Below are 105,571 nucleotides of genomic sequence, written 5' to 3' on the forward strand. Positions count from 1 at the left end.
TGAATGCCACTGTGCATCAGTACTGTCCGGGCTGGTGTTGGGGAAGTCATTGAGGATGGTCCGTGACGTGGGTAGTGGTGTGCCTGTCTCAGCAGTAGAGATGAAGGTCAGAGCAGTGAGGGGAGGGCTGAACAGAGGGAGCTGGTGGCGAATGGGGGAACTGAACTGAGGTGGGCAAGGGGGGGCTGAATGGAGAGAGCTGGGGGCCAGTGGGGAGGCTGGACAGAGGGGCTGCGGGTGAGAGCTCCTGGGGGCGGCCAGACTCCCCTAAGCCAATGTGTGGGGCAAGGGGTCAGTGCTGATGCCCCCCCACACACACAGTAGGGGGCGGGGGCGGGGGCGTTGAGCCCTCAGGAGAAGGACCAGGGCCACCGCAGAACCTTACCCGAGGTGAGCACACGCTCTGGGCCTGCGCCCTTCTCGCAGCCCGGGATGCTGCGGGGGGGGGGGTCTCCCGGCTGGACCTTGCGGCTCCGCCTCTGCACGCCAGGGGGCGCGTCACAGAGACGCTCTCGCCGGCCGCTAGGGGGCGCTGGGCGGCCCGCTCCTCAGCCTGCAGCATGGCGGCGGCGGGCGCCTCGCGGCCCCAGGCCGGGGTCGCTGCTGCCGCCGCCGCCGCGGCGGAGGAGTCGTCGGACAGCGAGCCGGAGCAGGAGCCGGGCTCCCCGCACAAGCTCATCCGCAAGGTCTCCACGTCCGGCCAGATCCGCCAGAAGGTGCGTGCGGCGCGGCCGGGGGGCGGGGGGCCCGCGGGTCGGGCCTCGGGCTGCCGCCGTGCTGGGCCGGCTCTGGTCCGAGAGCCCAGCGCCCGGAGCCTGCCCTCGGCACTGCCCCGGCTCCGCGAGCCAGGCTGCCACCCCCCCCGTCAGACTGGGCCCCGTGGCCCCCATCCCCCTGGGTCAGACTAGGCCCCCCCATATCTACCAGTCAGACTGGGCCCCAACTTCGACAACGGCATGTCAGACTGTGCCCCCCACTCCCATGCCCCCAGTCAGACTGTGCTCCTCACCCCCATACCTGCCAGTCAGACTGTGCCCCCCATTAGATTGTAACCCTCATCCCATCAGACTGTGCCTGACTCCTACAGCCCCATGTCAGACTGTGCCCCCATCAGACTGTTCCCCACCACCACTCTCATTACCCTTGTCAGACTATGCCCTGCACTCCCCAGACAGACCCTGTCACCTCCACATCCGTGTTCCCTAGCCAGACTGTGCCCCTCATTTCTCATATGCCCCGTCAGACTGTCCCCCTTCCGGTCAGACTGTACCCCTCCAACCCCCATCTGCTCCTGGTCAGACTGTGTCCCCCCCATCCCTCCACTCCAGCCCCCGCTGCCCCCTTAGACTGTGCTTCTCCTTCCTTCAGTCCTCCTCCTCGTTATATTTCCTTGATCAGGCTGCCGCCCCCATCCTGTCCGTAGTCAGGCTGCATTCCCTCATCTTCTGGTGATGGTTGTGAGGGTGCTAGGCTGTCATTAGTCTCAGTGGCAGCATTTTGTCTGCTTTAGAGGAACTCTCATTGCACCCCTGCTATGGTGCCACCCCAAGGTAGAAGACATGGGGGCCCCCTTGGGTCAGGGATAAGAACAGTCCTAGAGGAGTGCTAATTTGTGTGTTGCAGCTCTTTGGCTTCTCCCTATAGCTTTGTGAAGTCCTCTGTGTTCCTTGGGGTTTTACATATTGTTTTACTTCCTAGAAATAACAGGTCAAACATACTTTCACCCCTGCTGTTATCTCCAGGGGGTCAGCACAGTACTGACTGGGATGCTGGAGGCTTATTTGTGGTGCAGGGTTTTTTTTTCATGGGGGTTGGAGAGCAGATGTATCTTGTCAGAGCCATCTCATAAATAGTCTTTATGTACACCCAGTTCTGGTGATGACTCTGCCCCTGACATTGTTGCCCTCTTCTCACATGTGGGAGTTCTCATCATTCTGCTCAAGATCATTACACTGGTCCCAGTTCTGAGCTTCTCCTCTTCCAGTGAAAGAGAGTCATTTTGAGGGCTATTTAATCATTTCAGCACATATGCTGGAGTCTGGTGCTGGAGACCCTGTGTCACTTCTTGATTTAAAACTATTGAGACCAACGGTGCTCTTCCCAGTGTGGGGGAGAGGGTTCTTTAGCTGTGACAATACAGGAGGAAATCTACCAAAAAGCAAAACCCTGAGCATTCTGAGCAGATCCCAGCCATGCTCTGCAAACAGGTAGTTAGATTTCAGCTGTCAGTCTGTTTTAAATATCAAGGACTTTCTGGATCCTCTTCTGCACCTGAAGAGTTGGATGTTAGAAATTCTTCCCACAGAAAGCCGGATGAGCCCTGCATTCTCTTAATAGTGCCTGCAGCCAGAATTCCCTGTGGACAGGGAGGAAGGATGCAGCAGTCACACTAGTGGATATGACTTTAGTATCTGTGCATTGTGGCAAGTAATAAAAACAAGGACAAATCTTTTTGCAATACTGGAATGGGAACCTTCCTCTCCCTAACTGCAGGACACTAGGAATACCAAGGTTATAGATGCCTTAGATTTGCGGCAGTTCAAATAAAACAACTCTTCCCGACATCCCTGCTTAATCACTAGCCATATTTTACATCATTTCCTACGTCAATGTGGCTGGAAAAAGCCTAAACCAGTACTTGCACTGCGTGAAAATAAACATGTTAAGAACAAGGATTATAAACAGAAATTGTCTATAGCCATTAAGCCTCCCTTATTTTAATCTGCAGAAGACCTTTAGCTGCTAAACAATGTCAAGTTCTCCAAGCAACCCTGAATATTACAGCATTAAGGATTGCTTAATTCTGCTGCTTTCCCTCATTTTATTTCATCATTTCTACTTCATCCACTTCTCTTCTACATGCTATGTCAGGCTGTCCCAAGGAAGGCAGAGAAAAGCCAGACAAGACTGATGTGTGAGGAGCCACAGTTGTGGTTAGATTTATGAAAAAGTCAAGCAGCCTGAAGATAAGGAGCTATTTCTTTTTACAGAGAGAGACTTAATTTTCCACTGGGCATTTTCAGTTATTGAATAACATAGGGCAGACTACCATATGGTTCAGGAGTTCAAAACGACAGATGAACCATATGGTTCAGGAGTTCAAAACGACAGATGAACGATTCCAATGCACCCTGAGGATGTATATCTCTGCTAACCACACCTTTAGCTGCAGTTGCCTCAAGGCTGTTCCTACAGTTGATTGTACAGCTAAATCATCTAAGGAATTTACTGGGCTATGGCCGGTAGGGGGCCTCTTCACCATAACATTGCAAATGTGAAGCTTTTACAACTAAGCCTGCCAGTCAGTTCCTCTGAATTTACTTGTTCATTACAGTAAATCTCAAATATTTCAGAGTTATGTTATGTTTCCAGTACTGCTGCCATCTGCAAGATCTTTTTCCCCTTTCTTGAGGTTAAAAAGGACTTCTGACTTATAGGTGTGTAAACTTTCATTACAACTATTTCCAAACCTGCCTGATGATTCAGTGCTCTTGACTGAAATATACACCCACAGCCACAGCAAGTGTTGTTGGTTAATTTAATGGGGTGTTGCTGGTGATTTTTAGTCTCAAATGCCAGGCTTGAAATAGACACATACTAGCTAGAGGCCGTGAGAGAAAGCCACTCCAAAGGGTATAAGCACAGATTTAAAATTTTTATTCAAGTTAATGTTTAAAATTAAATATACACAAGTTAAGAGGGAAGGTACTGTACATCTGGGGTCAGGCTTGAGTTATGAGGGATTACAGGTATTGCTTACAAGTATCACAAGATACATACATATCACATAACCAGCATAGACCCAGGTTGGAGTGCGGGAGTTTTAAAAGCCTCAGTGGATAAGTGGGCTTGGGTACGCCGCCCATGGAATGTATAAAGACTCCAAGTCAGTATCAGTGTAGCGAATAAGTACATGGGTGGAATGCGTCCCTTGGTTCGTCAGGGAAGGAAGTGGGTTATTTCCCTGATTTGCGATCTTGATTACTCAACCTGGTATTGACGGTGTCCCGTGATGTGTTCCGTATAGATGTCTCTGGACCACCTGATGGTGTCGGACACCATGAGCTGTCTCATGAGCTGGGCGTAGTGTTGACTGACTCCGCACACTCTCAGTACCGGCTGACTGTGGGGGTCCCATGAGCCCAGGGCTCCCACAGTCAGGGCGTATCTGGACCTCTTAGCCCTGGGTTCTCAGGGTGTCAGCCAGCGGGGTGTACTTCAATGCCTTCTGTGCACAGGCCTTATGGAAGGCTGGTGACCTGTTTTCAAATGTAGTAAATTGGTGAGAGAATCAGTGCTGTCTTTCCCTCTTGCAGCTGCTGGAAATAAAAATAGATCTAGAAGCAGGAGCCTTGTCTACACTAGTCATTCCTAACACTGGTTCACCGAAACCTTTAGTAATGCCAATAAGAAATAAAATAATCCTAGGCTGTCCCTATACTACCACTTTCTGCTCCAAAACTTTTGTTGTTCAGAGGTGTGAAAAAACACACCCCTGAGTGACAAAAGTTTTAGCACTGAAAAGCGCCTGTATAGACAGCACTTTATTGCTGGGAGCTGCACGCCTGGCGATAAAGCTCCCACTGCTTGTTGGGGTGGGTTGTTTTGTGTCTACACTGCCCAGGTCACAGTGCTACTGCAGCAGCGCTGTAACATGGGCAATGTAGACATACCGCTAATGCACGGGGCTTAATAGTATAGAGGCAGCACAAACCTTGTCTTCTGCTGCTTCTAAGGCATTCTCCAAAGAACAGAGGAGCGGGGTGTTGGAGAGAGACTGCCTTCTCTTCACCTTCGTATGAGTTTTCAAAGCAGCTGGAGAAAACTGATAAGACATTGATACCTCAAACATCTCTGCTTCAGTGCATGATGGACCAATGGGCAGAAGAAGTTTCTTATTGACTTCTGACAAGCAAGTTTTTCAAGCTTTGTTCAGTTGAGATAAGACGGGGAAATTAAGCAGTTTACCAGTTTACTACAGGTATCATATGCATTATTATGGTAAGAAATAACACATTTCAGCAAAGTTCAGTATAAAAGAAATATCTAACATTCTGGGGGATTGTGCGTTTGAAGTGTTTGTTGTTTAGCTCACTCACTGTTCTGTTTTTCTCCACTGCAGTGTGTAGAGTACCTCTCAGTACATTTGTCTTTGTGGCCATCTACCAATAGGACTAGAAGAAAATGTTATAGAGGCATTCATTTCAGAACCTGGAGTAGGAACTAGAAACCATAAATATAAAACAACACATGTTTGTTATGAAGGATTTAGAGTGAGATTAGTACTACAGTAAAACTAGTTCACCAGCTTTTCTCAGTCTTTGCAACCTAAACCAGACAGCCTGAGCACAAATTTCTAAGAATGGGGGGCCAGTAACATACATGGATAACAGCACAAGTCAGGTCAATGCATCACTCAGCACTGAGGAAGGAGAACAGAGCCCTTAGTACCTGTTTAATTCGTGTGACAATATCTATGCCCTTTAAATCAAGCATACATTAGCTATTATTCATACCCTCCACCCATTAGTTTGCTCATGTCCTTTAAGCTTCACCTGTACTGATGACTTTGGGGAAGCATATCACTAATCCATTGTCATTGGCACAAGCAATGAGAACTTGTCTCACTGCTGGAGATCTTTGAATGCTGTGTGAGAGCAACAACTGTTACTTCCTTTAAAACAAAAAACAAAGACCCACACACACACTTGCAGCTTTTCTCATTCTTTCTAACCATATTTTAGGTTCCAGGAACTAGAGAGCCAACATTAAACTTCTGTATAGGTTGAGGACAAAGATTTATGTAGATTACATTGCCAAAAAGTACATTTTGGAATAAATAGTCCTTCAAATACAACTAGAGACAGTGTACGAAACACTTTTTACACCTGCCTATAGCTAATAATAAAAATCTAGTTTTTTAAAAAAAGCTACCTCAGCCAGTTGCACAGGTTCCTTTTTACCAAAACCTACAATTAACAGCTATTAACATTTTGTCCTGGGAGAATACCAGATTATAAAGCAAAATCTTAAAAGCCTAACCTAGACCATCAGTTTAGAAAAGTTAGTAACAAGTCATTTCACAGAGCAGGGTTAATTTTCTTTCTCTAGTTACAAATCCAACTTGATTATTTCTAAAACAGAAGGTTCTACACCAGGTATCTAAAAGAAAATAGAAGTGTGATAATGGATTTTTGTAGTCCCTGTTTCTCTGGAATTTTACGCTCCATATACACTACATAGTATAGTAGCAGCTACAGAAGTTTCAGAATGAAATGAAATTTAAGCAAAACATACTCCTTTTGGTCCTTGCTTTGTAAAGATCTTTTTAGTTTCAACTTTATTTATTTAAAATATTTTAACTAGCTTTTCATATTAAATTATTAGTTACCCTTTTTCTCCCTGAAAGGTTGCTGGTTCTTGTTTCAATATAAGAGTTTACCCAGAAGCTTTTGCAGAAGAATCCTTTGAGGACTTCAGCTTGTTTGTATGCCCTAAAGACTAATTATCATAATTAATTAACCCATTGGTTTCAGATGGAATCAGTTTTGTCTCCCTGCAGTTTCACTGGCGAAACGTAATGAACTGCATCTGAAACCAGTTGGCTTAAAAAGCCAACAGCTCTCTTATCTGTCTCTCATGGTAGTATCTGAGCATACAGTCTTTATACATTTATCCTCAGAACAGCCTTGTGGGGCAGGGAATTATTATTCCTATTTTACAGATGGGAAACTGAGGCATAAGGGACTTGCCCAACATCATGTCAGATGAATGTGGCAGAGCTAGGAATTGAACTCCAGTCTCTCAAGTCTAAATGTAGTGCCCTGATCACAGGCTACCTTTCTCTCATATTGTTCACTTGCTGTTTTTTAGAAAGACTGTGCAGGAATGGAGTTTGGGTGGCTGGGAAGAGTCTATTGCTTTTAAAATTGCTATCTCATGAGGAAGGTCCATCTGCATTCTGCTTTTTTGAGATCTACAGGTCTTATTTTAAAAAATGTCAGTGATCAATATTTTGAGGTCCCTGGCTAAACCAGTGTTCTGTTCTTCTGCTGGTACTGTGGCTGCGAGTTAATAAATCACTGTTCCCAGAGCTATGTCGATATCCCTTGAAGCTGCTGTTGCAGAGATCAAGGTGTTTTGAGATGATCAAAAGTGTTTTGAGCATTCTGAAAGGGCATTACAAACAGTGGAAACTTAAAAAAAAAAATTTTAAAGGCAACTTGAAAGTAAATGAGAAAAAATGGACTTAAAAGCACAAGTTGTCTGATACATAAATACTGAATAGCATTTGATAAAATCAGTTGTTACAAAATAACAGAGATCAAAAATTTAAAAGATCCTTTCAGTACTAATTACATGGCTGAATTACACCTTACTCCTAGATGTAGTCCCTTTGCAGTCAATAGGACTACTATGTGGAGTAAAATGTGCAGGATTTGGCCCATAATCTATCAGCTACTGAAGAAGGCTGCAGAGGGGAATCAGAACTCCAGTCTCTCTCCCTCCTTGGGTTATGACTCTTTTGTCTTTCCTCTATTCTAGTAGTTTTCAACTTTTTCCCATCACCATACCAGGACTAGCCCACTGACCCTTCCTTCCCACTTGGCCAAGACAGCCCTGCCCACTCCTCTCTCATTTAGCAGAAGGGGAAAGGCTGGATGGTTGTGACTTTGAGGTTAAGAACCCTGCTCTGTTCCTGGATGTGCTTTCCGCTTGTGTGTTCATTATTCCTGTATCAGAGGGAGCATGGAATGTTCCTGGATCAATGCACTACTCATTCTAAAAGCAGGCAGAATGAGAGGAGTAACAGGCAGGCCTGGTGGAAAAAAGTGTTCTTGAGTAATAATTTGACTCACCTCTGATGAGTGCATTTTTTTGAGCCCTAGTAATGCAATCATGTTTTAGCTTTCCAGATTTGGTGCTGTAGGAGAACTAAGGTAATTGCAGTATAATAGAGGCAGTGCAAGTGTGTGTTAGTGCTGGAGGTTCTTAGATGCTTTGATAGTCATGTTCCAGAGCTGAAGTTTTCATGAGAGAGAATGCATTTTGTTGCTGTGCTGAAGTGTTGTAGAGGTAATAGAGTTCTTGCAGCCTGATAACATAAGGAATATATTAGCGTGTTATATGTATAGTGTAGGATGGTCGAAGAAACAATGTATCTCATGTTTGATCTAAGTCTACATAGCTCACATTAAAGGATTAGGACCCTTTTAAATCTCTCTTCTATACACTAGTGTTCAGATAACATTTAAGCTGCTGTCCTTCTTTAGACATGTCTCTACATGGATTTGAGCTCTTATCTTTCAGCTTTGCTGTACCTGCTGGGTTGATCTGAACTTTATGTACATCTATCCTCTGATAAATGTGTTTTGAAAAGATGCTTGAAGCCTGTGGAAGGCATAAAAGGGCTTAAGCAATAGTGCTGCCAGGAGTTGTTCAGCTACTAACTTATTCTTTGTCAGGCTGTGGTGATGTGCTTTTCATTCTCTGTGTTGTGAGAGGCTGACCAAAGTATTCATCTATTTTAAGGGCTTTGCTGGAAGCTCTCTGACTGGGCTTGTCTTATGAGGGAGCTGAGTGACTGATGTGTTGGCATGTAAGGTTTCCTTTCCTGTACAGATGCAACATTTCCCATATTTCCTGACTGTTAATCAATTCCAGGGTTTCTCAAACAGGGGTCGCCGCTTGTGTAGGGAAAGCCCATGGTGGGCCGGGTCGGTGAGTTTACCTGCCCCGTCCGCAGGTCTGACCGCTCGCAGCTCCCACTGGCCACAGATTGCTGCTCTGGGCCAATGGGAGCTGCAGGAAGCGGCGTGGGCCGAGGGACTTACTGGCCGCCGCGTCCATCAGCAGCCTGAGATGGGTTTTTCAGTTAGTATAAAATCCTATAACATACTTTTGTTTTAAATAACTGCTATTCACACTAAGGTAAGAATAAAGGCCTGGAGAAAACGCCTCCCACAGTCAAGTATCAGAGGGGTAGCCGTGTTAGTCTTGATCTGGAAAAAGCAACAAAGAGTGCAGTGGCACCTTATAGACTAACAGACATATTGGAGCATAAGCCTTTGTGGGTGAATACCCACTTCATCACCCACTACCCACAGTGAAAGGCTTGGCTTTTGTTGCTGGACCAACTGACCCGCTACCCTAGTATACAGTCTGGCTTTGGATTCCTGTGGCTCATCTCTTATCCTCTTTTCTCTCTCTGGATTCCTTTTGTTATAATGAATTCACGTAAATATATTATCACTTTCATAACAGTGGAAGAATTCCAAATTGCATTCTTCACCTTTCACGAGCTAATTTACTTGCATTAGCAGGGCAAATTTCAAGTTGATTTTCCAAACAGTAGTAATCAGTTAGCCTCAAATATACAAATTGTGCTTTCCTCAGTGATGCTAAATCATGGCTCTTCAATGATATCTCTCTGCATATCCTGTCTTTCATTGTTTTGTTGGTATTGTTTTCTGAGTAGTTTGGGCTTCCCCCAGGGCTTTCTAGAGTTGGTTTCAAGGGTGTGACCATTGGCAAGTGGAAGGATGTTGCATTTGGATTAGTTTAACTGCTCCTGGCCTTTTGACTTTCTGTGTCTGTTGATCTTTTTATGAATCTCTGTGGTTAGTCTAAGGCCTGGTCTACACTACAGAGTTAGATCAATGTAAGGCAGCTTATGGTGACCAAATTTTGTAAGCATCTACACTAAAATGTCACTCCCGCCAATGTAAACTCGCCCACTACATCAGCTTAATAACTCCACCTCTGTGAGAGGTGTAGCACTTAGGTCGACATAGTTAGGTTGACATAGTGTCAGTGTAGACACAGCGTTACTTACATTGACTTTAGTGGCCTCCAGGAGGTGTCCCACAATGTCCTGCTGTGGTCACCGTTTTGAACTCCACTGCCAAGGGCCCCTCCCCTCTAAAGCCCTGCAAAGTTTTGAAATTCCATTTCCGGCAGACTTGCTCCCACCTCAAATACACAGGAGGAGGTGGATCTCCTGGACTGTGGAGAAGAGGCAGGCACAGCTCCAATCTAGCCATAAAAACGTAGATATCTATGAGCAGATTGCTTGGGGAATGAGAGGAAGAACAAGAGGGACCTGCAGCAGTGCTGCATAAAAGCCAAGGAGCTGTGGCATACGTACCAGAAGACAAGGGAGGTTAACAGTCACTGTGGTGCGGAGCCACAGACGTGGTGCGAAGCCACAGACATGCTGCTTTTACAAAAAGCAGTATGCCATCCTCAGCAGAGAGTCCCTCCCCTCCACCCCTCCCAAAAAAAGCCCTGTGGATATTTCAGAGGAGTCAAAGACACAGGCCCTTGGAGTGAACAGTGAGGAGGAGGAGTATGGGAGATAGGCGATTGGGGAGATCCAGTGGCGCAGCAAGTCAGGACATGTTTTAGACTTCAGAGCAGTCGAGCCAGTCCCTGCAGTCCAGCAGAGATGAACATGATGCAGGGGAAGGAACCTCTGGTAAGTATGCAGTTTGCTTTGATATTGCAGGAACACATCTGTTGATTTACTCTTGATTATCAGTTGATTTTCTCTTTTCTTCACTGAACTCAGTGTCAACCTGTGGAACTCCTTGCCAGAGGATGATGATGTGATGGGTTGGATCATAGAAACCCCCTTGGGGCTGCCAGCTGATTTGCCAAGACTACTATTGCCTCTGCTTTCCTGCCCTGGCAGCTTAGGACTTCAGTGCCCTGCTTGGTTTGAGCCAGACCCACTAGCCTGCTGCAAACCCAGACCCAGGGTCTGAACTACATCCCCTAACAGCTGTAGGCTTAACTGAAAGCACCTTACAGAGGTTTTCCTGTCTTTAACACTCAGATGTCTAACTCCCAATGGGGTCCAAACCCCAGATAAATCAGTTTTACCCTGTATAAAGCTCATGCAGGGTAAACTCATAAAGTGTTTGCCCTCTATAACACTGATAGAGAGATATGCACAGCTGTTTGCTGCCCCCCCTCCGGATATTAATACATACTCTGGGTTAATTAATAAGTAAAAAGTGATTTTCTTAAATACAGAAAGTAGGATTTAAGTGGTTTCAAGTAGTAACAGACAGAACAAAGTGAATTACCAAGCAAAATAAAACAAAACACGCAAATCTAAGCCTAATACAGTAATACAACTGAGTACAGATAAAATCTCACCCTGAAAGATGTTTCAGTAAGGCCTTGGCTACACTTGGAGGTCTGCAGCACTGGGAGTTACAGCTGTCTTGGTACAGCTGTGTAGGGAAAGCGCTGGAGTGTGGCCACACTGACAGCTACCAGCGCTGCAGTGTGGCTACATTTGCAGCACTGTTGGGAGTGGTGCACTATGGGCAGCTATCCCACAGAGCACCTCCTCCCATTTTGGCGCCGTGGGTTGTGGGAAGGGGTCGGAAGGGTGCGGGTCATTCCGCTTCCTGTCCCAATGCCCTGTGATGCATCGCTTCACATCCCAGCAGTCACTGTTTTTCCGTCCACGTTTGGCGCCATTTGACTCTCCCAACGGTTTCTGTGCAGCGGCATTTCTGTGGGAAATGGAGCCCGAACTGCTGAGCACTTTGCTGACGAGTGTCGCCAGCACATCACGTTTAGCAGTTGAGCTGTTCGTTCAGCTCCAAAGTGACAGTGAGGAGTCTGACAATGATATTGAGTTGCCTGACACGTATGACACTAAATTGCTTGTGGCATTCACGGACATGCTCAGCACCGTGGAACGCCGCTTTTGGGCTCAGGAAACAAGCACTGAGTGGTGGGATCACATCGTCATGGAAGTCTGGGATGACAAGCAGTGGCTGCAGAACTTTCGGATGAGAAAAGCCACTTTCACGGGACTGTGTGCTGAGCTCGCTCCCACCCTGCGGCGCAAGGACACGAGATTGAGAGCTGCCCTGACAGTGGAGAAGCGAGTGGCTATTGCAATCTGAAAGCTGGCAACTCCAGACAGCTACCGATCGGTCGGGAACCAGTTTGAAGTGGGAAAGTCGACCGTTGGAATCGTGTTGATGCAAGTTTGCAGGGCCATTAATCGCATCCTGCTAAGAAAAACCGTGACTCTGAGGAACTTGCAGGACATTGTGGATGGCTTTGCACAAATGGGTTTCCCTAACTGTGGAGGGGCGACAGAAGGGACGCATATTCTTATTCTGGCACCACCCCACCTAGCATCCGATGGCACCACCCCACCTAGCATCCGATGGCACCACCCCACCTAGCATCCGAGTACATTAATCGGAAGGGGTATTTCTCCATGGTTCTCCAGGCGCTTGTGGATCACCATGGGCGTTTCACTGACATTAACACAGGCTGACCTGGAAAGGTGCATGATGCACACATCTTTCGGAACAGTGGCCTGTTCAGGAAGATGCAGGCCGGGACTTTTTTCCCAGACCGGAAGATCACAGTAGGGGACGTCGAAATGCCCACTGTGATCCTTGGAGACCCCGCTTACCCGTTAATGCCTTGGATCATGAAACCGTATGCAGGGAAGCTTGACAGGAGCAAGGACCGGTTCAACTACACGCTGAGCTGGTGCCGAATGACTGTGGAGTGTGCTTTTGGCCGTTTAAAAGGGCGCTGGCGATCTCTGTATGAGAAACTAGACTTGGGGGAAAGCAGCATCCCTGCGGTTATATCTGCGTGCTGTACCCTCCATAATATTTGTGAAGGGAAGGGTGAAACATTCAGTCAGGAACGGACCTCCGAGGTTCAACGCCTGGAGGCTGAATTTGCACAGCCAGGGAGCAGGGCTACTAGAGAGGCCCAGCACAGGGCTACAAGGATTAGGGATGCCTTGAGGGAAGAATCTGAGGCTGAAAACCAACGGTAATGTTTGGTGCCTTGCACGGGAGTGGAGTGCAGTGGTTACAATGTTAGGAGAAATCTGTTTTTCCTAAGCTGATTTACAGTGCCTGTTTCTTTCCTGTTCTAAGATATCTTTGACTTTCTGCAATAATAAAGACTGTTTTCAAAGCCAAGAATTCATTTATTGAAAAGAAAATAACTTTATTGACAGACACACAACATTTCGGGAACCTAAAAGGGCAGGGGGATGTGGTGGTGAACTGTACAGTCACAGGTTTGAATATGTCCTGTCTTGAGTGCTGTGCAATGACTGCTGCACTTCAGGATGGCTATACTGCATGGTCATGGGGGTTGAGTGCAGAGGGTAAGGGTCGTAGTTCTCAGGGCTGGTTGGTGAACATACAGGTGTTGGGGGCAGCTGGTGGTGGTAAGAACCTGGATGCTGGGGAAGGGGTTTTGGAACTGACATTGGGGCACAAGGGAAAGAGCTTTGGGACGGGGGGACAGGGGCCGGCAAAGTAGTGCTCTGCCTGCATGGCTTTGAGTGGACATCCCCGGCTCTCCCATCCCCCACACAGACAGTCCCTACTGCATCACATCCATGCAGTGCATATTCATTATCTTAATGATTGGCTGAATCGTGACTGTTGTTTTCAGCTGTAAAGATGTCAAGCGTCCTAAAAAATCAATTAAAGCAAGTGAAGTCGCACCTTTATAGACATGTCTACACTAGGAATTTTATGAAAAAATACCATCCCTATTGGTACAGCTGAACTGGTGGGAACTTTTTAATAAAATTCCGTAGTGTTGCCAAGAGATCAAAGAACCCTTGCTCAAGGGATTTCAGTTCTCACTCATCTTTTAATTATTATTATTTTTATTTATTTACTTGTTTAGCACCAGCACCATGGTTAAAGTTGTACATTACATTAAAATAAAGGCAGCTCTGAAGCTGAAGCTCTTACATTCTAAAGACAGACACATGGAATATGCAGAAAAGTCCAGGTGTTGGGAGTAATTATTTGGGTTGTAGGGTCTTCTAGCTGTCTAATCACATCCTTCAACATTGTATGTGAGGATATCTGCTTTGCATGTCATTATTTAAAACTGTGAGTCTGTTGCTGGAACATTCTTACATTACCCATAACTAAATAACCAGGGCTTACTTGATAAAACTAACAGCAAATCAGTGTAAATTAAATATGAGGGAATAATACTCTGCCTTTCACACTTTATAGGCAGCCTGTGGAATCCTGCCATAAGATGTCAGAGAGCCAGATATTGTAGCTGGACTGAAAATAGAGCCCAAATAATCTTATGACCAATGTAGTTATTCCTCAGAGGATATAAGTAATAAAATTGCATTTTGCTTCAGAGCATCAGCTGATCACGACAGTGGCTTAGAAGGATTCCCCACAATGTACAGCACTGACCAATAGGCTACATTCTTTTTTCTCCCCCCCCACCCACCTTACTCGTAAGCAACAGTTGGCTACATAGCCAGTTGTCTGGTCAGTGTAGATCAGTAGTTCTCAGCCAGGGGTATGCATACGCAGAGGTCTTCCAGGGGGTACATCAACTCATCTAGATACTTGCCTAATTCAGTGGTTCTCAACCTATTTACTATTGTGGGCCGCATACGTGGCCCACAATGTGTTAAGTGGGTCGCATCCAGTACTAACTCTATGGCCCTGAGGATGTCACATAGGCAGCAGCTCTGTGCTGGTTGGGCTGCAAGTGGCCCAAGGGCCGCGGGTTGGGAACCGCTGTTGTAGATCCTTAGTTAACAAGCTTTTTAAAAGGTTCTGATGTGTTTGTGGTGGGGGAAAGAAATAATTGCCCCAGTTTCTTACGGCACGTCTACTCTACAAACTTAAGTCAATGTACAGTAGGTCAGCTTACAGCCACTGCAGTAATTACTGTGGTTTTCCATGTCCACACTACCCTCCTGTCAGTGGTGCATATCCTCACCAGGAGTGCTTCCACTGACTTAAGAGGAGCAGTTTGAGGGGCTGAGATCCTGGACTCTCAGCTCCTCGCAGAGCTCCTCACTGGGAGCCCAGCCCAGGCTCTCAGCTCCACTCCTGCTGGGATCCTGCGTACTGCTGCCGGGCCTCTCAGCTGCACACGGAGCTCCATATCAGGAACACAGCTGGCTCCCCACCTAGAGCCTGGGTGACAGCCAGGCTTGGAACCGGGAGCCTGGATCAGAGCCGAAGGAGCGGGTTGTGGGGGAAAGCTGGGCTCTAGCTGGAGCCTCCCACCCGTCGTGGGGTAACAGCCCGAACTGTGAGGTGGATGCGGGGTTCACAACAGAGAATTTACTGGCCTTTCTTGTCAGTTTCACAGCTCCAGCACTGAGTTATTAAATTGACAAGAATGAGAGTGAACAGCCAATGTACTGGTATGTAACGCAGCGTTTGCACGGACACTGAGTTTCCCTAACTACACCGACATAAATCCTACGCTTCTCGTGGAGGTGGAGTTATTATGTCTGTGTAGCAGGGCACTTAAGTCGGCGGAAGGAAGACTGTAGTGTGGACACTGACACAATTAGGTCAACGTAAGCTGCCTTACATCGTCCTAACTCTGTAGCATAGACCAGGTGTTAGTTTATCTTCATTAAATGTCATCTTGCTTACAGGGTGTGGCCCTCTCTCAAGCAAACTTTACTCCTTGGTATTCCACTCTCAGTGGAGAGGGCCTGTAAAATGAAAACAGTACAAAAAAAGCAGCAGTCTGAAAAGTTTTATAAAGTCATCTTGATCTTATCGCCAGCCCTTTCCGCCCAAACCCACCAAACTTTTTACTGAGCTGTCTGTTTGCCTATAAATAGAACAGCAGCTCTCATGCAGAGATGGGCAGCGCTAAACCAGAGGCTCATTCTCCCCCGAGCCGTGTGTGAGAGAGAGAGCAAGTACCGTGTGGGGTTCTCCTGGCCTTTCATGTCTGAGTTATGTAGCTCTGAGGTTTTCTGTAGTTATAAACTAGAGAGTGACATAAACTGCTTCTTAAGGGAGGGGCGAGGTGACCACTCTGTAGAGTATTTTTTCTTTTTTTAAAAAGAGCTTGATTTAAAGGAAGAGATGGAGGAGTGCATGGCTCTTGCAGAGGTGAGTGACGCCTGTGGAGGTGAGGGAGCATCCTGATCAGATTGGGAGCGGGATGTGAGCAGCAGTTCAGAAGGTAGAAGGAGTGAGTGGAACAAAATGGGGATTGTGAGAAAAAGCAGCGATGCCTTTTTGTTACAAACTAACTTGTACTTTGCGGGCTAGGGAAGAGTTCAAGCCAGCCAGGAAGCTGCGGGCTGAGCCTGGAAGGGTCAGATTCTGGCTGCTCCAAAAGCAAGTGTGTCTTGGAACAAGGAGCACTGGAAGAAGACCTTGAAATAACACACTTGGTGTGTTCTGGTATCTATTGGCACCCTATAAGCAGGGCTCCTGCTTGAGTGCTGACACTGGAATCTGTGGGATTTGCTTCCAGGGATCCTTTAGATGATTTGTCTCATTCTCTCCCAGACACCAAACCCAGAGCCTGGCATTGTTTGGTATCTGTTCGCCCACCTTCCCTCTGAAGGAATGGAAAAGATTATTCCTTGTTTCTGTCAGAATCCCAAGAATCTCTCACCTCCCACCATCTGTCCACGCTTGCATCACCTTCTCACCACCTTGTGTGCCCCCCCGCCCACCTCCCACTTCTGACCAAGAAGGACTGCAGAGGACATTCGGCAAAGTCTGTCAGATGCTGCCCCCTTATCTGTCCATCTTAAGTATTTATTTGGCTCCCAATATCTGAGCATCTTCCCATATTTAATGTTTTTATCCTCACAACGACCCTGTGAGGCAGGGCAATGCTATTATTCTCTTTTTACAGGTTGGGAACAGTGAGACTAAGTTACTTATCGAAGGTCACACAGGGAGCTGTGATGGGGCGGGAGATTAAATCCAGGTCTCAAAAGTCCCAGGCTAGCACCACCCTTCCTCCTAAGCATCTAAGGATGGGAGTGATTCTAGCTACTCCCTCTCCCAGGGATGTCCAGCCCCTCTTGCAATGGGGGGTCAGACTAGGGTCACTAACTGAACACACATTTCCTGCACAGCGCTGCATAGCATCACCTCTAGGCCAGCCCTCTGGTCTTGTTTCTGAGCTTCTCTGCAGAGGAGCAGCAGCATTCAGACTACCTTGAGATTTTGAATAGTCCTGATCTTTCTAATATTGTGTATTCTTCTGGCATATATTGCCATTTTGACATGTGGAAAATGGATTTCCAGAATGCCTTTCGGCATTCCTTTTTTAGGGAGTGTGGAGCTGAGGGAAGAGGAGGGCCTTCATCATCAGTTAGGGCTTTGCAATTTTTTACAATTTTTGATTACTTTTATAGTGCTCAAGAAAACACAGATTTTGGTCTTGCTGGCTGAATGAGGTCAGGCACAGTCAGTGAATCAGTATCTCAACCAATAGCTAAGTCTGTTAGGGTAGGGCTGTTGAGGGGAGAGAGCGCTATTAGCCAGGCCTCAGCCTTGTGAAAGTACTTGGCCTACAAGCTAGCATCTCCTGGTTTGTAGAGAGTGGAGTATGGGCCTGTGGCAGAGCACAGTTGTGCTTGCCTGTAAATTCACCAGCTCAACATGGAAGCACTTCAGCGTTACAGGCTGGGGTGGGGATTTAGATGGTCTTAACGGTAGATACACCTCTTCAACCTCAAATAGAGACGATGGGAAGGTATTGATGAGCTCGTTGGCAAGAAACCACTCTTCTCCCCTCCTTCTGGTGGTAGAATTGCGCTATTGAGGAGCACAATATCTGGGCCGGACATATGGAGGAGCCCACTCTTGTCCCACAGGGTTTTCATTGAGAGTATTAAGAGCAGTGTGCTGCCACCCACCCCATTATCACTGTCTAGTTTGAGGTTAGCTTGACCCAATGCTATGGAGCCGTGTAGTGAGTCATACTGATGTTTCTTGTACTCAGCACTCTCTTTCGAAGGGCTTTCTGAGGAAACTTTGGCTTTGAGTTTGGCAAAGGCCAGTTTGCAGAAAGTATTAAAATCTGCATTTGTTTAAGAAAGCAAGGCCCCACGTTACAGCTTTACACAGCAGATTAAGCACGTTAAAAAGCAAGTTTAGTGCCCTTGTAAGGATTGGTAAAAAAACATTAAATCCTTGGAACAATTCAAGAGTATTTTCCCACCAATTCTCCGATGGATTTCACATCGGTGTAGTAGCTTGTCAGCAACTATGCAGTGAGGGTAAGGCTTGTGTCTTAATTGATACTCATCAGTTGACTTGACTGTCTTAGAGCCTGTGTTTCACTAAGATCCCTAGTATGTTAAATGTGTGTCATTTTCCTAGTCTGCAGTTAGAGAACAACTTGTCATACAGGGTTACCAAAGCATTTGTTCTTTGTCTCTTAATTGGGTGTTATGTGATAGGACTGTCACTGACAGATTTGGGTTACTGGGGGCTATGTTTCCCTTGGAGGAGAGGAACGTGTCCTGGGGCATTGACACCCTGCACAATAGCTCTTGCAGTTCTGAAGCACTGGCAGCATATATACACAGCCAGTAAGATAATGTTGAAATCTTTGCGCTAAATTTTCTGCTTTTTTCTATTTTAAAGGTAGAAACTGGAGGTTATTTTAATGTAGCTCTTGGTATCCAGCATCTGCCCTTTGCTGGAGTAACAGATATATTTGTTGATGTAAGATGAAATGAATGTGTAAATATAGCTGTGTAGCCTTCATATGCATAGTATGTGAATGAGTATATGGGGTGTGTCTATGCTCGTGTGTCATTCTAGCTATGGAGCAATGAAAAAAACCCAGAGCAGTGTGCGTAAAGAGTTTTGGCACTTCAGCCCTGGGAAATGGCAGCCAGCCAGAGAGCACTGAGGCAGTGCCAAGAGTATCTGAAAAATGCCAAATGCTGAAGCTGTAGGCTTTTCCTGCCTTGCTGTTGCTTCTCTCTTCACCCCTGTATGCCTGCAGATTATCTCCTGTGCTAGTTAAATGTTGATGGCCTCACATAGCAGGAATGGACAGACCTGGTGTAACCAGGTGTGTGTGTTCATAGTCACTCTAAGATCACAGGGTTCTGATTGGATATGGCTGGAGTGTGACCCCAGTGAGTATGATGACTGTTATACTTTCTGCATCACAGTTACACCTGGAGAAGGTCACCTGAACAGATCTAGGATCTGTGCCCCTGTGAAATCATAACATCATAGTGTCAGGGCTTGAATGCCACCCCAGGATGTTCTACATTTTCTGTTACAGTCCAAAACATTGATAAAATCACCTGCTCAGTTGAATGAATTTGTGAAGTGTTTCCAGCAGAGGGTGCTAAGAATACTGATATAAATCTGAGTAGTCCTCTTGTGTGTATTGGAGAGGGTTGTATGTAAATAAAATTTCACCCTATATTTTCTTGGCTTCTAGGCTGTCATAAAAGAGGGGATGCTGATGAAACAGACCAGCTCATTCCAGCGCTGGAAGAGGCGATATTTCAAACTGCGAGGACGAACGCTCTACTATGCAAAAAATGCAAAGGTGAGGTGCTGAGTGTGCATCTGAGCCAGAGGAAAGGGCGGCTGGGAGGATGAAGGTGTATGTGAGCAGTGAGCCCTCGATCCAGGAGAGAGCAGCGGCCCTTGAGGTGTCTGTCAGTAGGCTTTATCACAACAGAAGCCTTCATTTACTCAGCTGCGCAGCTTGAAATACCATGCTCCTTTGTATTTAAAACACAATGAATTTATGGGACTCCAGCAGTGATGCTGTGTGTCAGACCTACCTCTCCATCCTCTATAGTTGGGACTGAGCTCAAACCCAATAGGAACTGAAGTAGGAGGGAGAAAATGTGGATGAAGGGAAGACCTGGGGAACCTAGAATTTGCCATATCAGCGACCTAGAGCTCTGTGTAAGCTCGAAAGCTTGTCTCTGTCTGCGGCAGAAGTTGGTCCAATAAAAGATGTTACCTCACCCACCTTGTCACTCACCTTGTCAGTATCTTGGCTGACTGTGTTTACTCTTTAGGGCTGTTAATTTTACTCCTTTCATAAGTACTACATTTACAGCAACAACAACAAGAAAATGTAACTATGCACTGAAAGTGATCCCTGAGAGTTGACTGAGAAGGGAGGCTGGGGCAAATGTGGGCACTGGTGCATTCATGGAACTGTTTGTATGTCCCATTTCATACTGTCAGTCCCAGTCCCTTTCAACACAGATCCCTACTGGAGAGTATGGGGCTGACATTTATATAGGAACCCCATTGGAGATGTTTCTTACACACCTGATTCACTGTTCCTTTTTTTGTTTTGTTTTTTTCCCCTCAGTCGATAATTTTTGATGAGGTTGATCTGACAGATGCCAGTGTGGCAGAATCTAGCACTAAGAATATCAACAACAGCTTCACGGTAGGATTTATCAGACCACTTCCACCCTCCCTCCATTTCTCCCCCTTCTCCTCACTTTCTAAATCTGAGGATTCTGCCTGGTTTGAAAAGCTCTCAGCTCCATTCATGGCCCCCTCCCTCGGGGAAGTCTAACAGTGCTGTTCAGCCATTGTTGAAAGGGCAGCTGCTGTCCTAACCAAGCCATAAGAAGATGCTGGACCATGGTACGTGGTTTGGTTTGTGGCAGAGAGATTCCATTATTACCTGCTGAGGGTTGCAGTTGTTTCTGCATTATGGTACACACAACTGAATGTTCCTGTTCAATGCAGGTGTATGATGAGTGAAACCTTATGGCTAGATTTTTGTGCAGAAAAGTCAAGAAATATAAATATATGTTCCCCACAGCGATTGTAAATCATCCCCCTTCATACATGAAATATTTTGGATGACTGAGTATGCTGTTAAATCTATATCTTTAAAGATACACTTGTTAAACACATGTTTATTGGGCCTCTCTAATACTGTTCATTTATATAGCAGGACAGCATAATTCCCTCTGCGGCAGGAATTATGAGTGAAGTTCTGTGGCGAGTGCTTTGCAGGAGATCAGATTAAATGAACATGGTGGTCCTTTCTGGCCTTAGAATGTGTGAATCTATACATGTGTCATGGCCAAATTACAAATTGTAGCTATAAACCCCTAGGGAGAGGAGGAAGTAGAAGAGATCCTACAGAGTTCACAACAAGCTGCATACTGATGTGTATAGTGGGAGTAGAGGAAGATAAGAGATAGTTACGGTAAAGTTGCAGAACTGGGGCTAGTTCTGTGTATGCCTTTGCCAGAGGATCCTGGCAATAGGTATTAGCCTTATCCCAAGTTTTAGCCCTTTGATCAGATGGATCTGGACAAAGTGGCTATGGGGTAAACCCTAGAATCTGGTTAAATTCCAGCATTTGCTTATAGAAGGCATCTTTCCAGTCTGATATTCAAGGGCTCAAAGATGGCCTTGCTGAGGCTGAGAGTGAGTACCCATACTGCTCTCCAGGGTCCAGTGATTTCTATACAGGACAGGGAATCAGGAAGCCTTGAGTTCTAATCCCACGTATTCTCCCTGTGGCTGTGGGAAAGCTCCAATGCCTGCCTCAGCTTCCCAATCTATAAATCAGAATAATTTTATAGGTAAAAACTCTAGTGAGGATTATTTACAATGTGTACAGTGCTCGGGTAATGCAAGCGTTGTAGAAGTGCCAACATTGTTACTGTATTAGTTGTTATAATTTGGGAACATCTCTCATTTCTGCCAGGGGCAATGGATGTATTGTGGGGAGGTAGAGGGAATCATCATGTTGCTTATACAACTTCCTGCATCTGAGCACAGCTGTGAAGGAGGAATCACTTCCAGGACAGTGGCACCAGGCCATGCTACTCCCCTGCCTTTCCTAGGGGCTCAGGGAACAGGAGAATTAGCTTGGTTCTCAGGAAACAGCAAATGGTGCTCTGTCTCTCTGGCTCATGTATCATGGCTGCTCAGGTAGTCTGTAGGAAAATATCTGGCCTCTGTGGCTTTCTGCCTGTTCTATCTATTGAGATTCATACGTGGGTTTGACTGTGGTCCACCCTGAGCTATAAAAACTACTCTGCTAATCAAAAGGTTGGGTAGTTGTTATACTGTTTGGTCTGCCACATCACTGCAGTCTTTGCTTTGGATTCCTCAGAGCCCTACAATTTTCTCCAGCTCTGTTTGTGAGTGCTCTCTGATTTCCCTTCTGCATCTTCTCAGCTCGCTTCCCCTCCCAAATGCAGAGTTTTTGGATCCATTTTAAAAGTGCACTTGAGAACTTTTCCCTGGTTTTTCAAAGCAAAGAGGTTTACTAAAAGCTGTTGGTTTAGATCCGAGATATCAAACATCTAGTGTTTTCTAACAAAGGCAGTTGTCCTGGCATTTCATAAGTTCCATTTGTCTTCACTGTAATGGAAAATTTAGTTTCTGACCTGACAAAGACTGGCCCTTCTCTGAGAAAAGCAGCTCCAGCATCCAAGCAGTTGTGCTGCTTAATGGGTAAATACTGCACTTCAAGTTCAGACTAGCAGTTGACTTAGTTTCAGGAGATGGGCCCAACTCCCAGTTAGTATTGCCTCTGCTCCTAAATCTACTGACCATGTCACCTACCCTTAATAATAAAAAAGTTGCCATCTTCCTGGATTTAGGCAGGGTGACCTGTTTCTTGACACTACATCTGGTTTCCAAGCTGGCCAGAGCTCAGCACCCTACTCTGTCCTCTTGTCTTACAAAGAGTGGTACAGTTAGAGGCACTAAAGAGTGGATCATCTGTGTGAGAGCTGCATGAACAACACTCTTTGATAGGAGGAAGCATGGGAGCTAATGAAGGAGATGGCAAGCAGGGAGGAGATTGCAAAAAACACAGGGCAGGAGTGACTGGAGTAGGAGGAGAAGTTGAGGAAGAGCTTGTGAGGAAAGAGGGGACAGAACACTGGGAGGAAGGGAGAAAAAGCAAGGAGTAAAAGAAGCAAGAAAGAGAGTGGAAGGAGGGATACCTGGTGTGAAGAGAAGCCACAGGATCGGGAGAGATCAGGCAGTCAAGAGAAGTACCTGAAGATTAAGGGCTTTGTCTATACCAACATTTTAATTTACAGCAAGCTGGGATGTGAAACTACCCCCACACTAGCTTGCCACAGACTGTCTGTGTGGACCCTGCTGCAATGCATTAACAGTTTACTAATTCGCTTTGATCTAGACATCTTTGAAACGGAATTAGATCAGAGTGAACTAAAACTGTTAATGCACTGCAGCAGGGTCCACAAGGATAGTTAGTCCATGGCAGGCTAGTCTGGTGTAGATTTACATCCAAGCTCACTGAAAACTAAATGTTCATATAGACAAGTCCTAAGATAACTAGCACAACAGATCTTGGTTCCATTTTGGGAGGAGAGTGGCTTGATTTGGTTTTAGCCCAAGGAAAAGATAGCGCCCATAAATCAGGGAAATGGGCAGAAGGGAAGGTGTTTTTAAATGCTAGGAATTGTAAGATGATACGTTTGGGGAGAGGCAACAAGAACAAAGAATGCTTATGTGAATTAGATGAGGAAGAGTTGATGATTAGAAACACAGTGCAGGTAGGATCACAGTGCCCTGCAGCAGACTAGGGCCATCATGGTGATCTGTTGCATAAATAAAGGAATACAATTCAGATATAAAGATACTGATAAGTCTTTTATGTAAGACATTGGTAATATCTGGCAGCTGATTTCTTTGCTGTGTAGAGGTAGCTAAAAGGGAGAAATAGAGCAAGGAAAGGGTATAACGTGATTTTATTTGTTTACTTACACTAAAGAAATCTAAATAAGATATATCGCCCAGGTTTGAACTGGAAATAGGAGTTAGGCCAGATTTGGCTGCGGAGCCAAGTGGTGTGATGGGAGCAGTTAACAAATGCTTTTTAAAGGAAAGCCCAGGGCTGAAATAAAAAAATGATTATGTATTTCCTGAAGAGTAAAATGTACCTGCCACAACAGGGGATGGACTAGATGACTAGCTGGGCCATTGGATCTTTCCAGCCACAGATCCTGTGTCACTTCCAGCCAACAGCTCTCGAACTGGTTTTCCAGTTGTTTCTAGCAGACATTCTTCTCTGGGATCTGTTTGGACTTTCACCCAACTTCTGCTTCTAGTGACCTTTACGCATATTTCAACATCAGTTCATCGTCTCAGTTTACTCAGAGCCTAGCGGTTCTGCAGGAGAAAGTTCCCAGATGTCAGCTGAGGCAGACAGGCAGTGTGTGTGTGGAGAGCCTTAGTGGTTTGATCCCCCTGTATTGATACTGTCCTGAACGCTGCTGATTGGAGCTGATGCACAGACACAGCACACAGTGGGGCTGCCAGTAGCCCTCCTCTTGACCCCTCCTCTGCTGTTAAAGTCTTGTTTGTTGAAGAGGTGGAGCTTGAACTCCTGGACGCCTCCATAAACTCCTCTCCACCCCCTCTCCGTTGGGACGTACCTCTCAGCTCTGGCATAAGACAGGAAACAGCATATTATTACACTCAGCGCCTGCCTCCCGGCTTCACTGCCTGCAGAAGCAAATCTGTCCCAGCTCCTCCTTACACACACAGCTAATCATCTTGTGGAGAGTGGAACAGAGCTCCAAGAGAGTGGCTGCAGAGAGGAATAATCCTATTAATTTTATGTCAAACAATCGATCGTGTTTGTTCTGAGATGGAGGAGATATGGGCAGGATCCTCTAATTTAGAAAAGGATTGAATATGGGTCTTCAGCTTTAAGACCAGAAGAGTGAACAGGGTTTGCTGGACTAGGCATCAACAAAGACAGCACCTGCCCCTGGACAACTGCCCACCAGGAATTCAGATTCTTTGGAGTAAGTGTACTTCAGGCTCTCTGTCTTGTAAAGAGAATTATACTCTCCTCTTCTATGCTGACGCATATGTAAAAGTTATATATAACTGGAATGGGTGTGCAAAAGTGAGTTGTTGCCTGTGGTACAGTTGGAAGTACATCCTATTTCATAACTGATGAGTCCCCTGAACCAAGGTCACAGGGAAAGAAGCAACATGGTAATTCACGTTAGAGAAATATCTTACTCCAGTGGAGTATTCTCATCTTCTCTCATTGGTATGGGGAAAAGGGACCAGTTGCTGTAAATTTCAGAAAGACGTGTATGGAATTGCTTGCACTTACAAATGAGAGCATGTTGTCATTTCTTGTGAGGGGGAGGGTACATAGGACATTGTCCTTCTCCAGCCATTCCTCTCTGGAAGCATATGAGATCGTAACAAGAGGCAAATATGGCTATCTTCTTGTTACTTTACACTATCATCATCAGGCAAGTAAGATGACAGCACCTGCCTGATGAAATGGTATGGAAACGGATGTTTTCCCCTGAAGGTGAATGTGTCTGCTGTACTGTCCCAGAGTAACCTGCACTCTGCCACTGGAGAGTAGCTGGTGTTAATGTTTTCGCTGAAGAAGCTTGTCCTTGAATGAAGGACTACTCAGAACTGTTGCAGCTAGCTATCAGGCTGGGAGTCAGCTCCCAGTTTGTTGGCTCATTAGCTGGGTGTCTGTAAGGCACTGCTGGAACAAGAGGAACCAAGATCAAAGGTTCCTTGAGCTGGTTTGAAATATAAGCACCAGGGAAGAACATGTTACACCACTACCTCGATATAACGCCATCCGATATAACACGAATTTGGATATAATGCAGTAAAGCAGTGCTCCGGGGGAGGGGGAGCTGCGCACTCAGGTGGATCAAAGCAAGTTCAGTATAACACAGTTTCACCTATAACGTGTTAAGATTTTTTGACTCCCAAGGACAGCGTTATATCAAGGTAAAGGTGTACTTGTTTTACCAGGGAAGAAATATAGGAACTTCTGTTGTAAGCTCTTTGCAATAAGTCAGACTCAGCCCTCGAAACCAGGGTCAGACATGACTGTGTCAGGATACAGCAGAAAATTTCTTGTGGTCTGCAACTACCCTGAACTCCCCAAGACGTCAGGGTCATAGATAATGCGCTTCTGGGAATAACCAGTCTTGTTGTTTGTGGAAGGGGAATCTCCTGCCTCCAATTCCTCGGCACACAGACACAAGCTTAGCACAGTATGCTTCAGGGAGTAACCTGGCCCTTCAGGGTAATGGGGATGAAGGCACAGAGCAGGGGAGGAGAGTTTCCCCATTCCAATACATACTCCATAATGTACACAGTCACTTACTTCAGGAAGCCACTATACTTAGTGGGGAGGTTGCCCCCAACCACACTATTCTGTTCACAAACGGTGTGCGTCAGAGAGGGCTCTGGGAGGGTGGGCATTGGAAAGGGACCAGCTGCATAGTCTCACTAACAGAGGGAGAAATTCCCCCATCTTCTCCCTGTCAAAGTATCTTCTATAAACAGGACAAGATCACAATGCAGTTTGAGTAACCAGGCTCCTGAGTGGATTGTTGTCATTCCCACTCCTGCATGCATACACAATTTAAAAAATTGTACATACTCTGCTGATACGTTTAATATCTATAGTAATACTGGTTGCTTTCAGATTTTCCTTTCTATCAGAGTTATAAGAACTGAAAACAGGACTGCAGACAGGAAATGCTATCTTCGTTTTAACTAATGAGAGTGTTGCTGCTTTTCCCCCTCATTCAGTGCAGGCTGTTCCCAGTTCCTATTATATTTGCTCGAGTTCCTAAATACTCTGTTGCTTTAGTTATTTGCACACCAGTCCTCAGTAAAAAAAAAAAAAAATTGTGCTGGAGACAGGCCCTTGGTAAACAGACATTTCTGACTCAGTGCTAGCCTATGAAAAGAATCTTTTAGAAATCCTTTTCCTGTCTAGGATTCCAGGATTTTTAATCTGATCTCTTGCTGGAACTGGTTGTTAGTCTGCTCTCACAGGACATGCAGAAGTAGAGAGAAGCCATCTAAGGGAGGTCTTGTGGGGTATTGCTTCAAATACAGAGGAAAGAGCTGAATGGTCCCTATAAGAAGTTGCACTGCTGAGATTGGTGATTCTTCTTCTTCTTTAGATTACAAGAACACCTGAAAATATGCTAGGTGTTTCTCAGACAGATGAAAATGCTGTTTGGAAGAGACGAAATGTGACTCCACATCTCTGACACATCTCATGGGCAGGATAAGTAGGGAGTTTTAAAGTGAAGGAGAAAGCTATGAGAATGTTCATTTGCAAAGGGATTTTATTCCCCTACAAGGAAATTGATTGGTATGGAATTAGCACCTGTTCCTGCCCTTGTGCCTGAACACTAGCAGCTTTTGTTTTCTACTTTGTTTGCTCTTTGGTAACCTTAGTGCATTATATCCTGTGTTTAATCTGCCTTCCTGAGTGAGTTTACAAACTCTCTGCCTATCCCTGAAGAGCAGGAAGAGGCCAGAAGAGTCTGAGGGCAGGTCCAGACTAGAGCTTTAAATCGATTTTAAGAGCTCTAAATCGATTTAAAGCTGTAACCGTCCACACTACAGAGTGCATAAAATCGATTTTAAGGGTCCCTAAAATCGATTTTGGAACTCCATCTAAACGAGAGGAGTAACCCCAAAATCGATTTCTTAAAATCGATTTTATGATAGTGTGGACGGACATCGAAGTTAATGGCCTCCGGGACATATCCCACAGTGCTCTAGTGGCCGCTCTACACAGGTAAAGGTACTCTTCTGCTGGCCAGGTAAACAGGAAAAGCCCAGGGAACTTTGAAATTCCATTTCCTGCTTGCACAGCGCGGTTTGCTCTCGCGTTCCCCGAACCCCCCTGCAAACCGCAGGGAAGGAGACCTGCTTGTTCGGGGAACGCGAGAGCAAACCGGGAAAGGAGACCAGCTTCGCCGCAGTTTGCTCTCGCGTTCCCCGAAGCCCCCTGCAAACCGCAGGGAAGGAGACCTGCTTGTTCGGGGAACGCGAGAGCAAACCGGGAAAGGAGACCAGCTTCGCCGCGGTTTGCTCTCGCGTTCCCCGAACCCCCCTGCAAACCGCAGGGAAGGAGACCTGCTTGTTCGGGGAACGCAGAGCAAACCGGGGAAGGAGACCAGCTTCGCCGCGGTTTGCTCTCGCGTTCCCCGAACCACCCAGCAAACCGCAGGGAAGGAGACCTGCTTGTCCGGGGAACGCGAGAGCAAACCGGGGAAGGAGACCAGCTTCGCCGCGGTTTGCTCTCGCGTTCCCCGAACCCCCCTGCAAACCGCAGGGAAAGAGACCTGCTTGCTCGGGGTTCGGGGAACGCGAGAGCAAACCGGGGAAGGAGACCAGCTTTGCCGCGGTTTGCTCTCGCGTTCCCCGGACCCCCCTGCAAACAGCAGGGAAAGAGACCTGCTTGCTCGGGGTTCGGGGAACGCGAGAGCAAACCGGGGAAGGAGACCAGCTTCGCCGCGGTTTGCTCTCGCGTTCCCCGAACCCCCCTGCAAACCGCAGGGAAGGAGACCTGCTTGTTCGGGGAACGCAGAGCAAACCGGGGAAGGAGACCAGCTTCGCCGCGGTTTGCTCTCGCGTTCCCTGAACCACCCAGCGCGAACTGACTGTGTGCCGTTTACAGGAAGGGGGGGGGGTGAAGCTGTACCCAGAACCACCCAGGACGGGGACTTTGATCCCATCATGCACTGGGCTAGTAACCCATAATTCCAAAGGGCAGGGACCCGTGCAGGAACTGTGGGATAGGTACCCAGAGTGCAACGCTCAAGCAAAAGATGGACGCCAGGGAAAATGGACGCTCAACATCGATGTAAGTACCTCTAGTGTGGATGCACAAAATCGATTTTATAAAACCTGCTTTATAAAATCGATTTTAAGCACATCGATTTTAGGCTGTAGTCTGGACGTGGGCTGAGGGACATTAGAAGCCATTTCAGAGAATGGCAGATGTAATTTTGAACTGGAATTGCAGTAGAAGAAAAGGGCTTCTTGTGTGGATGCACACTCTTGAAGCCTTGTCTACAGCCAGGAAAAGGACCTGCTGCTGACAGTTATCAGCAAAGGCTCTCCTCTCATTCCCCCCTCTACTGATCTTCAAAATGGTTTAACGGCTATTGTAGACAGAACAAAACCATCCTGAACACCATGACGCTAAGTGTGGTAAGCCACTCGGTTTGTCATGCTTTCAGTAATTATGCTGAAAACAGTGTACTTCCTTTTGTGCTAGCAGCTAACCTGTTTTCAGCACTATTTAAGTGAGGGGCTGTGGGGAGCTATTGCTAACAGTGAGCTGTCAGCAACAGATCATTTTCCTACTGTAGGCAAAGTCTTGTCTTGCTCAGATTTTATTCGCTGCTAGCCGTGACAGGTATTATACCACCAAAACAGCAGCTAATAACAATAGGGAGCATTGACTTGTTCCTCAGTTCATGATTATTTGCTTCTGAGTGAATGACTTGGAAACTTTCTCTGAAATGTCTTTAGCTTCCCAACTTCACCTTTATTTCAGAATTGTGTAGTTCCATTTGGGAATATTTTTTTCTGAAAGGACTTTGTCCTGTGAAAGTACAAAGGGAAGAAAGGGCCTTTTCCCAGTGCTCTATGGTATAAGTGAGTAGGCAGAGATTTTCACCATATGAACTGACTGAGCTTTATACCTGCTGACCAGTGATGGGGACCTTTCAACACACTTCCTTTCTGATTATAGGAGTCCTGGAATCTACCCTTATCTGTGCTCATTCCACTGACTGCCAGGAAGAGGAATGCCTCTTGTTTAGGAACAGAGTTTCCAGAGGCATATAGGAATGTGACCCTGGGATGAAATATGGTCATTTTCTCAGAGAATGCTCTGTTTTGTCAGCTTTCCCACTCCGGCATCAGGGAAGAAGATGAGACATCAAGATGTAGAATAAACAAAAATTAAACTTTATCTGGGGACATGTTGTGCCAACAAATACTATCAAAGGCAGGGGGCTAGTGCATTTATTGCATGTAGGCCTAACAGAACTGGTATATATCATAAGAGAAACACATCTAGTTAATTGAATCTAATCCCCAAAAAGTGCAACATAGTGCATGGCTGAGGGGTGAAAACATTATCTATCTCTCTGTCATCTGGTCTAACCTGAAATCTGCCTGTTCAGAGTTAAGTCTAAGAGCTGTGTAGAATCAGAGAAGATTAGGGTTGGAAGAAACCTCAGGAGGTCATCTAGTCCAACTCCCTACTCAAAGCAACACCAACACCAACTAAATCATCCCAGCCAGAGCTTTGTCAAGCTGGGCCTTAAAAACCTCTAAGTCCAGGGTCAAAGTACCAAGAGTGCTGCAGGTTAGTATTCAAGTACATAGAGAATGCAGCTCTACCAAAAAAATCTTATTGCTCAGGCTTTAGCAGGTTCTTCAAAATATTAACTTGACTTTTATCAGATGGAAATGAAAGGTAGTTTTCATAGTTGGAAACTATCTGATTGTCAGGAAAAGCTGTTTTCATTATAAAATAACTACATTTCTCTGTGAAAGTGGTGAGTTCTGTCTGGGATGAAGAATGTTCAGTGTGGCATCTGGAGATGAGGGGAGAGGTATGGCACAATTAGGCTGTGAATGCTAATTGGGAATATCCCAAACATAGGTAGTTTCATGAAGCTCTAATTCACTGAACTGTCTTGGAGTGCAGCACCGGATCATCAGGGTTTGGGTGCATTGGCGGAGCTGTGTGAAGGGTGCATTGTAAAGCAGGACAGAGGCACATTGACAGAGATGTGTGGAGGAAGCCATGCTTCAATCCCTCATCTTCTGAAGCATGAAAATTCAACAGAATTTACTTCTTGCTTCCCAAAAGAGAGAATCTTGCCTAAATCGTGTCACGTTGTTATTCCAGCCTGTAGAATTGTGATCTCAGCCTTCAAATTCAGTTGTCTAATTGAAATTAATGAGATACACTATGACAGTTTGGGAGAGCTGTGTATGTACGGCTTATGAATTCTGGCTGATTTTATGATTTGCTGTATCATTGAATAGCTCAGAGGATGTGGCCGTCAGTCCTGTGCCATCAGGAATGGTGTCCTGTTCCAGACCAGGGATAAGAATAGCTCCCATTCAGATGGGAGCACATTAGGACAATCCGATGGACACACCCTAGGTGAAAACAGTTATCTCCAGCTTCTTTGCAGGGGGCTGGGGTTTGAAGCAGAGGACTTTCCCAAGAAAAGGGAAACAATGAAACTTGGCGTTAGTGCTAGCCTTTTAAAAACCACAAAGGCTGAGACAGAGGAACAAAAGGAGTGTGCTTGTGTAGCACAGGGATCCCTTTTTGGACTGCAGGACGAGTCAAGGAAGAAGGAAGCTAGCTGCTGTGGGATAGGGGAGAAGAGTGAGATGTACACACTGCAGGATTCAAAGGAGACGCGGTGGGCAGAAGTGGGGATCCTGGACACCCTCCGTATTGGTGACCGAATCCCAAAGAGTGCTCGAGGGATGAGAAGACTGAGGCAGAGAAGGATGTATCGATGTTGTGTTGTTTTGTCTGGATCTGTAGATTTCTTGTGCTATCTTGTCGCAATTGGGGTACCCTGGGGGGGGGTATAGAGTAGCTGGACCTTGAGGTCCCATTTCTGTGAAGGACTAATGTAGTCTGTGCCGGGGGAGTGTGCCAGAGAGGCCAGAGAAAGAGACAGTGCAAGGCACCTACTTGGAACAGGGGAAGCTTAAGAGCGCACAGTTCCAATTCTGCAGTCCCCAAACACAGCAGCCTGCTGAGTGTTACCAGAGCTGTGACACACGCTCCTAATCTGAAGTGTAAATTGCTAGTGCAAGGCTGAAGTTTATGCTTATGCTCCCTTTTTCATTGCCTGCTCTGTAAATTAACATACTCATTGAAGGAACAGGAGCTGCTTTAGCCATGCTTAGTCCACTTTATACTTTGGCTTAGCAGCATGTCAAGCAGAGAATCTGCCATACACCAGGGAACTCCTTATAGTCAGTCCCATCAATACTGTGCATTATGAGCTTTAGCAGCAGCGTGCTTGAAATATGTTAGTGCTGATGAGTTACTGGTCTAGCTGGTAAACATAACTACCTGTTTTTAGGTATGTCATTATTCACTTTACAACTGTAGCTGCTCCAGGAGCTGGAGCTGATAAGTGGCTGAGCCACTGTAATATTAGAATCATAGACTATTAAGGTTGGAAGAGACCTCAGGAGGTCATCTAGTCCAATCTCTTGCTCAAAGGGGGACCAACACCAACTAAATCATCCCAGCCAGGGCTTTGCCAAGCCAAGCCTTAAACACCTCTGAGGATGGAGATTCCACCACCTCCCTAGGTAACCCATTCTAGTGCTTCACCCCCCTCCTAGTGAAATAGTGCTTCCTAATATCCACCGTAGACCCTCCCTATAGCAAGGTGAAACTTACCGGTGTGGCGCCTCCTGCTGGTCGTCCTGGGAATTAGCTCTCCAGCTCTGGAGTGCCCTCTACTGGCCCATGTCCCGCTTGCCTCAGACCCCCGTGTGCCTCCCGAACCCCGGTGCCCCTTCCCTCAGGGTTCTGTCCTCTGCAGTACCCCCGCAGTCTCTGGGTCTCCCCTCCCAGGGGAACCCCCAAGCCTCTATCCCCACCTTGCCTCAGTGGCTTCTGCCAGTCATCATCTAGCCCCCCTGCTCACTGGGGCAGACTGCACTCTGTAATCCACTCATCACTGGCAAGGGGAGGTTTGGGCCTGCTGCCTTTGTCTAACCCTGGGCTGCACTTCTGCAACCCCAGTACCTGCTCTGGGCCTTCACCAAGGCCTGCAGCCTCGGGAGTTGCCAGGCCGGAACTCCCCCGCTCCTTTGCCCGTCCCCAGCCCTGCTCACCCTCAGGTACCCTGCTCAGTTCCCAGGCAGCCCGGTCCTTCCCTCTCCAGCGAGAGAGAGACTCTCTCAGCACCTGCCTCATAGCCCTTTTATAGGGCCAGCTGTGGCCGCTTCCCCAGTCAGGCTACCTGGAGCAGCCCTTTTCCAGGGCTGGTTTAACCCCTTCAGGGCCGGAGCAGGGTAACTGCCCTGCTACACTCCCCCACTGCAACTTGAGACCATTGCTCCTTGTTCTGTCATCTGCCACCACTGAGAACAGCCAAGCTGCATCCTCTTTGAAACCCCTCTCCGGGTAGTTGAAGGCAGCTATCAAATCCCCCCTCACTCTTCTCTTCTGCAAACTAAATAACCCCAGTTCCCTCAGCCTCTCTTCATAAGTCATGTGCCCCAGCCCCCTAACCATCTTCGTTGCCCTCCGTTGGACTCTCTCCAATTTGTCCACATCCCTTCTGTAGTGAGGGGGAGGACCAAAACTGGACACAATACTCCAGGTGTGGCCTCGCCAGTGCCGAATAGAGGGGAATAATCACTTAATTCGATCTTGCTGAGGGTGCAGTTCATCCTATCATCCAGATCATTAATAAAGATGTTGAACAAAACTGGCCCCAGGACCAACCCCTGGGGCACTCCGCCTGATAGCGGCTGCCAACTAGACATAGAGCCGTTGATCACTAACTGTTGAGCCCGACACTCTAGCCAGCTTTCTGTCCACCTTATAGTCCATTCATCCAGTCCATACTCCTTTAACTTGCTGGCAAGAATACTGTGGGAGACCGTATCAAAAGCTTTGCTAAAGTCAAGATCAGAGGTAGGCAAACTACGGTGCCCCGCGGGACCGTCCTGCCTGGCCCCTGAGCTCCCGACCAGCTCCCTCCCTTTTTACATAAAATCACTGGCTGTTTTGGATATGTTAGGAGCTCTTGGGGGATTCAGAGTTCTTAAATTTGTGTGCAGGGCTGTATGTTTGAACAGGATGTGAGCAAAAGGAAGCAGCCAAAATTATCAGGTCCTGTCATACACTCACTTTTGGCTACCTTCAACAGTATATCGCACCAGAACAGCTATATTTAGCAGAATCATTTCAAGTTCCTCTATCACTCCTTTTGTGTCTTTTTCCAACGAGCTCTGTGATTGGGCCAGAGTGTTAACTTGTTTTTCTGTCTCATGTGGTCACTGAGCTCACCAGATCCACTCTGATAAAGCAGAATCATACTGTGTTTGGCCAAAGCTGCCACTTCAGCTCTGAGAAGATTCTGGGCAGCCAGGAAATACTGGGGAAGGTCCAGAATGAAGAAGTCAATGGGTAAGGACTCCTTTGAGGGAAGCAAGCTGAGAGAATGAAGATTAGGCTTCACTCTCACTGCTAGGAGGAAGAAGAGAAGTGGCTCAGTAAAAGAAAAAACAAAAAGGTTGAAATGTAGCAGAATTTCTTTTTACATTTTGGTCTAAGGAAGGGAATCCTTATTGAGTTAGCTTTCTAGTGTACAGGTTCACAGTTGTTCACTGGGGACTGACATCCAGGGGAATCCAGTCTGTTTTTTGAATGTGAAATTTGAGATTTTCCTCACTTGGTTCCATCATTTGCCAGCTGGCCTGACTTGAAAAGTCAGTTGTTAAACTGGTCATAACTTTTTGGACAGAGAAGTATCATGGTGACCTAACTGGCATCATCAGCCAGAAGGGAGATGGCAAACCTGGTTGGTGGATGGACTTCTTGGTGAAAAGCTGCAGGAGATGATGCTGAGTCCCTGAGAAGTGTTAGGGTAGTGTCAGCATCTAGCCTCAGGGACTCTGTGGGTATGGGCTCAGAGCACAAGCTCGAGCCCGAGCCCGAATGCCTACACTGCTGTTTTAGTGCCATAGCATGAGCCCAAGTCTGTGCCCAGGTTCTGAGATTTGCTGCTGATCATTTTAAAACCCAGTGTAGACGTACCTTTGGCACTGGCTTCAGTCAATGATTTTGAATTGGATGGCTTGAAGAATAGGTTTTCTGTGATGAGATTGAGATGCCTCAGCTGGAAGTGTCTGCGAAGACTCACTGGAGAATCTGTGAATCTTCTTGATTGCCCAGGGGTAGTTGGCCGAACTGCCATGATTCTAACAAGCGACACACTTACTGGGGTTTCCATAGAAGGTGTGATGACGTTCTCTGTGGTACTGATAAACTAAATTGAGTCCTGTCTGAAGTGAATAAGAGTTTCTCTGCCACCAATATCCTTAAGCCTTTTCTGTCATTCCCATCCATTCTGATGACTCTTCAGAATAGAGTTAATGAATGGCACATTCCTTGCCACTACTGATTAACTCTGATGCCATGGTACCTTGGGCCTTAACAGGCAACTGCTTTATGCACCAGCAGTGATGTTATAGACCAGGGGTAGGCAACCTATGACACGTGTGCCAAAGGCAGCACGCAAGCTGATTTTCAGTGGCACTCACACTGCCTGGGTCCTGGCCACCAGTCCAGGGGCTCTGCATTTTAATTTAATTTTAAATGAAGCTTCTTAAACATTTTAAAAACTTTATTTACTTTACATACAACAATAGTTTAGTTATATAGACTTATAGAAAGAGACCTTCTAAAAACGTTAAAATGTATTACTGGCACACGAAACCTTAAATCAGAGTGAATAAATGAAGACTAGGCACATCACTTCTAAAAGGTTGCCGATCCCTGTTATAGACTGTATTCTAATGCTAGCTAAGGGAGATGAATCTAGCTAAGGGAGATGAATCTAGTTCCCATTTTAGGGACCAAACCTGAGATTCATATGCCAGAAAGCTCCACAGCTCTCAGGGTCTATAAAGCAACTGCATCGGTATTTGGCATTCCCTTTTTAGGAAGAGCAAGCCAGTTTAATTTGCATAATAGTTCACATCATGATAAACCTTTGAGCCACTTCAGGGTCTGACTACTCAGAGTTCTGCCAACCCCAAAATAGGCCAAAAAACACAAGGGTTATTATTAATCTCAGGATTCTGTTTGTTTGTTCTATCTTCTGATATTTTTTTTTAAACTGTCGGGGGAAGCAATCCCCTCCCTCATTCAAAGTGAATCAGTCCCTTGTTTTTGTGCTATCCCATTATATGAGAACAAGAGGTCACTGGATGACATTACTGCTTGGTAAATTTAGAACAAATAAAAGGAAGTGCTACTCACATAGTGCAGCATCATCCTGTGGAATTTGCTGTTCCAGGGTGTTAGTCAAAAACTGGAACTGGAACTTAAAAAAATAGTCGGACCATTAACATTTGTAGCCATGTCAACGAAGAGAGGGGTAACCAAATCTCATGGGTCAGTGTGTCAGCTGATCGCTGCCATGGTGAGAAAGGAATGTATACGATTCCCTGATTAGAAAGGTGCATTTTTTATTTTTTATTTTTTGTGGAGGGCCACGGCCGCCTTTTGAAGAATCAGAAATTAGCCACTTCTGGCAGCAGGCTATCAGGCTGGATAATCAGCAGTCTGATGCAGAATGGCACATTGTATGTATTTTCCACTGCATGCATCTGAGGAAGTGGGTTTCAGCCCATGAAAGTTTATGCTCAAATAAATTTGTTAGTCTCTAAGGTGCCACAAGTACTCCTCCTTCTTTTTGCTGATACAGACTAACACAGCTACCACTCTGAAAACTGAGTTTCAGGTTGAAATTTCAAGTTTAAATGTGCACAAACAAATGTTTGAGGATGGGGCCTTCCTCCCACTTGGCTTCTTGGACCCATTTTTCCCCCCAAACCACTCTCCTCTTCTCACTCTCCTCAGTGGGGACAATTTTTCCATCAAGTTCAGTGCTCCCTGTTCCATCAAGAGCAGTCCTGTGATTTGCCTACTCCCCCTGCCTGAGTGTTAGTGTTTTCCATCACTGTAATAAATCCACCTCTTGAGAAGAGGAAGCTAGGTCGAGGGAAGAATCCTTCCACCAACCTAACAGTGTCTACAGCTGAACTACGTCTCTTATGCATATGAATTTTTCACACTCCAAGTGACACAGCTAGGTTGACCTAAGTTTTAGGTGTAGACCAGGCCTTAGTAGATGATCATTGAGGATTCTAGTGTACCAGATAGTGTAAGAGAAATTAGCTGCCTAATGAGTGGTATACGTCTTCCTGTAAGGTATCTGGCATCAGCCACTATGAGAGACAGGTTACATATAGGACTAGATGACCTGTTGGCCTATTCTGATAGGGAAATACCTCTTTTGTGTTTTCCAGGTTCTTATTTGTCACCATTATTGTTTATAACCTTGTTCACTATTTCACTGCTGATAGTTATATCACAACTACGGTAGGTCTTCATACTCCTTTTACAGGAATTATTAGACAAAGCTGCTAAAGTTTAAATCTCTAACAAAGTTTTACAAAAATCTTGAATATCACCCTATTTCTAATTAAACTGGAAGTCGGCTGTGAGATTCTTGGTTTGGAAGCAAGCATTTTAGACTCATTCCGTCAGTTCCCATCACGATGACATCAACAATCTCAAGCTAAATGTTTCTCTAGAGCTGTTATTAAGTTGGGAATTTTGCTGTCTGAAACCTGTTTACAACTTTGTCCTCACTTCTGGGCTTGTAGTTGTGTGCCAGACTTCTAGTTTCAGGTCTGTGATTTCTTGCCTAGCAGAATAAGGTATGAAAATACCTTTAATTAATTAATGTAGCATCTGGAAATCCCAGTCATGGACCAGGACCCCATATTGCTAGGTGCTGTACAAACACAGAACAAAAAACAGTCCCTGCTACAAAGAGCTTACAATCTTTTCACCCATTTTTGTCTCCAAGCGTGTAAACTTCTCTGAACACAAATCTGTCTCAGTGCTGGATTTTGGCATTTTATCATGGCTGCATTATATGGCGTTAGAATCTAACATTCTTCATTGGACCAATTCTCAGTGGAGATGCAGGAAGTTTGAGACCCCAGAACTGAACCTTTACCAAAAGCAAAAACAACATGGAGTTGAAAGACTAACAGATTTATTTGGACATAAGCTTTCGGGGATAAAAAACCCACTTCTTCAGATGCATGGAGTGAAAATTACAGATACAGATGTAAATATATATTGGCACGTGAAGAGAAGGGAGTTACTTTACAAGTGGAGAACCAATGTTGAAGGCCAATTTAGTCAGGGTGGATGTAGTCCACTCCCAATAATTGATGAGGAGGTGTCAATACCAACAGAGGGAAAATTGCTTTTGTAGTGAGCCAGCCACTCCCAGTCCCTATTCAAGCCCAAATTGATGGTGTTAAGTTTGCAAATGAATTGTAGCTCTGCAGTTTCTCTTTGACATCTGTTTTTGAAGTTTTTTTATTGAAGTATGGCTACTTTTAAATCTGTTATTGAGCGTCCAGGAAGACTGAAGTGTTCTCCTATTGGCTTTTGTATGTTACCGTTCTTGATGTCTGATTTGTGTCCATTTATCCTTTTACGTAGAGACTGTCTAGTTTGGCCCATGTACATGGCAGAGGGGCATTGCTGGCACATGATGGCGTATATCACATTAGTAGATGTGCAAGTGAATGAGCCTCTGATGGTGTGGCTGGTGTGGCTGGGTCCTATGATGGTGTCGCTAGAGTAGATATGGGGACGGAGAAGGCAATGGAGTTTGTTACAGGGATTGGTTCCTGGGGTAGTGTTTCTGTGGTGTGGCATGTAGTTGCTGGTGAGTATTTGCTTCAGGTTGGGGGGCTGTCTGTTACAAAAAGCAGCTTCAGTTCTTCTGTCTACTGGGCCAATATTTTTGATTCTTGTTCTTTTAAGAGGATAAAAAAAATTGATATTAGATATTGTGATGATACTGGATAGATTTCATATTCTAAGGAAGGGAAGGAATAAAAACAGCAGAATAAGGACAGTGGGTTTTAAAAAAAAGGTAGGATCCCGTGGGAAGGAAATCTAAGGGAAAAAGGAGTTCAGGAGAGCTTGCAGTTTCTCAAGGAGACAGTATTAAAGGCAAAACTGTAAACTATCCTAATGCAAAGGAAAGGTAGACAGAATAGTGAGGGGCCAATATGGGACATAAAAGGCAATAATTAGAGGTTCTTCAAATACATTTGGAGCAAGAGAAAAATGAGGGAAAGTGTAGGTCCTCTGCTTAGCCGGAAGGGAGAGCTAATAATGAATACCATCAAGAAGGCTGAGGTGTTTAATGCCTATTTTGCTTCAGTCTTCACTAAGAAGGTTAACAATAACCAGATACTCAACACAATTAATATTAACAACAAGGGGGGAGGAACAGGTTAAAGAATATTTAGGTAAGCTAGATGTATTCAAATCAGCAGGGCCTGATAAAGTTCATCCTAGGTTACATAAGGAACTAGCTGAATCACTCATGGAACTTTTAGCAATTATCTTGGAGAACTTCTTGTAGAGGAGGGTGACGTCCCAGAGGAATATACTGGGCATATGTAGTCTTGAGAAAAGAAGACTGAGGTGGACCTGATAAGTCTTCAAATACGTTAAGGGCTGTTATAAAGAGGATGATGGTCAGTTGTTTTCCACATCCACCTTGGAAGGTAGGACAGGAAGTAATCTGTAGCAAGAGGGATTTAGGTTAGATATTGGAAAAACTATTTAACCGTAAGGGTAGTTAAGCTCTGGAATAGGGTTCCAGGGGAGGTTGTGAAATTCCTATCACTGGAGGTTTTTAAGAACAAGTTGGACAAACAACTGTCAGGGATGGTTTAGGTTTACTCGGTCTTGCCTCAGAGCAGGGGGCTGGACTTGATGACCTCTCAAGGTCCCTTCCAGCCTGAGATTTCTGTGATTTAATTTTTTTTTTAAATTTAAAAAAGGAAAGAAACATCCAAGTATTGCACTTCTCCAGTATGGGTGCCTATACTAGTCATGTCCTTACTTTCCACTCGTTTGAAAGGATGTTCATGGCAGTAAGGCTGCAAGTTTAATCTATGTAGAGTCAATATTTTATTATTTTTACAGTGGCCCCAGAAGTGTGCAGAGTGTTTTACAGAATAAAAAGGAAATAAGTTCCCTGCCTTGAAATCTGGCAGTTGCAAAGTGAGAGAGGGACATTTTAGGATGTCTGTATCTTCTGCAGCTGTGGTGGAGAGTACCTGCTCAACTACTCTTTTTTGTCCATGCTCAGCCTTGCATATTTTATATGTGTGATCTTTTATAAACTCCACATTGCTTCTAACAGCAGTCTGGAAATGGTGGCCAGTATTTCTGTAGTCTTAGGGCTTGACTACACTTGCAAGTTAGAATGCCCTGGGTGCTCTAACTCCCAATGTGTCCACACTGGCAAGGCATGTAGAGTGCCTGGACTCTGCAGCTGGAGCGCTCCTGGTAATTCACCTCCACGAGAAGCAAAAAGTTTGTTGCGCCCCGGCTGAAATGCCCAGACATCAATGTGAATGAAGTGTTGCGTTACTGCACTGTGGTTGACCTCTGGAAACGTTCCGTAATCCATTGAAGTCAAGTGGCCACTCTTGTCATTGTTTTGGAATTGGCTGCAGGAATGCGGATATGTCCTTTCAAAACTTCGTTTTTGACAGCCGGTATACTTATCTGCTCTGGGACAAAGCAACCATTATTGTGGAATGCTGCTTGCTGTGTGTGTGTGTGTGTGTGTGTGTGTGTGTGTGTGTGTGTGTGTGTGTGTGTGTGTGTGTGTGTGTGTGTGTGTGTGTGAGAGAGAGAGAGAGAGGAGGGGAGGAAGGAGGGTCTGCTGCTGTCTGAACTTACAAGACAGCATGCTGACATGCTCTAAGCACCCCAAAAACTCACTCTCTCTCCCCTCACATACATACAACACACTACCTGTCACTCTCCACCCACCCCACCCTCCCGCATTTAAAAAGCATGCTGCAGCCACTTGTACGCTGGGATAGCTACCACAATGTACTGCTCTTTGTGGCGTTGCAAGAGCTGCTAATGTGGCTATGCCAGTGCTTTTACAGTTGACAGTGTAAACACAGGGCAGCATTTTCCCTGCTGCGGTCTCCGAAGGCTGGTTTAACTCCCAGCGCTCTCCATTTGCAAGTCTAGCCATGCCCTTAGGGTGTGTCTGCACAGCACAGTTAGCTCAAGGTGTAACTCATTTTTTGCCTCTAACTTGACTACCATCCAAATCCAAAACTGTCAGCTCAGGGGTTCTCAAACTGGGGGTCAGGACCCCTCAGGTGCTCACAAGCTGTCAGCCTCCACCTCAAACCCTGCTTTGCCTCCAGCATTTATAATGGTGTTAAATGTATAAAAATATACAGTGCAGTACACCAGTACTGAAGTTTGAGAACCACTGGTCTAGCTCGATGGAAGTGGTGTTTTAGGCTCAAGCTAATTAGCCTGTAAGGAATGGGGGGCAGGAGGTAGGTGCAGAGGCAGATTTTGGGTTTGTGGGACCTTGGGCCAAAGCAAGTAGGGGGCCCTCCCTATCCCTTCTGCTTGCAGTCCCCCCTGCAGCCATCCCACTGGCACTCCTGCCAGGGAGCAGGATTGAGGCGCAGCATGGGAGCTTGCCCTGCCCTTCCCAACTTGTGCTCCTGCCAGGGAGCGGGGGGGAAAGGGGTGTATTTTCTGAAGAGCTTGAAAAGAAAATAATGTTTCTAGGTGAATATTTGTTTGCCATCAGTTACATACGCGTTTTCCAGTATTTGATCTACTATTGCAATATTGTATGGCATAAAGAAGAAGTTTAATTTTAAACTGGAATTTGGCTGTGGAAAACTGATAGGTTAACAGGCATGTTGATTGTTTTTTAATTCATCTCATGAGCCATAATGGAAGAAATAGGAAGTGAGTGGAATATGGAGGCTATCTTGGATCAGAAATGTTTAGGAAAAATCTATTTTCCTATTAATATTTATTAGGGAGAGATTTACATTCCACCAAAATAGGAAATGGGAGAAGAATGAAACAAGTAGCGTGGAGAGGGGGGAAATGCCAAGAACTAAAAAGAGAGAGAGAAGGAGGAAAGAAATGAGTGAAATCTAAGGGCAGAGGAGATTGCTTTAATATGGGAGGAGAAATATTTGTGTTTCCTCTAGCTCTTAATCTGCTTAATTTTGGGAGGAAGTCCTTTTGCCCCATTTGAAAACATGTCTGGAGTTCTCCTTACAGGCAAATTAACCCCAGTTCTCAGTTATATCTACTTGTATTCCTATCCAGGCGCCATGATATTTAATTGTTTAATTTCACAGCACCAAAAAAATTAACATTTTTTTATATGCACGTTTGAAAAAATGGAGCCACTCTTGGTCAGTCTTTATTGAAATCACCAGCCCTGGCCTGAGCCCCCTTAAGGGTTTCATCTGGACCAGGTCTTATTAACCATTCCACTCTCTCAATAAGATAGTTCTTGCGGAAATTAAATCTAAGATTTCACATTCTCTATACAGATGGTCCGTGCTTAAATGTGGCTGTTATTTCTTCCTCCAGTAGTGATTTTATCCATTTGCAGGGATATACAGTGTTAGGTTTTTCAGAATATGACTTTGTCTAGAAGATTTTAAGATTAAACCTGGATAAAGCAGCAGCAAATGTGCTAGATTCACTGAACTTTTCCAGCTAAATCTTCTTTCTCTCCCATGCTACTTTAGACACAGATACTATTGTTAAAAGTCTATAGGGCAGATTTTAGGGCTGTCTTGAATTATAGTTTTTTAGGTTTGTTACGGAGCAATGTTAAAGTTGAGAGCAGCCCACAATTATCAGCCTGTTTTTGACATGCACAGTTACCTTATCTTAACCCAAACAAAGCCATTCTGTCAGGTGTAGTCTTAGAATTTTTATGGAAAGTTTGAGGTAAATCAAATCAGGCTTTCTGGAGATAAGAGGGTTAAACGATATGATGATCTCAATTTTGGAATATTTTCCTAATTTTTAAACTTATTTTCACTTGTCCCAACTCCAAAATGGGTTGATTAATCTATAATCTGTTGGTTTTAGCAAGAATTTACATTTGGGAGAGCTGTTGTCAGAATGAATACTGGTGTGTCTCAGTTTCCCTGTGTGATACACCAATGCCTGGGTGGCGGGAATAAGGATGTGTGACTTTGGCTGAGACCCTCTGGGGTCGGTGAGGCTGCTCCTGCTGTCTGCATGTATGCTATGGCAGGTGCCCTTCATAACCTGAGACCCAGGAGAGGGATGCAACCAGGTGACTCTTTTGCCCGGGAAGCAAGACAAAGACCAGGAGGAGGAGCAACGGGAGTGTCGGAGGTCGGATTGCTGGTAGCTTGGCAATCTGCTTGGGGAACTGAAAGAGGGGAAGTCCAGGGCGTCTGGCCTGTGACTCCCCAAGATGGACTTAGCAGAAAATCACTGATTTCTGTGCTAGCAATCTATGTTTTATGCTGTGTTCCTGTCAACTAATAAACCCTTCTGTTCTACTTGCTGGCTGAGAGTCACTGCTGACTGGAGTTGAGGTGCAGGGCCCTCTGGCTTCCCCAGGAGTCCTGCCTGAGTGGACTCGCTGCAGGAGGCGCACGGTTTGGAAAGGGATGCTGAATGCTCTGAGGTCAGATCCAGGAATATCGAAGCTGTGTAAGCTTCTTGCCCTGGTGACAGAATGCTCAGAGAGAGGAGGCATGCTACACCAGAGTCCTGACTGGCTTCATATAACCTAGATCCAGAGCTTTGGCCTGGTGACTCCGTGAGAAGTTTATAAACTCCATGTGGCCGCAAAGCAGGTGGCCATGATGGAGGAAGCAGCAGGAGAGAAACCTCATGGAGTGGAAGGCCAGTAAGAGTGAGACAGTCAGTTGGGTTGCTTTGCAACTTTCACAGTCACTCGTGATGAAAGTGTGTATTGTTGTAGGACAGGATCATATCCTGGTTTTGAGGTTCTTAAGTAATAGAGAGTTGCAGCCTTAACTCCAGTGTGCCACATATTTTGCATAGGAATGTTAACTGGTAGAAGTTGGCATGTTGCCATGTAAACAAAAGAAAATAGAAATTGGTTTAATATTGTTCAAATTAATATGAAAAATTCCATCAATTTTTTTTTAAAAACCTCATGCAATATCCATGCAGTTAATATGTTGACATTGCTGATATATATATGATTCATTTCTGTATTGTGCTGTTCTTTGGATGACTCTCCAGTGCTTTTCTCAAACTCTAGTTATTAGTGAATTCAAGAGTCAGAGTAGGAACAAAAAACTCTTCAGCTCTGTAAAACCTACAGAAAAAGAGCATTGGCCTCAGAGGCAAGCAATACCATTAAAGTGTCATTGCTCTTTGCTCAGAGATACACAGCTGATTGCTGAGGCTGTCCTCAGAAGCAGTTTAATTTCATGTGATAAAGGTTGTTCTTATTCCATGTTCCCTGCTCTCTGTTCTTCCTAACAGCCCTGGGACTCACCGTAGTGATTTTCTCTGTCCTGTCAGGTTATCACCCCGTGTCGGAAGCTCATCCTCTGTGCAGATAACAGAAAAGAGATGGAAGATTGGATTGCAGCACTGAAGACTATACAGAACCGTGAGCATTTTGAGGTAATAGAAGAACCCTCTTATTTACCAGCTGCATTTTGTGCAGTTCCTCCCAAATAGCATCTGTTTACAGGCTTGACCCAGTGCCCATTAATGGGAGTCCTTTCATTGACTTCAGTGGGCATTGGATCAGATCTTATATACAAAACCTCCAAACTGCTGCCTGTGTACAGCTTCCTCTTACTGTGACTTTTGTACTCTGTACACTCCCCTCTTGGTGAGTGTTAGAACACTTACCACAGGATAGGTAGGTACAGAACACATACCTCGCACCCCTTGTCTTCAACTGCTTGGTGTCAGCCTACCACCATTGCCCTGACTTGTCACACCTGCTCAGGATTCAGCCTCTTGCAACTGCAGTGTAGCCAGGTGCTTGGTCTGTAGCAACCTAACTCCTTGTCCTTCTACGGCAGTGGCTCTCAAACTTTTTTACTGGTGACCCCTTTCGCATAGCAAGCCTCTGAGTATGACCCCCCCCATATAAATTAAAAACACTTTTTTATATATTTAACACCGTTATAAATGCTGGAGGCAAAGCGGGATTTGGGGTGGAGGTTGACAGCTCGCAACCCCCCATGTAATAACCTTGCGACTCCCTGAGGGGTCCCAACCCCCAGTTTGAGAAACCCTGTTCTACGTGCTTAGCCTGCCTAGTGTGTTAACTGCACAAAGCCTGCTCTCTCCCTACCCCCTAGAAAAGATTGTGCTGTTTTTGCCTTTTCTGTCTGTTATGTTTGAGTTTCTCTCTTAGGAAAACTCTCAACCTCCACCTTAAGGTTTACTGTCCTGTATTTATTTTAAGTCTACGCAGTACAGTATGGACCATTTCTCAGGGATGCATAACTGGTACGCCTGCTCACATGCTCGGCCAACGTACTGCAACGTGTGCCGGGAGGCATTATCTGGGGTCACATCGCATGGACTCTCATGTGAAGGTAAAAGCACTTTATTGTCTCTCACTCAGGGCATATTGCCAGAGTGACTTGTTACTGTATTCCAGAGATCATTTAAAACAATGGAACTGTTGTTCACTATCTACAGAATGGGCCAGAAGAAAAGTGACACCGAGCACTCAGAAAGCTACAGAGTATGTAAGAATGGAATTCTTATGGGCTCGATCCTACATTCCTTTTGCTCTCAGATTCCTGTTGGCTTCCTGGGGAATTTGCTGGGTGCATAACGAATGCAGGATCTGGTCCTTAGAGGGTTGTATGAAGATGACAGTGTGTGTAGTTTTAATTTTGGTTCTTACGTTGTTGGCTCTGGCAGTGGTGTGGTGAAGCACTTATTTTTCATCTGCCAAAATCATTTCTATAGAATATTAGAATTTTCCAGATCCAAAGTGTGAAAGTATCCGTTTTTGAAGAATCAAATTGAAAGTGTGTTTTTTATTATCCACAGCAGCAAGTGCATGTAAGTGTTTGAATCACAGGAGGTTAATCTTTGCTCAGCTTTGGCATAGGAGACATTTACAGCTTCTTGCAGCTCATACTTCTAGCGTGGAGAAGGTTACACCCATGGTGTATAAAGGGGTGCAGGCATATTTTACTGTACATATCATGTCATATTTAGCAAGGGGATAATTAACCCTTGTACAATCCAGTGGTGAAAATGAGGAGCAAGAGTTAGCAGTTAGAGCAAAATAGAGGTTTTTAACCAACTCAGTGCATTAAGCTCTGATAATTTTGCCATTGCTAACGAGGCAGAGGGTGCACTCTTTCGGAGCAGACATTTAAAGCTCTGTGTTTCACTGCTCAGTCAACCTTTATGCTCATACTGTATGTGTTCAGTGGCCGGATTAATTTATTTTTCTTCCTCTTTAGTATGCAAGTTTAAAGCTCACAAGCGGTGTGCTGTCCGGGCAACCAACAACTGCAAATGGACGACACTGGCGTCTATTGGGAAGGATATCATTGAAGATGAAGATGGGGTATGTATTGGCCTAGACCATGTCCCCTCTGGGTTGAATAGCTGGAACTGTGGAGTCTACTTTGCATATGTACCTCCACACATGCTGCTTTTGAGACGTCGGGATGGAACGACTGGAAACAGTTGAAGCCTTCTTTCCCCAAGTCCTGAGGTGGAAAAATTAGACAGAACTGCATGGCCCGGGGCTGGCAAATACTCTGTACAATTAACTGTCCTGTGGAAATAACCGACTTTGTCTTTAAATGCAAATGGTATGTAAAGCCACTTGGTGTCAGAAAGTGGTGTTCTTTATGAAAGAGCCTTCTGTTATTATTCATGTGTTATATTGATAGGATTCCATGATGGCCAGAGACATAACTCTAGAGTTATGAACCATCAGAACATGGTGCTTTGAGGTTGATTAGTTAAGGGTGTGGTTCCCAATGTCTCAGTCTTGGGAAAGGAAGGATGGTCCAGTGGTTAGGGCACTAGCCTAGGACTTGGGAGACCTGGATTCAAGTTCCTGCTCTGCCACAGACTTCCTTTGTGACTTTGGGTAAGTCACTTAGCCTATCTGCGCCTCAGTCCCATGTGAGTACTTAAGATCGATAAATAGGTGTTCCTAGAGATTGCCCTTGCTGGCCTCAAGCGTCACATCTGGGTGTGTCTCATTGCTACACCATGTCTTATATTCTTAGAGTTGTAGTCTGAAATCTCACAGTGGTCCCTCTGTGCTTGGTTTGCAGATTTCAATGCCACACCAGTGGCTGGAAGGAAACCTCCCCGTGAGTGCCAAATGCATGGTGTGCGATAAAACATGTGGCAGCGTTCTGCGCTTACAAGACTGGCGCTGCCTCTGGTGCAAAGCCATGGTAAGCTGAGTGAACGTGGTGTACCTCTGTGATAGTGTCATTTCCTCATTGCTCAGTGTACACCTGGCTGTGTGCTCTGTTACTGCTGTTTGTGTGAAGTGACAGTTCAGGCCAAGCTTTCATTCAAATGTATCCATGTTCTTCTCTATGTCATAGGTGGCCTGCAAAGGGTAAGAAGTAAGGCTTCTGCCTAGTTGCTTCACTGGGATGTGAATATATAAGGCCTGAAAAGCTTTTTCACACCAAAAATATTCTGGATTTTTTTCTGCCCGTGTGTTCCCTTAGAAATACCTGGATTGTCATATCTATCCATCATCCTTTTACCAGAGGTATTTGATGAAAGAATCTAAAGTGTAGAGGGCGTGTCCTTGGCCCTTAGCTGCAGTGGGTAGAGATGATGAATCTTTTACAAACCACTGTTTAGAGCTAAGTAGGTATTAACAGAAACAAACAACAAATCAGGGAGTTTTAAACCACTGCAATAAAAACCATTTCCCCTCCCAATTCAACAGGTTTCACTTGCTTAATATCTGTGACATCATAAATCCTGCTATTAAGGAAAAAAAGCAGTACATGAATTTCTCATGTTAAAAATAAACAACAGAAATTAAAAACAAAATATCCCTTATGCTGGGCTTTCTCCATACATCAGAAAGGAGCAAAAGGTCACTAACCTAATTTCTGTTTACCTGTGCAGGGCACTTTTTCACCCTCTTTTCTTTCTTATCTTACCCCACACCATGTCAGTTGCACCCACACTGTATATTTACCCTACTTCCTCCCTTCTCTCTGCTTTTCCATTCTCTGTGTTCCCTCTTTCAGTGCTCCTTTTTCTGTCCCAGTTTTTCATTTTATTCCTACTTTCTGGGTCCCCACTTGGGCCAAAATGTTGAAAACTGGGTGCCTGAAGTGAGACTTCTAAATCCAGATTTAGGCACCCAAGTGGCCTGATTTCCAAAAATGTTGAGCACCCAGCTGTTCCCACCGAGGTAGGTGAAGTTATACCGGGGATTAACTTGGCCCTGTGGGTCCCAACCTTGTTATCATGTGCTCTGAGTGCCAAGCGTCCATCTCGAAAGCAAAGGCAGCGTGTATAAACAGGAAGGGCTGAGGAAAGCTAAGAGAAGAGATGAATGCACTGTGAACCCAGTTTGCTGCATGGGGTGTATCTATACTGCAGCTAGGAGTGATCTGCCTAGCCCAGGTAGACAGACTCTCATTAGAAGAGCTCGAGCTGTCCTGCTAAAAATAGCACTGTGGACACTGCGCTCCTGCAGAGACTTGGACTAGGCAAAAGAGCTTGAACCCAAGGGATCAGTGTGCTTGAAAATCTAAGCTGCAACATCCGCAGTGCTAATTTTAGCACACTAGCTCAAGCCCTGCTAGCATGAGTTTTGCTCTCAGCTGAAGGGTAGACATACCCTTGGGTTTGTCTACTCAGGAAAGTTAAGACAGTTAACTAAAGGTGTGAAGTTAATGTGCATAAGTGAAAATGCTTTAAACCTGTGTTTAATGTAGCTTATGAATTAAGGCAGCTTTGCTTCTGAATTTGAGTGTCCACTTCAGTTTATGTACATTAACTTCACGCATGTAGTTAAGTGGCCTAAATCCTCAAGTAGACAAGCCTTTAGATCGCTTTCTTTAAAATCTCTTTGGTCACTTCATACTGTTGATTCTCGTTTCTTTGGATGCCCTCCCTCTTTCCTGGCTGTTCAAGTCCTCTTTTTAAAGTGGGATGTGTTTCTGCATTGTGGAATAGGATTTAGAAGGAGCTGGCTGAATACAGTTTTATTATTTTAGGTACACACAACCTGTAAAGACTTGTTACCAACTAAGTGCCCCCTTGGCCTCTGTAAAGTATCTGTCATCCCTCCCACGGCTCTGAACAGCATTGATTCAGATGGTAAGTATCCACTAATATCTTCCCCTCTCTCTTTCAGCTGCAGGCCTTTCAACTAGATATTTTTACTCCAAGGTCCTAAAATGACTTCTGCTAAAATTTCAAGTAAAACCCAAACTGGAGGTTTTGACTGAAGCATGAGAATGAATGATCTTATCAGTATTGAGTTCCTTGGGCTGTTTATTTTGATATTGCATTCAGTTTATTTGCTGTTGCCGCCAAAGTTTGCTGCAGCTATTGTTGTTCATACTGCAAAATGCAATTTTGGGGAGATGGGGAAGCTGGCAATTCAAGCATCTGGCTAGAAGAACTGCAACATTTGACCTCATGATTGGTGGAAGGTGGTTCGTGCTGGATTCAGTGCTGTGTCCATTTGGCATTTACTCTGAATGTCAGCACCTCAGAGAAAGAATTAACTTCTTCATCCCTGTGCTTGGAGAACGTTACTGTTAGGTGGGTTCTTTCTTTGCCCCTCCCCTAGTGCAGCTTCACCTTTTCTGTGTTCCTTCTTCCCATTCAGGGTTCTGGAAAGCCACTTGCCCCCCATCCTGCACAAGCCCCTTGCTGGTCTTTGTCAACTCAAAAAGTGGAGACAACCAGGGTGTCAAATTCCTAAGAAGATTCAAACAGCTGCTGAATCCAGCACAGGTCTTTGATCTTATGAATGGAGGACCTCACCTTGGGTAGGGAAATATTCTCTGGATGAGCAGATTCCTTGTAAATATCAAAGAAACAGCAATGATTAACTCTTTGATTTGAAATCTCTCTCTCTCTCTTCCCGCCCCCACTCAAAAAAAAAAAAAATCTAGCAAGAGGGTGGAGGGGCTTTCCCTAGCTGTTATTGAGTTAGTGATCAGCCAAAACCATATGTTTATGTTGAAATATGTTATTTCCATTCTCCAATAACTGCAAAACAGCTGAAGGATTTCCCTGAGATTCCAGAAGCTCCCCTCTGGGATGAGACCAGGCATGGAAAGCTTCAGCCCCAAAAAGCAAGTTATGTGAAGACAGGCTTCTAAGAGCCATCCTGATCTAACTATTACTGTTGCATTTGCTATGATGAGAAACAGGATATTGTAGATGGCACTTGGATGCTGTCAAAGTGAGCTGTATAGAAATAGCTGCAAATAAAAATTACATCCATGGAATAAACTTTGACCTCCACCCTGACCACTAAGTCATTGCTCCTAGGCTGTTTCTAACATCTCGAGCCTCGTTCACATGGGAGAATGTCTTTTTAAAGAAAAAAAGCCCATCACACGTTTCCTTTTCTATTCCTTCAATATGGCTTTAGTAAAAGCAGGAATTTCAAACCGTACTAAGTTGGGGTCTGAAATCAGGCAGCATCCACTCCTGGACCATGACCATTTTAAAATCTAATAGCTCGTGGACTATTGTAGCTACCATAGACATTTTGTTCACCTTAGCAGGTTGCAAGATAGTGGACCAGAAAACTGAAGCATCCTGATTGATGGAAAAGTTATATTAGATCATTTTTAGAGGATTATAAAATTAAATAATACTAGTTATTTCCTCTCTCTACCTGTATGGTTGAATTTGTGGTACTAAGGCACATGTTTTCAGCGGGGAGGGATATTACATATAGTATCAAATAATTTTATCAAATTTTTAAAATTGCTTTTTTTTAGAAAAAGAAAGTGGCAATAATAAAATAAATGGTGGTGTGGTATAATGTTCGCTGAGTAATTTCAAACTCATGCCAATCAAACTGTGCACCACAAAATGCCATCATCTATGAGAGCTTTTTCTCAATGCGGTGGTGATTGCTTTCAGTAATATGATTTTTCTGTAGTGCAGTAGCAAATTTATTTAGTACAGGCAATACCCTTAGATGCTTTACAGTAAGAACCACAGACAGCTTTTAAAAATGGTTGATTTTTAGGCCTAATATTCTGAACAGTGTCCATACTAGCCCAGATGAATGAGAAAGTTACACTTTTCTTGGTGGTGAGTTGTTTTCCTGGTTGCAAAGCAGACAAGGCAGCAGAGCAATGATTTGCAGAGTGCCTTTGTGAGAGAATTGTTAGGTTTAGTCTGTTCCTGAACATTTGCATATACTGAATCCCCATTCTTGCAGTCTTTCTTTAATTGGCATGGCCCTGAATATGGAGGCATTGAATTCAGAACAATCCAAGCCATGACAAATAACCTAACTGTATACAGAACACCAAAAATCTGCAGACAGGTATTAATTCAGCAGATTATCAACTACCAAATATTTGTTTCCTCTGCTGTTGAGAGTAAAGTAGGCTGATGCAGAAGTGGAGTGCCCTGGTATAGATTCTCCATTCTGTACAGTGAATAGATATGAACATTGCACATAGCTGTATTTATACTTCCTTTTTACAATGAAGAATTCAAATTCACCTGAAATCTAGCAGTGACTTGTGTTCATTGAAAAAAACAGCCTAGTCAAAGCTACCCAGCAAAGTTTGTAACCCAGATTGAAATAGCTAATCACTCTTGTTTCTTTAGTAACACATTATTCTTCCCATCTGTTTTTTGTTTTCCTCCTGTAGTTTACGTTTATTCCAGAAATTTGACACTTTCCGGATTCTGGTTTGTGGTGGGGATGGAAGTGTTGGATGGGTTCTGTCCGAAATTGACAGCCTCAATCTTCACAAACAGGTACCTGCCCACAGGGCTTGTCCATGTGTTAGCATGAAGAACAGACAACCACGGGTGAAGAGGACTCTGATCAGACAGAAATACAGTTGTGCCAGGAGTGAAGCAACTAAAAGCTTCCTGTAGCTGGTGCTCCTGCATTAACTTCTGCTGAATGGGGCCGGGCACTACACTAACAATGATACCCCTCACTGTCAGTCCTCCTACACAGTTCCCTCCTGTGACAGCCAGGTATTGGAGTAGCTTTGAGCGTTCGCTCGGCCTGTGCTCCTACACCATTCCCTACATAGATTTCTCCCGGAAGAGAGCTGGGTCTAGCTCCCAAAAGGCCAGCGCTCCTACTCCAGTCCCTTTAGTAATTTTAGGAGAGGGTGTGAGTCCCTTTGGTATCAGAGTCCAGGAATAGCTAAATACTTTCCCAAAGTAAGTGTTCTGTGTGTTGTATTAATTCTGGAGATTTTCCTGGAGATCCCTGTGCCATTTCATTAGGAAATGCAACAGCACCACCTGGTGTAAAATGAGAATATTGAGCTCTGCCCAGCTGTTGAGGTTTTCTTTGTAGTGAATAGGTCAGGAGTATCATTGGAATCTACTCTTCTCTTGATTCACAGCTTCTTCTGGTTGTGGTCAGTCCTAGCTGGCATCCTCTTTATCTTATGTCTAGTTTTCTCTCAGAGATTGATCTAGGTTGGGAATCAGTGAGGTTCTTCTCAGTGTTATTTTTGGATGGATGGGGCTTGCATTTTCTCTTTTGGATATCCATATTGGTTTCTTTTCTCCTGGTGCAGTGCCAGTTGGGAGTGCTTCCCCTGGGTACAGGAAATGATCTTGCCCGGGTGCTAGGCTGGGGATCTGCATGTGATGACGACACCCAGTTACCACAGATCCTGGAGAAGCTGGAGAGGGCCAGTACCAAAATGCTGGACAGGTGAGTGTCTGCCCAACCACACATTCACATCTCTGACTCAAGTTCTGCCACCGGAGTGTGCGCTAAGCTCTGTTCGGAGACATCAGCCTGCCAGGACAGTCATACTGTTCCTGACTATTATTTGCCTGAATTACTGACTAGTTTCACCAGTGGTTCCCCATTATAATCCTGCCCCCAGTTATCAGGGCGAAGCAGTCTTACATTGCTTATTACCCCTGCAGAATAATCGCTCCAAGGAGATATTGTGCAATATAGAAGTGACTAGTTACACCTGGCAGGAGAGAGGCAGAGGCGTCCCCTTACTGCCCAGAGTTACACATGCATCAGTGATGATTGTAAAATGAGTTTGGTGGTTTCAACGTAGTCCCAAACCACTACACAGTTTGGTATGGAAGATCAGAGGAGATCTAAGGCTGCAATAAACTCATAGTAGTTAGATATGGCAAGGATGTTATGTCACTTTGTACATCCGCTTCCCTATCCCCCAGTATAGTCTTGAGCATTATGTCATGTCTAGAAGTTGGGTGATGGAGTTCGAAAGCATAGTGAAATTGACACGATCTACAATCTCTGTACTCCAGAAATCTTCTCAGTGTAACTTGGCTGCATTACAGTCTGTGATTTTTCCATCAGGTGTTCACTCAGCATTTGAAATAGCTATTTCATGTCTGAATCAAAAAGTAAAACTGAAAGCTGAAGTGGACATCTGTACTGCTAGTGTTTATTTCTAGATCAAGCTGACACTTAAAAAATATGTCTGCAGCAGCCTTTGAGAGTTGCACCATGGAAATTCTCATAGCAAAACCTGCAGTTTTTTTCTGTTAGAGAAGGTGAGGGTAGTGAATAGGGAATACTAGGGACGTGGGGATGGAAAGGGATGTTTGTTTGGAGGGTATCACTCCTTCACTTCCCCCAGTTCAAACCCCTTTACAGGTGACATGCTGTGACACTAAGCACCTCTGTATGTGACACATGCATCTATAGGAATGCAGTCTTTTTTTAATTCTGAATGTTCATGTGCATAGCCTTTCATTCAGGTCATATAAAAAGCCCTTTCATTCTGTCTTAGTCCCCGGTTGTTTGTATTTCTCATGGCAAGGAAGCCATCAGCTTGGTAGTAATAGTTGCAATGGTTTTATTTCAATAGGTGGAGCATCATGGTGTATGAAACCAAACTCCCTCGTCAGTCATCGACTTCCATGGTCACTGAAGATTTCAGTGATGATTCTGAGGTACTTAGCCAGCTGCAAAGGGCTAAAGACTGGGAGGGGATTCAGCAGCGGATGGGCTCAAACCAGACAAGGGAGCGGGCTATGGAGAAGAGAATTTAAATGAAGTGGGCATGGGCTCTACATCAGAGGGGTGACCTGCTGTAGAGGAGGATGGGAACTGGGCTAACGAAAGCAATAGACTCCTGAGGAGGCATGATAGAAGATAGGTTACTGCAGAAATGGGGAGGCTTCCATATTAGGCAAGTGAAGGGCTGTAGAAGAAGACAAGTTGGATTGGAAATTATATTGGCTTTTCCGTAAACTGCCATACAAGCTGGCATGCTATAGAAGCTGCTGAAAACTGCACAACATTCTCAGAATCATAAAAAACAGTGTTATCTATTCCCAAGTGGATAGTCCTGAGCCCCAACTCTGTACCACATTGACAAGCTGGTAGAAATTCGTTTCCTGATCAGGTGGTCACGCCAGACCAGTAACTGTGATCTGTACCATAGAGCTCTCAGAGGAAACCCAAAGAAAATAGAGTGAATAGAAATCATGGACCTGCACCTTAGAGAGCACTATAGGAAGTCCAAGTGTAACACAGCATATGGTAACCCTGGCCATGGGCCTAGGTGCACCATGAGTACAGTAATCTAACAGCTTGTTTCTGGCTGTCACCAGGTGCAGAAGATTCTCTTCTATGAAGACTCTGTGGCTGCTCATTTGTCCAAAATCTTGACTTCTGACCAACACTCTGTGGTTATTTCCTCAGCCAAGTGAGTATGTCCAGAAGAGCCCATTGCAGGGGATCAAGGGGGAAACGTCACCCTGAGAATGGTGGGCAAACCTGTGAATGACTGTCTTGCCTGCCTCCTTTGCCTAGGGTGCTTTGTGAGACAGTGAAGGATTTTGTGGCTCGAGTAGGGAAGGCCTACGAGAAAGCGACGGAAAGCTCGGAGGAGTCGGAGGTCATGGCCAGGAAGGTATGTTGGGAAAAGAGCACTTCAAATGTAGAAAGGAATGGGAGAAAACCACTCTGCTGTCAGAGAGACCCAGCTGGCGCGTGTACAGCAGCAATCCAACAGGCTGCCGAGTTCCACTGGTATGGTTGTGCACAAACCTTCTGCTTTAACCTGCAGTGCTCTGTCCTGAAGGAGAAGCTGGACTCCCTTTTGAAGACATTAAATGATGAATCTCAAGCCTCTTCATCTCTGTCAAACCCACCTCCCACCATTGCAGAGGAGACAGAAGATGGTGATGGATCTGGCAGTGCTTGTGATTCTTCTAGTGACCACTCCATGGGATCATCATGCACTGCCCGTCCCCAGATATTCCGGCCTAGGGAGCAGCTAATGTTGAGAGCCAACAGCCTGAAAAAAGCCATTCGTCAGATTATAGAGCATGCAGAAAAAGGTAAGAGGTGGGGGATCCTGCCTGCAGTTCATTGTCTGCTCTCGGGACATGTACACTGCCTTTACTCCAGGGAGGAGCAGGATTCATGATTTAACCACAACATTCCTGAGCTGTATGACAATCTTCCAGTAAGCCTGTATGCATTTTTCCCCATACAAAGAAGGGTTCCTACAGGATTGACCTTCCACCCCTAGTCCGCCAGTTAGAAAATCTTTGCCATCATATGGCTTTTCAGTGCTATTCTCAGTCTGGACCCAGTTAAAGGGCCCACATCAGAGGCATATAGTAAGAGTCCTAGCCTCTCCATCTTCATATCACACAGTAGGACCCATCTCTTCAGTAAAGCATTCCCTAAAGAATCAGAACAGAACCAAACCTGGCAGCTTGGCACCTCCTCCGTCTCTTCTGACTTAGCATTTCTCCCTCTGGTGGTGGTGGGGACTGGGGGAAATCAGCACCGCCTGGACAGCGTTTGTCTTTCCTCTCAGGGTTATTTATCAGTATTGCCAAGGCAGGCCTCGGGGCCAGCCCAAGGAGCACTTCTCCACTGAATAAAAGAAACAAATTCACAACACAAAATAAAAGAGGGATACCTTTCCCTGCCCCCTCTCTGTGGGTTGGGGGTGTTGTCCTGTTGTTGGCCCCAGAGTGCCAGTCCTTCTCCTAAACAGGCAGTCAGGTTGGTTGTTTTCCCCCATAGGGAGGTGAGTAGCCTCTCACCCTAGAGAAGTCTTTATCCCTGCTGCCACTGGCCCTGCAGCAGCTTGTTTCCCCTTCCACCGCCCCCCAGAGGTTTTGAAAAGTTGCAGGCAGCCCTTAATTGTATCCATGTGTCCCTAGTTGACCTGAGGTAACCTCTATTCAGCTTGTAGGGAAGGTCCTTTATCATTCATGGGCTAAAATACCTGCCTTCCATCATTCTCTTACAGCTGTGCTGGCTGACTTGATCGCACAGCACACTCCAAGGTAGAAGGCAACAATTAAATCAAAGAGTAGAGTGGCAAATTGGCTGGCCTGCTGTTTTACGCAACCTGTGTACAATGTGTAAATACTCCAAGGGGAGGTGCTTTAAAAATACTTTAGATAGATTGGATCCAAAACCTAACATCATGGTTGGCTTTTAACTGGCACCTGGACTGACTGTTTCATACTCATTAGACCTACTGTGTGCTCACTGGCCCTTTGTGGCCCAGCTCCAGTGGAACATGCCAGCTGCCATGACTGTGACCCATTCCCCTCTCCGTGCCTCCCCTCAGCTGCAAGTCCCAGTCCCTTCAAAAGTGTCAAGCAGGAAATCCTGGTTGAACTGAGAAGGAAGTATGTATTGGTGTGTTACAGAAGGGAGACAAAAACGTAGAAGTCAGAGATTTAAAATCTCTGCACACCTAAATGAGTACAACTGTAAGCAACCTTAAACTTGGCACTAAGCCTGAAGTTGCAAATCATTGAAATATTACCTGGATTTACAACAGTGTAGTAGTCTGGGTGATCGCTGTCCTTTGTCAGAGAAACAAGAACTGATGCGGAGAGGTTGTGTCTGTGAAAGAACAAGCCTGTTAGTTCCATCCAGAGGAGGTTTTGGCTTCTCCAAGTAATACATAAGAATTTGACTTCACCATCCCTTGAACAAACAAGTTCCATTGCGTTTTGTGAACAAATTTGATTAAGTCCTCTGTGCCGTTTCGTTTCCAAACACACACATTTAATTCCTTCCTTCCTTTTTATTGGTTTATGCCCAGGACCTCTCTTTTCTCCACATGATACTAATGTTGGTGATCACTTCAAGTGTCCTATTTTATTGTCACGATCTGGGCTGAGCAAACAGAAATCTGACATGCATATCAGTTAGCATCTTTCTGTTTGGCTAGCAATTCCGGGAAACTCATGCAAGTAAAAGCAGGTCCTTTATTTGTAGCATAGCTCAAATTAGAAATAGGTCCTTAGGTAGTATACATACAGTTATGGCAAGCATTAAAGTTGGACACATTTTTTCACAGTCCATCAAAGCTCTCTTGATCGTGGTCTCAGCAGAGAGACCAAGAAATGGGTGGGCCTGGAGACTGAAGTACCCTCACCCCAACAGTTGAGTCCTCCAGGTCAGAGCTGACTCATGTTAAACGGTGTGGGAAAGTCTGCATTTTCACTGCCATTCATTGATAGATGAATTCAGTGCCGTCAGAGCCCTCATCCTACTGTCATTTAAGTCAGAGAGAGATTTGTCATTAACATCAATAGGTGCTGAATCAGGCTCATAATTTGGTATCTTTCATGAAAACTAGTGTGTTTTGGTTTTTTTTAAGCAAGGATGTCAAAAACAGATAGTTAAGGGTTAATGTCTCTTTTACCTGTAAAGGGTTAAGAAGCTCAGTAAACCTGGCTGACACCTGACCAGAGGACCAATGGGGGGACAAGATACTTTCAAATCTTGGTGGAGGGAAGTCTTTGTTTGTGCTCTTTGTTTTGGGTGTTGTTCGCTCTTGGGACTAAGAGGGACCAAACGTCAGTCCAGGCTCTCCAAATCTTTCTGAATCAGTCTCTCATGTTTCTCTCCTTTCTAGCTGCTTGGGAAGCAGCCTGAAGGCAGAGGTGTTAAGTTTTTTTAACAAGGGTCTTTGTTAAGAGGAGGCTTCAAGCTGTGAGCAAGCAGCCAGCAAAAGGAATTTACAAGGTGAATTGTTTTCTTTCTTTCTACCTCTCGGGTATAGCTAGTTAAAAAGTCTCTGTTAACCAAGCAGCCCTGAGCTGAGTACATCCCAGCTTCAGTGAACTGCAGAGGGGTGTAGCCAGCACCAGAAAGCAGGAAAATTAGTACCAGTGGAGCAACTAACAAGCTAGAGCTGGCTAAGCTGGACGCAACAGAGAAAGACAACGAACATAAGAGACAGATGGAACTAAAACAATTAGAAATAGCCAGAGAAGAGGCTGCCCACAAAAGAGCTATGGAGGAGAAAGAGAAAAGAAAGCCAAAGAGGCTGACCACCGGAGAGCTATGGAGATGAAACAAAAAGAAATGGAGATCCAGAGGGAGGCCCACCAGCAGGCCCTGGAATCAGCAAGGGCTAAGCCAGATATACCAGCCAACCCTAACAACCCTTCTCCAGGTACTGTTTCCCATCCCAGAAAATTCCACACCTACAGGGCAGGTGATGATACTGAGGCCTTCTTAGAAAATTTCGAAAGAACCTGTCATAGGTACAGCATCCCTACAGACCAGTACATGATAGAGCTGAGGCCACAGCTCAGTGGACCCTTAACAGAGGTGGCGGCTGAAATGCCTAAGGAACACATGAACGATTATAACCTTTTTCAAACCAAGGCCAGAATCAGAATGGGGTTAACACCTGAGTATGCCTGTCGGTGGTTCAGAGCCCTAAGGTGGAAACCAGATGTGTCGTTTATCCAACACACCTGCCACATTGGAAAGAATTGGGATGCCTGGATATCAGGAGCAAATGCTAAATCTCTGGACGAGCTGTCCTTCCTAATGCGAATGGAGCAGTTCTTAGAGGGTGTTCCTGAGGAAATAGAAAGGTACATCCTAGATGGGAAATCCAAAACTGTAACCGAGGTGGGGAAGATTGGAGCCAGATGGGTGGAAGTGGCAGAAAAGAAAAAAACTACTAGAAGTGGGAGCGAATATCAGAGGGGGCAAACCGAAAATAAAGCCTATCACCGGGGACAACCCAAGACCCCACCTACAACCCAAGGAAAGCCCCAGACACCCTGTTGTCCCACCACCAGTCTCCAGCAACCCACCTCGACCCAGTGACCAATCAGCTGGGCGATGTTTTAAATGTAATGAACTGGGACATGTAAAGGCCCACTGCCCCAAGAACCCCAACCGAGTACAGTTCATTACACCACAATCACACCAAAGACCCCCAGGCACAGATGCCTCTCAAATACCCTCGGAGCGAAGGGAAACCTTGAGAATGGGCGGAAAGAAGGTTATCGCGGTGAGAGACACTGGGGCATAAGTGTCAGCTATCCACCAATCCTTAGTGGACCCCAAATCCATCAACCCAGAGGCCCAAGTGACAATTCACCCATTCATGTCAAAATCTCTAAACTTGCCTACAGCTGAGTTGTCTATCCAGTACAAAGGCTGGGCAGGAATGTGGACTTTTGCAGTCTGACAATTATCCCAACTCCATGCTACTGGGGGAAGACTTGGCCAACCATGTGAAGCTGGCCAAGAGGGTGGGAATGGTCTCACACAGCCAGGCCAAGCAAGCTTCCACACCCATCCCTGTTCCTGAGCCGTCCACAAGGGCCCCATCTGTGTTACCAGAGACCCAGACAGAGGTGGTAGAACCGAATCCCCTGCCAACGACTGCAACAACCATAGTGCATCCAGTCCCAGAACCGGAAGTGGAAACCAACCAGCACCAGAACCGTTGCCAGCACTGACTCCACCGCTTGCAAACCCATCTACAACTCCAACGCCAGAGGGCACCAGCAGGCCTGAACTGGCAGAAGCAGCAGACAACCCTACCCAAGAGGCTCAGCCAGAGCCTGAAATATCACATAGTGCACCAGCGGAAAGCAGTTCACAATCAACGAAAACAACCCCATCACCTACATCGCTTCCAGAGGGAGCCCAAGTCCACAGTCTAAGGAGGAACTGATGTCTCCAGCCTCAAGGGAACAGTTCCAGGCTGAACAGGAAGCAGATGACAGCCTTCAGAAAGCTTGGGGGGGCGGCACGGAGCACCCAACCGCCTCTCAGCTCTTCTAACCGATCCCGGTTTGTTGTAGAACAAGGACTTTTATACAAGAAGACTCTTTCTGGTGGACACCAGGAAGACTGGCGTCCTCAAAGACAGTTGGTAGTCCCAACTAAGTACCGGGTAAAGCTCTTGAGTTTAGCTCATGATCATCCCAGTGGCCATTCTGGGTTGAATAGAACCAAAGACCGACTGGGGAAGTCCTTCCACTGGGAGGGAATGGGCAAGGACGTTGCTAATTATGTCCGGTCTTGTGAGGTGTGCCAACGAGTGGGAAAGCCCCAAGACCAGGTCAAAGCCCCTCTCCAGCCACTCCCCATAATTGAGGTCCCATTTCAGCGAGTAGCTGTGGATATTCTGGGTCCTTTCCCAAAAAAGACCCCCAGAGGAAAGCAGTATATACTGACTTTCATGGACTTTGCTACCCGATGGCTGGAAGCAGTAGCTCTAAGCAACACCAGGGCTAAAACTGTGTGCCAGGCCTTAGCAGACATTTATGCCAGGGTAGGTTGGCCCTCCGACATCCTTACAGATTCGGGAACTAATTTCCTGGCAGGGACCATGAAAAATCTGTGGAAAGCTCATGGGGTGAATCACTTGGTTGCCACCCCTTGCCACCATCAAACCAATGGCCTGGTGGAGAGATTTAATGGAACTTTGGGGGCCATGATACATAAATTCATCAATGAACACTCCAATGATTGGGACCTAGTGTTGCAGCAGTTGCTTTTTGCTTACAGGGCTGTACCACATCCCAGTTTAGGGTTTTCACTATTCGAACTTGTGTATGGCCATGAGGTTAAGGGGTCATTACAGTTGGTGAAGCAGCAATGGGAGGGGTTTACGCCTTCTCCAGGAACTAACATTCTAGACTTTGTAAGCAACCTACAAAGCACCCTCCGACACTCTTTAGCCCTTGCTAAAGAAAACCTAAAGGATGCTCAAGAAGAGCAAAAGACCTGGTATGATAAACATACCAGAGAGCGTTCCTTCAAAGTAGGGGACCAGGTTATGGTCTTGAAGGCGCAACAGGCCCATAAGATGGAAGCATCATGGGAAGGGCCCTTCACGGTCCAAGAGCGCCTAGGAGCTGTTAACTATCTCATAGCATTCCCCACCTCAACCCTAAAGCCTAAAGTGTACCATGTTAATTCTCTAAAGCCCTTTTATTCCAGAGACTTAAAGGTATGTCAGTTTACAGCCCAGGGAGGAGATGACGCTGAGTGGCCTGAAGGTGTCTAGTACAAAGGAAAAAATGACAATGGCGTGGAAGAGGTGAACCTCTCCACAACTCTGGAACGTCTGCAGCGGCAACAGATCAAGGAGCTGTGCACTAGCTTCACCCCAGTGTTCTCAGCCACCCCAGGATGGACCGAACGGGCATACCACTCCATTGACACAGGTAATGCTCGCCCAATTAGAACCCCACCCTACAGGGTGTCTCCTCATGCCCAAGCTGCTATAGAACGGGAGATCCAAAGCATGCTACAGATGGGTATAATCCGCCCCTCTAACAGTGCATGGGCATCTCCAGTGGTTCTAGTTCCCAAACCAGATGGGGAAATACGCTTTTGCGTGGACTACCGTAAGCTAAATGCTGTAACTGGTCCCGACAACTATCCAATGCCACACACCGATGAGCTATTGGAGAAATTGGGACATGCCCAGTTCATCTCTACATTAGACTTAACCAAGGGGTACTCTCAAGTACCGCTAGATGAACCTGCCAAGGAGAGGTCAGCATTCGTCACCCATGCGGGGGTGTATGAATTTAATGTGCTTCCTTTCGGGCTGCAAAATGCACCCGTCTCCTTCTGAAGACTTGTAGATGGTCTCCTAGCAGGATTGGGAGAATCTGCAGTTGTCTACCTCGATGATGTGGCCATTTTTTCTGATTCGTGGGCAGAACACCTGGAACACTTCGAAAAAGTCTTCAAGCGCATCAGGCAGGCAGGACTAACTGTTAAGGCTAAAAAGTGTCAAATAGGCCAAAACAGAGTGACTTACCTTGGACACCAGGTGGGTCAAGGAACAATAAATCCCCTACAGGCCAAGGTGGATGCTATCCAAAAGTGGCCTGTCCCAAAGTCAAAGAAACAGGTCCAATCCTTTTTAGGCTTGGCCGGATATTACAGGCGATTTGTACCACACTACAGCCAAATTGCTGCCCCACTAACAGACCTGACCAGAAAAACTCAGCCCAATTCAGTTAAGTGGACTGATGAGTGTCAGAAGGCCTTTAACCAGCTTAAGGCAACACTCATGTCTGACCCTGTGTTAAGAGCCCCAGACTTTGACAAACCATTCCTAGTAACCACAGATGCGTCTGAGCGTGATGTAGGAGCAGTTTTAATGCAGGAAGGACCGGATCAAGAATTTCATCCTGTCGTGTTTCTCAGCAAGAAACTGTCTAAGAGGGAAAGCCACTGGTCAATCTGTGAAAAAGAATGCTACGCCATTGTGTATGCCCTGGAAAAACTACGCCCATAAGTTTGGGGACGGCATTTCCAGCTACAAACCGACCATGCTGCGCTAAAGTGGCTTCATACTGCCAAGGGAAACAACAAAAAACTTCTTCGATGGAGTTTAGTGCTCCAAGATCTTGATTTTGAAATTCATCACATTTCGGGAGCTTCTAACTAAGTAGCTTATGCATTCTCCTGTGAAAGTTTCCCAGAATCCACTGGTTAAAAATTGTCCTTGAAATGTGGAAAATCTTGTAGTCTTACATAATTAGTAGTATATGTAAAGGTGCATGTGTTTTATTAATCTGTTTATTCTAAAATTCTAGGAAGAAATCACTGCCAATGTGGTTCCACACTGTCTGAGATTTGAGGGGCGTGTCATAAACAGATAGTTAAGGGTTAATGTCTCTTTTACCTGTAAAGGGTTACAGAAGCTCAGGCCTTGTCTACATCTAAAATTTTGCAGCGCTGGTTGTTACAGCTGTATTAGTACAGCTGTATAGGGCCAGCGCTGCAGAGTGGCCACACTTACAGCAACCAGCGCTGCAAGTGGTGTTAGATGTGGCCACACTGCAGCGCTGTTGGGCTGCTTCAAGGGGGTTCGGGGAACGCGAGAGCAAACCGGGAAAGGAGACCAGCTTCGCCGCGGTTTGCTCTCGCGTTCCCCGAACCACCCTGCAAACCGCAGGGAAGGAGACCTGCTTGTTCGGGGAACGCGAGAGCAAACCGCGGCGAAGCTGGTCTCCTTTCCCGGTTTGCTCTCGCGTTCCCCGAACCACCCTGCAAACCGCAGGGAAGGAGACCTGCTTGCTCGGGGGTTCGGGGAACGAGAGAGCAAACCGGGAAAGGAGACCAGCTTCGCCGCGGTTTGCTCTCGCGTTCCCCAAACCACCCTGCAAACCGCAGGGAAGGAGACCTGCTTGCTCGGGGGTTCGAGGAACGAGAGAGCAAACCGGGAAAGGAGACCAGCTTCGCCGCGGTTTGCTCTCGCGTTCCCCGAACCACCCTGCAAACCGCAGGGAAGGAGACCTGCTTGTTCGGGAAACGCGATAGCAAACCGGGGAAGGAGACCAGCTTCGCCGCGGTTTGCTCTCGCGTTCCCGGAACCACCCAGCAAACCTCAGGGAAGGAGACCTGCTTGCTCGGGGTTCGGGGAACGCGAGAGCAAGCCGGGGAAGGAGACCAGCTTGATTACCAGAGGCTTCCTCAGGTATGCTGGGATACCTGCTTATTCCACGGAGGTCAAGAAAAGCGCTGGTAAGTGTCTATACTTGATTACCAGCGCTGGATCACCAGCGCTGGATCCTCTACACCCGAGACAAAACGGGAGTACGGCCAGCGCTGCAAACAGGGAGTTGCAGCGCTGGTGGTGCCCTGCAGATGTGTACACCTCCTAAGTTGCAGCGCTGTAACTCCCTCACCAGCGCTGCAACTTTCTGATGTAGACAAGCCCTCAGTAAACCTGGCTGACACCTGACCAGAGGACTAATGGGGGGGACAAGATACTTTCAGATCTTGGTGGAGGGAAGTCTTTGTTTGTGCTCTTTGTTTTGGGTGTTGTTCGGTCTTGGGACTAAGAGGGACCAGACGTCAATCCAGGCTCTCCAAATCTTTCTGAATCAGTCTCTCATGTTTCAAAATTGTAAGTAACAGTCAGGCAAGGCGGATTAGTTTTATTTTTGTTTTCTTAACTTGTAAATGTCCTTTGTTTTGCTGAGAGGATTTTACCTCTGTTTGCTGTAACTTTGAGCCTAAGGCTAGAGGGGATTCCTGTGGGCTATACGAATTTGATTATCCTGTAAAGTATTTTCCATCCTGATTTTACAGAGATGATTTTTACCTTTGTTCTTTAATTAAAAGCTTTCTTTTTAAGAACCTGATTGATTTTTCCTTGTTTTAAGATCCAAGGGGATTGGATCTGGACTCACCAGGGATTGGTGGGGGAAAGGAGGACGGATGGTTAATTTCCCCTTGTTTTAAAATCCAAGGGGTTTGGATCTGTGTTCACCAGGGAATTGATGAAGTCCCTCAAGGCCACCCAGGGAGGGGAAAGTTTGGGGGGGACAGGAAGTGCTCCAGACACTGACTTCTGGATGGTGGCAGTGTACCAGATCAAAGCTAGTAATTAAGCTTAGAAGTGTCCATGCAGGTTGCGCGTTTGTACCCTAAAGTTCAGAGTGGGGAAGGAACCTTGACAAAGGAGTTCTGTGGATCCCCCCATTCAAGACCTTGGGGCAACTGTTTGGATTAGTTCTGGTGTGGGAATAGAATTTTGGGGCAGTATTGTATTTCCTTGCTGTTTGCCAGCCTTCCCTCTGTACTCTCATGACAGAGGTGTAAGATACATGTCTGATTTCTCTCTCTGTCCAGCTGTTGATGAGCAGAATGCCCAGACTCAGGAGCAGGAAGGCTTCATTCTGGGTCTTCCCACCTCTGAGGAGGGAAAAGAGCTGAGGAACGAGGATAAAACCTCCCTGCAGCCATTGCACAGTGGCAACTATGGAGTTCCCAAAGGGAGGAGTCATCGGAAAGGTACTAGTCGCTGTCGGACAGCCCAGGTTCCTGCATTTGGACATGCACTAGGGTTCCCTTTTCCATAGGCGCTTTAAAATATTTCTGTGCCCATCCTTTCTTGGAACCCATTTTCCTCCTATGTGAGGTTGGCAATAGTTCTGTAACCTCAACTCAGAGGCTTCACATCTTCTCCGTGCTCAAATTCCTTTGCCAAACAGTCTCCTTCCTTCTCAAAGAGGAGCTCCTCTCAGGTTTTTGAGGGTTTGGTCATGATCTTAGTGTGCAGTTTGTAAGACCCAGGAGATTCATTAGCCTTATGCTGATAGCAGCAGTCAGTCTTCTCAGTGCTGTCAGCTTGCCATGCTCTCAGGTGTCGTCCATTCCACTCCCGCTCTGACATTTTCTTATCGGACCCCGGCCTTCCTGCACAGATACTAAAGCAGGGAACCAGCTTGTAATCACTGTTAAGTGAGAAAATTGTAAGAGAGCACTATTCGCTCCAAATACATTCAGAACTGAACTGGGTCTGTGGACTAGGCCAATACCCATCATCTGTTTTCTTCTTCAGCTGAAGCCAGACCTCTCTCATCTCCATTCCTAGTATTAGTTCAAGGTATTTGTGTGCCTCACTGCTGGTACCAACTGTTTGTGTGTCTGTCTGTTGCACTTGGGCCAAACCTTTTTGTCTCTTCATGAGTCTGGTTCTGTCTCTTTGCATAACTGTGCTTTGTGTTGTCTGGAATGTGTTGATGTTGAGTAACTGGTAATTTTACCTTCTGTCCCCTGTTCCTTACTGCTTGTGCAGTACTGGTGTGTGCTTGTTTGAGCAATACACAATGTTTGTCAATTGCAGTGTTTTGTGTTGTATTTTGTAGTGTCCAAATCTCCTTGTGAAAGGCTAATAAACAAAGGAAGTTTGTCGTTGGGCAGCTCTGCATCTCTTCCTCCCCAGACAGGAAACCGGGACAACCTGCCAATGCTCAACACAAAGATCCTCTATCCGAGTGAGTGTCTCACCTACTCCTTCCCATTCAGGCAGCCTGCTGAGCTGGGGTGACAACAGCATAGCTTCAGCTCTCCAGCTGAGGGCATGAAATGTTTTGCCTGATATCCATTCTCACAGATAAATCATTGCCAGAGCCAAATTGGAGAGTAATCTGTTTGCAGGGAACTTTCCAATGGGCTTGAATAGTGAAGATGTTGGGAAAAGATTAGAATGACCCCCAGCTGAGACCGAGACACAGATTTAATGGGTGCAGTGCAGAGACCAGATTTAGGCCTTGATGATTGCACAAAGGTAACAACCTCAGCATAAGCTTAACAGGAGGTTGTTGCAATGGTAAATAAGTGTAAAATTCTCAATACAGTCCTGGAGTCTGAGTTCAAGAGAGGCCCGAGAGTGAAGGGTGGTCCTTCCAAGTCATGGCCAAAGTCACTGGCAGTACTTTCAGTCTCCCTCGTTCCCATCTCAGAGATCCTGCAGCTGTTTCTAGCCTTTGGTGTTCTTAGCAGGTCACTCACTGATAACTTTTAACACCACAAATCCTGACTTGTTTGTTTACATTGGTTTGTTCTTGTCCAGAAAGCTTCGGGGTCACTTTCTCCCTGACTAAACCTGGCATGTCTTTGTTGATAGCTGATAATGTGGGGAGCAAGATGCAGCAGCTCCTGAAGAGCGGTGTGCAGCCTTGAACCCCACTTCTGTCCCCTCAGTCTAGTCAGGCAGAGACCCCGCTGCGCTCCTTGCCCCAGCAGGAGGAGAGAGCTATTGCAGTTTGCAGATTGCTTCTGTCCCCTTTTCCCCAGGCATGGACCCTACCACACCCAAACCAGCAGAGAGACTTATACACTCCCTTCCCACCTCCTTTACAGCTTGATTGCTGATTGCGTCTTGCTGGAGGGTAGAATAATGCTCTGGAGCCCTCCTTGGTGCTGGGGGCTGTACAAACGGAGATATGTGGGCTTTTTACTTTGCCTTTTTACTTTAAAAAAAGAAAAGGCAAGATGGATTCCCCACCATAAAGGGGTGTGTGTGTGTGATCTCGTTTTTCCAGAAAGAGCCAAAAATAATGACAGCCCTTTTCTGGCTCATTGTAATGTTTTGATCCCAAATAGAAGAATTAACACCTATGTTTGGACCCAGTGCGGGTTAGGGTTGAGCCCTGAGACTAGTACTTGTCATATGTCTGATTTTATTGTTTTTCCAGCGGGAGTATATGTCTCTCACCCCTGTCCTCTTGGCTCTGGCAGTAAATAGCAGTTCTTTGCCCAGTGTTAACATGCCCTGGCCTCCATATTTAGTAAACTCCATGATATGCCCTACATACTATTCCCTCTTTGTCTTCTCCCCCAGATATTCGTGCTGGTATGTCTGGTTCTCTGCCTGGGAGTTCGGTCATCAGCCGATTGTTGATCAATGCAGATCCCTTTAACTCTGAGCCAGAAAACCTGTGAGTATGCAGAGAAGCTAGATGGGAATGAATGGTTCCAGATGAACCTCAGCATCAGTAAATTGTGGTGAAGAAAGAGGGTTGGTTTTGAGAGTGAATTGGGGATGTAGGCCGCGCTGGGATGAAGAGATGTGTAAATCAGCCCTCCCATGCTGGATGTCAGTTATCAAGGTGTATGGGCATGAGGAGTCAATGCAGAAGATATGGGGCTTCTAGTGACAGAATCTAATCAAGGCCAGTCTCTTCCCAGGACCTGTGGATGTGAGGGAGTGTCTCCCTCTCCCAGTTAGTGTGATATGTGCAAGGTCCAGTTAGCTGTTCAGCAAGCAACACCTAAATTCTCCAATAAGGCCCCTTAGATTCTGCAGCAATCTGTAAATTCTGCAGCAGCTTCATGAAAATGCAAAAATGACACATTTTTCACTGACTGAGCTGTGAAAGTGACAAATGCAGTCCCCCTGTGGTGTTTGTCCCCAGAGTGAATCACATTCATTTGCCTGTGTCCCTAAATTTTCAATTGGTGTGCTGCAGATTGTTGTATTGGGTATGTCTGACGAAGCTGTACAGGGGGAAAACTGGACAGTTTGGCTGTGGGCTAACGGGATGTTTGGGCCTTTTGGTGTCCAGAAAGGGAGTGGGAAAGGATTTGGAATTGTGAGATAAACCCATTTTTGGATGTTTCCACTCAAATCTTTAGCAGTAAAATAGCTAAATATTGACATTTAAATCATCGTCATTAGGTTTCACCCCCTTGAGCTGAGCAGTTGACCGCACTGAGTTATTGTTTCAGGCTTTCTGCTGAGTCAGACAGCTATCACCTTGTCAGTTACACTTTGTCCACACTTGCGACGTTTTCTTCACAGCCATAAGGACTAGAAATGTAACATTTTCAAAATGAAATCATAGACTCTTGAGCACAGTTCTGGGGCACAGGAGTGGATTCAGCTGCAGATTCTGTGGCCTGGGATTGGCAGAATCTACAGGACCTTGGACCCCAACACAGTGGTCCAGACTGCTCTTTATGAAGTTTCTTATGAGATAGTTGAATCAGCTCTCGCTAGACTACAGAAGATCCTGCTGGTCTCCTCCTCTTCTTTCAACCATCTGTGTGTCAGGAGATGTGGGATGGCTGAGAGGGGTGTAAGGGATATGGGTCACTTTAACAAAAATTGTTTTCTTTAACTTGACAGAGAGTGTTACACTGAGAAATGTGTCATGAATAATTATTTTGGAATTGGATTGGATGCAAAGATCTCTCTGGACTTCAACAACAAACGTGATGAGCACCCAGAGAAGTGCAGGTAGGTCAGTTCTTGGGGAGGCAGATTTTGGTCTTTTCGGTCTATCGTGGTTGCATCAGAAGTGATTACAGTTTATAATCTACTATGGCACCTTGAAGCTGGTCATCTGAAACCGGCATGAGTAATTTCACCTTGATTACTTCCTAATTCAAGACATTGTAGATAACATGGGAGATCCAGGTAGCTAGCTCTGATATGGATTGAATGCAGTGGTTCAGGCATTTACTTCATTACCTCACTAGCAGCCTTTCTCATATGGCTGCTTTTTAGCTACGAAAGAATTGTGTCCCAACTCCAAAGGCCATGGAACTGCATTCTAAGCCCACACCCTGCCCTATAAATCGGGTCTAAATTCTGTAGTCTTCAGGATACCTGTATAGAAACAAGGTCCTTCAAACAACCTGCGGTTAATAGGTTTTTCTCTGTCCTGAGCAACGTTCAGCAACACCCTTAGCTCAGTGATGTGTGTGGCTGGTTGCATCTCCCTCTTGGGAGCATCTGCACATGTTTCTGACAGCCCATGTCAGTGGATCATCCCTAATTCCTGTTTCATTTTTTTCAAGGGCAGCCTCTTTTCAGAATGCAAGGGGTGGCAATTTCCAGTTCTTGTGTCTTCTGAAAGAGGAGGACTCTTGTTTTTACGGGTTGGGAGGTATCATTGAAATAATCTTTTCTTGCAATCAGACAGTAAATGACAGTGCCTCATGCTGACTGTTGTATCTCTTGTTTCTTTGTTTGCCCCTCTAAGAAGTCGTACTAAAAACATGATGTGGTATGGAGTGCTCGGGACCAAGGAGCTACTACACAGAACATACAAGAACTTGGAGCAAAAAGTCTTGCTGGAGGTGAGAAAGAAAATGCCCTTACGTGGTTAAATCTCTCCATCTCTCATCCCAGTCAATTTTTAATTTTTCGCTTCTGATTTGGCACATTTATTTTAGCATCGTTTATTAGTCTTTAACTGAACACAGAAAGCCCTTCCAGCATCTCTGTCAGTCACCTTGAATCTGACCCAACCTGTTGATTCCAGAGGAACATTTCCATTTTCAGTCCTTGGGGTTCCCCACCCCCAACCCCATGGCACTATTAGCATACATCAACCCTCAGTCTGATGAAAGTAGCCTCTGCTGATACTAGGAAGATATTCCCATTCTCCACACATGCAGTCTGTGCTCGTGATAGGAAATTACATCGTTTTAGAAAACGTTGACTAACATGCTGTTGAGCAAAGACCTAGCCCTCAGCATAGACAAGGGTTTTTGTGTTTAACATTGTATCTCCTGTAAATACCATTGTCCTTATCTACTCTGGTTGTCTAACATTGTATTAGTTAGCACATGTTCTACGGGGGTCAGATTGGGGAAGAAAATGTTGATATTCTTCCAGGCTTCCCCCATAACATTGGCTCCATCCATGAGTTGTCAAAATGCGACACCACTCACAGCAAATTGTGTAGATGTTCAAAGTGAGATCGCAATGCCATTGGCTCCACCAGGGTCTCTCAGCTGAACCCTCCCCCCCTCACTTGGGGCTTAAATGTGCCCAAGAGCTCTGCTACATTTCTAAGCTGTGGCTTGTGCTTGACCGAGGGAAAAGAGGGGCGGTGACACCTGCTTGTGTCACCAGAATGAAACAGTCGTCATGGGAAATTGTGCCCCTCCCTCTTCTTTCTTACATGAGGAATGAAGTAATTAATGTTGCCATTTAAACTGTCATCAGTAGGCCTCAAGAGTTACCATCTCAGTGACATGAATAGGGCTCTTCATTACCCCAAGAGCTATTATGCCTCTCTGCATCAAATACTCTTGGCTCACATTTTTGAGTGTTTTTTTGCCACCATACCAGCTGGAGACTTGCTTTCTGTTTTTAAATAAAAGCTGAGGCTCTGGAAAGCAAGCCAGTCACTCAGAGAAGTGCCGGGACAGCATATGGGCATGTTCCAGCTGTTTGAACCCTGATATTATACCTTGATATAATTTCCTGGTGCAGACAAGGCCAGTAGTCCTAGGAATTCATCCAGTTATGCAGGCAGTGTGCTACTGTGCCCTCAGCAGTATCCTGACGATGTTCTATTCTCTTCAGCCGTCTGCCTAGTGATGACTGAGTAATCTGGAGAGGCTTTAAAATTGCTGCCTGCTAACATCAGCACAGCTATAAATGTGACATTATCTTCTGTTCTATGCAGTGTGATGGGCGTCCGATCCCTTTACCCAGTCTTCAGGGGATTGCTGTACTCAATATTCCCAGCTATGCTGGAGGCACTAACTTCTGGGGAGGCACCAAAGAAGATGATGTGAGTATTCCTTGAAGGTGGCAAATGGGAACATGACAAATTTCTTCAGTATTTACTGTTGAGTGCACCAGTAGCATCTGAGACCTGACGACTGGAACAAGAGCATGTCTGGCTGAGGTTTTTCTTTGAAATGTGTGGCTACCCAAAAGTCAAACTTCGGCAACTTGTCAGCCACAGGGGTTCATACTGGAGCTAGATCCTATTCCAATCCTTCTGACTTTCATGAAGCGCGATAGATGAGCTCTGGGATGCCCCCCTGTTCCTCTCCACTCAAAAGGCCTGCTCTAAAGCCCATTTAAGGGCAGTGTTTCCATAAACTTCAGTGGGCTTTGTGTGAGGCTCCAAAATTTTGACCTCAAATAATGGAGATAATTAAGTCCAATAAGAAGAATGTTGTGTAGAGGCTTGTGTCATCACTGTGCAGGAATGATCCTTTAGCTGCTTTTGGAAACCCATTGGGAATATGGAGGCTACTTTTTCTCCTTCCTAGATCACTTCAGAATCCACCTTGTAGCCTCATTGTTAATTATATAGTAAGTAAACAGCAAAAGAGAGAGCCACAAACCTCCATCCATGGGAGGGAAGGAAGCTCTTCTAACACAGAGAAATATGGGAATTGAATTCTCTTTCCCCTTGTGTTTGCTTAGACATTTACAGCCCCCTCCTTTGATGACAAGATCTTGGAGGTGGTAGCCGTGTTTGGTAGCATGCAGATGGCAGTGTCACGAGTGATAAATTTACAGCATCACCGGATTGCACAGGTATCTGTTGCTTTTGTGAACTTCTTGGCCAACCTTATGCCTCCCTCACCCAGAACACTTGGTTTGAAGGCTGCAATGTGTTTCTGCTTGCTGTCAGTCCCAACAGGGCAGAGAATGCAAAGCCTGTGGCTCTTAGACTCCCCTAGTCCTGATGTGGGGGCCTGCAGGGATCAGGGCTAGTAACTTCAGATGGTATCGATCATGGAGTGGTTTTCCACTGTTCACTGTGATCTGGATAGATTGTGGCAGTTGAAACACTGACTAGCACAGCAATCCATGAGATAACCCAAGGCATGATGCATCGGAGGCCAGGGCCCCAAGGGAGTTTGCCCTGCACAGGAAGAACTGAATCAGGTGGTCCAGCCCCACCAGCAGCAATTAGAACAAGACTGTCAGACATAGGGAAACATTTTGAGAGGATATGTATACAACATGTCTTGTCTTTTGGGACCTATTTAATGCATTTATTTCTCACAGTGCCGGACAGTGAAGATAGCAATCCTGGGAGATGAGGGAGTGCCTGTACAAGTGGATGGAGAAGCCTGGATTCAACCCCCTGGTTATATTTGGATTGTTCATAAGAACAGGGCACAGACACTAACTAGAGACAGGGTAAGAGTGACCCTGCAGTACAGTACATGTACTTTAACACCATATATACCCCAGAGAGGAATGCAATAACCTGACAGACTATAGAGTGAGACATACATATCAGGTGTGCAATGTATACTTTCATATATACACACACACATATATACTGTTAAAAGAATATTGGTAACTTTGCAAAAATCAAGCATTCAGCAAACAGGAAATGCTAGAATTAAGGTTGCCCATGCCACCTTACTTTGGTCCCCTTGTGTGTATGCCTACTGTCTTTAATAACATGATCACATACTATTTTTTTCCGCAGGACCCCTGCCTCATTCTGTGCACTGGATGGATGAGACTCAATTAATGAACAGCTAGACAATGTTTTGTTTTCTCTTCGTTGTTCAGTGTGTGGCTCCAGGCCTTATTGGCCAGGAGAAGCGAGGTCCTAAACTCAACTGAACGGCATTTCTCTGTCTGTAACATGATATTTGAATGCTGCACCCAATCATGTTGGAATGTTCTAGTCATCATTGTCCGGAACCCCAGTGATTTGGAGGAAATCTGGAAGGAGGAAATGTGAACACACGGAGCCACTAGCATCTGGTTAGCAGACTCAGCAGTTTCAGCCAGCTCTGACATTGACTATAGACCATTGAGGCCAGCTATTGACACCTTCCAGCATAACAACAGTCCCCATGTGAGCTCTCAGTAGAGGTTAACATTTTGATCTCCTGAATGTCTTCTATCCCTGACCAAAAGAAAAGATATAAGAATGGGGAGGCACATAGAAACCTTAGGCTGTGGGGAGAATGGGGAACCCTAGTATGGGGGAAGAGGCAATGGAGGGGGCAAACAGAACCCCTGGCTGGTGGGAGAATGGAGGACCCCATGGTATGGGGGGGACACAGAGCCCATTACATGGTGGGGAAGGGAGTGTTGGGAGAACCAGGGAATGATGGAACACAAAACCAATTTTATGGGGGAAGGAGGAATGGGTTGCACAGAGCCCCGGCATGGGAAGACAATGGGGGACAATGGTAAGGGGAAAGAGGACAGTGAAGAAATGGGGGGCACACAGAACTCCTAGCAGGGGTGGAATTGGGGGCACATAGAGCCCCAGGCATGTGACAGATGGGGGGGTGTACAGAGCCCCTGGCATGGAGCAGGGGGAGAATGTGAGATTATGGTATAGGAGAGGGGAACATAAGAGACACTCAAAGCCCCTGGCATACGGAGGAAAGAGCCATTGCAGAGGGTCCCTTAAATAGAGGGAGAGGGGAGAGTGGCACATGGGGAGCCTCTGGGGGGAGTGGAGGGGTGCCTGGAGTCCCTGGTGTCTATGATGAGCTTGGCCTACAGCAGCAACAAAGTGGATGACCTTCTAGTTCACTGCACACTACTAAGAGAGTAGTGCTAATTTCCTCCTGGGCTTTTCTATGGTGCGCATTACTTGAGTGTTCACAAACATTAATCATTCTATCTTCACAGCACCCCCTCAAGGTGAGAGGGTCTCATCCCTGTTTTACAGCTGGGAGTGCAGCCATGGAGAGAGTACAGTCAAAAGTGTCCACTCATTTTAGGTGCCCAATTGGAGACACCTAGAGCCTGATTTTTCTTCATACTGCTTAGCATTTGTAGCACTTCCTATGCTCAAGGCCCTGTTCCCACTGGCTTCAGTTGCAGCTCTAAGTGCTCAATCCTTCTGCAAAGCAGACTCCAGGGTACCAAGTTGGCCACTCAGAAAATGAGGAACACACAGTTAGTGATCCTCTGTGAAAAGTTTTGTTTAAGTGAGTTGCCCATCATCAGCTAAGAACTCAGCGGCAAAGACAGGGCCTTAACTGTGAAACTGTCCTTTCTCTTCCTGCAGTCCCCTGTTTCATTTTGTACACCTTCCAACTTCTGCAACAAATGTAGGGGGCCTACAGACAAGTCTACTTTTCTACACAACCCTGCGTCATCCCCAGAGCAGGCTCATCCTGTGCACTGAATGAAGCAGAGCAATAGTCCTGTGGAAAATTAGTATATGATCATGTAATTAAAGGTTGTATCATAATGTATATACACAAGGGAGGGCAAACTAAGGTGGCACAGGCAACCTTAATTCTGGCATTCCCTAACTTTTGAGTGCTTGACTTTTCATGTTCTTTTAACGTAGTTTTGTGTGTTTCATTTCCTGTTTTTTTTTAAAAAAGCAAACTGGAAAAACAGTTCTAGTATTCGACTCCTACATGGGTCATCAGCGGGGTTGGAAATTTCAGATTCATCACCTAGACCTCTGCCATTTGAGCTAACAGAGTAACTGATAGCAATAGTAGGTTGTCATCCTCTGTATGGACCAGCAGTAGAGGGGAATGGACAGACACTGTGGTAGTGGGTTTCACAGATATTAGTTGACAGCAGAGAAATGGTGAGACTTAACCTTGGGTTCCATTCCAGGCTCTGGGTGGGAGCATGCTCTAGTGGGCCCTGACTCTTCTGTCCATTCCCTGAGCTTGGTCCCTGCTGCCCCATTCCCTCCAACCTGTCCCAGACCTGTCTTTTCCCCAGTCCCAGCCTTCACCTACCCCCTCTCAATACCCTACCCCCTGAGGTCATGTTCTAGCCCCACATTTTTAGCCTTCTTTTTCCATGCTGCCTTGCCAGCAAGGGTGGGGTCACTCCCTGCTCTCCATTCTGATACCTGGCCCCAGGGAAAGCCTGCTCAGCCCCAAGTTGGAGTATGCCCAGTGTGGATGGAATCTTCAAGGACGTCACCTGTCAAGCTCTAGCAAGTTTTAACTGAGCATGTGTGATCTACAGTTTTTCAAAGGCTTATAACTTGGCCATATCTGTGTGGATTTTCATGGGGAAAGCAAAATGCCTGTTCCTGACATAAAGGCCACCCCCTACCAAATTTCAAGTCCCTGCTCCAAAGCATGGGGACGCTAAAGCTTCTCCAAGAAAAGGTGGCCACAATTTTTTGACATGGCCAAAACAATGCATTTTTCCTTAAACTCATTCTCAGGAATATCTGAACTGTTTGGACTGAAATTTTCCAACACAGAAAAAGAGGAATGAGTCTGAATCGAATGTCCAGCATGGGAAATTTCAACCCAAATGTTCGCCACAGTTGTAAGCAACTGAAAACAGGAGGGTCTTGTAACGGGGAGTATCAAGCAACTTTCATAATCAGCAGTGCTGCCAGCCCTGCCTGTAATACAGACACAATCCCTGTGGGAAAGCTGATAGAGTAAACGTTGAAATGCTTTCTCTGGGAGATTTGCAAGGTAGTTTTGAGTGCATTTTCCTTATTTGTAGGCATTTGAGAGCACCCTAAAGTCCTGGGAAGATAAACAGAAGTGTGAGTTGCCCCGGCCCTCCTCTTTCTCCCTGCACCCAGAGATCATGTCTGAAGAAGAGTCCACCCAGATTAACCAGTTTGGTCAAGCGGCAGGAGCTCTGATTCATAGGTGAGACCCGCTTCTCTTTTCCTGAAGCTCATAGTCCTACTGTGGCATCTTGTTCCTCTGGGCTCACGAGGCCCCCTCCTGGCTTCTGTGTGATGCTTGTTGTCACATTCCCTTTCCTTCCAAAGCTGTCTGTCTTGTCTGATCACCTGCAGTGCTTATCTGTATCCCTGGGAATAGCCTAGAGCAGTGTATAATTTCATCTGCTCATTGCGCTACTGCAGCTGCACCAGAATTTAAATCTACAAAGTGAAGTTTTTTCAGTCACTATGGACCAAATTCAGTCCTGACACAAGCAAGCACAACTCCCTTTGTTGCTTCTTTCAAGCTGAGGTTAATTTTGTATTTTTAAAGAACATGGGGACTTAGGTTCATCCGTTGTTCTAGCCCTAGATGTTGCCAGTGAATTTGTCAGAAGTGAAACAGCTGCTTCTCAGGGAAGAAGCCAGACTTGCTGGGGACCTTTAACCCAGAGCCACAGCAGAGATTGGTGAAAGAGGACTTTCACACCAGTACACACACTTGCACTCTTTTCTCAGGTGTCCTGCTCACTAATAACTAACATTTAGGAGAAAATGCACAGAGCGGAACACCACAGAAGTTTTCTTTGAACTACCATGTACATAGCTGCTACTGAAATCACAGCCTACGTGTAGTATAGGGCCATATTTTAAACTCTAGCCCTAAGTTGTGGTTTGCAAAAAAGAATGTGCACATGTGGAGTTTTGTGCACATGCCCTGCATTTGTGTAAGTAATTGCATATATGTATTCATTTTCGGACACAATTTAGTGCCAAAGTGTATAAATTAGTGTATTCTTTCAAAAATCCCTTTAGACGTACAAGTACAGGTATTGCAATCAGCTCAGCTGTCTTAGGACTGTGCTTGCTTGTGGTCTGGTAAAACGTGCCAGGGTTAGACTTGTGCTACTTTTCATAAGATCATATAAAAGGGATGCCTCGCTTGCCTTGCCCTATCCATGGCAGATCACCTGGACGGGAAGTGATCTGCCAGAGGTCAGATTACCTACATGAGCACTGCCATGCTGCTGTGTCCATAGCCTCAGCACCCAGAATGGCATTGGAATAGAAAAGAATGAGGATCAGCTGACATGGTCTATGTTTCTCTCCCCAGCATTCGGGAAATAGCCCAGTCCTATCAAGACATGGAACAGGAACTTGCTCATGCAGTCAATGCCAGCTCCAAATCTATGGACAAAGTATATGCCAAATCCAAATCGACAGAGGTACTTCTAGGCAGTTTGTTTCTTAAGCTTTGCTGCAATTTTGTTACTGTTTTCTGCTTGGTTCTTGTTCACTTCTCTAAGACTCCTTTCCCTCTAGCCATTTGACTGCTGTGTTTTCTGGCCCTTACACATGTTTGTTGTTGCCACAGGGTCTGAACTGCAGCCTTGTTGTAGAGATGGTGAATAACGTTAAAGCCCTGCATAGTGAGACAGAGCTTCTGCTGGCTGGCAAGATGGCACTGGTAAGGAGGGCTAAACAGGAGGGACAGAGTTGGAGGTAGTTTCCCTCAGTCCATTTACTTCCTCTGTTCTTTTACTGTGGCCATGGCACGAAGACAAGATTTGGTGGCCCCTGGACTCATTTGGCTTTGTAACAAGTCAGTGCAAACTACCAGTGGGATTTAAACAAATTTTGCCGTCCATTCCCTCCATGGTTTGGTAACGTTACACATTATACGACAAAATCAGGCTGGTTAGCTCTGAGCTCTGGTTCCTTGAGAGGGAGGAAACTTAATATTGTCTAGAAAGGAATGTCTTGATATGTGGTTTCTTTAAAAATATTCTGAAGGAGATAACAGCTCTGCATTCCAGCCTGTGGTTCTGAATGCTGTTTGCCTTTGGTTCTGTCTCTGATGCAGCAGCTGGATCCTCCACAGAAGGAGCAGCTCCTAGCAGCGCTGACGGACATGGACCTTCAGCTGAGGAAGCTAGCAGACATCCCTTGGCTATGGCAACTCATGGAGCCCAGTGATGATGAAGTAATAACTCTCAAATACAGGAACAAAACAGTTTCCCTAGGTGCTGTCCTAGTTAGTTAGCTCTGCTCATCTTGCTTCAGTGACTTCCTGTGGGTGGGTCACAATGTGAGACAGAATCAGTTCAGAAAAAAACTCCATGGAGTTACTGCCAGAGGTCCCTGGGTTGACATGGAACTGACCATTTTTCTTCCCTCTCATGACCATGAGATTGGAAGCTCTTTCCTCTCCACGAGGACTCTGAGCTGCACTAGATGCTAGATTCATTCAGTTGGTATGGATTTGAGACATAAGTTTCATTGATTTCCCTGTGTGTTTCTGCAGAACCAGATGCTGGATTATTCCAAACGCAGCCGCAGTGGCAAATTTCGACTGGTGACCAAGTTTAAAAAGGAGAAGAACAACAAGAATAAGGAGACTCGTAGCAGCATGGGACTGCCTGGTACCAACTGGCTGTGTATTCACTCTGTGTGCCCCTGCATCTCCTGTTTGTGCACACACACTCTGCCCCTCCTCTGCCTGTGTCTCCATTTTGTGTCTTTCTCTCTCTTTCCTGTTTTCCCTTTCATGTTCTTTTACTCACACATTACACTCACATTCTGTTTAGTGTGTTTCTCTTTCACTTAGCAAAGTAGCTTTTTTGCTGTGCTCTCTCTTGAACTGTAACACCCTGCACTGAGCGGATATTCCCAAAGACAAACTGATGGCACCCTCCGAAGAGGTCTACCAAGACTTGGACTGTTTTCTGGAATGTTTTGGGAGGGCTGTGGGAGTGGACTTAGGCTTTTAGAAATCAAAATGACTGTGGGGCCCAAATCCGCATAACTCCAATCCTCCCACTGCTGATGCTCCCTGATGTGGTTAATGATGTTTCTTTCATTGATTCACCTGTAGGGTTTAATCAAGTCTCATGTCTAATTGGCTGGGGATCCTGCATCACCACTGGTGCACCCTGAGCTCTAATCCTATTGGTCAGTATGATAAAAACTGGCCCATGAAATCAACAAATTGACTGTTATCAGGACACTTTCTCTCCAATTGGGTTAGTTGATTTTTGGTTTATATTCTACCTATGAAGACTCTCTGCCACTAAAATTTGGGAATACTACTTGTTCTGTGGGATCATGGGTACTGTCCTCTTCCATGGAATTGTGGGTCCTGTCACTCTTTCCTCCATGACATCTCTCTCCACTGGGTTTGTGGGGACTTTTCTTTCTCTTATTTAGAGACTAATCTGGAAGCTGGAGGTCACTCTGTGTTCATTGCCAGTCCTCCCTCCCACATGATTTTACATATTGTCTATAAAACACTTGATGAGCCATGAATGTAAAGCGTAATGTAATGTAATGTGTCATATGTACTGTTTACTCTAAAAGAACAATAGAAAATTAACCTGGGCCTGATTCTCTCCTAAACATTTTGCATGGCTCTGTTTTGTTTTTTAATTGGAGGGAAATTGAGTTTCTTATTAGATATGGTGGTAAAGTTTCAGTCCCAGCAAGGCAGTGACTGGACATGGACATAAACAGACTCCTGTGGTTCATTACATCTAGTCTCTTTTTAAGAGAATGGCTCTGATTTTAATATGACCTCCTTCTTTGTTTGAGATTATAGATCTTGTTGTCAATCCTCCTCTCCCTCATTTGGGGTTGTGGTCCTGCTTGACATTCTCCTTTGGCTTTCCTTTTGGTTTTGGATACTGTCGGTGTTCTTTCTCACTCTCTCTTTCCTCTGGGCTTTTGGGTACTCAATGCACTCCTGCTTTTCCATCTCCGACAGTTCATCTCTGGGGAACGGAGGAGGTTGCGGCCTGGCTTGAGCATCTCAGTCTTTGTGAGTATAAGGATATCTTCATCCGGCATGACGTCCGGGGCTCTGAGCTCCTGCATCTCGAACGGAGGGATCTCAAGGTACTTTCATGATCAGCTCATCAGAAATAGCCAGCTGCATCTGCATGGCCTTCTGTGCTGAATGTGCTTGGAAATGGCCTGCATCCCGTCCGTTCCCTGTGGCTTTGGCTAGATGAATGGGTTCATCATGGCCTCATTCTACTCTCTTCTCAGGTCACCTAATTAAAATGTATAGTAGGAAGCTAGAATAAATAGTCAGCCATTAGCCCATAGGCCAACAGTCCAGCTCTTTCCCAGTTTCCTGAAGTTGTGGTCCAATCCAACGCCCAAACTACTCATTGTTGAGAATCTCTTTATTTCAGAGCACTGTGTAACAGGAGGATTTCAATATTCACCTCACTACCAGCCCTTTACAGTATGAGTCACGATTTGGACTAGTTGGAGTTGAGTGTGTGGCTATATTTGAGGGCCTGCAGATTATTGCATTTGCGTTTAAAAAGAAACAACCACAGTCTTAGATGAGACAGTTGGACAGAGACTTGTTACTTATGCTGCTTGTTGAATAGTCAGTCATATCCTTAGAGAAGAGAAAACAGTACCGCAGACCCACTCTGCAATACTTCACAGCGCTCCTCCCATCATCAGGAGAAGCTTTTTCTGGGAAGATCTGTAACTGATTTTGTGACTTGCATGTGATACAAGAGTATTTGTGGCCCATGAGTTGTGTGTGATATAAATGAATGTCCGTAGGATTTTAATTTGTGACTTGCCTTATGTTCTGCGTGTACAATGATTAATGTGATATACGAGTGATAATATGACTCCTGTGCATGATCACTAACTATTTTCTGTGATTTCTGTGCATGGTATCTGAGTGTTCGCATAGTTATTCTGTGTGATCCATGCCTAGTTGTGTTCTTTACCCATGTGTTTTGTGGCTGGCAGCTGATTTAGTTCCCTGGGATATATATAGTCCTTTCTGCACACGGTTTGATCTCCTGGCTAGCCATGTATTTTGCATCTGCGGCTGGCCACATGGTTTGCAGTTGTGGCTAGTCACTGCTTTGTTCCATTTCTGTGATTGTTGGTTACTTTGTCTTACTCTGGTAAGCATTCGATGCTTGGTTTAAGCATTCATATGACTGTAAGGTTTGTAATCTTTCCATATGGTTTCCTTCTGTTATTCGTGATCAGCTGATTAGTTCGTAACTGTTGATTGGCTGTCTTGCTTTTTTTTTCTGTGATCTAAGATGTGCTTTCCTCTTTTCTTCTAGGACCTGGGAGTGACCAAAGTGGGTCACATGAAGAGGATATTACACGGGATCAAGGAGCTGAGCCGGAATACTCTTGTCAGCGAGGTTTAGCCTCTGTTTTCACAGCCTGTGTCTACCATTCCCCCTAACTTCTGCACAGCATTCACCTCCGAGAACAGCTATGCTCAAAACTGTCACTGTTCAGAGTTCATATCAGCCAGTCATGGTGCTACCTTTTTTCATGTGGGGTACAGTTGCATCCAGCAAGAGGCACCTTATCTGCTGAGGGGAGTGGAGCCTCCCAGAAGAGAACTCATCAGCCATTTGAAGAACTCTGTCCTTAGACATGGAAAGTCTTAGTTCTGGTGACAATGCAGGACAACTGACAATTGCAACACAGCTACCTTTAGTGTGTGATTTCATCATATTGGAATTATTCAGGGCAAAAGATGTATTGGCCAGTCATAGTCTTTTCAGATCCGAGACTTTCCCACTGGTCTGTATGTGACAGCTGTATCTGATATTGCTCAAATGGGGCGACCCTTGTCCTTTTGGCCTATTGGAGCCCCCTTCTGGATACATCCTTCAATTGCATGTGATCTGCAAGAGAAGCTCAAAGCCAGTGCAAGTCTGCCCTTCCAGTGATTCTCTCTGTCACTTATGCCTTGCAACAAAGAATGCATGTGGTTACAGCCTTTTGCACCAGCCTACTGTCTCACCCTCAGCCTGGTGTCTGTCCTTCTTCAGCCAATGATGGTGGTGCAGCCAAATTCACAGCCATTGGAGTTAGGTGAAAATTCCAGCCAGTCACAGAGGACATTCTCTGGCTAGCCCCTTATGCCTTGATGATAGAGCAAAAATAGTACAGCCAGTTCACTTATTAAATCACCCATTCAGTATTCATCTTTAGGAGGCTGGGGGGAAGAGCCACTCACGGCAGGAGGGGTAAATTAGCCAAATGGGATACAGAAACAATTCAACCCACCTTGTTAGGGCAGCAGCATGTCAGGCACCAGATTGGAGCCGGTTAGGAGCGTCCTCTTTTCAGGTCAGTGCCACTTCCATAACCACAAGTGAATGGATACTAACAATAGACCTGTGGCTTTAATTTGTATACAAGGGCAGAAAACACTCTCTTGAAGGATACAAAGCTATCATTGAAACTTGCGTCTTTTCCCCTATTTAAGTCTTTGTGCTGCTGCTTCCCCTCCTGTCTCTCTCAAGCTACCTTTGTTCCCTCACAACAGTGCTGGTTGATGCCAGAGGAAACAGGGTCACTTACTCTTCATGGCATTGTACCTGCTACTAAGAGCATGTACCTTGGAACATTGAGGGATTTTGTAGAAGCATCTGGAGTTAGTGTTACATGGCAGAGGAGCATCATGTTGAAAAGTGATGCCCCTTTGGCAACTAGCCTTTGATGCCAGCATGTGGAAGATGGGAAAATCAGCACTTCTGAATCAGAGGTTATAGACTGCTTCCAGATTCCTGTTCTATTGATTAACCTCTGTCAAGTGACTGGCGAAGCCCAAAGCCCAGCAGACCTAGTTCAGTTTGTGTGATTATCATTGGGGAGGGGGCTTGCTGGCAGTTAGCACCAAAAAGCTGGAAAGAGGGGAGGACTGTTTTGTTACATCTCTTGTATGTTTTTGGTTTTTGGTTTTTTTTAAATGAGTAGCACTTGGCTGACCCTGCCCATAGACAGGAAAATGAGCACATACACAGTGGCACCCAATTCTATTTCTGAGAGCAACTTTTTTTTTTTTCCTGTTCTTCATAAGGTCTGTATAATTAACTGAATCTGCAGTGTCAGACATGATGTTTTCTGTGATGGGAGACTATGGGCCAATTTCATCCCTAGTGCCAACTCCTTTGAATTCAAGAGAATTACTCCAAGGGTTATTTGGGCCTTGAGTGTACGGTCTTGTTTTCTCTCCAGTTCATGTCTCCCTACACATCTCCTTTTCGAACAAAGGACATCAGGGTTTGTTTATGCTTGATTCCCATAGCAAAACACCTGATATAAGCCATTGTAGGGAGGGAGCAGAGAGAGGAAATTTTGCAACTCTGCTCCCAGGGCTTCTCTCTCCTTACTTTTCACTATTATCCCTTTCCACAGTGATTTTTTTAAATTATTAGTACAATAATACTGCATTGGCTCCCCTAGTGTATTGAACAAGTAAGAATCATAGTTCTCTTACAGCTGCTTTCATTTGCTTGTTTGGATGCTGATCAAGGCCTGTGTGAGTGTTAGGAAAATCCACTGGTAAGCGAAGCCGTAGGACCTAATAAAGAGTATTGCTGCACTTTTTCATTCTTACTGATAACAAAGTAGCGCCTGCTTCATGGTATCTTCAAGAATGTGTGTGTTGGTAGCAGTGTATACACAGGTAGGAGAACACATCAGGGAAGAGAAGTACCATGTGATAATTCTGGTGGAAGATGCAGCAAGGAAAGAGGATTTCTCTCTTTTTGCTCAGATTGTGAAAGAACCACAATTCTTGCTGATTATGCTTCTTTAAGACGTCTCATGGTTAGAGGAACAGCGTGTGCTTACCATGCTTGCATTACTTAGTCCTGGATAGATTCAGTTCTTGTCTCAATAGGAACAGTTCCTCTGTATTTTTTTTTCCTAATCATACTGATGGTGAGATCCTAGCAGGACCCCTCCTGTTCAGACATACTCCTTAGAACTACAACTTATCCTACGAGGACTGAAGGTAACTGGTGCATCTGCTTTTGGCAATGTGTCCATTTTGTCAAGGAGTTAAACTCTGCACTCTTTATTTCCCTCTGTGTATCCCAGTATATTTCTTTTCATTGGTGACTTTTCCGAATACGCTTATAGCAGCGTTACTGTCCATTGCATTAGCTATCCTCCAGCAACATCCCATGGGAGTGGAGACACACATTCTGCCTTCTTTTAAGAGTTAGAGAATGGGATCTTATATTTAACCCGAGTGCCTTTGGCTATGCATGAGGTACATATCTAAAGAGAGGGTGTACCTCAGTGCCACTGGGAGTAATGCCATCTTTCTATAGCTCAGGCTCTGGGCCTAAAATGGGAGCACTGTTGTCAAGCATCACTGAAAGATGTCTCTATGTGCTGGGTGGTCAGACTGAGGTTCTAGCTTACCTATTCGGAGTTGTCCCTCTGGTATCTGATAAGCTTTTCTGTAGGAGAGAAAATGGCTTGGACAACTCAGGAAAACCCAACTGAAAAAAAATGTCACTGCTACTTTGCCAAAAACAAAACTCTCCTGCCCTGTCAAGCAAAACACCCACTTGGGAAAAGTTAGAATTTCACTGCTCTCTTGTATAAGTTCAGTCTTTTAATTAAAATGTTACTAGTGTCAAGCTTCAGGTCACCTTCTGCCTCATCACTCCATTGCCCTGACAATGATTTGGGAGGGGAAGAGCAATGTTTTACTGTGGCAAATTGGGCATGTGGTTTCTGTTACCAATAATGGAAGTTCAGTGCCTCGTTTACCAGGCATTGCAGTGGAAATTTGCTCATTGGTGGCATATTCTGCCCTGTCACCGTATTCAATTCTTGCGATTGCATGCAGTATGAGTTAGATCAAGATTTGCCCACTAGCTGATCAAGAATGTCCTAGTGTGGGCCTCCTGGGGGAGGAAAGGGTTTTTATTTATAACATGGTCTTACCTGTTTTGCTGGAGTTTCTTTACAGTGCTTAGACTATAAGCATTTGACCAAGAGCCGCGTGTGCCAGCTGTTCAGTGTAGGTAAAGTGTATTATTTATTCTGTTTAGTTCTAGTGGTGACTTGTACTCTGTCAGACAATGAAGACTTGGTCAGTATACATTTCACTAGAGAGATCCCATCTCTAGGAAGGCGCCTCTGCAGCTAGGAATCTCACAGACTGTACAGAGCCGCTTAGTCCCAGAATTTCTTGGACTGCTCCTGACTCCTATTCAAAGCTTCTTTTGTTATTTTAGTATTATTTAAAGATGCATATATGAGCTGTGTGATAAAGTGAAAGACTGTTTACACAAAAAAATTTGTATCTTCAGAAACGTGTGTACTGTAAAAAAGAAAGATGAAAAATAATATTGTTTATAAGGCTGTCAGCAGTAATCGCATGTCCGTATCGCTGCCCACCAACTATTGTTCCTCAGGGGTGTCCATACCATTCCTGTGATCCTGTCAAAAGCATAGGGAAGAACCTGGATCCCTGTACAGTCCTGGAAAGAAGGTTTTGTGCCTTAAGAATGGGATCTGCTCCCCTCCTATTTATTATTATAATTTATACAGTGATTGCCATGGAAACGCCTCTTGTATTTTATGTACATATTTTGCTGTTGATTGTTGTAAATAAGTTGTTCTTGTATATAAAGCAAACCTGTTTCTGAACTTCTGGAAAGGAATTCCTCACTCATTATCTTCATCATGCAAGTGGGCTACAAAGTCCACTTATTGCTCTTTCCCAACAAGAAGCTCTGCTTTGGGACAATGATTTTATCCTGAATAGCATCAAAAGCTCAGAGGCTTCAAAGCTGCTTCTGGGGTGGGTTGCGGGTTATCAAGGAAGTGAAGCCACCATAGCTCTGATTGGTGTACATTAATTTATAGCTGTTCCTCATCACATTAGCTTAATTAGTGTGTGCAGGAGGAAGTATTTATTTGAACTTTATTAGACAAGTTTCTATAGCAGGAAGTGTAAAGAGGGAAAAAAAATTCAAATTCCTTGGTTCTAACACTGCAAATGCTGCTGCATAGTTTCTGTGGGTATAAGACCCACTGCTTGAATGGGCATAGACCCCTTGGGGATTTGAGAGGCATTTAGGTCCCCTTTCCCTTTCAAGTGCCAGCTGTATTTTTTAGTGACGAAGAGAAATTCCAGCACCTTCCTAAACATGACAAGTTATTCCCCTCCTGTGATCTAGTATAGCTCTGCATCAATTTTTTTTTGAATTCTGAGCTGCTGTTGTAACTTATCTCTAGCTTGATCATGCAGGCTCCTGGATCATCAGCTTGTTGCAGACACAGTTTCTAGACTCAGGAGATAAGAGAAAAAGGAATTTGTAAAGCAAGAAACATACTTTTTTTCCCAGGAAATGTAGAAATCAGTTGCAATCAAAAGTACACCATGAATCTGTAAACTTCAAACCTAAAAATTTAGTGGGATTTGAGTGAGCAATGGCATAGCCCATGCTCTAACTCCATTCTCCTTCCAACTGTGTAATCAGATAACGATCAATGTGTTTGTGACTAAGAAACTTGCAACAAGTTATTCCTGACCTTAGGGCACAGTTCTTACAGTTTAACAACATTTCAAAGTAAGTGGAAACTCAGTAATATTTGTTTGAATAAATTATGAATATTTTCAGATGGAAAACAGAGCTTCACATGCAAGAAGTACACAGTGAAAGTTGCTGGAGCCCTTCCACTGAAAAGGCGGAATATTTTTAATGTATCAGGGATGTTAGAAATCCTAGCAGTTGTGTAGGCCTGATGCTAGATAGAAATGATTAACCACCACATTATGTTGTATTTTGTAAACTAATCCCCAAAGTTTTAACAACAGAAGAAAACACAGATTTTAATTTAAAATATGCACCCACTTATCCCCAGATCAGAATAACATCCTAAGAGCCATTCTCTTCAATGGAATTGAACCACTTACGCCAGGCCTGAGTCTAGCTCACTGGGCAGTAAATAGTGCTATAGAAAGAACTATCAAAGAAGACAAACCGTAGCAGGGACGAACCAGATGAGTTACCACTTAGCTAGACCATTAAGACAAACACATTTTTAGGTTAGTTCATCTCTTTCTTTGGATTGCAGAAGCCTCATATCCAAATCTCTGCCATATACAGCTGTAGTCACATCAGGGATAATGGGCTACTATTAGCACTGCTCTGACTCCACTGACATGGCTGAACATGGCCCAGCGGATCTCTTCAGTGTGAACTGGGGAAGGCCCTTAATGTGCTGAAGCAATAATGGGTTTTCTGTCATAAAAGCATCTCTACACACCTCTTCTCATCCCACACACCTTCTTTCTCACTTATTGTGAAAGGCCCTGGAGACCCTTCTTCACTTTGCAGTGCTGGCAGCATTGGAAGCAGACTGGTTTAGAGGACACCAGACGTGACTGAGGGAAGGGAAGTGGCTCCCCACATCCTAGCACTCAGAAGGCTGCTCTTCTGTGAGAAAGGCATTTGCAGTGGGCAGTGTCTACTGGCATATTGTGTAGCCTCGCACCCACGCCTTAGGGGAGCTCCAGTAGAAAGGCTTGAGGCCTTCATTCCAGAGTGGGCAGATAACCGGGCGGTTACATTAGTGAGTTGGCATGGTGTATTTTCCCCATTGTAATTATACATTACGTTTCTCTAGCAGCTTCCAGTGGAGGAGTTCAAAAGATTTACAAACTTTCCAAGCAGCCTGCAAGGTAGGTAACTATTACTATCCCCACAGTGAGTGGACAGATGGAGACATTTGTACATTGGTGTGAGTGGGTGCGCTACTCACCACTGGACAGCACCTCCTCACTGTTCTGGGGATTAGCTCTGCGAGGCCAACACCCCTTCTGTTGATTGCACCTCATATCTCTGTCTCACCTAGTCTGCAGCCCCTCTCTCACCCCACGAGCTGCTGCTGCCTCTTTGTGACTTGGTACTCTGGCCAGGTCACTACGCAGTTCCCCCTTCCGGTGTACCCAAGCCCTTCTTCACCAATGGTCTCAGGCAGCCTTCTCCAGCACTGCCCTGATGGCCCAGTGGCTAGCAGGGGAATCCCAGGCTCACCCACTACTCCAGGTTCCAGTCCAGGGACCCTGTATCTGGCAACGGTGGTCTGCTTTTGCTGTTGCTCCTTCCCTGGAATATTTACAACTTTTAGCCTCCGTTCCCCCCAGTGTACCAGCTCAAACCACCCTCCTCCCAGGGAGTGACTGCAGACTATGTCTCTGCAGTCCTTTCCTAGTGCCAGCTTCCTAGCTTTATAAACTCAGCCCAACTCCTCTTTCAGCTCAACATCATCTGTCCGTTAGGCCATAGCACATGCTGGCATTCCTCCAGGTGCAGCATATAGGTTAATTGGCCTAATTTACTCTGTCAGGCCTTGTGTGGCATGGGCACTTCATCACAATGGGGGAAAAGACACAGCAGGGAACCTGTATTGGCTGACTCAGGACATACTGCACAACCCAGCATTTTCCTCAAGTGGAAGGAAGAGGGAGAAGAGTGGTTTGTCAGGGGAGTCTGGTGGTAGTTCTTAACAGTGGGTCCATACAATGCATGACCAGTCTTGTGAGGGGAGGAGTCAGGTTGGAGTGGATAGCTAAGTGTTGGCGGTGTGGCTATTAGTCTCTTACTTCTGTGCATTTGTTAATATCTATGAGAAGCTACAGCCTTGGACAGGTGTTTTGTAGAACAAATGTCCATGAATCAACTGAGTGCTAGGCTGCGACTGGAGTGTCGTATGACCAATTTACTCCCTGCACAGCATCTAAATGCTCCTCTCCTGGCAAGAACATGAGTGCAAGGATCAAGCCATGACAAGCTGGAGTTCTCAGCCACAAGCAAATGAACAATTTCTGCCTTGCCTCCCTACTAGGTACATTCACTGAAGGGGCAGCCGTAGAATCCTGTGGACATACTGCTCTGCTCCCATATGAGCTGTACCAGCACTTGGCTTGTAAAAGTAACCTGTGAGGGGAAAGGTGTTTGTGCCTTTTGCTTGATCATGGGTAAAGAAGCCCCGAGGGTCGTGGGGTTTGTTGTACTTTGCAAATTCAGGTCTTGTTTATGAGTACTGGACTGGGACTCAGGAGAGCTGGGTTCTATTCTTGCTTTGCCTCTGGCCTGTTGGCTGACTTTAGGCAATCACTTTGCCTCAGTTTCCCCATCTGTAAAGGGATAATATTGACATCTCTTGCAAAACACTTTGAGATATGCTGATGGGAAGTGCTAAATAAGAACGAGCCATTATTATTATTACCCTGTATCTCCTAAGAATAGATGACTAGAACACAGGATACCAAGAAGAATCATGCAAGTGAAACCTGATTAATTGAGGGGGAAAGGGATTCTTAGACTGTTGAACATATTTTTAATTAACTCAAGTACCTGAGAAACACTGGACAGAAAAGATGTCTTTGGTAAAGATTCAGCGACCTCTCCCTCCTGTGAAGGACTGAGCGAGCTCTTGAGCCACATTTTGAGAGCTCTCAGGAGTCCTCCAGAAAAGCCAGGGAACGCCAGACTGGATATTCTCAGTGCAAAAGCACAGAAAGAAAAGGAAGTGTAAAGGAAAATAAACCTTTCAGCTCTCATTATCAAACAGAAAGAAGCAACAGAGCCCAAACTCCTCATTTGCCTTTGCAGATCAGCTTTGTGAAGGGATGGCTTTGAGCTAAGAAATCTTATGATCCATAATCCTTTTCACTTGACAGGATTGTTTTCCTCTGTGATGTCTATTTCTAATGCCTTTATCGATTTGTATTATCCTCAGAATGTGATCTCTCCCTACAGTGTTATTTAATTTTTGCTGTAGATCCTCTTTCCTGTCAGTCTGCCAAAGATCCTTATCTTTATTCCCCTTTATCTTCCTCTCATCCTCGGAGTTCAAACTTTAACCATCCTTCTGACCAAGAGGGACCAGAAAGTAGTCCCTTAGGAGTCCCTGTATCATTTCTTATGACTCAAGCCCAGGGCTGTCCCTAAACCTTTGGGTGCCCTAAGCAGCCCCCCCCCCCCCGGGTCTGGGAGGCAGGAGCTGTTGGGGGACACTTTTGGGGGCCCCACAGGCCCAGAGTGGTCCACGGGATTAGCGGGGGCTAGGAGCAGCCTGCTCCGTTTCCCTCGCCCTGGCCCCAGCCGTGTTGCTCAGGGGAGGGGACTTGGGGGAAGGGATCCTCCACACACTCACTGGCAGCGGTGGGAAGCGGAGCAGCCCGGCCCCAGTCCGCTCTACTCCGCCAGCTCCCAGCCGCGGCACTCCGCTTCCTGCTGCCAGTGACCCCCGGGGGTAGTCCTGTCCCCAACCCGAGCGACATGGCTGGGGCAAGGGAAGCGGAACTGGTGGGGCCGCGTTGCTCCACCTCCCCCCACCGGTGAGTGCTGGGGCCGAGCCTTTCCCCGCACTCACCAGCGGCGGGAAGCGGAGCGCCGCAGCTGGGAACTGGCGGAGTGGAGCGGGCTGGGGCCAGGTTGCTGCGCTTCCTGCCGCTGCCAGTGAGTGTGGGGTCGCTGGGGGAAGAGGTGGAATGAGGGCGGGCCGGCCGGGGTCAGAGCAGGGGGGAAGGGTAAGAGGCAGGGTGGAGGGAGCTGTCCTGGGCCCCACACTTCGTAGGGACGTCCCTGCCCCTTGCAGTGGGCGCAGCCTGCGGGCGTGGGGCGGGGGGGGAGCGGTCGAGGGCTAGGGCTGGTTGACGGGGCTGGTGCTGCCGTGTATGCAGCACACGCAGCTGCCTAGGGCACCATGAAATTTGGGGCAATTTGGTGCCCCAAATTTCATGGTGCCCTACACAGCTGCGGATGCCTAAGGACGGCCCTGCTCAAGCCATTCTCTGTCTGGCCCTTGGGTTTGAGCAGTGTTGCCAACGCATCAGGATTTTATCGCGAATCGTGAAATATTTGGTGTTTTTTCTTAAATCTCCAGCTCCTGGGGTCATGTGATTACCAGTCAAATGCAGGTTTCCTACAGAGTAACACAGAGCACTGTCTATAGGCAATTAGTCCAGCCCCCTATAATATATTACTGTTTGCTGAGTGGACAAACCTGATACAGTAGTTAAAGTAATACAATAGTATCATTTATAAGCCCGTTTTCATTTGCTCTTAACTTTCTGGACATTCCACCACCCCAAATCCTCCATGTTTAGTGTCAGCTGAAAGCTTTTGTTTTTTAAATGGAAGCTTTGAAGAAAAACTTTGCTGGAACAGTTGAAAAAAATAACTTTTTCAACTTTTAACTGCCACAATGTTTTTCACACAACTCCAAAAATGGCTGACCCTTGAACCGTGAACCTTGGCATGCAAAGAGTGTTTGTTCTGGAGACTGCACATGACCAGGTTCAGAAAAAGTGGGTGAATAAGAGTTATAAACCATTGAAAAATCACTTCTGAGCATATTCAGTGACCATCAAATGAATTTATTTTGGTGGGACCCAATGGAGCCCCACCTCTTTCCGGCATGGCAATGACATGGTCTCTGATCACAGAGCCAGTAGGATGGGCTGCTGTGCGGACAATTAGCATGGACAGTCCCACTCAGTACACTGCAGACCCCTAGAAAAGCTGCCTTAAGGTGACCTGCAAAGGGTGGGGATGGGGGAATTGATTTGTGTCCTCCTTTGGGTTGATGGGATTCACCGTACTCCTGGTTTGGCTGGTGTTACTGTTTCACAAGGTCTGCAGCTGTAATGGGCTCCTGCAATCCAAACTGCACCTGACTTTCTAACGTAAAGCAGAAAAAAACTCTTACTATCCCTCCTTTCCCCTCCCTTCCCCCCAAAATAAAACCAACCAACCAAAACCCTCCAGGTCTCCAAAAAACAAACCCTTTCAGGTCACCTTTATGTATTAGAAAGAAGAAAAAAGTGCAAGCAACTCCTACTTATTAATCCACCAGTCGCCACTAAAATTGGCTTCCAGCTGCACCATGTGATTAAAACTCAGTTACTTTGCATCATTCCCGCACTTTCAAAGGAGACTATGGTGGTTGTGCACCCAGCTCCCACTGAAGTTAAGTGAGATTTGGGCCTCTAACCTTCTTTGAAAAATCCCACCCGAAGTGTTCCCCCCACTTCCCAGGTCATGCTTTACATGGCTTTTAAGCAGGCTGTCTTCTGGCTTTGGCTATCAATGGACAGGATACAGTCAAAATTCAAACAGCAGAAATACTGACTTTAACATCATAAACCCAGATACCAAAAAGATGGTCAGTTGGAGAGGTGTCCACACTAAATAAGTTGTGTTAAAATAAAAAAGGGCTATTTTCCAACTATCAGATTAATTAAATGCAAAACCAAAAAGCCCATCAGTCATGCAATAATACATGTAGTTTATGCAGCTGGCATGTATTTTTGTAAGATAGTACAGCTACCTTGATCTTACCATGCTTCTCTCTTCCAACAGAGACGCACCTAACCTCTGGATAATGTAGTCCAACAGGTACTTGATATACTGTTATTTTTTGTTTATATTATTGTAACACTTAGAAGCACCAGTCATGGATCAGAACCCATTGTGCCAGATGCTGCACAAATGAACAAAAAGACAGTCAAGTATTAGAACTGTCACTACAAGGAGGGCCCAAAATGTTTTCAATGCTGATCCAGCACCCATTGAATTAATCAGTATTTCCACTGACTTCAGGGGAGTCAGATCAGGCAATTGCATGTGTTACTGTGTCCCATTAGGGACAGCAGAAATTTTGAAAAATCAGGGAATGCAAAGGTTACAGTTCCAGCCCCGCAGGCTTAACTCAGCCCCTTGCTGGGTATGTGTTGCCCCTGTTGGTTTTGGGCAGCTATTGTTGCTGTTAAATGTATCCCATAAAATGGAAAATACTACCAAACAGTGTAGGCTTCCTTTACTGCCTCTAATGGTACTAACCATCCTGGCTAACTTAGCACCTTCTTTCTTGAGTCCTATGCTGACTAGACTTGCCACCTAACCAGGTTTTCCCAGGGTTGTCCCTTTTTGGAGGTAGCTGTCCCAGGCAATTTGTAAGGGTGGTCAGTACACACTGCCACCTCTCCAGTGTTATCGGCTCAGGTTATCCCAAATGTCCCAGGTTTCTGTATCTCAGAGGTCGCACCCTGGTTTTAGGTAGAGAAGGGCTCAGCTGAAAACTTTGGCCCCCTATTCTGCAGTCAGATCTACACAAATGGACACTTAAACCTGCCTGGAATCCCAGTGAAGTCAGGGTAGCTCTTCCCAGGTGCAAGAGCCTTCTGCATGGATCCAATTGCAGGGCCAGGGCCTTTGAATCCTGATCTGAATCACCCCAAATGCCAGGAGGATGTTTGGAGTTGGGATTTGGGGTCAGACCCACCCACTCTGATCTTAGGAATTCCTCCATCCCTTCTTAAGTCAGCAGAGTATGCTTTCCCTTTGGTGATCCAGGGGACTGGAAGCTCCTCCCCCACTGTAGCCATCAGCCCCTTTCTCCCAACTTTTGAACCACAGCTGAACACGGACCATTTTCAGAGGGTTGTATTATTACGGCTACTGGTGCGACCACATTTGAAATAGTTTCGCTTTCCTTTTTTCATTCTTAGGATCTCTCCACTGTTTTATAATACAGATTTTATTGAAATGATAAAATAGGACAGTGGGACAAACATGTAGAGTTACATGCAGTTTTCGGGGTTCCAGAGAGAAGAACAATCTCTCAAATTACCCAACCTAAATCAGAATAAAAATTAACATTTTTGGTCCTCCTGAAAGGAGGACATTTAAAAAAAAACGGGGGTGAAGGGTGTATTATTGTGGTTCTGATTTTGTGTGTGTATTTTGTAACATATTTATTATGGAATTATAGCAAAGATCTTCCTCCTGATCACATCAGTGAGGGTGAAGTGGGGAGAATGATGTGTTATTTAATCACAGAATGGGAGTTCCTAGCGGGGGGTGCTGGCATGGGAATCTATGCGTTCAGAGCCCTTCCTCCCAGGATGGCAAAAGCGCATGTTATGGCACTCTAGTGACCCCATGTGGCTGTAAAGAGTCGGCGCTAGCCTCCTCAGCTCAAAAGGTGGTCCCATTGCAGGGTAGGGACTGTCCAGGTGAGAAGAAAGTGGGAGAATACTAACGCACTTGCCTCCATGTAGAATAATACTGGGAATGGGACCCACCCAGTGTGGAGAAGGCAGTGGATCCTTATCTGCAGGTTTTAGCATTCACCAAGAAGGTTTCTCAGTTCTGCCATAGTTGCATTTACCACCATCAACTTCAAGTGGATCTTACCTGTCAGTGGCAAAAAATAAAGCAACAGGAAGCCCGGGCACGAACAGCTCAGAGCCCCAGAGGGGCCATTTTACTCGTGCTCCTTGGAGCAGGGAATTGTCCCAGGAGCTGTCCCTGTTTGTTGACTGACTGAAAGTAAGGCCCGTGTGGGATGAGTAAATATTTGAAGTTAGGGATTAACTAGCCTCCACCAGTGCTCATGGCAGAAGAGTAGAGAGCTGTGATTCAAACTTGTCGGTCAGTAAGTGCTTCCAAAGTATTATACCCTGTTCGATTTAGAAGGGAGGCTTGTTTGGCAAATCCTGAATCTGGGGAGGGAAGAGGAGAGAGAGCACTTATGTGGGGAGGCCGACGATGGAACAAAGGGAACTAGCGGAACCGTTAGGATGGACTTTAACGATCCACTGCTTTTGGTTTGCACTCCAGCTGAGGAGCAAGTCAGCCTTTCAGATGGGCTCCGGCAGCCTGGAAACCAAAGGAGGGAACAGTCTGACCTGCTGCCTAGCTAGAAATTCCTCCATCTCGGGGAGTGCATTGGGCCCCGCCAGGATATGCGCTTTCATTCCTCCCTTTTAATCCCCTAGGTATGCCGTTCTGCTCTATGTGGAGGCTCTGTACGCTTTGGGTGTTGGTGGCTGCCTGCTCTGTGCACCGTGGACATGGGGCTTCAGGTAAGTTCCACTCTGAGTTTCTCCCTGTGCTAGTCTCCTTTGGTGCTATCCTGGTGCAGCTACCACTGTGGTATCCATGGGGAGAGCACTGTTGCAGACAGGCCACTGCATTGCTGCCATCATGTCTAATCCTGCCCAGAGCGGGCTGAGATGACGTGGCAGTTAAAACCCCGAGTCTGGCATATGCTGCTCTCCCCACCACTGGCTGTGGTGGAGGTACCCCAGGGACAGTGCAGCAGCCCAGTGATTGGTAATGCTGACAGAACAGCTATCCTAGTGCAAGGAGCCCTCACACTGTCAGATAAGGCTCATCCTGATGATAAAGGTAATGTCCTTCTGTGAGGGAACCCTGTCGGATTTCAGCCAGAGCCCTACTTCAGACTCTACCCAACCAGAAACCTAACACTTCACACAGAGAGGACACCCCATGTGGAGAAACCAGTGTATGGCCCACAGAAAGCCATGTGAGAACATGGAGGAGTCATGCCTGCTGCCTCTGTAATACAGGTATAGGGTATGTCTACACAGCAACTAAATATGCATGACGGGCCCAGGCCAACTGATTGGGGTTCATGGGCTTGGGCTGCAGGGCTGTTTCATTGCTCCAGGACTCTGTGAGGTGGGAGGGGGCTCCAGCCCAAGCCTGGAAGTCTAGACACCAATGAAACAGCCCTGCAGCCCAACCCCAACGAGTCTGAATCAGCTGACCCAGTTGCTGGTTTTTCTCTGCTTTGTAGACATACCCATGTTGACCAGTGTGTCTTCACCTCCTAGCAGGTTAGTAAGCACAGCCCCACTCCTTCCCCATGCACTATGCAAGACGCACCCACCCAGCAATACATGGCTGCTCAGACCCTACTGGGAAGCCCCATAGCAATCAAACCACTACCTCCACTGCATCTCTCAGACTCCTGCAAAAGAAAGTGCTAAGGTCCCTTTTCTGTTCTATCACACAGATGTACAAGCCTACCACCCATCTGCCTGCTTAACTTCCCAGGCCTCTCTCTTACCCAGCTTTCTGCCCATGTCCCCCACATGCCTTGTGACCCTGACTGTCTGAGAGGAGGTGGGAGGGATGGCTTGGCCTCATGGTCCGGTAGTATTTCCTGTCTCTGAAGCCAGGCTTAAATCACTCCTATCTCAGCTTCTTACTAGAGAAACAAGGCTGGGGGAGGTAATATCTGTTATTGGACCTTTGGTTGGTGAGGGAGAGAAGCTTTCAAGCTACACAGAGCTCTTCTTCATGCTTTTGTCTTCAGGACCCGAAGAAGAGCTCTGTGTAGCTCGAAAGTGTGTCTCTTTCACCATCAGAAGTTGGTCCAATAAAAGACATTAACTCACCTGCCTTGTCTTTCTAATATCCTGAGACTAGCACAGTGACCACAACATTCAGTCAGCTTCTTACTGTGAGGCAAATACAAAAAAGAATTGTTTAGTTCAAACAAGCAAGCAAACAGACTGCAACACAACATCAAATAGGAATAGTCCCCAGGCCTCTTGCCTCCTGGAGACCCTCCAGCCAAAGGAAGCTGCACTTCTTTCAATATGCTCCAGGCCACCAGAGTCAGTTGGACAGTGCTTCGGCATGGCGTCTGCAATGGGTGGGTGCAGCCCTGCACCTCATGGCACATTCGCAGCAATTTGTGCAGGAGTGAACTCTCTTGAAACATCCACTGGAACAAGCTAAACCTGTGAACTGGTGAAAATGGAGGGGTACCAGCCCCAAGGAGCTGTGCCAGGCATTATGGGAAAGGTGCAAGAGGCTGAAGGCCCTGCAATGCTTGTAAGGCAGTACTGTGCATTGACATGGGGCAGAACTTGAAGTCTTTAAACCACAAGTTGAGGACTTTAATAGCTCAGACATAGGTCAGGTCAGGGATTTGTTACAGGAGTGGGTGGGTGAGATTCTGTGGCCTGTGTTGTGCAGGAGGTCAGACTAGAAGATCATACTGACTTTAAAGTCTATGAGTCTATGAGAATTATACCCAAAACAGACTAATTAGCGTGACTGCACAGCAATTGCTAATTTCACCATGCAATCCCAGCGGTTCCATTACCAATTATTCAGTTCTCTAATGGAAATGCAGCCTCTGTCTCAAACCCAAACACACCATGGGCCTGTCCTTCAGTCTGTTCTTGAATATTTCTAGCCCAGCCATCTTCCCACTGCCCATCTGAACATGTTCTCTGAGAAGTACCAAACCATGGCCAAGGTTCTCAGGAAAGTCACGGATTCTATGTCTCTCTGTTTTTTTGGGTGTCCAGCTTCAGACCTTCTGTGCCTGACTGTGGTCTTGGGCACCTCTAAAAATCAGGCAGAAGGTCCAGCTTCAGACCTTCTGTGCCTGACTGTGGTCTTGGGCACCTCTAAAAATCAGGCAGAAGGTACCTTAAGCTGGAGATAATAAATAAGTGAATATCTCTGAAAGGGGCTGCAAACCAAGATTCGGTGCCATGCATGAGCCCCATGTTGGTTCTCCTCTCTCGGCTTCAAGTATTTTACAGCAGCAAAGATGCAAACCAAATCCTGAAAATCCAGAAGCGGGCAAACTCTTTTCTGGAGGAGCTCAAGCCAGGCTCTGTGGAGCGAGAATGTAATGAGGAACAGTGTGACTTGGAGGAGGCCCATGAGATATTTGAAACCAGGGAAGCAACTGTAAGTCGTTCCCCTAAAGCTGGACATGAGAATGAATTAACCAGTGAAATGTTGATTTTGGGAATGTATTCACGTCAGGAGCATAATGAGAGCTTCCCTTAAATATCCCTCCTCTCTCTTAGGGCCAGAGCCCCTGCTTGTGTGAATGTGCAGCACTCTGCTGATGTCAATGGAGCTGTGTAGATTTACACCAGCGGATGATCTGGCCCTTAGTCTCTATTCCTCGCAGTTCTGGTTGTCAGAACCAAAGCTAGCCCTGTCTCTCCTGTGTGTGCTGGTGGGTCTCCCCGGCCACTGTAGCCTTTTCCTGTCTGCCTCCTGCCCCAGCTCTCCCACAGCCAGCCTGTCCTAAAACCATCTTCCTCTCCCCTGCCAGCCCGAGTCTCGGAGCCACTTTGCCCCTTCTTGACTCCCTCCATTGGCTTCTTGTCTATCACCACAGCACATTCAGGGTCATCCTCCTCCCCTAGGAGGCCTTTGGAAGCTTGCCTCACTGACATCTCACTGTCACTTCCCTCTGAACTTTTCCTCTTTGCCCATTCCCAGATTCTACAGTCATCTGGCAGCCTCTGCCAGCGCCATCCCATCTCTCCTCTTTCAAATCCCTCCTGACAGCCCCCTTTTATTTAAATCACTTTCTCCTTCCGTGTGCTCCTCCTTCCTGCACTATTCACCTCATCCAGGGTTCAGCGTATTGTCTTTCTACTATGGCAAGCTCTCTGGGGCAGAGACTGCCTCTGGCCATGTGCATGCCTGGCAGTGAGCACAGTGAGGCCCACATCTCAGTGTCCTGGTGAGCTTTATTGGCAATAACACAAGGGAGACTGTATGGTAACAACATGTGGCCATTACCAAAGTGGGTGGGATTCAAGCCAATCACCTAGAAGAAAAGGCTTCGCTGTCCTCTGTCTTTTTGCCTGGCTGGGCACTGCTTGTAGTTGTACACCAGAAATACAGGGGACTTACCCAGTCAGCAGTTGCCGTCTGACAGAAAGCAGCTGATGCAGATTGATGGGAGGTAAGGGGCACAGCTGGGCCCATCTCTGTGGCAGCTGGGTCCTCCCAGACCCACCAGGATCAACCTCTCTGGATCAGCAGAATCAAACATACATTCAGGACCAGCCAGTACCAATGTCCCTGAGCTCTCAGCAGTATGTAAGATGTGTGTGCTGTGATGGGGGGTTGGCTGCAGGCAGCTGCAGGGGAGGTGCAGGGAGGGAGTCTGGGGAAAAGGCTGGTTGGGATTGGTGTGGTACAGTTTACTGGGCTGGCGAGTGGTTGGGGGCAGGTGGAGAGGTGTGATGAATGGAGGAGCGGGACCTGCACAAGGAAGGTGGTATGACCTGTGTTTGCAGCATCACATCCTAGCCTCCACCCAGCCAGGTAATTGAGTCTTATTACTGCTGTGTCAAAGGGGAGGATACTACAGCTATTAACTGGAGACCTGAACTCCGCTGCCCCAAGGCAAAGAGACAGTTTAAGTTCATTCATTTGAACAGTCTGCTTCAGCCCTAATCCTGTTTTTATTTTTCCACAGCTAAACTTTTGGACTAAGTATGTTGGTAAGTAAGGAAAAGTTTCTGATTCCACGCCCCCTCTCTTCCACAGTGGGTACCTCTGCATCCTTTCTGCGATGTACTATATATTAATACTCTCTACGTCATTCGTTCCAGCTTTTACGCATCAAAGTCTGTGTTCTCATGTCACAGTGTGTTTCCTCGGCTACTACATGGACTGTAGGGGCAGATTCCAAACACCTCTATACCTGTTTCCATATCCTCTCCTAGAGCCAAGTCACTGGTCAAAGTTGATGGGGGACCATTCCTAATCCCAGTGATTACTGTAAACCTCCCTAGTGCACACAAAGGATGAACTTCACCATTGCTCTCTAGTTCTAAGAAAACCAAGCCATGCCCCACTGCATTCAGTGCCTGCCTGCCCTCTTTCCTGCCCCCAGCACACACGCCCTACAGCTGTAGCTCAGAATCCATCACATTGTCCTTGTGCCTTGGAGAATCTCTAGAGCGACATATACAACAGGCAAAAAAAAAAAAAGCACCATAAAGATATCGAGCTTGCAACGCCCAGTTGCTGAGCTGATGTGGGGTGGTTGGGACTGAAGAGGTCAGATGTAGGGTTCATGATCTGGGTTTCCCTGCATGTGTATTTCAGATGGAGATCAGTGTTTATCCAATCCTTGTTTCAATGGGACCTGTCTGGACAATATTGGACGATTTAACTGCATTTGCAACCAAGGCTGGGAGGGACGCCTGTGCCAACATGGTAACGCTGGCTTCAATCCACCATTTTAATATTAGAAATAAAACTGGGGGGAAGGGGTGGAAGTACCTCTGCCTGTATAGAAAAACCAACACTTATGTCATTGCAGAACTTGTCTGCTTCTGATGATGTTTTTCTCTATTTCATGGCCTGCCAATGGATTGTTTGTTGTTTTCTAAAATAACATAAAGCTGATCTGTAATCATGGGAGAGGTCTAAGTCTCTTGCCAATGAAAATATTCCTGTAAAACAGGGTCTGCCACAACTGCTAAAGCTGTCAGCAAAACAAGAAAGGATGGATTTTGTTTGCAAGATAGTGGGAAAAAAACCCATCACAATCCAATGCAGAGATGAGCGAATTCTGGGCTGACCTCTTTTAAAAGAGCAGTTTTTCTTTCCCGGTGAACTGCTGACCAGTGTGTGCAGTAGACACATGCTCAATGGCAAGGAGCAGAATTATCAGACCTTCAGTCTACTACCTCCTGGCACACTCCTTGGTATCATGCCCTTGGCCTCTCCCTCAGCACTCCCAGTGGCCAGCCCCATTTTCAATCTGCCACTCAAACGCCACAAAGTCAGAAACAGAAGCTGGAATCCCAAATCCATCAACTGCTGTTCCTTCAAATCAAGGCATTGGACAATTCCCTCTCACAGTGCACCTATTCCAGTTTCAAAGGGGAACATCAAGTCCAGCTCAGACCTTACCATCAGGTGATTCCTAGGCCTTCTAACCTTGCATCTCTTTTCCCCTCCTCTGTTTCCCAGAGGCTAACTACACCGACTGCTCCACTTACAATGGGGGATGTGAACATTTCTGCCATGAGGATCCGAAGCAGAGCCAGCACCGCTATTGCAGCTGTGCCTCAGGCTATCAGCTGATGGATGACCATTCCAAGTGCGAGCCCGTTGGTAAGAAGGAAGGGTGGAGTGGGAGGACACCCAAAATTCCAATTTTATACTGTGTTCTTCAAACAAGAGAATGGGGGACGCACTTCTTTTCTGAAATGTGAGAACCATATGCAACAGTTTCTAATAGTTCCAATGCATCTATTCCATGCAGAGTGATTTTCTGCTTGGGATTTTTCCACTTCTTTGAGTGATGGTCCCTATTGTATTCCACCAAGGGTTATACACATGCACTATGTGTCCAGAGCCAGAGAGTTGGAAAGTAGTAGTGTCTGTTGGGCCACGCATGTACCCTTGCTCTGCCTCGTGGTTTCTTCAGAGGCAATAAAGGGCGGGATGTACCGTCCATGCTCTCAGTTCCTTCTCACCGCTACATGGTCCGAGTCAGAGCCTCTCCTGTTCTCTCATCTCTTGTGATGCACTTTCAAAAACACAGAGAAAAGACTGTTTTATACTTCTATATGCTTAGTATTCTTGTTGTTTTGCAGTAGATTAGTGATAGTTTTCAGGATTTTGGGATGCCGTTTTAAAGGTCTCCCACTTCCCCCTCACCCTCCCCAGCACCCAGACCTGATTATGCCAAAGATAACAGGGTTCAAGATCTGCGCCTCCTGCCCTCGGTCATTCTCAGTCAGTGACGAGCACCAATGCTGCCTTTACTGCTTGAGAGAAGCCCCCATTGCATCCAGATGCAGTGTCTGCCTCTCCTTCCCAAACCGTATCCGGGAAGGCCGGGCTCTTCACCTCAAGAAGCACTTTGTGGAAGTACCATGAGGCCACAGTCAGATCCAGACTGGGGAACTCCCCCTGTACATCAGCCTGAGCAGTCGAGTAGCACACCTCCTACAGCAGAGATCCAGTCTGGTTCTGTTGGTACCAGTGTTATGACCCCATGCCGGGACCTAATCATGAGGCAATGAAGTATGTGCATAATACTGCAGTAATCTTCCTCCGGGCCCAGGAAGGACACTGCCCCATCCACAAGCTCCAGCCACAGAAAACGGCATGTTCCAGATCTCACAAGAATGACAAGAAGTTGCACAGAAAGCTAGTCCTGTCCACTGAGCAGGGCCGGCTCCAGGCACCAGCTGAGCAAGCTCATGCTTGGGGCAGCAGATTCCCTCGAATCCTTTTTTTTTTTTTTGCCTCTTCGGCCGCCCCGCAAGTTTTGTTCTTTTTTCTTTTTGGTTCGCTGCTCCGGCTGCCCTGTAGGGGGCGGCAGCATGGAGGAGGGGAGCGTCCTGCTGAGAGCGGGCTGCACCCTCCGTCTGCCCCAACTGGTGCCAGGTCTGTAGCAAGAGCCCTCCCAGCAGGTGGCGCGGCGGAAGCCCTGGCCATCCCCTTCTCTCTCCTCCCCACTCCCCCTTCCCCTCACTGCCCGGGGCACGTCTGCAGCGCTGGGAGTCCCCCTGCACCCGTGCTCCAGACACCCTGCACGGGTTTTTCTGCTTCGCCACTCCGGCCGCCCCTCAGGTGGTTTTTTTTTTTTTTTATTCTGCTTGGGGTGGCAAAAAAGCCAGAGCCGGCCCTGTCACTGAGCCATGTACCCCTTCCAGATCGGCACCGCCAAAGTCAAAGGGACCTTCAGTTCAAAGGCAGTTCTGTTCTGGTTCCAGTTCTGACTGCGGAGCACATACTGTTGATGCCCGGGAAGCTTGAGTTGGCCCCTGAGCCTCATGAACTCTTGGCTTTGGAGGAGGTGACATCTCCACATCTTCAGGTTCAGTCGCCACCTAAGGGAGTGGGCTGTCCTACCTTGGACTTATGTCCTTCAGGCTGTGTTCCCGCCCACTTCCCTAGAGTTCCATGATTTGAACCAGGCTCTGACTTTTCGGCATCGGAGGACTCGGCATCGGAGAAAGCGCATAGTCCACCCCTCCCATACCAATGTTTCTGACAACTCAGTGGCAGTTTCCTTCCTATCCCCATCAAAGAAGTCATTGGTACACTATTCCTTGGGGCCTTCCACAGCAACCATCAAATCTGCCTTGTTGGCCATGCTGGGGGTCCCAGCCCCAGTACCTACCTTCGGAACCTTCCCACTCAGCTTGAAAGGAGTCCCCCATCTCACCTCTTCAACCATCGTTGAGCAGGTGCTCAGAACTCCAATACTGGAGGAAGAGCCGCTTAGTCCAACTCCAACAGTACCACCAGAACCGGAGCAGTTCCCTTCCTCGTCCCTGGATGCCACAGTATCTTCAGCTCCCTCCTTGTCCCCAGACTATCACCAGTTCCAGGACCTGTTACATAAGATGGCTGAACACCTCTACATCCCAATGGAGGCAGTACAGGACAAAGACCACCAGCTGCTTGACATCTTGCATGCCTCGGTACTAACCAGAGTAACTGGCCATTCTGCCACCATCCCAGACTGTCTGGCACACTCCAACCACTTGCACACCCACCCCCCAGGGGGCAAAGAAGAGGTACTATGTACCCACAAAGAGGTCGAGTTCTCTCACCTCCCACCCAATTCTCTCATCATACAGGTGGCAACAACACTCACACTCTACCCTGGCAGACAAAGAGGGCAAGTGACTGGATCTTCTGGATCACAATGTCTTCTCCTCTGCCAGCCTTCAGTTTGGAATCTCAAATTACTTGGATCTATTCGCTAAATATTATTTCCTTACTGTGGCAAGTTGGTGGATTTTGCAGACAAGCTTCCTCCAGGCTATCTTACAGGAGGGAAAACTGGTCATGAGGACAACATTCAGGCTGCAGTGGATGCAGCAAACACTTCTTCACACACGATGGCTATGGGGATTGTCATATGAAGGGCATGGTGGCTACTTCATCAGATTTCCCAAGGGAAGTCCAGCACACCATGGAGGACCTCCCTTTCGATGAGTCTCATCTCTTCAGTGAGAAGATTGACGATTCCCCTTTACTCCCTAAAGGATTCCAGAGTCACTCTACAATTGCTGGGTATCTACATACCAGCACCCAAGCGCAAGTTCTACCTCTTACCACCGACACAACGATTCAGAGCTTCTCAGTCCTTCCATCAGTGGCCTAGTGAGCCTCCTCACAAATGACAGAAGATCCAACAGCCCCATCCTCTCAGTTCATCGTCATAGCCTTCAGCATCTCATTCTCAGTCTTTGCAGAACGGATATTTCTGAGTGCATCTGGTGTTCCACCAACCACCTTGCCTTTTGCCTTACGCCCAGCCCACCCCCATTGGGGGGGCATCTAGCACTCTTCTCACCAGCATGGATTTCGATAACAAGTGGGTCCTGGATGTCATTCAACATGGTTATACAACTGAGTTCATGACGCTGCCTCACCTCTTTGATCACTCTTATGACAGTATCCTCACCCTAGAAGTGGACTCCCTACTCCAAAGGGAGTGATAAAACCTGTTCCCGTGACCTATTAGGACACAAGGTTCTATTCCTTCTAGTTCCCAAGAAAAAGGGTGATCAGTGGAGACCAATCTTAGATCTCCGTCATCTCAACCACTTCATATTGCAAGCCAAAGTTTTGTATGGTCACCCTAGCAGCCATCATACCTTCGCTAGAAAAAAATGTGGTTTATGGCTCTCAATATGCAGGATGCTTACTTTCATGTAGATAGCCACCCTACCCACAAACATTTCTTGAGATTCACAGCAGGCCCTCAATATTTCCAGTACAGGGTTCTACCATTCAGACTCATCACTGCTCCACAGGTTTTCACTGAGTTTTCTCTGTGGTGGTGGCCCACCATCAGCATCAAGCGGTTGTTATGTTATCTTATCTCAAAACCTAACTGACAGCAGTGTGATCCAAAGGAGGGCTCGAGCCTTGACCTCCATATTGCTCAGACGCCTCTCCTCCCTGTGGGTGAATGTAAACATAGAAAAATAGATTTTGGATCCTACACAGGCTCTAGAATTCACTGGGGCCTGCATCAATGCAGTCTCGACACATGCCTACCTACTGGAGGAAAGGTTCCAGACCCTACAAGAACTGATTACCAAGGTGGTCTCTGGTCCTTCTGTTCCATCCAGGAATTGCCTTTCCCTTCTTGGTGGCCTGCATGTACATTACTGCCTTTGCTCGTCTTCGCTTTCACTGCCTGCAGCTGTGGCTCCAGAAGGCCTGTATTCCCATGCACCATACCATGGACTTCCTACTGACAGTTCCACAAGGTTCTTTCCTGCCTCCAATGGTGGAAGGACCCTGGTCAGGTCTGCACCGGGATACCATTCCTCCTGTTCTCCCCAAGCATGACAATCATCCCAGGCGCTTCACTCCTTGGATGGGGTGCCCACATGGTTGAGCACATGATTCAGGGGACTTGGAGTGCTCGGGAATCCAGGATGCACATTAACATCCTGGAAGTTTGGGCAAAACAGACAGCATGTTGCACATTTCTCCCATCCATTCACTCCCATCATGTTCTCATCATGTCAGACAACACCACTGCCCTGTACTACATCAAGAAACAAGAGGGCATGAGGTCGTCAGCAATCTGTGCAGAAGCTGTCCATCTTCAGGATTGGTGTGTTACACCCAAGACGCTGTTGTTGGCAGCATATCTTCCCAGGACTCAGAACGTAATTGCAGACTCTCTCAGCAAGAAATTCATGGCTGACCACGAATGGGAGCACCATGACACCATGGCCACAGACATTTTCAACTACTGGGGGACTCTGACCAGGGACCCCTTCACCTCCCACACCAACAGCAAATGCACTGGGGTGCCAGGGGGTGCCTCGGCACCCTTTACCAAGGCAATCCCCTAGTCATCCACTGGTTGGACCGGGTCAATTATACCTTTCCTCCCCTACTGCTCCTGCTGCATGTCCTACACAAGATCTGACAGGAGAGAGCAACGGTCATTCTGATCACCTCATTCTGGCCTCACCAGTTTTGATTTCTCCTCCTTCTCCACATGTCAGCATGTCCCCCATTTCCACTGCCAGCTCTCCTGTGACTCCTTGCACAACATGGCAGCAGGATCAGTCATCCCAATCTGCAGACAGTTCACCTATGAGCTTGGTTTTTCTATGGGCATTTTCGCTAGAGTGAGAATGTTTGTCTGCAGTACAAGACATCCTCTCTTGTAGCAGAAAAGAGTCCATGAGGTGGTCCTATAGAGCCAAGTGGAAGCATTTCACCCCATGGGCCCAGCAGAGGGGTCTTTCCCCTGAGAATGTAGGCATCTCTCTTCTTCTGGACTACCTCCTGTCCCTGAAGGCGTCAGGACTCACTCTCAACTCCATCAAGGTGCATGTAGCCCAGGGGTGGCCAACCTGTGGCTATGGAGCCACATGCGGCTCTTCAGAAGTTAATATGCGGCTCCTTGTATAGGCACCGACTTTGGGGCTGGAGCTACAGGCACCAACTTTCCAATGCGCTGGGGAGTGCTCACTGCTCAACCCCTGGCTCTGCCACAGGCTCTGCCCCCACTTCACCCCTTCCCGGCCCTTCCCCTGAGCCTGCAGTGCCCTTGCTCTCCCCACCCCCCGCCGCCCTGAGTCTCTTGCATGCCACAGAACAGCTGATTGGGAAGTGTGGGGAAGGAGGGGGAAGCGCTGATTGTCAAGGCTGCCGGTGGGTGGGAGGCGCTGGGAACGGGGTGAGGGAGCTCATGGGGGGCTACTGACATATTACCATAGCTCTTTGGCAATGTACATTGGTAAATTCTGGCTCCT

The 105,571-nt window shown here is 46.1% G+C and overlaps 2 protein-coding genes across 7 annotated transcripts in view; both read left to right on the forward strand.

The window, feature by feature from the left end:
• The first annotated feature begins 567 nt into the window (after window positions 1–567).
• DGKD (diacylglycerol kinase delta) lies at window positions 568–84,846 on the forward strand. 6 transcript variants are annotated; one of them, XM_050965256.1, is made up of 31 exons: window positions 648–716; window positions 15,146–15,208; window positions 19,240–19,350; window positions 20,137–20,217; window positions 43,834–43,938; window positions 44,738–44,870; window positions 45,759–45,865; window positions 46,590–46,715; window positions 48,516–48,618; window positions 49,136–49,298; window positions 51,156–51,264; window positions 52,050–52,189; window positions 53,337–53,421; window positions 54,085–54,179; window positions 54,287–54,386; window positions 54,543–54,816; window positions 64,379–64,540; window positions 65,398–65,526; window positions 66,876–66,972; window positions 68,163–68,273; window positions 69,022–69,118; window positions 70,459–70,566; window positions 71,214–71,327; window positions 71,805–71,939; window positions 75,219–75,370; window positions 76,502–76,613; window positions 76,763–76,855; window positions 77,252–77,371; window positions 77,693–77,810; window positions 79,148–79,278; window positions 80,493–84,846. In XM_050965256.1, the coding sequence occupies exons 3-31, from the start codon at window positions 19,258–19,260 to the stop codon at window positions 80,580–80,582; spliced, it is 3,483 nt and encodes a 1,160-aa protein (XP_050821213.1). In that variant the 5' UTR covers window positions 648–716; window positions 15,146–15,208; window positions 19,240–19,257; the 3' UTR covers window positions 80,583–84,846. The 6 variants fall into 6 exon arrangements, with proteins under 6 accessions (XP_050821212.1, XP_050821213.1, XP_050821216.1 ...); XM_050965255.1 differs by lacking the exon at window positions 15,146–15,208 and having other exon boundaries at window positions 568–716; XM_050965259.1 differs by lacking the exon at window positions 65,398–65,526.
• A 4,799-nt stretch (window positions 84,847–89,645) lies between these two features.
• Window positions 89,646–105,571, forward strand: part of LOC127056923 (vitamin K-dependent protein C-like) — a 22,556-nt gene continuing 6,630 nt past the window's right edge. Inside the window, exons 1-6 of the mRNA XM_050965268.1 lie at window positions 89,646–89,672; window positions 93,998–94,084; window positions 96,580–96,740; window positions 98,278–98,302; window positions 98,913–99,023; window positions 99,786–99,929. Coding sequence (XP_050821225.1) covers window positions 94,000–94,084; window positions 96,580–96,740; window positions 98,278–98,302; window positions 98,913–99,023; window positions 99,786–99,929 — 526 coding nt within the window. The 5' untranslated portion in view covers window positions 89,646–89,672; window positions 93,998–93,999. The remainder of the gene's footprint in view (window positions 89,673–93,997; window positions 94,085–96,579; window positions 96,741–98,277; window positions 98,303–98,912; window positions 99,024–99,785; window positions 99,930–105,571) is intronic.

Source organism: Gopherus flavomarginatus, chromosome 8 (genome assembly GCF_025201925.1).
Source record: "Gopherus flavomarginatus isolate rGopFla2 chromosome 8, rGopFla2.mat.asm, whole genome shotgun sequence".
Lineage (NCBI taxonomy): Eukaryota > Metazoa > Chordata > Testudines > Testudinidae > Gopherus > Gopherus flavomarginatus.

Excerpts from the sequence above, each read along its gene's own strand:
- DGKD (XM_050965255.1), top strand. The coding sequence starts at position 19,258 with ATGCTGATGAAACAGACCAGCTCATTCCAGCGCTGGAAGAGGCGATAT. Across the intron at positions 54,817-64,378 it reads TATAGAGCATGCAGAAAAAG|CTGTTGATGAGCAGAATGCC; the intron begins GTAAGAGGTGGG and ends CTCTCTGTCCAG. Across the intron at positions 79,279-80,492 it reads TCGAACGGAGGGATCTCAAG|GACCTGGGAGTGACCAAAGT; the intron begins GTACTTTCATGA and ends CTTTTCTTCTAG.